General features: G+C 42.9%; 2 protein-coding genes across 2 annotated transcripts; one reads left to right on the top strand and one right to left on the bottom strand.

Annotated features, from left to right (window-relative positions):
- Positions 1 to 18,878: 18,878 nt before the first annotated feature.
- Positions 18,879 to 20,266, top strand: TOMM6 (translocase of outer mitochondrial membrane 6). Its single transcript, XM_053454276.1, has 3 exons — positions 18,879 to 19,030; positions 19,332 to 19,450; positions 20,054 to 20,266. The coding sequence occupies exons 1-2, from the start codon at positions 18,927 to 18,929 to the stop codon at positions 19,426 to 19,428; spliced, it is 201 nt and encodes a 66-aa protein (XP_053310251.1). The 5' UTR covers positions 18,879 to 18,926; the 3' UTR covers positions 19,429 to 19,450; positions 20,054 to 20,266.
- A 35,282-nt stretch (positions 20,267 to 55,548) lies between these two features.
- On the bottom strand, positions 55,549 to 104,817 carry USP49 (ubiquitin specific peptidase 49). The gene is made up of 5 exons (XM_053454262.1): positions 103,380 to 104,817; positions 102,976 to 103,180; positions 101,725 to 101,833; positions 100,401 to 100,603; positions 55,549 to 56,159 (listed from the first exon to the last, which is right to left on the bottom strand). The coding sequence occupies exons 1-5, from the start codon at positions 104,706 to 104,708 to the stop codon at positions 55,954 to 55,956; spliced, it is 2,052 nt and encodes a 683-aa protein (XP_053310237.1). The 5' UTR covers positions 104,709 to 104,817; the 3' UTR covers positions 55,549 to 55,953.
- Positions 104,818 to 144,179: the final 39,362 nt, after the last annotated feature.

Genomic DNA, 144,179 nt, shown 5'->3' with positions numbered 1-144,179 from the left:
GAGGATGGGAGATGTGGCCCTCCAGCTGCTGCAGGACTACATCTCCCATAATGCTCAATCAGCTAAGGGGCTGGCTGAGGAGGATGGGAGATGTAGTCCTGCAGCAGCTGGAGGGCCACAGGTTGGACGCCCCTGTAATACAGGTTGTAAAAAAACATCATGAATCATTCTACCCTATTGGCCACAAACCCCCCAGCAGAGATTTGTCATGACATGGAATATTGTGGTTAGCTGGTGTTGGCTTCTTTCTCAATTGTGAGAAAGAAGCCAACACACCATTCCGTTAGAGATCACCTAGTACCAAAAGGTTGGTTTGATGCCAATGGTGGATATGCAAACTGAGTATCAACAATTGTAGGGACAAGAGGGGGAGTGACTACCGTAAGTTGGTTGAGGGCCGGGAACCATTTAGATGCCTTTTGCCAAGCGTTTTGGAGAATGAAACATTATTGCTTGAGAGAGAATACATACATGTGGTAGGATTCAATGTGGGGAACAGCCCCAACCCTGCCCTGAGTCTTGGGATAAACATAGTTCTAGCAACATAGTTCAAGGATGTGCCCCTAACCTTTATAAAATCGATAGTTTTGTACGGTTTGTAAAAAGTCTGTGGGAGGTCTTATTGGGATTTTACGCTTGACATAGAGCAGCCTAGAAAGCTCTGTCATTTTTAATGTGTTTATTCGGCCCAGCCACAACAATTCATAATGTTTCCAACAAAGAATATATGCTCTAATTTATTTCCATATTGTATCAAGGTTTAACCCCTTCGTGACAATGGCTGATTTTATTTTTTGTACCCTTCGTGACAATGGCTGTTTTACCATTTTTGCGGTGCTCGTGTTTAGCTGAAATTTTTTTCTTTCCTATTTACTGAACCCACATAGTTATATATTATTTTTTTCAGGACAAGATGGGCTTTTTTTTGAGGTCATTATTTTGATTGTATCATATCATTTACTATAAAAAAAAGTATAAGATACGGTGAAAAATCTTTTACTATAAAAGCTAATGAAAAAACCTACTAAACAGATATTCTACTGTTTGTCCTGAGTTTAGAAATAGCCAATGTTTTTTTGCTTTTTTTCTGCATGTTATGGGGCCATAAGTACAGGTAGCGTTTTGCTATTTCAAAACCATTTTTTCCAAAGCTAGTAATTCTTCCCCCATGTGCTATTTCGGGTGTCTTTGAAGACAGCCCAGGGTTTTTCAAATGCTAGAATTTTAACTCTTTTCATGCAGTATTTCTACCACCAGTCTTTGTCAAACTTTGTGGTAGTAATTTTTTTGCGTTTTTTCCACACACATTTTACTTCATGTATGAATTAACAGGTCCTGGTATGCGTCACTGTCACACAACACCCCAATGTGTTCATCAACATCTCCGAGTACAGTAATACCACCCATGCATGGATTTGCCTGGCTGTTTTGGGGCAATTTGGTGATCCACTGCCCATGCCCTATTTGGTACATCTTTGAGTCTGGCCAATTCAGTGTGCCCTATAAAACCATATATTACCAGGGTATTTCAAATGCTGGTATTTTAACTCTTCCCATGCACTAATTCTACCACCAGCCTTTGTCAAAGTTTGCCGTAGTATTTTTTTGTGTGTATTTTTTCTGCACGTTGTACTTTAGGTATGAATTTACAGGTCCTGGTATATGTCACTGTCACACAACCAATATGTGTTCAGCAACCTCTTGTGAGTACGGTGATACCCCACATGCATGGGTTTGTTGGGTTGTTTGGGGACCCACATTTGGGACATGTGCATTTTTCAAATTGGAAATTAAACATGCGGTCAACCTTCGCCGTGTGTTAATTAGGACATTGTTGAACCCGGCCAGAAAATAAAGCGCTATGTTTAGGACTTGCTCATAAAAATATTTTTATATATAGAACGTTTACCTCCCTTGCGGGTCCAAAAATATGTGTATTAATAAAAGTATTGAGGCCTTTGACGTTTAAGAATAAGATAATTAACTCAGCCATGTTTGAGAAGGCCCATAGAAACGAAAAGTGTTATGCGTGAACATCTGTTATAAGAAATGATGTACCAGACGCGCCTGGCCAATGTCCTCTAAACAAATGTGTAATAACATAACCTAGAACAAAAGTGAATAACACGTTCAACATGTCCATACCAAGATAGATGTGGTCTTGGCTACGATTATTTAAATAGCACCAGGGGGGTGTGAGGTAGTAAAAAGTTATATAGGAAAGAGGAAACCAAAAAAAAACAGAGATGCTCCATACAAGCCATATATGAAGCATAATTACGCTGTGAGCATAATGCGTGGCTATGTGAGTGTAGAACATTTGAAGTGTGGTAAAGATATATTGAGTAGAGATGAGAAGTCTGGAAATGACCATGAGCCGAGCAGAGAGCGTGTAAGATCTGCATATTTTCTCCAAAGCTGTACTTGAGATAGGAGTTTAAAAACAGTTCTGTAATAGTGTCTGTATGACTAATACCAACCCTGGCGTATTATTTAATTGAGCCAACTATGTAGCATTTGAAGGTGGACAGGTTATATAATTCTACTATCCAACCTTTATACGCCTTCTTTTCGTTTGTCTGACCTATAAACAGTTGAATATCAAACCGGACAATGTAATAACCAACCCTCCCCTTCTTCCTGATCACTCCATGAGAGCGACAGTGCAGCGTTAACACCTTTAATTCCGTGATGTGTATGACACAATCACGGCATTGCCAATAGGAGTGATCTGATCATTATGGTAGCCCCTGGATGACCATGCCTTAGAAAGAGAGGGGTCCTCTAGGGTAATTGTGGAAAAAAAATATCAATTAAAAAAATACATAATTATTACCTGATCACTTTTCGGTGACATTTTAAGTCACTGATTATTGATCGGTCTCCCTGATCAATGTCAGTGGCCTAAACTTGTCACTAACAAGCCTGAAAACTGTCAAATTTTAAACATTGAAATTTATGAGTTAAAAATGCAATAAAATAATTTCCCTGTGAAGCTTGGCAGACATCAGTGAAGAAATAGCTGCCTGGAAACTGACAACTTACCCTAGTTCAGTGATGGCGAACCTATGACACGCGTGTCAGTGCTGACACGCGTAGCCATTTGGGGTGACACGAGCAGGATTTCATCCTCGGCTCCTGCACGGCCGCCGAGGATGAAAGAATCTGTGCTGGAGGAACGGGGGCGGGGGGGGGGGGCGGGACGTGCAGTAGCATACCTAGCGGGGGGCGGGGGGGGCGGTCCGCACCGGGTGCCCCTCATCAGGGGGTGCCAACTTGCACCCCTCCAGAGACGGACAGTAATGTCCGCCGCTGGAGGAGCAGGCTCGCAAGGGAGCGGCATCGGAGGCCTTTAACAGACCACCGTCTCCCTTGAGTGATCTCCCTTGAACCCGGCTTAAAATCACTCAAGGGAGCCGGAGGTCTGTTAAAGACCTCCGATACCGCTCCCTTGTGATCCGCGCGGCAACAGCTGCTGTGCGCCGGGGTTTGTTGTCAGATCCCGGCGCACAACACTGAAGCCACGCCCACCGCTGTCCGTGCCCTCTGACCCGGAAGAAGACAGAAGAACTGAAGAAGAAGAGGAGCCAAGAGCAGGAAAAGGAGCTGTAAGGAGAAAAGAGGAAAGGTAGGAAAGCATACAGTGAGAGTGGATTGGTATGTGTGTGGATTGGTATGTGTGTGTGGATTGGTATGTGTGTGTGGATTGGTATGTGTGTGTGGATTGGTATGTGTGTGTGGATTGGTATGTGTGTGTGGATTGGTATGTGTGTGTGGATTGGTATGTGTGTGTGGATTGGTATATATGTGTGGATTGGTATGCGTGTGGATTTTTGTAGTTTAAACTATAAATTGTGCAAAATTATGTTTTTTTGTCAAAGTGACACACCACGCGAGTTATGCTCGATTTTTTGCCGATTTTTGACACACCACGCCAAAAAGGTTGCCCATCACTGCCCTAGTTGAACACCTTGACTTGTCAACTGTTCATAAACATATACATTTATGGGGTAATTTACAGTGGGGGGGCTTCCAAAATGTCCCAAATGGGATATGGGCCCAGTAAACCAATTTCTGAAAATTCCAAATTTGAAAACTAAAATGCACATGTTCCAGTTTTGCCCTCATAGCTTCCTCAAAAAAATGCATGAACCGTGCATGTGAGGCCTTGTTGGAATCAGGATGAACATGTTGGTTGGTGGACAAAATGTGGTGTTTTCTTCCACTGTTGCACATATGCTGTGCAAGAAATTAACTGCAACATTGAAATGTACCGTATATTCCGGCGTATAAGACGACTGGGCGTATAAGACGACCCCCAACTTTTACAGTCCAAATATAGAGTTTGGACTATACTCGCCGTATAAGACTACCCCTCTACCCAGCGTACAACAACCAGCCAATCACGGCAAGCGATGTACCTTACCGGTGATTTGCTGGTTGATTTGCTGACATATACATACATGCACTGCCCTTACACACACACATATATAATATATATATCTATATATATATCTACACATATGCCTGTCCATACATACACATTTATACACTGCCCTCACCACACACCCCTGCGTGTATTATATATATATATATATATATATAATTTCTCCCCCCTTTCTCCCCATCTCTTACATTATCTTCTGTCTTCTTTCTTCCATCCAGTTGTAGGAGCCCGAGGTCTGGCACTTCAGACCTCGGCTTCCCTGCTCTCTAATCACTAGGCACCGGCTATTGATGACGAGCGCCGGGACATGACATCATCCCTGCGCTCGGCATCAATAGCCGGCGCCTAGTGATTAGAGGGCAGGGAAGCCGAGGTCTGAAGTGCCAGACCTCGGGCTTCCCTGCTCCCATATCACTACGCGCCGGCAATTGATGCCGGGCGCCGGGACATGACGGCATCCCTGCGCTCGGCATCAATAGCCGGCGCCTAGTGATTAGAGAGCAGGGAAGCCGAGGTCTGAAGTGCCAGACCTCGGGAAGCCCGAGGTCTGGCACTTCAGACCTCGGCTTCCCTGCTCCCTCATCACTACGCACCCGCAATTGATGCCGGGCGCCGGGACATGACGGCATCCCTGCGCTCGGCATCAATAGCCGGCGCGTAGTGATTAGAGAGATTGGTGGCTTCGTGGGAACCTCCGGCTTGGTAAGTACCCGGCGCATAAGACGACCCCCCACTTTTAAGAAGATTTTTTGGGGTTAAAAAGTCGTCTTATACGCCGGAATATACGGTATGTGTTAAAAACGCAATAAAATAAATTTTCCGTGAACTTTGGCAGACATCTGTGAAGAAATGGCTGCTTGAAAATGGTCAAAATTAAAATTGGTGAACACAATTTGGTGTTTTTTTCTGCAGCTGCACATATGCTATACAAAATATAATCTGAAATCTAAAGCAACAGTGCAACATACACAAGAAAAACAAAAAAAATATATAAAAATACCTCAATATTTGGCAGCAATTGGCGATAAAATCCCTGTTTGAAAAGTGTCAAAATTACCCTAGTTGTACACCTTGACTTATCTACTGTTCATAAACATACAATTTTGGGGGGGATAATCAGTATCTGTGACTGTTGCAGTTATTAGCCTACCATGCCAAATTTGAAAAAAATTACATTTTAAAAACGTGATGCATGTCTTGCAATATTTGCCCTATACTGGTCAAAATAGATGAAAATCCTGGCCATATTGGGTGGTTTCCAAATCAGGACAGGTTAATGAATATATTTTGGATAATTTTTTCCCATTGGTTCAATGCGTGTACAATTTGTATGTATACAAAACTGTAAAAAAAAATGTGTTTTTCATTTTTCCTCCACTGTTTCCAGTTTATTTCAAACAAAACAATGTACTACCCAGCTTAAAAAAGTCCTACTTGTGAAGAAAAAAAACAATATATGATTTGCGTGGGTGCACTCAGAGCCGGCCTTAGGCGTTGTGGCGCCCTGTGCGGACTACTCCTCTGGCGCCCCCCTCACTACCCCCCCCTCTGCCCCTTCAAACTACCCCCCTCAAACTACCCCTCCCGGCTGCCCCTTCAAACTAACCCCCCCTGCCCCTTCAAACTACCCCCCCTTCAAACTACACCCCCCCACACACTTACCTTATTGCCGGAGTTCTGCGGTGAGAGCGGGAGGCATCCGCGGCATTTCATGTTGAGCACCGGAATAGTCCGGCGCTCAACAAGAGATACCGGCTCCGCAACGGAGTCACGGAGAGTAAGGGGCGCCGAGCGGTTGCTGAGAACTTCACGAGCAACCGCTCGGCGCCCCTGCCCTGCCCGAATGATGTTAAATAAAGTTTAAAAAAAAAACAAAAAAACGATGTTTTAAGTTAAGTCCCGGGCAGGCGCCCCTGCTACCATGGCGCCCTGTGTGGTCGCACAGGTCGCACACCCCTAAGGCCGGCCCTGGGTGCACTAATTGATAAGAGAGAAATTACAGTTGAAGAAAGACATAGCAAAAACACAAGAACAGCTCCAGTCTTTTAGTGCAACCTTAGTATCAAAAACCTGGTCCTGAAGGGGTTAAGTAACACATTCAACATTTTCTGATGGAAACATGGGTATAAATATTTTTTACATGGGGATTATGGGTGGAATCATTGTTACATGTACAAAATAACATATTTGATCTATTTTTGTTACAAATATGGGTATAATTATTTTTCTACTTGGGGATTATGGATGTAATACCATGGTTACACATGCCAAGGTACACATTTGCCCAGTTTCTGATAAGAATATGGGTATAATTGTTTCTACACGGGAAGTATGGGTGGAATATCATGGTAACACGTGCCAAGGAACATATCAGACCCATTTATGTAAAGAATAAGGGTATAATTGGTTTTCTACATGGGGATTATGGGTGTAATGTCATGATTAAACATGCCAAGAAACATAAGTGACCGGTTCCCGTTAAGAACATAGGTATAATTATTTTTCTACATGGGAATTATGGGGGGAATATTATGGTTACGCACGCTAAGTAACATATTTGACCTGTTTGCGATAGAAATATGGGTATAATCATTTTCTTATAAGAATTATGGTATATTCCATACCAGTTTCTTATAAGAGTATGGTTATAAATATTTTTATATATGGTGATTATGGGTTGGATATCATGGTTACACACCCTAAGTATCTGGTTCACCTGGTTCTTATAAGAATATGGTTAAAATTATTTTTCTACATGGGCATTATAGCAGAGGCATATCTAGTGCCCCTTTTTTCCCCACAACCGCCACATGTCTTTCTCCATCTGTCATCCATCTATATGAAAGCTTGGTAGTCCATCAGTGATTCCCATATATAAGAATTATACCAATCTATCCATAAAAAGGACAGATGTGTTATTTGGCATGTGCAACCATGATATTCCACCCATAATCCCCATGTAAAATAATAATTATAGCCATGTTTCCTTCAGAAAAAGGTCAGATGTGTTCCTTGGCATGTGTAACCATGATATTGCACCCATAGCCCCATGTTGAAAAATGACAGCCATATTCTTATCATAAAAAGGTCAAATATGTTATTTAGCATGTGGAATCATAAAATTCCACCCATAATCCCCATGTAAAAAATTATAACCATATTCTTATCAGAAACAGGTCAAATATGTTCCTTGGCATGTGTAACCATAATATTCCACCCATAATCCCCATATATGAAAATATTTATAACCATATTCTTATCAGAAACACGGTTAAAAGTAAATAAAGATCAACAGGTGCTGCAAACACTTTAAGTATAACCCCTAAATACCAACCACAAATAAGAAATATGATATAGTGTTGCGCAAAAACGTAAAAATTCTGAAGTAATTATATATAATCACCAACAGTGTATAGAGAAAATAATACTTATATTTCGTCTCTGTTTTCAATTTGGATCTTGGTCCGTTATTTTAACATGTGAAAAGTGCCTCTAAAACAGTATCACACTCACATAGATTGGAGCAATAAAGTTTGCTCTAACCTATTCGGATGTATGGTGGGGGATTTCAACTTTGCTTTCACCTGTTAAATATGTAGAAAAGGATTTCCTCCAGATCTCTTTCCCAAACGGAACAAAGGATACGTTTGTATGCACCATGTGCACCATGACAGCTGGGTCTTCTCCAGCCCCTCCCAGTAATCTGTCAACCCGATCCGCGATGTGCCGAACTCGAGCGCCAGGCAGACAACACACTGTTCGACAATCCCGGTCTTTGTGACAGATCGCCCTGTCTGTCCCCCTAATAATTGAGTCCCCCACTACCAGCACCTGTCTGGCCTGCCCTGTGCTCCTCCTTCCCTCCTTACTGGAGCAGACACCGCTCTGGCGGTCAGAGTCAGTGACTTGCTGCAGTACTGCTAACTCTGAACTAACATCCCCCTCATCTGCCAACCGGGCAAACTTGTTGGGGTGTGCTAGATCAGGACTAGCCTCCCTGGCGCTTTTCCCCCTACCCCGCCTTCTAACTGTAACCCAGCTAGCTGCCTGACTGTCCTGTACCTCCATCCTGCTATCCTCCCCCACCTCTACCCGCGAGAGAGCTTGCTCAGTGAGCAGCAGACTCCTCTCCAAGTTGTCAATAGATCTCAGTGTTGCCAGTTGCTCCTCTAGACTCAGGATTTGTGCTTCCAAATGAGCAACCTGCACACATCTCGCACAGCAATATGCACCGCGCTGATCAAGGATTGCATACAGGCCCGGACTGGGACAAAAAATAGGCCCGGGCATTTAAGACTGAGCAGCCCATTTTTATTTATTCATTTATTTTTTGTTAAACCAAATTCTGACAAATATAATATACCATTTCTTGTTGTCTATTAGTTATATTTCAGCATGCTTTTGTCACTGTAAATCAATTAGCATTACATAAATATATAATAAATGAATCATAACGTCATGCAATGTATAAAGTGCTATATCTTTAATGAAAGATTCATTAAATAATAAATAACAGTAACAAATCTTTGACCATTTAGTTGGTACTTAGAAAGAGGTAGAAACTTCTTCTATCTGTAATTTTAGCACATTTCTGAGCTTCAAGTTCCAAAGACTTTTTAAATTTCTCTCTAATTTTTTCTGCTCCTCCCTTTTGTTTTTTGGAAGACATTCTATTTTCTAATGAATCTATATATATATGAAAAACAAACAAACAAAAACAACCTGTCACTGATTTTATATATACACATATATATATAAATAAGTATATATACACACACACATTAAATATCACAAACTCACAGCACTACACGGAAACAATCTTTAAAGCTGAAATGCCCCATAAAAATGGAGGACTTGAAAAGGCCTCTGAACTAGCGCTGCAACAAACTATTATTTTAATAATCAATTAGTTGGCCAATTATTTTTTTGATTAATCGATTAATCAGATAAAAAAAATATTCAAATTTTTCGTTTATTTAAAACAAAAACTTATAAGATGTGTCATTAACACTTTTATCTCTTTATCACAATCGCATTTCTCTATTCGCATTCTTATTTTACTGACATAATAATTAAAGGTATATTTTTAAGGTACAAGAACCCAAAACACATTTCTCAAACTAAGTTTTTTTTACCAAAATACCAAAAAAGTTTTACTAGTAAATATTAATTAATGTAAACAATTTTTTCATATTTAATAAAAACTATGAGAAAAACTGCCTCTTGTTTATATTTTCTTTTATTTGTCAACCAGCCCCCCAGTTATGCACATCTGCCCCCAGCTTGCCACACTGCCCCAGGAATGCATTATACCCTCCTATATGCCAGAGATGCCACTGTGCCCCCTGATATCCCTTATACCTCCTATATGACACTCTGTCTCGTGATAGAAAAACTGACAGTGCTAAAATAGGTATGAAAATATATGCTTTAATAAATAGACAAAAAAAATAGATAATACATAATACAATATCAATATATATATATATAAATATATGGACAATACAAGCAATAAATCAAATCAAAAAAAAATAAAAAAAAATTAAAGAATTCACATAATTAATAGATCCCGAAAAAATTCTATCTGCCCACCAGGGGTTAATATATCAACAGAAGAAACATGGGGCAAATAAGAAAAAAAATAAAGATAATACTCCAGGCTAAGCTTACCCAGTGGTCCTTATTTGCCCTGTTTTTCTTCTGTTGATATATTAACCCCTGTTGGGGCAGATGGAAGTGAAGTAGTGGAAGTTGCGCACTAAAATCCAAATTCCCCGCAGCACTGCAGGGGACCTGGATCCTCTCTCGCAGCCAGTCACAAACTAAGAAACTCAGACCACGCCAACTGAATTGCGGCGCTCAGCCAATCCTCTAGGCTGAGCAATGTGACTAACAAAAGTCATCATACACGGGACCCCTGAAGCCACAATCTAGTGCCACAAATCATTTTTTATAAGATACGCAGGTTGAAATAAGAGTAAATAACACAATACCTTTACTTTTGCTGGGCCTAGAATGTTTTGACCTCTGAAGTGACAAATTCAGGAGGGCGTTTTATCTCTGGATAAGTAAAAATTAAATAGTTCAATTTAATCCTACAGAAAGTAAAGGGCCAGAAAACAGATGACTAAATACACATCAGGACAGGTTCTGCCACCCAGTCAGTCACACACACAAGGACAGGCTCTGCCACACCAACACCTAAACACAAACACCAGGACAGGCTCTGCCACACTGACACCCGCATCCGGAGGGTTTCCACGGAACCTTTCCGTTAAATTTAGGTGATGGACGCAGCTGGCTCTCTTGGGTATTGATGCTGCCAGCCCCCACGTGTATTTATGCACTCAAGAGAGCAGCCCCACTTTAGTATTGATTTATTTGATGCACTGATGCCCCAGCCAGCACTCGCTTTTGAATTAATGCCCCCACACCCTTGCGTATTGCCCCGTCAGCCAGCCCTACATTGTGTATTTATGCCAGCCACCCCCCCTTAGTATCAAATCAGACCTGGCACCCAGACCTGCCTAGGACCCAGATTGGAAGAATAGGACTTGCCATCTTTGGCCCCAAAACAGCCTGCCTGTGGCATCTTTGGTCCCAAAACAGCCCGCCTGTGGCATCTTTGGCCCCAAAACAGCCCGCCTGTGGCATCTTTGGCCCCAAAACAGCCCGCCTGTGGCATCTTTGGCCCCAAAACAGCCCGCCTGTGGCATCTTTGGCCCCAAAACAGCCCGCCTGTGGCATCTTTGGCCCCAAAACAGCCCGCCTGTGGCATCTTTGGCCCCAAAACAGCCCGCCTGTGGCATCTTTGGCCCCAAAACAGCCCGCCTGTGGCATCTTTGGCCCCAAAACAGCCCGCCTGTGGCATCTTTGGCCCCAAAACAGCCCGCCTGTGGCATCTTTGGCCCCAAAACAGCCCGCCTGTGGCATCTTTGGCCCCAAAACAGCCCGCCTGTGGCATCTTTGCCCCCAAAACAGCCCGCCTGTGGCATCTTTGGCCCCAAAACAGCCCGCCTGTGGCATCTTTGGCCCCAAAACAGCCCGCCTGTGGCATCTTTGGCCCCAAAACAGCCCGCCTGTGGCATCTTTGGCCCCAAAACAGCCCGCCTGTGGCATCTTTGGCCCCAAAACAGCCCGCCTGTGGCATCTTTGGCCCCAAAACAGGCTGTTTTGCTGGCAAAGATGCCACAGGCGGGCATCTTTGCCACCAAAACAGCCTGCCTGTGGCATCTTTGCCACCAAAACAGCCTGCCTGTGATATCTTTGCCCCCCTTACACACACACACATATTAATTCACAAATATTTACTCACTAATTCACAGATAATCCATTCACTCATTCAGATATTCATACATTGATACTCATTAATTCCCTCATTCAGACACTCATTTACATATACTCATTCACAAACATTCATTCACTCACTCCTTCACAGATACTCATTAATTCACTCACTCAATCTCAAACACTCCTTCATGCAGCCTCCCCTTACCTGAACAACTGAAGATTTAAAGAGTACGTGCTGCTCGGCGCTCGCAGACCAACCTGTTCTTCTGCACAGGAGGAAGCAGATGCGCAGCAGGGTCATGTGACGTACGTCATGTACGTCACGTGATTCTTTTGGATTCCTGCGTCCCCGGCATCCTCGGCTAGCCAGTAAGTAGCGGGCCCCCGCGGAATTAATCGTGGGGGTTGCACGGGCCCCCTAGAGTGGCGGGCCCGGTCGCAGCTGCTGCAGGGTTAAGGGGCAAGTGCCCCTTTTGCCCTGCGTTATAGACGGCCGTAGAGGCCCAGTCAGTCCGGTCCTGACTGGGCCTATTTTAAGGTAGGGGCCTGGAGCTGCAGCTCCATCAGCCCCTAAGTCCATCCGGCCCTGCCGCGGCCCGGCCCACCGGGCAAATGCCCGGTGTGCCCGATGGCCAGTCCGGGCCTGATTGCATACATTGAGCAAGATGTACACCTGACCGCATTGTCAAACATGGAGGACATCTTGGCAATGGGGATAGTTCAAATAACTGGCAAAAACAGACAGTAAGGTGCAAAATATATATAAATATATATGGAATACAAGGATGTATACTTTACCCTCCTTTTTGCTTTTTAACTCCTTCTTTGCTTGTAACTCCTCACTTAGAGATGTCACTTAGGAGATTCGCCCCAGCTCAGGATTCGCTTGTGTGTCCAAGCTAAATGCAACTGCAAAAAGCCAAGCAGAACTCACAGAGAAGGTTACTTAATTAGCAACACACCTGAAATAGCCCTTAACCCCTTCGCGACCTTTGCCGGTTCAGGACCGTCATGACATGAAGGTCGCTAAATGACCTTTGACGGTCCTGAACCGTCATAAAATAAAATAAGCTTAGAAAGTGATCAACGATCACTTTCTTCGCTTAAACGGCGTTACTGTAATGCCTCGATGTCGAGGCATTCAGTAACGCCGAGATCGGCATCGGGGGCCATGTCTGGCCCCTCCCCGGGGCGTCAACAGCCGCCATACATTGTACCGTTTTAAAAGCGTTTAGGAGGCGATCGACGATCGCCTCCTAAACTTAAATGGTGTCGCTGGAATGCCTCGATCAGGAGGCATCCAGCGACACCAAACACTTACCTTTGGATGGGCTGTGACCGCTCCGGAGAGCGGTCACAGCCGCAGCTGCCGGTGATCTTCGCCATCAAGCAAGATGGCGGCGGCCCGGGAAAATAAACAATAAAGATGATAGAGTTAGCTAGACGGTCTCCAGACCCTCTAGAGAACTCTGGCTCCACTTGCAGGTTGAATACAGGTACTGCATTCAACCATGCAAGTCAATGGAGCCCAGCTTTCTAATCACTATGTGATTAGTAAAATATTCAAAAAAAAAAAAAATAACCTTTGACCGTCATGACAAGAAGGTCACTAAATGACCTTTGACGGTCCTGAACCGTCAAAACGTTAAATAAGCTTAGAAAGTGATCAAGGATCACTTTCTTCGCTTAAACGGCCTTGCTGCAATGCCTCGATGTCGAGGCATTCAGCAAGGCCGAGATCGGCATCGGGGGCCATGTCTGGCCCCTCCCCGGGGCGTCAACAGCCGCCATACATTGTATGGCGGCGGACGCCCGTTTTAAAAGCGTTTAGGAGGCGATCAACGATCGCCTCCTAAACTTAAATGGTGTCGCTGGAATGCCTCGATCAGGAGGCATCCAGCGACACCAAACACTTACCTTTAGGTGGGCTGTGACCGCTCCGGAGAGCGGTCACAGCCGCAGCTGCCGGTGATCTTCGCCATCAAGTAAGATGGCCGCCGCTCTGTAAAAAAACAAACAAGAAAAAGTTTGCTAGATGGTCTCCAGACCCTCTAGAGAACTGGCTCCACTTGCTGGTTGAATACAGGTACTGCATTCAACCATGCAAGTCAATGGAGCCCAGCTTTCTAATCACTATGTGATTAGTAAAATAAAAAAAAAAAATAAAAAAAAAAAAATAAAAATGGAAAAAAAAAAAAATGTGCTAACATTTAAAAATAATTATGCAGTGATGTCACTAGATGAACCATCCAGTACCAGCAAAATGTGTAAAAAAAATATAAAAAAAGTATTAAAAAAAAAAAAAATAAAGTTTATTATTTTGAGCAAGTGCTAAAATTTCTCAAAAATCTCAAAGAGTTAAAATAAAAGCACTTCAAATACCCAAGGGGTGTCTAATATATAAAAAAATGGCTGATGGGGTAAATTGGAGTGGCCTAGCTCACAGATAGGGCATAGGTACAGACTGACCAAAATGGAGAAAAAAAGCGCACTTCCCAAATGTGGCATTTTAAATCTGAAACAACCCGACAAACCCATGCATGTCGGGTATCACTGCACTCAGGAGATGTTCCTGAACACATATTGGGGGGTTGTTTGACAGTGACATATACCAGAACCTGTATATCTATAACTAAAGTACAATTTGTGTGAAAAAAATTACTATTACAAAGTTTGACAAAGTGTAGTTCTATAATTGGTGCATGGAAAGGGTTAAAATAACAGCATTCGGAATACCCTGGGGTGTCTAGTTTTCCAAAATATATGGTTTGAATGGGTTAAATTGAGTTAACCGGCTTCAAAGATATTCCAAAGAGGAGATGGAGGCAGAATGACCAAATGACCACCTGAATTACGCATGCCCCAAAAGTAGCCTTTTACCAGCCAAACAATCTGACAAACCCATGCATGTGGGGTATCGCTGTACTCAGGAGATGTTCCTGAACACACATTGGGGTGTTGTTTGATAGTGACATATACCAGAACCTGTATATCTATAACTAAAGTACAATTTGTGTGGAAAAAAAAAATAAAAAAAATTACTATTACAAAGTTTGACAAAGTGTAGTTGTATAATTGGTGCATGGAAAGGGTTAAAATAACAGCATTTGGAATACCCTGGGGTGTCTAGTTTTCAAAAATATATGGTTTGAATGGGTTAAATTGAGTTAACCAGCTTCAAAGATGTTCCAAAGAGGAGATGTAGGCAGACTGACCAGATTTGTTAAAAAAGATTTGGAAATCATAAAACGCTGCTTGTACTTATTGCCCTATAACGTACAAAAAACAGCAAAAAAACATAAAAACATTGGGTATCTCTAAACTCAGGACAAGTAGTAGAATCTATTTAGCTAGTTTTTTTACTTGCTTTTTTAGGTGAGTAAAAGATTTTTCAAATAAAAGTCATAAAATGTCTTTTTTTTCAATTTTTCACCATGTTTTTTTTATTTTTTTTATAGTAAATAAGATGATACGATCAAAATAATGGTATCTGAAGAAAGCCCATCTTGTCCTGAAAAAAACAATATATAACTTATGTGGGTACACTAAATGGGTGAGGAGAAAATTACACCTGAACACAAGCACCACAAAAGTGTCAAAACAGCCTCGGTCCCACAGGGTAGAAAACGAAAAATGAGCCTGGTCCTTAAGGGGTTAAAAAAGATTTGGAAATCATAAAACGCTGCTTGTACTTATTGCCCTATAACTTACAAAAAACAGCAAAAAAACATAAAAACATTGGGTATTTCTAAACTCAGGACAAGTAGTAGAATCTATTTAGCTAGTTTTTTTACTTGCTTTTTTAGGTGAGTAAAAGATTTTTCAAATAAAAGTCATAAAATGTGTTTTTTTTCAATTTTTCACCATGTTTTTTTTTATAGTAAATAAGATGATACGATCAAAATAATGGTATCTGAAGAAAGCCCATCTTGTCCTGAAAAAAACAATATATAACTTATGTGGGTACACTAAATGGGTGAGGAGAAAATTACAGCTGAACACAAGCACCACAAAAGTGTCAAAACAGCCTCGGTCCCACAGGGTACAAAACGAAAAATGAGCCTGGTCCTTAAGGGGTTAATAGTAAATAATAAGATACAATCAAAACAATGTCATCTAAACAAAGCCCTTCTCGTCCTGAAAAAAACAATATATAATGTGTGTGGGTTCAGTAAACGGGAAAGAAGAAAATTACAGCTAAACACGAGCAGTGCAGAAATGTTAAAACGGCCATTGTCACGAAGGGTACAAAAAGTAAAATCAGCCTTTGTCACGAAGGGGTTAAAAGATTAAACATTTGTATATCTTACCTTTTGCCTCTTCATCTCGTATCCTTCGTTCCGTAATGTCGCCGTGTGGACGGAAAAACGTTTGGGAAAGAGATCTGGAGGAAATCCTTTTCTACATATTTGACAGGTGGAAGCAAAGTTGAAATCCCCCACCAGTTAGAGCAAACTTTATTGCTCTAATCTATGTGAGTGTGATACTGTTTTAGAGGCACTTGTCACATACTCATTGATTACAGAAAGCACTATGTTTTTTTGTTTTTCTTTTTTTTCACATGTTAAAATACCGGACAAAGATCCAAATTGAAAACAGAGACGAAATATAAGTATTATTTTCTTTATACATGGTTTTTTTACACTGTTGGTGATATATATAATTACTTTAGAATTTTTAATTTTTTGCGCAACACTATATCATATTTCTTATCAGAAACATGTCAAATATGTTACTTAGCATGTTGAACCATGATATTCCTCCCATAATCAGTGGCGTCGGCAGAGGGGGCCATGGCCCCCCCTACATAATGCTGTGCCCCCCACCCAATTGAAACACCTTTTTTTTTTTGCAGCCCGGAGGAACAGCTATACGTGGAGGAGAGAGATGGGCGCCAAGAGGTCGCTCAAGTTTTCAGCAACCGCTCGGCGTCTCCTCACTCTCCTCCGCAAGGCTTCTGTCTTCAGTGAAGCTGCGTGCACCGCAACGAAGACACTGATTACAGAAGCCTCGCGCACCCACCACAGGACGTCTGAAGGGAAGTGAACTACAAAGGGGGGAGAGGGTAGATAGTAAGAAGAGGGGGAGATGGGGTAGATAGTGAGAAAAGGGGGAGAGGGATAGTGAGAAAAGGGGAGGGAGGGAGAGGGGTAGATAAATAAATAATTATGTGTAACTAAATTGTGTGAGAGTGAGAGAATTAATGATTGTGTGCGCGGGCAGGGTGTTTATGGGATAAAAGGTGGCACAGGTAGCATTTTTATGGGACAAAGATGGCACAGGGTGGGCTTTTTGGGGACAAAGATTGCAAATCCTATGTGTGTTATCTGCGTGCTGGTCACGTTCTATGTGGGCAGTGTGGACGCCAGGGCTGGCTTCAGGGTATGCAACCTGTGATCTATGCCTGAAATTTAGGGAGTTTTATCTATACCTTTAATGTGGAGTTTTTGTGTGAATTCCAATTGAGCTACACCTGCAAAGCTGGGTTTTTTGTTATTCTCTTGGTCTATATCTGCTATGCTATGTTTCCTTACATTTTTTTATGTATACCTGCAAATACAGGGCTTGTTTGTCTTGATGGATATCTGCAAAGCTTTCCATGCATTGTTTATTTGATCTATACCCTCAGTGCTGAGTTTACATGTGATTTCCAGTTGATCTATAACTGCAATGCTGAGTTTGTGTGTTCTGTTGATCTATACCTGCTATGCCATGTTTCCATACATTATTTGTGTATATCTGCAAATACAGAGTTATGTCTTATTCAGTTGATCTATACATGCACATGCTGTTGACATGTGTTTATTTGATCTATACCTGAATTGCAGGGAGTAAGTAAAGGAGAGATATGGCTTAGTGAATGAGGGACAAAAGGACTCTGGGGATGAGTACAGGGGAGAGGACCTCTCAATGTCACAGTAGGGTCAGGAGTTGGGATGACTGCAGTCGGTGTGGGAAATATTTTTTTGAGGCGATAGCGGAGGGAGTGCTTGCATGCTACGGCGCGTGGAGCAGGGCCCAAAGAAATGTCTTCCTGGGGTCCAATTTTTTTTACAATATTAAATATATTGGCAACAGGGTCTGATATATATATATATATATATATATATATATATATATATATATATATATATATGTTGGCAGCAGAGGCCAATATTAATATATATTGGCAGCAGGGTCTAATATTAAAGAATGAAAAACAACTGCCAGTTCAGCTGTTAATTTGAAATCATATTTCAATCACAGTCTACTTCAAAGAGATAAGTACAGATTATGTAGTTAAAAATGCATGTCTAACATATATCTAACACACATATATATTTTATAATTGCCCCACCCCTTTGGTCCCTGTCCCATATGCCCCCCTAAATATGAAAGCTGAAGACGCCACTGCCCATAATACCCATGTTTAAGCAAAATGTGGTGTTTGCATAAATATTTTGACTTAATAATATTTTTCTATTATTTCTATAGAATTTTCTATGATTCCGTTATAAAACTGTATATATTTCAGCAAGTGAATAGTTAAACATTTGCAGCTTCTTTTTGCAACTTAGTATCAAGAACTACAGAAAAGAACATATTTTGATTTACCATGTATGGTTGTAAAAAGTGTACTGATATCTAGTAATGAGCATTGCAGCCAATCATCCCATCACCCCAATATGCTGTTTAGTATGTTTTTGCAGGTTTCTTCCCTAGCTTTTGTGGCTCAGTAAAGCTGTTTTCAAATAAAAGTCAGAAAAGGTTGCATTTTTTCACCAATTTTTTTAAAATAATTATATGATTTAATAACGGTATCTAAAGAAAGCCCTTCTCATCCTGAAAAGAGATATATATATATATATATATATATATATATATATATATATATATATATATATATAATTTGTGTGGGTACAGTAAATGAGAAAATTACAGATAAACAAAAACACCGTAAAAATTGTCATCAAGGATACAACATTTGAAAAACAGTCGTATCACGAAAGGGTTAAGGTTGTATACATGTATACACGGAATCTGTCAGTGCTTTATAAAGTATAATAATATATTACATTAATTTTAACACGTAAAATCCTACTCTAATGTACTAAAACGCTGAGTTATTATTACTCGTCATACGTCACTCCGCTTTCTGGACGCCTCGTGCTGCTTATCCCGGAAGCAGTCGCGTTTGTTTGTGGAGAAAATGGCGCAGGGAGCTGTGGAGCCTTCCGCTAGACGTTCTCTAGGAGTCTCAGGCTGGGTCCGAGGCTTCTACAGCTTCATCACTGACAGGAATGATTTCCGCAGGTGTGGAGCAATTTTTATTATGTGGCATTAAATGGGTGTTGAGATAATTAATGCTATGCGTTATACTTTCGCTATCGAATGGCGTATATATATCTGCTTTGAAGTATATTTATATTAATTGCGTGCCTACTTTTAGAAAATTCAGTATACTTAAGCCTCATAATTATTATTTATGAATGTGTTACGGGGCTTTGTTGAGCCCCCGGTACAGTGTTTACCTTTTTTTGAAGGTCACGTGTGCTCTGGTCGTGATTGTGCCAATATGGTGTGTTACACTTTTTCTTTCCTCCCCACCCCACAGGAACTTAATCGTCAACACGGGCCTTTTTGCTGCCGGTGTCTGGATGGCAAGAAATTTAAGCGATATTGATTTGATGGCCCCGCCACCTGGGCTGTAGTTCAGACAATTAGGCTCAATTGGTAAGCTTTACCTCGTTTCTTATTCTAAAAAATGCAATATTTTGTTCTAATGTAGAGTACTGGAGTAGGATTTCTACTTTTTTTTTTATCATCTTATCACCTTTTTTCAGCAACAAGGGCACTTGTTGCTGAATCAAATACACCTCACTTAACTACTGGAGTGCTGAGCGAATTTATTTGTGATATTTTGGGGTGCTGGTGGAGCCCAGTTCAAGCACCAGAAATATTGGAGTGCTGTTCTACTTTTTCTACATTGCTAAATGAGACATAGGGCTCTAAATAACTTCCAAAACCCATAAAAAAAAACCTACACATGTGGGATATTTTTCAAATCAAGACTCATACAATACCTTTTGTGGTATTTTGGTCAACTAATCTAGCTTAGGGATAATTACAGAAAAAACATTACAAAACAATAAGATTCAGTATATTAATATTTAATGGTATAATCTAAAAAATGCAAAAAAGCACTGGGTTTTAGGGTTAAAATGCCCTCAAAGACATTGAAAGTGGAGTGGTTCTTGCATTCATATTATATTGTGGTGGTGTGGAGTTTTTAGCTGGGCTTTAACCCTGGACTGTTTCCCTTTCTTCTATGTTTAGCTGCTTGAGTTGAAGTTTCTTCAATGAAATGGATCCCTCTGTGCCATGAACGCAATATGAAATCTGTAAATTATGCAAATCAACACTGACAAGGAATTGGCTGCTTAACAGTGGGAGTGAAGATGGACTTGTGAAGATTTCATGTCCTTTTTTGTTTTTTGTTAACAGTTCCCACAAAACATTTGTCAAATTAAATAAATATACATAGACTAACTCTTTTAATAGAAACCTCTGCTTACAAAACCACAAGTGGAAAAATTTACAGAACTCATACAAAAAAAAAAATCTACCCATCCTGCATTAAATAACTTCTGTTCTGGAACAGGGGATGACCAAAAGATTGGGTCCATAAACTAACAATTCTGCCAGCTATCCATTCAGAAGCAAGTGATGTTAAACTCACAACTATTCACAGGTTCTCCGTTTGAATAACGGTGGCATCTAAGTGCTAAGTGTTACAAGTATTGCTTCTGCCATCTGACTGTATCCATGCATGTAATGGATCAGAGAGACAATCAAATGCATGGAAGTGGAAGGTCTTTGGAAAGCTGTAGTGGACTCCAGTGGTCTCTAGCAGTGGTGCCCCAGCACAGATGACATACCTGTTATGTCATTGGTCACAAAGGGGTTAACTAAGATACCTGTACCTAAGATGAAGTTGACGATAGTGGCATTTTTGCAGTAATCAGGGACTGAAATTCTGCACTCAATATTGTGTTGCTCAATAGTGTTATTTCCCGTTGATCACTGCGTTTTCGCCGCGATCGGCGGCCTTGTGATTTTCTTGGAAGCCTCACAAGTGCAAAAAAAAAGTTTTTAAGACCTTCCGATCACTGCTACTATGCAAGTCTGTGGGGCCTTGCATAGAGATCACAGTGTGATCGGTGCAGGGGGATCACGTGGAGAAGAGTGAGAAACCATGTTTCTCACCCTCCTCCCATGCTGAAAAACGAAAAGGAGAAAAAAAAAATGGTTAGTCATTTAAAAAGAAATAAATTTAAAAAATCATTAAAATAATACAATAAATAATAATAAAAAACAAAGTGAGCTAAGTGACTTCATTGTGACATCACCGGCATTAATAACATGTTCAAGAGGTCCCTAAGAGGTCCTCTAACCATTTTTTAAATATATATATATATATATATATAAATACCGTATTTGCTCGATTATAAGACAAGGTTTTTTCCAGAGCAAATGCTCTGAAAAATACCCCTCGTCTTATGATCGGGGTTGTCTTATAATCAGACCTCAAATAGATCTGACTATGAGACTAAGATCCAAATCCCCTGCAGCGATGCAGGGCACCTGGATCCAACTGTGCTATGCCCCCCTTCAACTTACCGGTGCTTCTGAGTTCCCGGTGCTTAGTCCGGGCAGCGTATAGAGCTCTACGCGATTCCCGTAGAGCGGAAGTTGTCTAGGCGAATTGCGTAGAGCTCTACACGCTGCCCAGACTAAGCACCGGGGGACTCAGAAGCACCGGTAAGTTTGGGGGAGGGAGTGTTAAATGGGGAGCATAAGGCATTTCTGGAGGCAGAGTGCTCTGTGAAATGCCTTTTAACCCCCTTAATGCCACTCTGCCTCCAGAAATGCCTTTTAACCCCCTATACGCCACTCTGCCTCCTGAAATGCCCTATACCTCCCTATATGCCACTCTGCCCCATAATATGCCTTTTAACCCCCTAAATGTCAGAGTGGCATATAGGGGTATAAGGTATTTCTGGAGGCAGAGTGGCATATAGAGGGTTAAAAGGTGTATCATGGGGCACAGTGGCATTTAGAGGGTTAAAAGGCATATCATGGGGCACAGTGGCATATATGGGGTATAAGGCATTTCTGGGGCAGAGTGGCAAGCCTGGGGCAGATGTGCATAACTGGGGGGCAGGTTGAAAAAAAAAAGGAAATAAAATATTTTTCTCAATCATAGCTTTTATTAACAAACAATTGTTCACATAGTTTACATGAATTAACATTTACTGGTAAAACTTTTTTCCTATAGGGTCGTCTTATATTCAGGCTTTTTCTTTTTTTCATAAATATTCAGATTTTGGGGGGTCATCTTATAATCAGGGTCGTCTTATAAATATGAGCAAATACGGTATATATAAAAAAGATAATAATAATAAAAAAATTAAAAAACCTTACATCCCATTGCCCTAGCACAACATCTACCCAGTATAACCCTCCTGCCCCGTTCACAACCCCCAAACCCCCAAACCATAAGCATAAAAATTCTACAAAAAATGTATACCTTACAGTATGGAAAGTATGGAAAATCTATATAAATTAGGTATTTCTGAAATCAGGACACCTGAATTGATAAACTTGGAGGGGATTTTCCATCACTTTACCTAATTTTGTGAGGATTCGGAGGGAAAATTTTTAAAGGTGTTAATTAAGTGGGTTTTTTTTCTAATTTTCGTTAGTTTTTACTAAATTTCTCATTCTAAATTTTCAGCTAATCATCCAACTATGGTATCAAAAGAAAGCTCTATCTCTCCTTGAAAAAACAATATATAGTTTACATGGCTACACTATTCACAGGAAAAGAGAATAATCGCTGTACCGACAGCGCAAAAATGGCAAAATTGCTCCGGGACTTGAGGTACCAAAAACCCCTGGGATTGAAGAGGTTAAGGGGTTAAACACCTCACAACAAACAAGAAATAGTACCACCTCTTACTTCATCACAATCTACTAAAGGGTCATTAGAAAACCCTTTTGCAATTTCCTTGTTTTCCATTTAAACAGCTAAGTGACTCCAAACATTTTTAGGGAAGTATGTCCGTAAAAGGACAGTTTACTGTCCTACACTAACCCACTAAAAAAGAATGCAAATTAAAGTACTTTCTGGTTACTTTAACACCTTCATGTCCAAAGGCGTACTATTATGGTCCACAGATAGGACCACAGATGTCATAGTTTGTACTACTTTTAGTACAAAAATAAGTAAAAAAGTTTCCCAGAGGTTGGATCTAGAGCCACCGGAGACCACTGATGAGCCCTCCAATCTGAAATACAGGGAAATGGGGCTGTTTCCAAATCACTATGTGATCAGGAGCAATGGTGCTAAAACTAAAAAGTAGTGTTTCTCTCTCTTCAAGAAATATAAAAAATAAAATTAAAGAATCAAAGGATTCTCTAGTGTAAAAATTACAAAATAGTAGTATTTTTCTAGTATTTTTCAGTATGTAGCTGAACAGTGACATCTAACTTGTGGAAGACATCCTGAGTAACAAGGGGAATTTTAAGGCAAGACAGGAGGCTTCAAATTTTGCATATTTTCCTTTACTCTCACCAACAGCAGCAAAGAAAGAGTTAATAACACAAGTGAAAACAACCAATAGAAACAGTACACAGGTGGTATATAAACCCCTTAACTATCTTCCTCTTTCTTTGCTGCTCACCAAAGCTGCAGGTCAGTCCTCTTCCTACCTACATTTATTGCTGATTTATTGAATATTATCCATTTATTATTCATTACATTTTGCTTTTTTCACCTAATTCTAGATAATTAGGTGGGTATGCACATTAACATACAGTATAGATTTCTGATATATATATATGTGTATGTATGTATATTTCTTACTTGTCTTTCATTATTTATATTCATTGTTTCTTTGCATCTGTGCATTTTGGGGGGGTTTCCCCGTCTTTTTTTTTTATTTTTATTTTTTTCCCTATCCGGGACCCCTTTTTATGAGTTCCGGTCGCTATTTTCTTCAGTTATTTTATAGATCATTACAGTAACGTTGTGCGTTCTGTGTGTGGAAGCGATTTTGAACCATACATCGCCGGCATTACTCTAAAGAGCTCCTTCTCATCTGTGCCTCACTGGAGTGGTTACAGGGTGAGCCCTGCATTATTTTCAATATTCGTTGGGGATTTTCTGGAATTGCATCTCCCAGGCTGACTCCATGTGGTTTTGCACATTATATACAGGCTGAGTCCCTTTGGCCTTGCACAATATATACAGGCCGAGTCCCTGCGGCCTTGCACAATATATACAGGCCGAGTCCCTGCGGCCTTGCACATTATATACAGGCCGAGTCCCTGCGGCCTTGCACAATATATACAGGCCGAGTCCCTGCGGCCTTGCACAATATATACAGGCCGAGTCCCTGCGGCCTTGCGCAATATATACAGGCCGAGTCCCTGCGGCCTTGCGCAATATATACAGGCCGAGTCCCTGCGGCCTTGCGCAATATATACAGGCCGAGTCCCTGCGGCCTTGCACAATATATACAGGCCGAGTCCCTGCGGCCTTGCACAATATATACAGGCCGAGTCCCTGCGGCCTTGCACAATATATACAGGCTGCGTCCCTGTTCTCATCACCTACATTATACAGACATAATGTCTCAGGATACTGTGCCATCCCAGGATGCCTTTATGGCCTGCTTAGGGGCAAAGTTTTTTAACTTTGCCCCTTTTTCTCTAAAATGTCTGCCAATTTGCCCCAAGGGCAGCCTCCTGCTCTCTCCAGACCAGAGGCAATACCATCGGAGTCAGAATCCGAGAAATCTGAAGGAGAGGCGTCCGGCTCCAAACGGCCTTGGAAGGGCAGTAGTGTTTCAGTCGGCAAGGGTAAGGTACCTGCCAAACGCCCATAACCCTCTGACACTCCTTTGCATGACCCATTATCTATAGTGGACGGATGGCACGCGGATTCATCTAGTGAATCAAAGGCTTCAGCAAATCTGGTCTCGCCCAGAGATTTCGACTCATGCTTCGTCTGTGAGTATTTGGTGGATGAGCCCCACCTAGCTGATCCCCAGCAGAACTTGGGAGCAGTCACCCAAATCCTATCCCTGGCAGACAGAGCAGTTCTACAGGAGACACCCCTTGATCACAAGACTATCCGAGATTGGGCACTTTGTGTGGTATGCCTGTTGGGAAATGCAACTGTTTCAATCGCTACTGAACGTCGCAAAGCGGCTTTACTCCGCATGGATCCCAGGTTGGCAGAATTGGGCCCTAAAGACCTAGGTGCGGCCGCTTACTGTTTGGAGATACATTCGTCAAGGAATTAAACCGCCACGTATCCTTGACATCATGGAATAAGGCCAAACTGTCAATGAGGAAGGTCTTTCAGACTGGCCCTCGTTTTTCTGGGAGGGCTGGTCGACCGCGGGGCCGGGCCGCCAGCTGTTCATCCCAAGGCTCCCGGTACTTCCCTCAGAACCAGATGTCCTACAGGACTCCGTTCCAACAGAGGGCCTTCAACCCACGCGGAGACAGGAGAGGCGCTTCCGGATTTCCCAGGGGACGCTCCGTTTTCGGTAAGTCCGAATGCTTCTTGTCCTTCTTTCCCTTCCTCGGGTTGCGGGTCATATATCATCTTTTTCCACAACTGGGTGTGGATTTCGTCGGACCCTTGGATCCTCCAAACGGTACAGGTTTTCCAGATAGTTTTTCATCTCTTCCCCCTTTCAAGTACGCTGACCGCCCACATCTCGGGGGCATTACCGATCAGGCCTTAATAGAAGCAGAACTCCGCGCCTTCCGCGACAAGGGGGCTATCCAGCGGGCAAGGATCAATCGGTTTCCTCAGCTCCATTTTCCTAGTACGCTTATGCACCAGGGATTTCCGCCCGGTGCTCAATCTACAGGCTCTCAATGCTTTCGTTGTTTATCGCCACTTCAAAATGGAAGGGATCTGTCTCTTCTGAGACCTTATGTCGGAAGGCGATTGGTTTGCACGCTTAGACCTCTCGGACGCTTTCTCTCCGTCCCAATTCACCCAGATTCCGGGCGATTTCGCTGGGGCAGGCAGGTATGGCAGTTCAAGGCCTACGTTCAGCCCCTTGGTGCTTTACAAAGCTCCTGAAGCCAGTCATGGCTCTCTTCAGGTCCAGGGGTATCAGGTGTATAGTCTATCTAGACGACATTCTGCTCTTCTCTAGCTGCCGGGAGACCCTGCTCGCCCAGACCGCCCAGACCGATTTCGTGGTGCAAACCCTTCAACTCGGGTTTCTAGTCAATTCCCTCAAATCCGAGCTAGTCCCAAGCCGCTTTCTCTTCTTGTGCTTCTTAGACAACATGTCGGCGGTTCGGTATATCAACTGCTTAGGGGGTTCTCGGTCCAAAAACCTCAGAGGTAACAAAGGACATTTTCGACTTTTGCCATGCACGCAACATACTCTGCAGGCAGAATACCTCCCGGGCGCCGAGAATCTTTTGGCGGACGGGTTCTCCAGACACTGGTGGGATGCGAGCGACTGGAGACTTCTCAGTCGGGTCTTGCACCTGGACCTATTTGCATCCAGGACGAATTGCCAGACGGTCATTTCGAGGGTCATCCATCACCTGTGTTGGGACAGGGGGTCTTTGGTTCTGGTGACCCCCCCTGTGGTATGCTCAGCTGTGGTTTCCAGCCCTGCTGCAGTTATCTGTCCAGGATCCTCTGGAGATCCCATCTCTGTACTATCTCCTGACGGGCCCGGAGGTCCAGGTTCATCCGCTCATCCGGGGAAGACATATCCCGCTGGTGGCATGGACGATTTCAGGGGACCCCGAACGGTCTCGGGCCAATTGGAGGCGGCTCAGTCCTTGCTCCGCAAATCTTGGGCTCCAGGTACCAGTATGTCATACCAGACAGCTTGGCAAGGCTGGGCTAATTGGAGTTTGGGACAGCACATGGATCCCCATTCGGCTGCTCTAGACTGTGTTCTTAATTTCTTGGCGGATTTATTTTCCTCGGGCAAGTCCTACCGGACGGTTACTGCTTTCCGGTCCGACATTTCGTGTTGTCACGCCGGTTTTTCGGGCGAGCCTGTGGGTAGGGCTCCCTTAGTCTGCCACCTTTTGCGTGGTATTCGTTTATCCCGTCCACCGGCGCCACGCTACAGTTCTCTGTGGGAAGTAGCTGTCGTGTTAGATTTCCTTCGGGATGGCCAGACAACGATTCGCTCTCCCTCCGACAGTTGTCGGCGAAACTTACCCTTCTGTTGTGTCTCTTATCCTTTTGTAGGGTTTCGGATGTTAGCACTTTGGATGCTCATGCTGTCTCTATTCTCCCCTGAGTGTCTTTTCTTTCGGATCCACAGGCGGACCAAGACTTTGTCCTCGTCTGTATCCTAGCCGTTTTTTCTAGACGACCCAAAAATGTGTCGCCGGGTGTGTCAGGACTTATATGTCACGCACGACGTTGATACGTCCGGTCTTGACATCTCAACTCCTCATCTCCTATGTGAAATTTTCAAGGCTGTTTCTTTTCCTACAAGAGCATCGGTGCTGCGGCCTCCTGTGCCCTTCGGGCTGGTGGAGCTTTAGTGGATATTCTGCGAGCGGCGGATTGGTCCCGTGCCTCCACCTTTCAGGCATTTTATTTCCGCGGTTTCTTCGGGGGCAATGGCGTTGGTTTCAAGCGTTAAAAATGCAAAATATGAAGCCTCCTGTCTTGCCTTAAAATTTGAAATTATTCTAGCCTTGGTGCCCGAATAATTATAATTTTAATAAAGACAGGAGGCGAGTATTTTCCCTCCCTGCCCTCCCGATGGTTAGGTGTACACTCTGGGTAAGTAGGCCGGGTTTGAATTCGTTTTTTTGGGGTTTTGTCTGCTCCGTTGCGTTTGATATTTTGTGATGACTGTGTCAGTGATGCTCGTTCTACTGTGATTTACCATGTTTGTGAAGAACTTGGTTCTATTATGTCTCTCTCTTTGTTTCAGCTTGATACCATCTCCGTGTCATAGCGGTTCTGTTTCCCAGTTGTAGTGCATTGTCGCCTTGCTCTTGACTCTGGTTCCAGTTCGAGCCCCTGTTCTGAGTGTTGGGTTCGGTTTTACGTTGCTAGACGGTTTGCTGCGTTCTTCAGTTCCGGTTCACAGCGGACGAAAGAGGAAGAGGAAGATAGTTAAGGGGTTTATATACCACCTGTGTACTGTTTCTATTGGTTGTTTTCACTTGTGTTATTAACTCTTTCTTTGCTGCTGTGGGTGAGAGAAAAGGAAGATATGCAAAATACTCGCCTCCTGTCTTTATTAAAATTATAATTATTCGGGCACCAAGGCTAGAATAATTTCAAATTATGGTTGAACAAAGATTCAAATCTGTTTCAAATTTGCAGAATCATATTACAGCCACAACTGACATCAAATTGTGCCGATGCATTATACCATGTTTAGGTTCTTAAAGGAAAAATCATGCAATACATTATTTCTTTTAAGTAGTATACCAGTATCTCTAGGCTTCACTTGCTCTTTCATTCCAGAGTTATGAATAGTTATCAACATTGGGTTATTTAACATCGGTGGCAAATTGCACTACATGTCAGAGCATCAAGAAAACAACGTTTCCTGCTGATGGTGAGAAGCAAACATGATTTTTATTTGAATGTCTGTGGTTGTGTTAACCAAAAAGGATAGTAAAGCCAGCCCACCCACAAGCACATAAACTTACATGCAAAGGGAATCTGTACCATATAATTTTGGCTGCTTGGGAATGGTGTTCTATTTGTGCATCTTTTCTATAGGGGCAGGCTACCGATAATACAAGCAGATTAGGAGTAAAGTTCTAAATGCTACTGCAACCCTTACTGGCTCTTACTGGACATATTGAAGAAATACATTTTGTACTTTCAAGGGGTTCTGTTTTTTGAACTGTAGGTGTTTATAGATTTATAACAATGTTATATTATTTAACATGTTATTAGAATAAAAATATAATATACTCATCTTTATTAATAAATACCTACTTGCTTTTCAAGAGTAATAAAAAGATCCATCCTAGGGAAAATAAAAAAAAATACAATCCTTTAATCTTATCATATTCATATAAAGATTTGTACTTTCTATTAATTTGACACATATATGCTGCAAACAATGTCCAGAACCACTGATAAGGAACTTGATTGACATTCAATTAACAGCGAAGTATCTAAAACTAGCAGGAACCATCGCTATAAACCTTTGCTCAGGGATTATCCAGAACTCTATACTCTTTAGGACAGGCCAAGTAAGTTAAGGCTTAAACTAACTGCATGGCTCAGCTGACTATTTGAGGTGTAAGTCGAGATGGAGTGTAGCCACTAAACGCCTGCCATGCTGTAACCATATGTGTGGGCCATCACAAAACGCTCAAGAAAGAAAAATGAGGAAATATACACTATGTGGACAAAAATATTAGACATCTGACCATTACACCAACAGGGTGTCAGGCTGCTTATCTCTAGTTTACTCTATGTCCCTACAGCTCCCCCTTTGCTGTAATCCATTCCTGGATTTCCCTGTGCTCTGCCGTTTACTTCTGATACTTTGTTTCAGTCCTGCTCTTAGCTTAAGCTTCAGCTTCTGTTTCCTTTATAAGGTGTGCCCCGCCCATTTGTGATTGTCAGTCAGCAGACTAAAGGTATGTCCTTCTCGGTTCTGTGTTTAGATTAAATGTTTAGTTTCAATTTATTAGCCCCTTAAGGACAATAGGCGGTCCCTAAACCCATTGAAAACAATGCATTTTGAGCCCGTACATGTACGGGCTTTGTCATTAAGGGGTTAGTAATGGCAAAGCATACTATGGCCATACGATGTAACTGAATCTCCAATTGTTATTATATAGTTCTTGGTTAGTCCTCTATTTTTGTGTGTCAGTATTTTATGTTAGCTTTGCCCTCTCTTCCCTTTATCATCTGAGGATCTCGGTTCCTCTCTCCTCTCCCCATGTCCCATTTTGAGCTCTAATCATTACATCCAGCTGCGCCTTGTTTCCGGGATTGAATCCTGGCTACTTCATCCAGCTCTGCCCTTCAGTCAGGGCCTTTGCATTGAAGTCTGTGGACCGTTTTGCTCCGGCCGGGTACCTGCCTTTGCATTACAGTGTCAGCAACCTATTGCTTTACTGTGCGTTTGGCCCTGATTGTGCAGGAGATGCGGAGGCTATGGGCACACTCAGGCGACCTGCACAGCCAACCCTAGTCCCCTATGCAGGAACTGTGGAGAATGGGGCCACCTCACTGCTAGCTGTGACAAGTCCAAGCTATGCAACGGATGTGGAAAGCCTGACCATGTATATAAGGACTGTCCTAGTAAGCCCCGGCGGTCCTGGGCAGATATGGCTGCTAGACGGCCTGGGAAATTAAATCCAGGTCCAAGTAAGCCCTCTGCTACAGCTGACCCGAAGGAGCCTGTAATGGTGATGCCGCCACTGGATGATCCTGCTGTGCTGGTTGTAGTGGCATCAGTAATCTCAAGTGATCAGATGAAGGAAAAGGCTGTTTCGGGTCCAATGGATCCCTCCCCAGTGGTGGGTCCTGCGGATTCCAATGTGTTTGGAAGCATTAACTACAGCTGTTGTAGAGGAGACCGTCCAATCCCCACTATCCATTAAACCTGCGCATACAATTGCTCTGATGGAAGCGGATGTGGAGGAGGGGGAGGTCTGACAGTGAATGCTGTTTGGCACCCCTTCTGGGGGCTGATGTGGAGGGCCTAGGAGACAATGCGGAGGAGGAATCCGAAGTAGAGTTTTCCGGGAGCCCTGGACATGACACAGTTGATTCATCAAAGCGGAAGTCAGAGCAAAGAGACCTTCCGGACAGATAACTCAGAACATGGCTCAGAACATACAGAGCTGTGCAGCTGATGCTTTCTCTGTCTGATGCTTTTTTCATCATGGATTTACAGCAGTTTATCAGAAGTTTCGGACTCCAAAGGTGAGAGGGACGTTGATAAAATGCACTAATGCTCTCACTGTTGCCTCACTTAATGGTTTTATCGTTGGGGGAATAAAGCAGGCAAGTTAGTGGCCATAATGGCGAACAGTAGACAGGGGAGGCGCCATATTGCTCATCTTCGATCCTCCAGTGGCGCTGTTGTTTCTGATCCACTGGAAATGGGGGGATTATTCAGTGACCATTTTCAAAAGTTATATCGGGCTGACCCTGACGATAAGGTGGATGGCTCGTGAGGAGTATGAGGAGCTCGGTCAGAAGGGCTGCTTTGTTTGCATATTTACTGACTCTAAATACGGACATCATTTTCTTACAGGAGTGTGCAATACATCATGGACTATTTAACTATCTAACCGGAGGGTAGATTTGTTATATTGGAAATTGTTATTAATGCGTGTAAATTTTTGTTGGTTAATATCTATGCTCCCAATGCACCTAACAAGACTTTTTTTGGCAGACTGTTGGAGAGTTTATCAGACTATCCTCTTTATAATGTTATATTGGGGGGCGACTTTAATGATGTCCTGGATCCTGTACTGGACAGACTGTGTTCGACCACATGTTCCCTGACACCCCCCATGAGGGTATCTCCCTTCTCACGCATAACCTGGGACTGATAGACCTCTGGCGGGTATTGAATCCTACGACTTAAGACTTTACCTTCCTGTCTGGGGTACACCAAACGCTAGCCAGGCTTGGTTATTTTTTGTTTCACACACCTGTTTCCAGGTGTTGGCGACGCCAAGATCCACACTATCCATATTTCTGACCATGCTCCGGTGTCGATGTCGGTTAAACTACAGACCCCTTTTAGAAAGACGAGACGTTGGTTGTTCCCTGCGTGCTTGTTTTCTGGAGACGATGTGGGGCAATTATCTAGATGACAATGTGCAACATGTTCAGGATCCTCTTCTTTTCTGGGAGACGGCGAAAGCTGTTCTAAGGGGCTCATATCATTTCTTATATGGCGAAACGTCGCAGGGAGTGGCAGCAGACGTTTGAGTCTCTCTCTCTCTCTCGTAAAAACAAAGGTACTTAAACACAGGACCCTCACTCACTAGTTTCTCCAATAAGTAGGCCTTTGGGAACTCGTTATGTCCGAACGGTTTCTTATGATGTTGTTCCGATCAGAGTATATCATGGAGTTCTGCTTTGAGGTCGCTGCATTGCCCCTAAATCAGACTCTGTTTCAAGAAAACGCCCCTCTGACCACATGGCCAATTATATGACACCTTCCCCAAGAATTGGTTCCCATCTTTGATGTGCCAATAAGTTATGGTTGGGGAAAGGTGATGGAAACTCCTCCACTTAAGATAAGAATGGAATTCCTATAACTATTGCTCCTTATCTGTTAGGCCATGAATCACCACAGGGGTCCTGGGAAGATGACACCTCTTGCCAGAACAGATACAGAGGGCATGCACTAACAAACACATTTAAATCAACCCCAGATTAACTAATTGAATGCTTAACCCTTTAATGACAATTGCCGGTTCTGGCACGGCACGGAAAAACAAGTCGTTTACGACAAATGACGTGCCAGGACCGGCACGTCTTTAAACGGGTGCAGAAAGCACGTTCGCTTTCTGCACCCAAACGGCGTTGCTGTAATGCCTCGACCTCGAGGCATTCAGCAACGCCACGATCGGCACCAGCGGACTCCTAAACTTAAATGGTGTCACTGGAATGCCTCGAATGCCTCGATCAAGTGGAGTTCTCTAGAAGGTCTGGAGGCCATCTAGCGAACTTTTTCAACTTTATTCTTTTTTTACAGGGTGGCCGCCATCTTGCGGCTGGCAAAGTCAAACACGCAGTGGAGGTTGTGACCGCTCTCGGAGTGGTCACAGCCCGTCCTGGGGTTAGTGTTTGGTGTCGCTGAATGCCTGATCGAGGCATTCCAACGACACCATTGAAGTTTAGGAGGTGATCGTTGATCGCCTCCTAAACTCTTTTAAAACGGGCTTCCGCACCATACAATGTATGGCGGATGCTGAAGCCCTGGGGACGGGCCAGACATGGCCTCTAGTGCCGATTGTGGTGTTGCTGAATGCCTCGAGGTCTAGGCATTACAGCAACATCATTTAAAGTCATGATGGTGCCCGACCGTCAATTGCCATTAAGGGGTTAGAGAAAACAATACAACTGTATCATATCCAATATTTTAGCCCGGATATTTTAACAAATTCTGAGAGGGATCTTCTGTGGCAGGTAGTGTGCGAATTTCAGCACAGGAGAGGTTTTGGTGCCACCGCCAAGTGCCCCAGAGATCAGTGTACCCAGGATGAGACAGTGTTGCATATATTTTGGAACTGCTTTTATGCACAGGACATATGGGAAAGGCAGGCCCACTTTTAAAATGGATTTGTGGCCTCTGGTTTTTAAGCTATACAGTTGTTTTATATGACCTTTTTACCTGTCCCACAGCTGACCAGTTGCATGTTTTATGGATTATGATAAATTGTATAAAAGAAGCAATTTGGAAGGCCAGAATTATTTTACTGTTTCATAAAGAAAATATAGACCCTTTGTACCCTGTGGGACCGAGGCTGTTTTAATACTTTTGTGGTGCTTGTGTTCAGCTGTAATTTTCTCCTCACCCATTTAGTGTACCCACATTCTTCAGATACCATTATTTTGATCATATCATCTTATTTACTATAAAAAAAAATTAAAAAAACATGGTGAAAAATTGAAAAAAAATACATTTTATGACTTTTATTTGAAAAAAATTTTACTCACCTGAAAAAGCAAGTAAAAAAAACTAGCTAAATAGATTCTACTACTTGTCCTGAGTTTAGAAATACCCAATGTTTTTATGTTTTTTTGCTGTTTTTTGTAAGTTATAGGGCAATAAGTACAAGCAGCGTTTTATGATTTCCAAACCTTTTTTAACAAATCTGGTCAGTCTGCCTCCATCTCCTCTTTGGAACATCTTTGAAGCCGGTTAACTCAATTTAACCCCGTCAAACTGTTTTGGATGCTTTCCAATAAAGCCTTTATTCAATTGTTGAACTGCTCCAAATTAAGTGAATATAAATGTACGTGCATGGAGAGAGAAATAAGAAACACAACACACTCTGGGTCAGGTCCAAAATCACTCTGCTTTATTTTGTTTATATTATAGATTATATAGTGTCCGGAAAGAGGGACGTCAGGTTACATAAAGCTTATTAATTGGTTAATCCTGAAACTATGCGGAAATAGGCAGAAGGGCAGAAAACAGTTAGAAGCAAATATTAGATACTTTCCTGCAGCTAGATATAGCTAGGATGGCGCTTGCGGTTAGTAAAATATAGATAACTGAATACACTGCTGCTTGAGGTGTGAGGTGTAACCCTTTATTGGTCGAGGCCAGCTTATATTCATTAAAGCAATAAGCGTTTCTTGCTGATATATTCTAGTTCCATAACAGTCCCCCCTTGAATATACGATGGCCGACTGTCCCTAATCCTGACAGATCCTACCGGACATAATCCCGCATCCTCTTCACCTGCAGTGGCGACAAATTATCCCTATTGGATAAAATCCCGGTTTCAGGTCTTGGACATGTCCCTCGGATCTATATGTCCCTACACGGGGCGGGGATTACCGTCAGGGGGAACTATCGAACTAAATGGTGTTTCATAAGAAGATGCAAAGCTTGGCATCGTGTCATCGTACATAAGCATTAACGGGGTAGTCTCGCCTACTGCAAGCATTTTATCGCATAGACGTCGAAGACAAGGGACTACACGTAATAGCATAAAAGCGACAATAATAACAATAATCAGTAAAATTATTCCCAGCTGGACCAGAGCTTGTTTCCATCCTTTGAGCCAGCCAAACCATTCGGCCCATGGATGATCGATTCCGGAGTTGCGCTTTAATTCGTCTCCTAGAGAATTTAACTTTTTAATAGCCACGGTCACTTTTCTGTCAGGGCCTGTATTATCTGGGATGAAAGTACAAGTTTCTCCAATTATTTGACAGACTCCGCCTTTTTCTGCCAGAATCATATCTAATGCCATACGATTCTGAAAAGTCATCTGGGTTGCAGCCACCAATTGATCCAAAAATCCTTGGAGTGCATCTCGGGTGTAGTTGACAAATCTCTGCTGATTATAATAGATATAGTTAATCCAGTCAACATTTTTATTTATTGTAACAGTGGGAAAAATGGATTCGAAACCAGCGGCTACTTGATCTCAGGCTTTATACTCATCTGGGACCCCCCTAGGAACTCCTATTGCATCTATATACACATGGGGGTCGAAGCTTCCCTCGGGGGCTTTTGAGACACTGCGTTTCTTACGGAACAGGGTAGACTGGGCCTCAACAGCTTCTGGCTCTTCCGACATTATAAATAACGGCATTATAACTTTGGCCAGTGCACATTCACCAGTCCAACTACCTTCTAATCTGGTGCGCAGTTTCATGTCTCCACATAGCCAATAGATGTCTCCCAAAGAATATACTTGATTCTGTGTGGGGGAACCGATCAAATTGCTGTATTCAGCACAATTACCATTAGAGAATTTACCAAGAAATTTGCCTGTTCCTTTGGTGTTTGAAATACAAATGTAAGTGCCAGAATATATAGTAATTCCTCCGTTGAGCTTGGGAGCCTCGATTAATAGAGGGTATTCTCTTTTCCATTTCTCACATTCGGTGAATTTGTTACTGGTATTGGTATAAAGACTCAATAGACATAACAGTGACTGATAGGGCAACTGTAGGGGTACTGTACCCAGATGTGGACGGGCTCTACGACACACATAGCAATTGGACTTATTGTGCTTAATAGCAGAATATTGCATCCACTCGAGCCATAGATTAATATCATTATATCCAGTTTCTATGGCTACACTATCATAAGTGGGATTCGCTATAGCTATCATACGTTGAATGGCGCGCAGGGCATTATATGGAATTTCCGGTGGTTTCGAAACTGGTTGGTTTGATAGTTTACCTTGTGGCTCTTTCCATTCTAAACTATTGTACATATCTTTAAGATAGAAGGGGGCCTTGCCGCTCATGAAACCATATTTGTAAATCCCGAAAATATATTTTCGAGCATCAGTTGGCCGGGGATTCTCTATAGTAAGGGTGTATCGTTGGTTATCACCAGTTCCGGTGGATATGAGAGTCATTCGTGAGAGCAATGATTTACCATATTGATCTTTGAGGGCTAGGGCTTCAGGGGGCTTATATCCCCATTTGGTACCTGAATTAGTTATTACAGAGCCCCAATACCTACAGTTACCTACAATGAGTATGTGGCTACTGTTGTGCTACTGGAGTTATACCAAAAAGTGGGGGGACCTGCTTGTCGTGCGTCTCTTGTAATGGCTACCTGACCCCCCTGGTAACTGGTAGCTTGAGCTGTAGAACCTGTGTGCCCATGAGATCTAATTAATTTTCCCCACATATACGGCAAAATGGTTAATAGCAGCAATGGGATGCCCACCCCCTTGCAAAGGATATGCATTTTAGGAGTCAATTGCTGGAGGATCGTATCCTTTGACTCTCTTGCAGTGTGATGCGTGTATCCACGTAGGCTTCCCTTCAACTTTTATTGGGGTAGGTGTTGTTAATAGCACTTGATAAGGGCCCTCGAATCGCGGTTCCAGAGTAGATCGGACGTGTTTCTTCATGACCACCCCCTCTCTAGGCAATAGAGAATGGGTACCTTTGAGGGTATTGGGATCTGGAATAGAAGAGAAAACTTGGGCATGTATATTAGACAACTGAGTAGTCAAAGCAATAACATATTTTGCCATTGTTTAATAATTCATTTGCAATTGTTGTGGGAAATACTGGCCTAGTCTGGGACTACTTCCGAAAAGTATTTCGTGTGGAGTGAGTTTGTGTGATGCAGATGCCTTTGGCGTATGTCTGATAGCAAACGATAGCACGATGGGTAGACACTGTACCCAATTTAGACCAGTCTCTTGAGTCATTTTTAGGATTTTTGACTTGATTATACCATTCAGTCTTTCCACTTTCCCGCTACTCTGAGGTCTGTAGGGAGTGTGGAAAGCGAGATGTGAACCTATAATCTTCCACACTTCTTGGGTGATGTTTGCAGTGAATGCAGGTCCCTGATCGCTTTCATTGACCTCAGGGACCCCAAAGCAACAAATAAGTTCTTGAATGAGTTTCTTGGCGGTAGTGGGTGCGGTTTGGTTTCGTACTGGATAGGCCTCTGGCCATCCGGAAAACACATTGACCACTACCAGTACATATTGAAATGTCTGACACATCGGCATTTGAATGTGGTCAATTTAAATCCGTTGGAAAGGGTATTGAGCATTCGGTAAACATTTAGGCGGTGTAGGTTCTGTTCTTCCGGTGTTACACTGAGCACAAATTAAACATGATTCGGTGGTTCGTGCTAGCATCGGGGCGATTCCTGGTGTGATCCAGATTTTGTCGATAATCTCCTTCATAATGGTTTTAGACTGATGCGTCGGTCCATGAGCTAGTGATGCGACTAAAGGATATAAAGTCCGGGGTAAACAAAGATATTGGCCTCTGGCCCAGGCTCCCCGCTCATCCTTGGATGCTCCTTCTTGTATCCATTGATTTTGTTCCTTGGTTGAAGCTTGTTGTTGTAATTGAATTAAAATATCCCAGTCTAATTCCATTGGTGCTTCCTTGGTCACCGTCATTAAAGGGACCGCTGAGTCTTCATTGAGGGCTGCTTGCTTGGCTGCACTATCTGCTAAGGCGTTTCCTTTTGCTTCCATAGTGTCAGCCCGTGAGTGTGCCTTGACTTTGATCACTGCAACTTGTTTCGGGAGTAGGGCCGCAGTCATCAAATTGGATTGATTGGAGTCCCTGCTGCGGTGATATAATCTCTTGCCTTCCAGATGACTCCAAAATCATGTACAACTCCGAAGGCGTACCTGGAATCCGTATAGATATTTGCGGTAGAATCTTTAGCCATAATGCAGGCCTCGGTGAGGGCAGCTAGTTCAGCCTCCTGAGCCGACTGATCCGGTCGTAGGGCTTTTGCACAGAGTACAGTGGTGTCAGTCGTAACCGCCATTCCCGTATGGAAGCGACCCTTGTCATCGGCATATCTGGAGCCGTCCACAAATAGGGTACATTCTGGGTTTGAGAGTGGGGTATTCTGTATGTTCGGAGGCGAACCGACTTCCGCTTGCATCATGGTCAGACAATCATGTGGATCGTCCTCGGGTAGTACATCTGGAAAATCGACATTTGATGACTGTGTATGCCACAATAGCTGTTCCTGAAGATCTTCTTCTGTGGCTAGATCAATAAAATCTGTAGACGGAATATCAGTATACTCCCCCCTTGGAAATGGAAGGAGGGCAGCCAGATTGAGAACATTGCATCGTTGAATAGTAACATTGTCGGGCAACAACAGACTCCCTTGGAGACAAAGATGACGCTGAGCAGTGAGATATCTGGGTTGGGTCTGTTGTAAAATAGCTGAGATGTCATGTGGAGCTAGAATTGTCAAGGGATCTCCGAGGACAATATCTGAAGTGACGTCCAGAAGACAGCTGGCAGCGTGAATAGCCCTTACACAGGAGGGTGTCGCGCGAGCAACTGGGTCCAATCGTTTGGAGTAGAATCCAAGGGGACGATGTCGACCACCGTGCATCTGAGTGAGAACGCCTGTGGCATGGCCTTGCCGTTCCATAACATAGAGACGGAATGGAAGAGAATAGTTCGGAATTCCTAAAGCTGGAGATGAGGCAATCATTTGTTGTAGAGCGTCGAATGAGTCCAGTGCCTCTTGTGTTAAATAAAAAATTGTTGGTAGTTCTCGAGGTATACAGTCATATAGTGGTTGCATTAGAACAGAAGCGTCGGGAATCCAGGGACAACAGTATAAAATGAGACCCAGAAAGGTCTGTAGCTGATGTGGAGTTTCTGGCGGAGCCAACTCCAGGATGGCCTTTTTCCGTGCCATTGTAAGGTGTTTACGGCCTTTGGTAATACAATGTCCCAGAAAAATCACTTTTTGAAGGCATAACTGTAGTTTCGATTTGGAGACCTTACAGCCAGCTGTAGCTAGAAAATAGAGTAGGTCCAGGGTAGTTTCTTGACACGTGGATGGGTCTGGAGCACAAAGAAGTAGGTCATCCACGTATTGCAGGAGCTCAGCTTCCAGGTGAGCGTCTTGCCATGAAGAAAGCACAGAAGACATAGCTTTGCTGAAACTGGACGGGCTGTTTTGAGCTCCTTGTGGCATCACCGTCCAGGTGTATTGCCGACCAGCATGTGTGAATGCAAAAAGATATTGACACGAAAGGGTGTAATGGAATGGAGAAAAAGGTATTAGCAAGATCAATTACAGTGAACCAGGATGCCGTAGGTGGAATGCTGGATAGAAGAGTATGTGGATTTGGCACAATAGGGGTATCCAGAACCGTGGCTTCGTTGACAGCGCGTAAATCTTGTACCATCCTGTACACTGGAGGTTGGCCTTTGATCTGCTTCTTTTTGACTGGATACAGCGGAATATTGCAAGGAGAAGTAGTAGGTATTATTGCACCGGATTCTAGGAGTGCAGCTACTTGAATAGATATTGCATCTAGTTGGGCCACTGATAAAGGATATTGGGCCTTGTATGGAAGAATGTTAGGATCCTTAAGCACAACTTGTACTGGTGGGATGTTGAGTCGTCCAATGTCCATAGGCCCAGAGGCCCACAAAATAGCTGGAAGATTGTCAAGCAATTTGTTTAGAAAGTCTGGGGGCTCATCTTGAGGTGGATCATGTATTACTGCCATAAGCATACAGGTTTCTTCAGGGGTGAGAGCAGTATTGAGAGTGACAGTTCCATTGTCAGTAAAAGATATTAGCTTGGATTTTGCTGAGAAAATCCACTCCTAGAAGATTGAAAGGGCAAGTGGCACTGACCACAAATTGAGCTAGAGTAGATGAAGGCAGATGTATTGAAGAGCTTGTGACGGGTAGGGGGGGTGTGAGTGGGTTGTGTTGAACCACGCCTTCTAACCCACTACAGGGGAGTTGTATATCAGATAACCAGGATGGGTGTGCATTCGTCTCACAAAGCACGCTACGAGCAGCGCCAGTGTCAAAAAAAAATGAGCAAGGTTTTCCGGCTACATCAAGAGTGATCTTAGGGGAAGGGCCGGAAGGAGGGGCGGAGACGGCCATGCAAATAGAGTCCCCCTCCTCCATTTGCTCGCCTATTTCCTATCGCTGAGGAGGATGAGGTGGAGGCGGAGTGTTCTGGTTCTGGTTTTGGTTCTGGGCTTGATAAGCGGCCCACAGATGGCGACTACGGCATACTCTTTTAAGATGACCGACTTTTCCGCATCCATAGCATTTACGAGGTTGGCGCTGTCCGTCCGTGGCTTTATTAGTGGCGTCGGCTCCGGTCATTACCGCCACGATGGCGGACTTTTTCTTGCTGTTTCCTGCCTCCAATCCTTTAGCAACCTGTATAAGAACTTCGAGATCCATTGACCTCCATTCCGGGCGGCAGCTAGTGAGTACTTTGTTGAGATCAGAACGGAGGCCGTCTACAAAGGCACGACCCAACATACGAATATGTGCCATTTCTTGGAGTGAGAATCCTAGATCACGAAAATGTCGTTTGATTCTGTAGACATATTTCTCCACTGACTCTCTTTTTTCTTGAGTTATATCCTGTAGAGATACTGTTTGTTCGGACAATCTGTCCTTCGCCCAGATTTCCAGTTGCTTGATAAACTGTTGACCTGATTCAGTGGATCTGGGATCGCAAAATACCGTATTTGCTCGATTATAAGACGAGGTTTTTTTCAGAGCAAATGCTCTGAAAAATACCCCTCGTCTTATAATCGGGGTCGTCTTCTAATCAGACCTCAAATAGAGGTCTGATTAGGAGACTAAGATCCAGATCCCCCGCACCGCTGCAGGGGACCTGGATCCTCCTGTCGTCGCCCCCCCCCCCACACACACTTACCGGTGCTTCCGGAGGTGAAGTTGGCAGCGGGGGTTTGTATGCGTCCGTCGCAAATACCTTCCCCGACTGTCAGAGATCAGAGTTCAAGAGTTCCTGATCTCTGACAGCCGGGGAAGGTATTTGCGACGGACGCATACAAACCCCCGCTGCCAACTCCACCTCCTTCCGGCTGCCGCGGAATGAGATGTCAACCCGCTGCCCCGGCAATACAGCAGGAAATTGGAAGCACCGGTAAGTAAGTGTGTGTGTGTGTGTAGGTAGGGCATTTCTGGAATGCCTTACACCCCTATATGCCACTCTGGCACTTAGGGGGTTAAAAGGCATATTATGGGGCAGAGTGGCATATAGGGAGGTATAAGGCATTTCAGGAGGCAGAGTGGCGTTAAGGGGGCATTTAATAGTGCACTCTGCCTCCTGAAATGCCTTATACCTCCCTATATGCCACTCTGCCCCATAATATGCCTTTTAACCCCCTAAATGCCAGAGTGGCATATAGGGGTATAAGGCATTTCTGGAGGCAGAGTGCTCTATATAATGCCTTTTAACTCCCTTAATGCCACTCTGCCTCCTGGAATGCCTTATACCTCCCTATATGCCACTCTGCCCCATAATATGCATTTTAACCCCCTAAATGCCAGAATGGGATTTCTGGAGGCAGAGTGGCACATAGGGGGTCAAAAGGCATACCATGGGGCACAGTGGCATATAGAGGGTTAAAAGGCATATCATGGGCCACAGTGCCATATTGGTGTGGCAAGCCTGGGGGCAGATGTGCGTAACTGGGGGACAGGTTGGAAAATACAAGAAATAAAAACAAAAAAAAAATATTTTTCTCAATCATAGCTTTTATTAAAAAAAATAGTTTACATGAATTAACATTTGCTGGTAAAACTTTTTTCCTTTAGGGTCGTCTTATATTCAGGCTTTTTCTTTTTTTCCTAAGTTAATATTCAGATTTTGGGGGGTCGTCTTATAATCAGGGTCGTCTTATAATCGAGCAAATACGGTAGATAAGATGGGTCTCGTATAATTTGGTTGAGAATAAAATCTGCGTAATCTCCTGCTTTGGCTTGGACAATACTAACAAGGTCAGACCAGGTATATCCATAGGTAGTCCAGGCCTGTGAAACTTTTCGATAAAATGGCATTGGATGAGTATCAGGTTCAGGGAGATCTTTGACGATTGTATACAGTTGTTGCAGATTGAATGCGGTTCCGTAGAAGAGAGACCATCTCGTGGAGAACTTTCTGTGGCGAGTCGGGTGGCTTGCACTATAGCTGCAGACATAATTTCAGCGAATTGAGGAGAAAACGGATTATTGGGATTTGTATTCCCCATGGATGGTGGCTGAGGGGCTGACGTACTTGAGGGCTGTTCGGTATCAGATTGTCGAGTATGTCTTAGATGGCCTATAGGGGAACGTACAAGAGGTAAGCCCTGGTAAATGCTTCGGGATTCCTCCTCCTCTGAGCCCTCTTCTTCTGATAGACTGTCATGAGTACCTATTTCTTCATCAGTGAAAATAGGTTGGTGCTTAGGCCTAGCTCCTATCTCCTTAGCAAGGAGAACAGGTGGGTCAAAACCCACCAAGGGGGACTGTGTGTGTTTGGGCTTAGTTCTTCTTTGGGGTTTAGTTATTGGTTTTGGTCTAGGTAACCTTTTTCCCTTTTTAAGTACCATACCGCTGTCGGCATCGGATTGGGTCGGGGCAGCTGTTGCGCCCTCGGTCGTATCTATTTCCTCCCCTTCTGCACTGTCGTCCGGCCCCATCATCATTAACGGGACAGTAGTGCTGGGTGTAGGTACCGGGGGTGTAACTACGGGAGGAGTGGGTGGAAATAGTACTGCTTGAGGTTTTTCTAGTGTTTTGCCTTCCTGGAGTAGTAGGCCTCCCTCAGCCTGGTGTTGGGCCGGAAGCATAACAGCACTAGTAGATATATTTTCCTTCTTTGTTTCCTCACCGCTTGCCATTATCATAATTGGGACCATAAGTCTGGGTGCTGTAATCTGGGTAGGTAATACAAATGTGCCATCCGGATTAACTACTGGGTACAATGACACTGTGGGAATAGACATAGAAGATAACGGAGCTGGAGGTAGGCCAGAATTTTGGGCGTTGTCAGTTAACAAAGATGGCGCCGATGCCTGTACCGGATATAACATAGAAAACGGGGCAGGCAATTGGTGGGGATTTTCCACTAAAGACAGTTGGTGAAGTGCGTCACAAGATGGCGCTGGTGTCTGTGTCAGACACGACACAGTAGCCGGAGTAGACGGGGCGGGGGGCCTCACAGTACAGACAAGAGCGACGGCTTCCTGACGTCATTGCATTACAGGCTGGGCAGCTCCACCCCTTGTCCGACGACTCTGCGCCATTATAGAGCGGTGGCGTATGAGACATTGGAATTTTACACAGATATCTTGAGTGCTTTTCATCATATATTTCTTCGCCATCTAACGATTTAAATTCTTTGCTACAATCTAGCCAGATTTTAACAGTATCTTTCAATCCGTCGTTGTCTAATTTTCCTGCTTTTTTATTTAGGAGGTTTTGCCAGGTGCAAATTGATAAGGTTCCTCCTCTGGGTACTTTATATCGTTTTTCCAACTTAGATAATTGCTTAATGTATCTTTTCTCTCGTCTGTCGGCAACTAATTGGGAGGGCGTACAGAACCCACTTGGAACGCTGTCATCGTTCCCCATTCCGCAACGATATCGTAACCTCGTCCGCAACCGTCCGAAATCTTCTGATACGAGCGAGGCACACACACACTGTAGTAATATTATGCACTGGGGACAGGCGACTGGGCTGTCCAAAATAGTGTTAGTCTTACGGCACCGTCTGGGATCAGAGCAACTGGGTTGATCAGGTGTAGACTTGAAACACTTTACCGATTCCTTCCTACTACAGTGTGTTTGCCAGAAAAGGGAGGCACCACAGTTCAACAAGTGACTACGACAGTATATTTACATGGGGTTCTTTTATTGCCTCTCGAGGGTGCGTCAACCACCTGAGTTCCCTCCTCCGAATACACACGTGAGTAACGAGTGACACACAAGGTAGATAAGAAACAATCTTACCTTGTAACTGGGCTGCAGTCCCAGGGTCCCACGGCATGAACTCTCCCCGGGAGGGACCTCCGACAGGTACGACTTCCTCGAGCCCCACGTTGGGCGCCAACTGTTTTGGATGCTTTCCAATAAAGCCTTTATTCAATTGTTGAACTGCTCCAAATTATGTGAATATAAATGTACGTGCACGGAGAGAGAAATAAGACACACGACACACTCTGGGTCAGGTCCAAAATCACTCTGCTTTATTTTGTTTATATTATAGATTATATAGTGTCCGGAAAGAGGGACGTCAGGTTACGTAAAGCTTATTAATTGGTTAATCCTGAAACTATGCGGAAATAGGCAGAAAGGCAGAAAACAGTTAGAAGCAAATATTAGATACTTTCCTGCAACTAGATATAGCCAGGATGGCGCTTGCGGTTAGTAAAATATAGATAACTGAATACACTGCTACTTGCGTCTCTCACGTATCTGCGTGAGGTGGAACCCTTTATTGGTCGAGGCCAGCTTATGTTCATTAAAGCAATAAGCGTTTCTTGCTGATATATTCTAGTTCCATAACAAAACCATATATTTTTGAAAACTAGACACCCCAGGGTATTTCAAATGCTGTTATTTTAACCCTTTCCATGCAACAGTTATACAACCACACTTTGTCAAACTTTGTAATAGTAATTTTTTTTATTTTTTTTTCACACAAATTGTACTTTAGTTATAGATATACAGGTTCTGGTATATGTCACTGTCAAACAACACCCCAATATGTGTTCAGCAACATCTCCTGAGTACAGCGATACCTCACATGCATGGGTTTGTCAGATTGTTTGGCTGGTAAAGGGCTACTTTTGGGGCATGCGTAATTCAGGTAATCATTTGGTCATTCTGCCTCCATCTCCTCTTTGGAATATCTTTGAAGCCGGTTAACTCAATTTAACCCATTTAAACCATATATTTTTGAAAACTAGACACCCCAGGGTATTTCAAATTCTGTTATTTAACCCTTTCCATGCACCCATTATACAACCACACTTTGTCAAACTTTGTAATAGTAATTTTTTTTTATTTTTTTTTCACACAAATTGTACTTTAGTTATAGATATACAGGTGCTGGTATATGTCACTGTCAAACAACACCTCAATGTGTGTTCAGGAACATCTCCTGAGTGCAGTGATACCCCACATGCATGGCTTTGTCGTGTTGTTTGAGATTTAAAATGCCACATTTGGGAAGTGCGCTTTTTTTCTCCGTTTTGGTCAGTCTGTACCTATGCCCTATCTTTGAGCTTGGCCACTCCAATTTACCCCATCAGCCATTTTTTTTATATTAGACACCCCTTGGGTATTTGAAGTGCTTTTATTTTAACTCTTTGTTGAGATTTTTGAGAAATTTTAGCACTTGCTCAAAATACTAAACTTTATATTTTTATTTTATTATTTTTTTTAATACTTTTTTAAATATTTTTTACACATTTTGCTGGTACTGGATGGTTCCTCTAGTGACATCACTGCATAATTATTTTTAAATGTTAGCACATTTTTTTTTTTTTTTTTTAATTATTTTTTAAATATTTTACTAATCACATTGTGATTAGAAAGCTGGGCTCCATTGACTTGCATGATTGAATGCAGTACCTGTATTCAACCTGCAAGTGGAGCCAGATTTCTCTCTAGAGGGTCTGGAGACCATCTAGCGAACTTTTAAAACTTGATTGTTTTTTTTACAGGGCGGCCGCCATCTTGCTGATGGCGAAGATCACCGGCAGCAGCGGCTGTGACCGCTCTCCGGAGCGGTCACAGTCCATCCCGAGGTAAGTGTTTGGTGTCGCTGGATGCCTCCTGATCGAGGCATTCCAGCGACACCATTTAAGTTTAGTATGTATGGTGGCTGTTGACGCCCCGGGGAGGGGCCAGACATGGCCCCCGATGCCGATCTCGGCCTTGCTGAATGCCTCGACATCGAGACATAACAGCAACGCCGTTTAAGGGAAGAAAGTGATCGTTGATCACTTTCTAAGCTTATTTAATTTTTTGACGGTTCAGGACCGTCAAAGGTCGTTAATGTAATACATACAATACATTGCATTACCTAGATTTCTGCTTGTGGTGTCTTTGTTTGTATAATCATGCGTGGGTTACAGACCGAACCCCAAGTATCCCCTGCACATGGGCTCCTACCCGACCTGATTACGTAAAGTAGGTGTGTGGGGAACAATACACACAAAAAATACTACTGCAAACTTTGAAAAAATGCTGGTGATAAAATGTGTGCATATATATAAAGAGTAAAAATAGTTTGAAATACCCTCTAGTTTTCAAAAACATATGGCTTTATTGGGCACACTGAAGTGGCCAAGCTCAAAGATGTAGGGCATGGGCAGTGGATCACCAAATGCCAACGTTCAACATTGAAAAATGTGCATGCCCCAAATGTGGCCCTAAACAGCCAAGCAAACCCATTCATGTGGGGTATTGTTGTAACTCAGGAGATGTTGCTGAACACATATTGGCGTGTTTTATGACAGTGACATATACCTGAAGTAAAATGTGTGTGAAAAAAAAATGACTACCACAAAGTTTGACAAAGACTTAGTGCATGGAAAGAGTTAAAATACTAGCATTTGAAATACCCCGGGGTGTCTAGTTTTCAAAAATATATGATTTGATGGGGTAAATTGCATTGGCTGGCTTCAAAGATACCCGAAATGGGGGGGGAAGAATAACCAGATTTGGAAAAAATGGTTTTGAAATAGCAAAACGCTTCCTGTATTTATTGCCCCATAACGCACAGAGAAAAGCAAAAAAAAAAAAACATAAAAACATTGGGTATTTTCTAAACTCAGGACAAATAGTAGAATCTATTTAGCGGGTTTTTTCATTACCATTTATAGATGAGTAAAAGATTTTTCAACTAAAAGTTCAACAAAAAAAAAATGCCCCCACGTTGACACAATTGTGGTGATCGCGGGGGCACTGCTGCTGCTGCTGCTGTCTGTCCGGGTGTCTGAGACAGTACAGCCACCCAGAGCCCGAGCCTTCAATCACTCCTACGGAGAGATTTTGTCGGCTCAAAATCCATTTTTCATAAAAAGTTTAAAAATTTAAATGCGCACGTTCCAGTTTTGACTCCACAATGTCTGAGAAACATGACTTATCTATGCATGTGGGGTATCGCTGTACTAAGGGAGTGTTATTGAGAATCAAGACCTATTTTGTTTTTTCACACATCTACTCAGAAAAATGGTAAAACAGCAAAGTGGATGTGAAAAATGGTGCCAGTGTGGAATCAGTTGCATGGGACAGGCCAATATGCCCCTAACTAGATTCCCTGAACAGTCTAGTTTTAGGAAATGTATAGTTTTAGGGGGTTAAAATGAAATATGGGATGCTTACGTGTCTCAGATGAGACCTGGACCCAACAAACTGATCTGTCAGATTTCCATGTTTGAAAACTGAAATGGGCCAATTTTGAACCCACGGTGCCAGAGACATGCCCTACCCATGTATATGGGGTATACCTGTACTCAGGGGGGTGTTTCTAAATAGAAATCACAAGTTGTTTCAGTCATTTTATGTACCCATGAAAAAAAATACTGAAATACTGTGTTTGGATTGAATGGGTTTGTTAAAAATGAAAATTTACTGCAATGTTTAGGACAGACTGGCACTAAAATGGTTAAATAAAAGGTGTTAAAATGTCCCTAGTAAAATACTTTGGGATGTCATCTTTCAAAAAATATATACTTTTGTTTTTCATTTTTCTGGCTGCTATTGGGGCGCATTAAAAAAAAATCTTGTTTAGAAACAGCGATGTGCGTATCGTATTTAACCCTGTAAGTGCCAAAATAAATGAAAATACTAGGCATATGAGGTGTTTCCAAAAACAGGACAAATACCCAAATACACTTTTGGAGTTTTTTTTCCATTTGCACTGGTTATATTAAGTTTTTATAGGTGAAACTGTAAAAATATTTCCTTTTTCCTAATTTCCCCCACATTTTTAGGTATTCACTTAATGATGGTTTATATATATCATTATTATTTCAAAAGAAAGCCCTACTTGTGCTGAAAAAAACAATATATGTGGGTGCAGGTGCACTAATTGAGAAGAGAGAATTTACTGTTGAAGAAAGGCAAAAACTGATTTGGTCTTTTAGCACAAACTTAGTAACAAAAACCCGGTCCTGAAGGAGTTATACTTTTTTTTAATAGTAAATAATATGTTAAAATCAAAACAATGTCATCTAAAGAAAGCCATTCTTGTCCTGAAAAAAAACAATATATAACAGCGAAATTACAGCGAAACATGAGCAACGCAGAAGTGTTAAAACAGCCATTGTCACGAAGGGTACAAAAAAAAAATCTGCCTTTGTCAGGAAGGGGTTAAAGGAGAAGCATTGGAGGATCTCACCTCCTCACTCCATCCCCTGTGTTCCTTGCCTTGTTCCCTGCCCTATGTTGTGTCCTGTACCATTTATGCTTTATCTCGCTATGTTTCTTGCTCAGTCTCCCTATTCCTTCCTAAGTCCCCCTTGCTTGCTATGTTTCTGCTGTTACTCTGCTTAGCTTCCCTACTCGCTGCCTGCAGCATCCTGCACATTTTTCTGTTGAGCTATGTCTCATGCCTGCTCCAGGGTGCCTGCAGGATATCACTTTATTTTGAACTGGACAACATCCGCTGCTACGTCAGGGCCCTGGTTGTGGTCGCACAAACCTAGGGGGAGTGTAGTCACCCAGCACCAGGCCCTGTCTGACTTTGCTAATGCGCAATAACTCCTAATTACCATCATTGGGCGCTCTGGGTCTTTACAGTCATCTGTATGGACCCAGGACCCTGACACAGGGACTGTGTTGACGTAGCATTCTAAATACATAGACATTAATATGAAGATGCCCCCCCTTTTGCAGCTGAAAGGTTTTTCAGAAGATGTTGAAGTATTTCTGTAGGAATGTTTGCCCATTCATGCTTAGAGTAGTTGTGAAGTCAGAAGCTCATGCTGGACAAGAAGGCCTGGAAGCATAGCATTGTCTAAAGTGTCTTGTTATGTCCCGTTCTGCATACCAAGAAATACTGGACAATGCTATGCTTCCAACTTTGTGTTAACCCCTTCGCGACCTTTGCCGGTTCAGGACCGTCATGACATGAAGGTCGCTAAATGACCTTTGACGGTCCTGAACCGTCATAAAATTAAATAAGCTTAGAAAGTGATCAACGATCACTTTCTTCGCTTAAACGGCGTTACTGTAATGCCTCGATGTCGAGGCATTCAGTAACGCCGAGATCGGCATCGGGGGCCATGTCTGGCCCCTCCCAGGGGCGTCAACAGCCGCCATACATTGTATGGCGGCGGACGCCCGTTTTAAAAGCGTTTAAGAGGCGATCGACGATCGCCTCCTAAACTTAAATGGTGTCGCTGCAATGCCTCGATCAGGAGGCATCCAGCGACACCAAACACTTACCTTTGGATGGGCTGTGACCGCTCCGGAGAGCGGTCACAGCCGCAGCTGCCGGTGATCTTCGCCATCAAGAAAGATGGCGGCGGCCCGGGAAAATAAACAATAAAGATGAGAGAGTTAGCTAGACGGTCTCCAGACCCTCTAGAGAACTCTGGCTCCACTTGCAGGTTGAATACAGGTACTGCATTCAACCATGCAAGTCAATGGAGCCCAGCTTTCTAATCACTATGTGATTAGTAAAATATTAAAAAAAAAAAAAAAGTGCTAACATTTAAAAATAATTATGCAGTGATGTCACTAGATGAACCATCCAGTACATTGCAAAATGTGTAAAAAAAAATATAAAAAAGTATTAAAAAAATAAAATAAAATAATAAAGTTTATTATTTTGAGCAAGTGCTAAAATTTCTCAAAAATCTCAACAAAGAGTTAAAATAAAAGCACTTCAAATACCCAAGGGGTGTCTAATATATATAAAAAATCGCTGATGGGGTAAACTGGAGTGGCCAAGCTCAAAGATAGGGCATAGGTACAGACTGACCAAAATGGAGAAAAAAAGCGCACTTCCCAAATGTGGCATTTTAAATCTCAAACAACCCGACAAACCCATGCATGTCGGGTATCACTGCACTCAGGAGATGTTCCTGAACACATATTGGGGGGTTGTTTGACAGTGGCATATACCAGAACCTGTATATCTATAACTAAAGTAAAATTTGTGTGAAAAAAAAATAAAAAAAAAATACTATTACAAAGTTTGACAAAGTGTAGTTCTATAATTGGTGCATGGAAAGTTTTAAAATAACAGCATTTGGAATACCCTGGGGTGTCTAGTTTTCAAAAATATATGGTTTGAATGGGTTAAATTGAGTTAACCCGCTTCAAAGATGTTCCAAAGAGGAGATGGAGGCAGAATGACCAAATGACCACCTGGATTACGCATGCCCCAAAAGTAGCCTTTTACCAGCCAAACAATCTGACAAACCCATGCATGTGGGGTATCGCTGTACTCAGGAGATCTTCCTGAACACATATTGGGGTTTTTTTTGACAGTGACATATACCAGAACCTGTATATCTATAACTAAAGTACAATTTGTGTGAAAAAAAAATAATAAAAAAATACTATTACAAAGTTTGACAAAGTGTAGTTCTATAATTGGTGCATGGAAAGGGCTAAATAACAGCATTTGGAATACCCTGGGGTGTCTAGTTTTCAAAAATATATGGTTTGAATGGGTTAAATTGAGTTAACCCGCTTCAAAGATATTCCAAAGAGGAGATGGAGGCAGAATGACCAAATGACCACCTGGATTACGCATGCCCCAAAAGTAGCCTTTTACCAGCCAAACAATCTGACAAACCCATGCATGTGGGGTATCGCTGTACTCAGGAGATGTTCCTGAACACATATTGGGGGGTTGTTTTACAGTGACATATATCAGGACCTGTATGTCTATAACTAAAGTACAATTTGTGTGAAAAAAAAATAAAAAAAATTACTATTACAAAGTTTGACAAAGTGTAGTTCTATAATTGGTGCATGGAAAGGGTTAAAATAACAGCATTTGGAATACCCTGGGGTGTCTAGTTTTCAAAAATATATGGTTTGAGGGGGTTAAATTGAGTTAACCGGCTTCAAAGATGTTCCAAAGAGGAGATGTAGGCAGACTGACCAGATTTGTTAAAAAAGATTTGGAAATCATAAAACGCTGCTTGTACTTATTGCCCTATAACTTACAAAAAACAGCAAAAAAACATAAAAACATTGGGTATTTCTAAACTCAGGACAAGTAGTAGAATCTATTTAGCTAGTTTTTTTATTTGCTTTTTTAGGTGAGTAAAAGATTTTTCAAATAAAAGTCATAAAATGTGTTTTTTTTCAATTTTTCACCATGTTTTTTTTATTTTTTTATAGTAAATAAGATGATACGATCAAAATAATGGTATCCGAAGAAAGCCCATCTTGTCCTGAAAAAAACAATATATAACTTATGTGGGTACACTAAATGGGTGAGGAGAAAATTACAGCTGAACACAAGCACCACAATAGTGTCAAAACAGCTGCGGTCCCACAGGGAACAAAACGAAAAATGAGCCCGGTCCTTAAGGGGTTAAACAGTGGAGGGCCCTTTTCTATTTATTTTTGCTTTCTAGCTTGATTGCTTTGATGTTATTGTCCAACCAGGTAGTGTCAATGATCTCCACCTTTTTAGTTTGTGAATCTCCATATCCTAGAGAAAGACATGTGAGTTATTGATGGGTGTGTATAGTCAGCATCAGTAGAATGAAATCTACCCACCAGATATCATGAAGTGCTTCTTTGTTTAGAGCTTTACCTAGTTGTTTAGCTTCTTTTATAATTTTTAGGTTAACTTTTTTTTTTAAATTACTTTTTCTTATCTATTTCAAGTTAGATGAATGTTTGGGAGATATAGGTTTACCAAGATGAAGAGGTCGTTATTTACCGTATTTGCTCGATTATAAGACGAGATTTTTTCCAGAGCAAATGCTCTGGAAAAATACCCCTCGTCTTATAATCGAGGTCGTCTTCTAATCAGACCTCATTCTGCTGGGGCCGTGCTGCTTACCGAGCTTTGATCGCGAGCAGCGTCTCTGCCATTAGCACCAGGAGAACAGGAAGGTAGCACAGTCTAGTGATGTCCGGATCATGAACGAATCGTTCATTTGATCCGATTCTTTCTAGTGATCCGGATGAATCATTTGTAGCGGTTCAGTCTGTGAATCATGCAGCTGTAACCTGATCCTAGAGCTGTGAGTCATCTGCAGAGCACTCAGACACAGACTCTGGGGTCAGGTTACAGCTCATTAATTCACAGAGGAACGATGACTCATAGAGTCAGAGAGTCGTTCAAAAATTCGAATGATCCGAAGAGTCGAATGATCCGAAGATTCAAATGATTCAAATGATTCGAATCTTACAAGGATTCCGGATCTTACAAGGATCTGAATCTTACAGAGATTCGAATCATTCAGAGAATATTACTGATACCATACTTTTATAAATAAATACATTAATAATGTTAACACTGCCCCCAGGATTTAGATTCCCCTGAGTTTGCCCCCCTTTACCTATTACTGCACCTACAGTTAACTTTATTAAATTAATTAAATTAACCCTCAGTCATCAGCATAAAATTAACCCTTATACCCCATCAACCATAACTGCCCCTGAAATTAACCGTAAAGATCCCATTAACCATAACGGCCCCTGAAATTAACCCTAAAGACCCCATTAACCGTAACGGCCCCTGAAATTAACCCTAAATACTCCATTAACCATAACTGCCCCTAAATTAATTGCATGTACTCCAGATAAATTACCTAATACATTGGTATGGTTGATGGGGTCTTTAGTGTTAATTTAGGGGCAGTTATGCTTCATGGGGTGTTTAGGGTTAATTTAGGGGCAGTTATGCTTAATGGGGTCTTTAGTGTTAATTTAGGGGCAGTTATGCTTAATGAGGTGTTTAGGGTTAATTTGGGGGCAGTTATGCTTAATGGGGTCTTTAATGTTAATTTAGATGCAGTTAGTCTTAATGAGGTGTTTAGGGTTAATTTGGGGGCAGTTATGCTTAATGGGATGTTTAGGGTTAATTTGGGGGCAGTTATGCTTAATGGGGTCTTTAGTGTTAATTTAGGGGCAGTTATGCTTAATGGGGTCTTTAATGTTAATTTGGGGGCAGTTATGCTTAATGGGGTGTTTAGGGTTAATTTGGGGGCAGTTATGCTTAATGGGGTGTTCAGGGTTAATTTTAGGGGCAGTCATGGTTGATGGGGTGTTAAGGGTTAATTTTAGGGGCAGACATGGTTGATGGGGTGTTTAGGGTTAATTTAATTAATTTAATAAAGTTAGCTTAAGGTGCAGTTGCAGGTAAAGGGGAATGTAAATCCTGGGGGCAGTGATTATTAATGTATTATTTATAACAGTATGGTGATATTATCTCACTGATTCGAATCCCAATGAAGGCAGAGAGTCGTTCAAAGATCCGGATCTTACAATGATCCGGATCTTACAGTGATCCGGATCACTGTAAGATTCGGATCCCTGTAAGATCCGAATCTTTGAACGACTCTCTGCCTTCATTGACATCGCTGGAGGCAGGGGGGAGGATTCAAAATGAAAGGGGCGGGGCCAATCGTTAGTGTGCCTGCACGGAGTTACTGGAAAACAGTAAGTCCTGAGAGTCACACTGAGTGATCCGAAGATTCGGATCATGAATCGGATCATTTCAGTGAACGAATCGAAACGATCCGATTCACTTTAATGATCCGAACTTCACATCACTAGCACAGTCCTCACATAACTCTACCTCCCCCCTCCTTCCTCTGGGGGCGGGGCCAGAGAAGTTGCTCGCACAGCCGGGCCCCTGCAGAAGTCTGCGAGTGGGAGATCTGCAGTTCAGGTAAGGGGGTGGTGGGGTGGGGGGTTTGAGCGTGTGTGTGTATGTGTGATTAATGGAATGAATGAGTATTTAAATGTTTGTGAATGAGTGTGTGTGTGTGATGGATGTGTAAGGGGGGTGGGGGTGGTAGCATGGCATAGGGAGGCTGTAATCACACTTCTAACATCCCCAGGTTCCAGCATGTACTGGCTGCCTTGGCTTGATAGGAGTGTGATTGCTGTTAGCTGTATATATATATATATATATATATATATGTATATATATATATATATATATATATATATCTCCAGAAATGCGGTTTAACCCCCTATATGCCACTCAGCCCCATGATGTGCCTTTTAACCCCCTATATGCCAGAGTGGCATATAGGGGTATAAGGCATATCATGGGGCAGAGGGGCATATAGGGGGTTAAAAGGCATATCATGGGGCATAGTGGCATATAGGAGGGTATAAGACATTTCTGGAGGCAGAGTGGCATATAGAGGGTTAAAAGGCACATCATGGGGCAGAGTGGCAAATAGGGGGGTATAAGGCATTTCTGGGGGCAGATGTGCATAACTGGGGGGGCAGGTTGGCAAATAAAAGGAAATAAAAAATATATTTTTCTCAGTCATAGCTTTTATTAAATATGAAAATTAGTTTACATTAATTAATATTTACTAGTAAAACTTTTTTCCCATAGGGTAGTCTTATATTCAGGCTTTTAGTTTTTTTCCTAAATTAATATTTTGATTTTGGGGGGTCGTCTAATAATAAGGGTCGTCTTATAATACGGTAATTTGCATGTCAATATAATAAATCGTTCTTGGGGATCTAAAGATTGGTAAATATTTTTAAATTGAATATTAGATAAGATCATCACTACTCCTTTTATTTTCTTAGATTGATCTGATGCATGTATTATGGTTGGGAATCTCTTTCCAACCCATGTTATTTTGTCGGTAGCTCTCCAGTGAGTTTCTTGTACAAAGTTTAGATCAATTTTTTTTTCTTGTGGAAGCTGTTATAGCTGCAAAGGGGGGACCAACTTCATATTAATGTCTATGTATTTAGAATGCAATGTCATCAAAGTCCCTGTTAGTGTAATGGTTTCCCAATACTTTTGTCCTTAAAAATTCTTTGTGGCATACTTTCTACAAGGGGCTGTAAATATTCCTCAGAGATGGTATTCTGCATACCTTGGTTATAACGAGTGGTTATTCGAGTTACCGTTGCCTTTAGGTCATCTCAAACCACTCTGCCCATTCTCCTCTGGCATCATGAAATTCAGCAAGTCCAAAAATAGTTACCGGCACTCCAGGGACTTTCCAAATAACCACACAAACAACTTTCCAAGTCAAAAAAACCACCTGATGAAAGTCTGTAATAAACAAGACTGAAACGTTGACTTGAAAACCGAAGTTGTTTGTGTGGTTATTTGGAAAGTCCCTGGAGTGCCGGTAACTATTTTTGGACTTTATATTATTTACTGCTACAGCTATTTGGCACCGGGCATAAACTTGGCATTTGGAGTGCAATTGTTAATTTTGGACTTTATATATATATATATTCAAAAGAAAAATGTATTGTTTGTATAAAAACTGACTGTTCCTGCAGCAGAAGCTTATTGTGGATGGACCGTCATTATGTATCAACTTCCCCTTTCATGAATAAACCTCATTGTCTTTTGGATCTTAAAAGGTTCTTATATACAAGCTAAAAACTTAGTCCACAAAGAAAGTGTTCCATACCAATTTGTTTTATATTTTAAGTGATGTGTCTGGAATGCTGAGCAGTCTTTAGCTTAGTGCAGAGTACAACTTTGCTTCATTTAAAACCCAATAAATACAATGAAGCACTGCTGCAACTACACCATGAACAATGTTAAGCTGCACAACATGTAGACAGACAGTAACTGAAGCTGTGTTAACAGATTAAACTGGACAGTGTCCGGTTTCTTTTTTTAAATAAACCCTTTATTACATGTAGGACTGCTATGAAAAGCAGACCCCTGAAACTATCCACCAATGGTAGGCTACTTGATACAGTCCTTGGTTAGGTAAACATTCAGATACGGCTTATAATGCAGCTGCTGTAGATGTGTTTGTAAAACAAAAGATCTTCTGAAAAGTAGTTGTCACACTCCGGTTATAATAAATTCATACTAAGCTAGATATAACCATACAGCGCATCCTTAGCAGTGACAAAAGTGGGGAGGACAGTGCTAGCCAATCTCAATTTGCCCTTGTGAGGGTCAAAATACAAGCCTTCTGTTGCTACTAACAAGATTAATAAACCACAGCTAAGATTTGGTCAAAAGGGAAAAAGACTAGTATATATTAGACCACTGCTGGAAATATCAAGGGATAATATTCTGCTGTCTGCAATCTTGGGGACTGCATGGAGCCTCAGATGGGGATGGGAGCTCAGGGATCCCTGCATTGCTAGTGTTGTGGTTTTGCACACCACTCCGCTGAGTGTAGAAAAGGATGTAAGCCTGCGTCCTGCATACTTCCTCCACAGTGCACATGTTCAATTTGGAATCATTGCAGTGAACCCAGAACCCTGGAATGAGACAGAAAAGAGAACACTTACTGCACCACTATCATCTGTCAAAACCATTAAAAAACCAAGAATGTTTCAAACATAAAATTAAGCAAACATACATAGGGTACTCAGTTTAAAATTTTGAGCAGCAAATATGAAATTTGACAGTGGATCAACCAGTGAGCACTCAACTAAATATTTTTATTCCAGATTTGAATGTACAAAATTCTAAATGCCAATATGTTTTTGTATAATACAATTAGTAAGACATTGAAACAGAATTGACAACTGTTATAGTCTTTGCAAGTTATTAGATGCACAATCCAGTTGCATAGTCTTCCAAACTTTTATGCCTAGGTGTGTCGCAGTCACATTATCTCACCAGTATCACAGGCACCTGTCAATACCAAAATCAAATCTCCACTGGATAAAGAATCAAAATTTAAAGAAAAAAAGAAGAGAAGACATCACTCAAAACTTTAGGAACAACAACCTGGACAACCCAAAGTTTGCCATGGTACTGATTCCTTCCAGCCATGTTCTCCCCAATCAGCTAATAGTAAAGGCCCAGCTAAGTCTCCCCATTCTAGCAGATTCTCCTCCACTAGGAGCCTTCCCATGTATTATGAGGTCTATTGAAATTTATAATTAATCTGTTGAGGGATATGTAATGTAAATTCATGAATTGGCATTTGGTACGCAATATAATGTGTTTTTTTGTTTGCTGTTATAGTCATTATTGTGGGCCTTGATCAGGAAACCACTGGTTTGTAACACCAGGCATATGCCATAAAATATACTTAGAAGATAAGGATCACCAGAGCCAAATGTGTGTGTGGAGGGGGTGTAAAGTATATTGGGACTTGTCCTCTGAATGACCCAAAAGTCAGAGCATAACCACATAAAATGAAACATTGAGATCATGTGTATGTATTGTGAGAGGGTCCAATATGAATGTATATTTAGATCACCCAGGTCGTATCCTTTTGTTGGGTACCAAACATGCCCAGCTGGTATATTTCTCCCATGAGAGATGAGAATGGCTACTTTCCAAAATAGATAAACCAAGTGTGTTTGGTATCTAAACATTCACAAAGATATGAGGAATATGATCATATCAAAATTAGAATGGTATATTGTAAATGGCTAGTTTTGGGAAGACTACTGCATTCTCAAGTAGAAGTCTGCACTGGGATCTTGACAGGTATGATGGAGTGGACCATAAACTGTGAAGGCCAAACCCCTCTGACCCACCTAGGGGGGCTGGTCATTTTAGGAACAACAAGGTCCAATATAAGAAGACTGTAGATCTTGAGAGATAGTTTTTCTTTTAACAACTGGAGGGAGAACCTGAATCTCCCACAAGGATTATATATGTCGGTAATTATATATATATATAGTTACCGATCTCTGGCTCTCACAGACCTGTAACATCTTCTTTAAGAGTCTCCTCTGCTCGTTACCTGTATTATTGGCACCTGTTTGAACTTATTATCAGTATAAAAGACACCTGTCCACAACCTCAGTCACACTCCAAACCCCACTATGGCCAAGACCAAAGAGCTGTCGAAGGACACCAGAAACAAAATTGTAGACCTGCACCAGGCTCAGAAGACTGAATCTGCAATAGGTGAGCAGCTTGGTGTGAAGAAATCAACCGTGGGAGCAATTATTCGAAAATGGAAGACATATAGGACCACTGATAATCACCCTCGATCAAGATCTGACCGCGTGGTGTCAAAATTATCACAAGAATGGTGAGCAAAAATCCCAGAACCACTCGGGGGGACCTAGTGAATGACCTGCAGAGACCTGGGACCAAAGTAACAAAGGCTACCATCAGTAACACACTACGCCGCCAGGGACTCAAATCATGCAGTGCCAGGCGTGTCCCCCTGCTTAAGCCAGTACATGTCCGGGCCTGTCTCATGTTTGCTAGAGAGCATTTGGATGATCCAGAAGAGGATTGGGCGAATGTCATATGGTCAGATGAAACCAAGGTAGAACTTTTTGGTAGAAACTCAACTCGTTGTGTTTGGAGGAGCAAGAATGCTGAGTTGCATCTAAAGAACACCATACCTACAGTGAAGCATGGGTGTGGAAACATCATGCTTTGGGCTGTTTTTCTGCAAAGGGACCAGGACGACTGATCCATGTACAGGAAAGAATGAATGGGGCCATGTATCGTGAGATTTTGAGTGAAAACCTCCTTCCATCAGCAAGGGCATTGAAGATGAAACGTGGCTGGGTCTTTCAGCATGACAATGATCCCAAACACACCGCCCGGGCAACGAAGGAGTGGCTTCGAAAGAAGCATTTCAAGGTCCTGGAGTGGCTTAGCCAGTCTCCAGATCTCAACCCCATAGAAAACCTTTGGAGGGAGTTGAAAGTCCGTGTTGCCCAGCGACAGCCCCAAAACATCACTACTCTAGGAGAGATCTGCATGGAGGAATGGTCCAAAATACCAGCAACACTGTGTGAAAACCTTGTGAAGACTTACAGAGAACGTTTGACCTCTGTCATTGCCAACAAAGGGTATATAACAAAGTATTGATATGAACTTTTGTTATTGACCAAATACTTATTTTCCACCATAATTTGCAAATAAATTCTTAAAAAAATCAGACAATGTGATTTATGGACTTTGTTGTCTCATTCTGTCTCTCATAGTTGAAGTGTACCTATGGTGAAAATTACAGGCCTCTCTCATCTTTTTAAGTGGGAGCACTTGCACAATTGGTGGCTGACTAAATACTTTTTTGCCCCACTGTAAATCAAGGATGGCAACACCCTATTAATTATTAACGTGGCTTTCATAATTTCTTTCAGGTAAATATTAGGGAAGCACTGGGCCCATAAATGAATGCCTAAAGATGAAGTGATTGACATTCCCGCCGAATAAAATAATACAGTATACTGGTAGAGCTTGTCCGTCCTTAGTATTTAATAACAAGGGTGACTAATGAATAAATCCAGGCTGGGTAAAATGTTTAATAACTTGACACCTACAAACATAGCATTTGTATGGTAGAAAACCTATATTGTTTCAATATTAAAACACTTTAGAGATGTTTAGAAAATGAGGAAATTGTCTGACAGCCCATGTTATTCCACTGTGAGAAGGGAACCTAACCTCTAGGTTGTACACAAGGTCCAAAATAATTTCACAAATGTATTGTTTTGTTTTTTGCGTATTCATTTTTGACAACTAATGTTGTTTCCTGGCCTTTTGGTTCTGATGAGATTCGGGGGGAAAATGTCTCCCCCAGTCCTGTCTGTGCCCCCTTCACACTCCCTCTGCCTTGTACCCCTCTCTTAACTGCTCACTTACTTTCTCCAATCATTTTCTGGTCTCAAGAAAGAGGAGAAGGGGGTGTTAGTATTCAGTGTCCTGCTGCATAGAAAACCACAAGAGAAAGGGGAGGGACATGTAGCGCCCACATGCACTGTGCCTGTAATAGAAACTGCCCTAAATTATAATTCTTACTTAGTCTGTAGAGGTATAATAATGCAGAGCTTTCCTTACAGGCACTGAAATGGTTGTCATTTGCATATTAAACTCCTCCAGGGTATGTGGAACAGCATCCTACCAGAAGAAGCTTGAGGTCCACAGAACCCTTAAGATTTGTACGGTTATTTAATCCCTTCAGGACCATGTTTTTTTTTTGGGGGGGGTTATCATGTTTGGGCTAAACGGCCAGAAACGTTTTCGCTATATCTTTATTCAACTGTGATTGCCTACTAATTTATTTAGAGCAACTCTACAAAATATTTTTTTTTTCAGGGCCAAGTAGGGTTTTCTTTTGAAATAATAATTATATACACGCACTGTCCACTTTAATTGGTACACCATGCTAGTACCAGGTTGGACCCCTTTTTGCCTTCAGAACTGCCTTCATTCTTCGAGGCATACTTTCTACAAGGTGCTGGAAACATTCCTCAGAGATTTTGGTCCATATGGGCATGATGGCATCACGCAGTTGCTGCAGATGTGTCGGCTGCAAATCCATTATGTGAATCTTCCACTAAATCACAAAGGTGCTCTATCGGATTGAGATCTGGTGACCGTGGAGGCCATTGGAGTACAGTGAACTAATTGTCATGTTCAAGAAACCAGTTTGAGATCATATAAGCTTTGTGACAGGGTGCATTTTCCTGCTGGAAGTAGCCATCAGAAGATGGGTATACCGTGGTCATAAAGGGATGGACATGGTCAGCAACAATACTCAGGTAGGCTCTAGCATTTAAACCATGCTCAATTGGTACTAAGGGCCCAAAGTGTGCCAAGAAAATGTCCCCCACAACATTACACCATCACCAGCCTGAACCGTTGATACAATGCTGGATCCATGCTTTCATGTTGTTTACGCCAAAGTCTGACCCTGCCATATGAATGTTGCAGCTGAAATTGGGACTCATCGGACCAAGCAACATTCTTCCGGTCTTCCATTGTCCAATTTTGGTGAGCTTGTGTGAATTTTCCTGTGGTCTTCTGCTGCCGTAGCCCATCTACTTCAAGGTTCGACTTGTTGTGCAACAGGAGTGGCACCTGGTGTGGTCTTCTGCTGCTGTAGCCCATCTACTTCAAGGTTCGACGTGTTGTGCGCTCAGGTATTCTGCATACCTTGGTTGTAATAAGTGGTTATTTGAGTTTCTGTCATTAACTAGTCTGCCCATTCTCCTCTGACATTAACAAGGCATTTTTTGTCCACACAACTGCCGCTTCCTGGATATTTTCTCTATTTCAGACCATTCTTTGTAAACCCTAGAGATGGTTGTGCGTGAAAATCCACAGTAGCAGTTTCTGAAATACTCAGACCACCAACAACCATACCACGTTCAAAGTCACTTCCCCATTCTGATACTCTGTTTGAACTTCAGCAAGCTGTCTTGGCCACGAGTTGCTGCAATGTGATCGGCTGATTAGCTATTTGTGTTAACAAGCAATTGAGCAGGTGTACCTAATAAAGTGGCCAGTGAGTATATATAAACCATCATTTAGTATGAATAATACCTAAAAATATGGGGAAATTATATAAGAAATACAGTCAAATCTTTCATGTTTTCACCTATAAAAGCTACATATATAACCAGTGCAAGTGGGAAAAAAAACCCTCCAAAAATTTAATTAGGTATTAGTTCAATTTTTGGAAACACCTCATAGGCTTGGTATTTTAATTTATTTTGGCACTTACAGGGTTAGATCGCCGTTTCTAAACAAGATGTTTTAAAAAATGTGGTATGCTATGAGCTGCGCCCCTATAGCGGCCAGAAAAAGAACGAAACCCTAAATGAGTATATATTTTTACAATGTGGACATCCCAAAGTATTTTACTAGGGGCATTTTAACACTTTTTATTTAACCATTTTAGAAACTGCAGGTTCAAAATTGGAAAATATGCATTACAGTTTTCAAACGTGGAATTTGGATGACACAGTTTGCTAGGTCCACATCTCATTTAAGACACAGTAGAGGCTGCATATTTCAATTTAACCTCATAAAACTATATATCTGCAGAAACTAGACAGCTCAAGGAATCTGGTTGGGGCCTATTGAGCTGTCTCATGCAGCTGATTCTACACCAGCACCTTCCAAAGTTGGTGTAACGGCAATGCCCTAAATGGATGGATAAGTAATGTTTCTCAGACATTGTGGAGTCAAAACTGGAATTTCAGTTTTCCCAAATATCAATTTAACCCCATTAAACTATATATTCAAAGACATCCTACTTTGCTTTCTAGTTGGCCCACAGCAACCACAAATCTAATGGCAACACAGGAGTTTGAGGTTTTTCACACGCCATAAACATTTTGGGATAGGTGCTTCACATTGGGTTACCTGAAATAAAATAAGAAAACACAATAAAATAATTTTACATTTCCTCTGAGCACATAGATACCACATGTGTGTGGTATGTCAGCATTACACAGTCACGAGAGACCACCAAATCATGAGAGTGCAAAGAGATTTCAACTTTCTTGCAGCTAAACTAGGAAAGTGCCCCTAAACACCAAAAAAAAAAAACCCTATATATTAGCTGGAGGCACATCACCTAAGCATTTCAAAGATACCCCACTTACCTTTTTCACTGTGGGAAAACAGATTTTGGGATTTTTCCTTTACTTTTTCTGATGTCAGGCATATTTTGGGACGGATGCTGCATGCTAGGATATCTATAACAAGAAATAAAACACAAAACAACCTCCCTCTTTTCCTGAGCATGTAGATACCACATATGTGGTGTCACAAGACACCCCCAAATCATGAGAGTGCAAAGTGCCAACACCTCATGCTTTTGGAGGTAAAACTACACCTAGACAACAAAATAACCCCATAAACTATATATCCCCTGAAAGCACAAAACCCAAGGACCTCAAGGTCACCCTCTTACCTTACAGTTTAGTGGAAATACCTAGGGGTTAGGATAGGGGTTAGCTGATGGCATAAGGGGTAACACTAGGATCCTGTTGGTGGATAGGTACCGTCAGATGTTAGGTATAGTGTTAGTGTAGGGATGATGATCAGATTAGGTCACTGGCTATTGAAGTGAGACTGATCAATAATGATTGTATTCTGTTTCTAAATGTATAGCCCAGTGACAAGTTTAGGCCACTGACATTTATCAGGGAGACTAATAAGTAATCAGTAACAAGTGTTCATGTAATAATTATGTATTACATTTTTTATTAAAAATGTGGGTTTTTTTGTTTTTATTATTATTACCTTACTATGACCCATCTCTCTTTCTAGGCCAGGGTCATGCAGTGGCTGCCATAATGATCAGATCCCTCCTACCGGCCAAGAGTGTTCTGATCATCCTCAGCCCACTTTACGGAGAGACTGGTGGATATGTGGAACGGTATCCCAGCAGAAGTAACCTGAGGTTCACAGAACACCTGAGATTTTTTTTATTTTCCTCATTTTTGCACCTGTGTTTGGTTGAGATTTTTAAAAATGTTATTACAAGTTTTTAATTTGAGTGATCTAAGGTAGGATTTCTTTTCAGTATAGATAACTCAGGCATTTCAATGGTTAACTTTCTTTTGCTCTATGTAACCGCTTCCAACCTGTCCTCCTCATCGATTTGTACGAATCCAAATGCACGAGTCTACCAAGCTATACCTGCCTGAAAGTCCATGTTGTGTAAGAATGATAAGTGTATTGAATATCTCCAGTGGAGTGTAAGTCTTAGTCTAGTGACCTTCCTGGCTTTGAGTGTTGAGTACATTAAAGGGTTGTTCTTTCACTAAAGCATATGGTGTGTATAAACCGGTAAAACAGGGTCAGAGAATATTGTAGGTTCCAATGACATGTTGGAAAATTTAGTGGAACCTGTAATCAAACCTTGGAGATGTAAGCCCAGGTTAGATATTAGTTGTTGCATCTTATACAGACTATTTGTTTATTGTGCCAAATAAATGACCCGAGACATTTCTCATCCACGCGGTTAAGTATTAGGGTAAGGGTTGTATCATGAAAAGTAATTTCAGGAAGCTAATCCTTTTGAGTAACTGGCTCCTACCTGTGAATTACGGGTGCAAAGTGTCATATGTCTTCAGTTCTATTTAAGATAACTTTTGAGAGTACTATTTATGAGGGGTTTTGGCCAATTTCATGCCGAAATAATCAATATGCGAGGACACTGTAAATTAAAATGAGGGGCTTCAGGCAGTCATACTGCTGTGTTCAGATAAAGTGCCCTGGATGTTCATTAAATGTATTTTGAAACTGATATTTCCAAATTTGTTCGGTAAATAAGTCATTAGGGGGTAGAAATTGTCTGCTTTGAAATGTATTTTTTTTATTCAAACTGACCAAGAGGAATTCCTGTGAAATTTTACAAAGAAAAAAAGCAGCCACAACAAGTGTTTCAAAACCAGAAAAGAATTGGGGGTGGTGGGCAACCCTGTCCTTGCTCCAATATCACTGGACTGTAGTCTACGTCATTGTCAGGACCCGGGCAAGCAGGTCGGGTAGGAGCCCAGTTGCAGGGGGTACTAGGGGCTCTGTACCTACCTGCATCAAGGGGTACAGACAGGCATACAACAGACAGAAAAAGCAGGACTGGATTCAAAGAATAAAGGGGAACTATAGCGAGGACAGGGGAACTCAGAATGGCAGGGCACACGGCTGGTATGCAAATCTTGATCGTGAACATAGCCAATGTCAAAATCAGGAGATCAGAATGTAGAGAAGGGAGGCCACTAGCGGCTGCAGGTAGGCATGGAAATTTTATGATTATCACATAGTCCAGGCTGGTAGGGTGGAACCCTAACAGTCATTTTAGGGTTTGTGTAAAAGTTGCGGATTAGATTAAGAATTACTTAATATAATATAGGGTGGAGCAACATCATGCACCACGTGCACAGCCTCTCCCCTGTGGGAAGCATAGCTGTGGGAAAGGAGACAGAGACATGGATGCATTAGGCGGAGAAGATAGGGAGAGAGTGTGTGAGAGAGTAAGAGTGTGATAGTGTAAGTGGTTGTGTGTGTGTGTATGAATGAAAAAGCAATGAAATGCAAACAAAAAATATTATGGGATATGGGCATTATGCTTTACAACCATCAATGTTTAGCTCAGTGTATAGCAATGGGAGTTATGGTATACCACCATAAGCGTATATATTGATAGGAGCTGTACCACCTTCTGTGTCTGGATCACTATATAATAATAGGCATTATAATGTATACCCATCTGTGTGTGATTCATTATATAATGATGGGAGTTTTGGTCTACCACTGTTATCCCCTTTAAATATTGATGGTATTTATACTGATTTATACTGTACCACCGGCAGCCTCGGTATATAATCATGGGAGTTATGCTGTATCAGCCTCACTGTCTGGCTTACTATGTATTGATGGGAGTTATGCTATACCATTGTTAGTGTCAGGTGAGTTGAATTAGTGATACAAAAAGAGGCTAATGTCATATGTGCATTTGTTTTCCTTTTGCTCTCACTTTGGCTAATTTTATTTGCTTTTCTCTTATTCCAAGCTGTACATTCTTGTTCTATATCTTTTATTTATCAAAACATATGCTTTTTTGGTGTATTCACTCCTCAATGTAATTCGTTTTGTGACAATGTCTGTTCTGTGGTGTAGACAAGATCTTAATATACTTATACTGTCACCGCTAAAGGCGAAACAGTTCACCTGCCTGATTTAGATGTTGTGCTACATATGTATCTACCGCAGACCAAGAATGTATGGTAGTGTTGGTGGTAATTTGGTGATATAATGCATTCCTTAATAACTAGGCGTAGCTAAATTATGCTAATCATGTGGGTTAGACAGTTGGTGGAGCTTGTGTTGTAAATTTTCAAGTAAGTAGTCAATCTGTGCTGCAAAGCATTCCTGGGAATTTTAGCAAATGTTGGCAACTATGTATGAATACTACTTAAGTACACTACTTAAGTATGAAGATACATATTTTCCCCCAGATACTTACTTTAACAGACCTAGACTAAAAAGTATACCCCTTCTAAGGGTATTTTGTGACCCAAAATCTGAGACTTTTTCAGCATTTTTACACTGTTTCCTGTCAAAGTCCACCATATACGCCCAATTTAAAAGAGCTTAGGAAGCGATCAACGGGCACTCCAGAGAGCGGTTACAAATGCCAACGCGAGAGATTTTGCCTCTCGCAAAATGGCGGCGCTGATTAAAAAGTAAACATGTTTCCAAGAGGGTCTCAAGTCCAGAAATATAAATAAAAAAAAGTTTATTTTTATGAGCAAGTGCTAACATCTGCTAAAGCACTGAATCTTCCCAAAAATTCTGGCATGGAAAAAGTTAAAATACTAGCATTTGAAATACCCTAGTTATGGTTTGATGAGATAAATTCAATCCCAGGTTCAAAGATGTCCCAAATAGGACATAAGCTTCTCACCTATCTGAACCTCCCTAGCAGCTGCTACGGAGGAGAGGAGACCCCCTCCATCAGCCAGCAGCCGCCACAGAAGAGAGGGAAACCACCCTCCATCAGCCAGCAGCCGCCACGGTGAAGAGGGAGACTCCCCCCTTCATCAGCCAGCAGTCACAGCAGCCGCCACGGAAGAGGAAGACCTCCATGCGCCTCTAAGTGCCCTCTGGTGGTGAATCATAGGAATGTAGGTTCCTATACTTATAGGTTATGGTCATGCCACACACAAGATGGTGTCCGTAATCCCTGAACAGGAAGTGACAGACTTTTCAAATATTTTGGCGCCAAAACCTGTAATTGGTGCCTAGCCACTTCCCATCCTATATAAACCCTCAATAGCCTATGCTACATTGTGTCCATTCCTCACTGCGTGTTCTGTTACAGTCTCCAGTATTTGACTTCAGCTTCACCTTGTTTATTCTTACTCCTGGATTTTCCAGCCCACTCCTTTTGGTCCTACCTGTATCAGTGTCTCCAAACCTCGCTGTGTGTGACAGGACTGTTAAGACAAAATCTTTTAGCCCCCAAACAACCTGACAAACCCATGCATTGGTGGTATCACTATACTCAGGAGATATTGCTGAACACGTATTGGGGTATTGTTTTTCAGTGATGTATACCAAGAGCTGTAAATTCATACCTAAAATACGCGTGTGGAAAAAAATAAAACAAGTTACTACCACAAACTGACATCATGACTAGATAGTTCACAGGATGTGGGCCTTCTTCTCCTGTTGTACCAGTTTGTTATTGTTGAAAAAGTTAAAATGGATTATGCATTCAATTTCTGTTCCATAAGCATGATCTTAAAATTACAGTGAAGACGTTAAACATACATCTTGTTGTCTGGGAAGGGCAGAGAACAGGTATTTTCATCCACATATACTTATCTTTGGATAAATGGAAGAGCTTTATGTATTTCTACTCAGCTTTGGTAATTTCTATACATTTTCTCATATTCATTATCTTCGATATTTTTTATCCAGTTATCCATTCCCTTTTCCATCCTCAATTGAAGGATAAGTTGTTGCTTTATCATTCCCCAGTCTGGGGTGTTTATGGTGTTCCAGTTTCTTGCTATTGCTAATAAAGATGCCATAATGATATGTGTTGCTATCTTTGTCTTGTTCCCGGGACAGTTTGGGCCACTTCGTCTGGATTAATACTACTTCTGGTAGCTGATTGAACCCCCCCCCCTATTATTTTGTATATGTTCTCTAGGACCCTACTTCACATAGATTCAATCATTTCACATTTCCACCATAAATGTAAATAGTCTCCCTCAGATCTATCTCCAACATTTTGGTGAACGCTGCTTAGCTAGTTTTTTGCCGTTAAATACCATCTGTGTGTCACTTTATAGAAGGTTTCTAGAATATTTAACCTATGTATATGTTTCCTTATTCTATTAATTGGTTTAATCCAATTTAATTGTGATGTTTCTTGATCCAGTTCCTCATCCCATACGCGTATAACCGGAGATCTTGTGTCTGTATTCAAACTTGATATAAACTCCTCGTATTGGAGGAAGGAGAGGTCTATTATCTATTATCCAATACTTTTTTTTTATTCTGATATAAGGTATTTGCCTTATACCCCCTACATGCCACTGTGTCCCTTGATATGCCTTATACCCCCTATATGCCACTGTTCTCCCTGATATGCTTTAACCCCCTATATGCCACTCTGCCCTTCAGATATGCCACTCTGCCCCTCAGATATGCCTTATTTCCCCTATATGCCACTCTTCCCCCCAGATATGCCTTATATGCCACTCTGCCCCCAAGATATGCCTTTGTGCCCCCCAGATATGCCTTATTTCCCCCATATGCCATATTGCCCTCTGATATGTCTTATACCCCAGATATGCCACTCTGCCCCCGAATATGCCTTATACCCCTAATATGCCACTGTGCCCCTGATATGCCTTATAGCCCCCAATATGCCAGACTTCCAACCCCTGTGCTCTAGACTCTTTGGTCAGCCGGTGAACGTCTGCGCGATGCGCGTAGACTATCTCTGCTGGTGGCCGGCACTTTCGCGTCTATAACTGAGCACCGGAAGATCATGTGACGCCGGTGCTCCATCATAGAAGCCCCGGTGGAAGTGCTGGCAGTAGTGAAGGATATCTGCGCATCGCACAGACGCCCACCGGATGCCAGAGAGGAAGATCCAGGTCCCCTACAGTGCTGCGGGGTATCCTCCTCTCTGGCAGCCGGCGAACGTTGCACAATGCGCGCAGAAAACTGCTGCTGTGCTGGCCGATACTTCTGCCGGGGAGCACTGGAAGGTCATGTCACGCTGGTGCTTCATCATAGAAGCCCCGGCGGAAGTAGAGGACAGTAGCGGAGGATGTCTGTGCACATCACACAGACGCCCTCCGGCTGTCAGAAAGAATGGTCCAAGTCCCCTGCAGCGCTGCGGGGGATCTGGACATCAGTGTTATTATCCAACCTCTATAAGACAATGGGTATTTTTCAGAGCATTTGATAAAATCGATTCAACTAATCAATAATGAAATTTGTTGTCAACGATTTTCGTTATCGATTTTATTGATTAGTTGTTGCAGCTCTAAACTGGTCCCTGATAGATATTTGGAGGGTGTTTCATTATTATTATTATTATTATTATTATTTAGGGCTGCAACTAACGATTATTTTCATAATCGATTAGTTGGCTGATTATTTTTTCGATTAATCGGATAAAAAAATTTTTTTCATTTATTTTAAATTATTTAATAAAGTAACATAGGATGTTAAAAACAAACGGCAGAATAAATTTTTTTTTCTTGTTTTATTTCCCCAACCTGCCCCCCAGTTATGCATATTTGAGCCTAGGCTTGCCACACTGCCCTCCCCGACATCCCACACTGCCCTCCCAGACATGCCACACACCTTATATACCCTATATGCCTTATACCCCCAGATATGTCACTCCGTCCTCCTCAGGTATGCCGTATACCCGCCTGATATGCCATAGTGCCCTCATAGGATTTGCAGACTCGTTCACAGACACAATACTTTTATAAATAAAAACTGCCCCCAGGATTGATTCCCCTCAGTTTGCCCCCCTTTACCTCTAACTGCACCTTAAGTTAACCTTATTAAATTAATTAAATTAACCCTCAGTCCTCAGCATTAAATTAATCCTGAAGAGAAGACCCCATTAACCACAACTGCCCCTAAATTAACCCTGAAGACCCCATCAACCACAACTGCCTCTAAATTAACCCATTAACCATAACTGCCCCTAAATTAACCCTAAACACCCCATCAATCACCACTGCCCCTAAGTTAACCCTAAACACCCCATTAACAATAACTGCCCCTAAGTTAACCCTAGACACCCCATTAACTATAACTGCCCCTAAGTTAACCCTAAACACCCCACTAACAATAACTGCCCCTAAGTTAACCCTAAACACCCCATTAACAATAACTGCCCCTAAGTTAACCCTAGACACCCCATTAACTATAACTGCCCCTAAGTTAACCCTAAACACCCCATTAACTATAACTGCCCCTAAGTTAACCCTAAACACCCCATTAACTATACCTGCCCCTAAATTAACCCTAAACACCCCATTAACTATAACTGCCCCTAAGTTAACCCTAAACACCCCATTAACTATAACTGCCCCCAAATTAACCCCCACCTCCCCTAACTTTCAGCAGCCCAAATATAAATTTTATGCTCACAGTTAGATGAGTGACACAGCCATGGCGATGCTAAGGAAATGGGCGGAGCCAATCGGCCGTTTGGCTCCACCTCTTTCTTCCTCCCTGTCCCTCCCTGCAGTCACTGCCGATTGGCCCCTTTCTTTCTCCAGCAGCGATTGCAGGGAGGGACTGGAAAAAGGAAGTGGGCGGGCCAATCGGCAGTGACTGCAGGGAGGAACTGTAAGTAGCAACTGCTGCTGTGACTCCTGTGAGTCACACTAAACGGATTATAACACGAGGGGTATTTTTCAGAGCATTTGCTCTGAAAAAACCCTCATTTTATAATCGATAAAAATCGATTCAACTAATCTATAATGAAATTAGTTGCCAACGAATTTCATTATCGATTATCATCGATTTTATCGATTAGTTGTTGCTGCCCTATTATTATTATCTACTAGAACCAAACTTCACGTTTCTCTAGGACACATCTGTCGTACTCAAGGATAGGCATGTTCCTGGGAAACAGATCTCTAGCAAACGTGGTCAAAAAGGTTTTTATGGATGATATCCCCTGGTCGGTTCACAATATGCTAATTATGGAAATAGAACCCACTAAAAAGAGTTTAAAAAGATCGAATTGGAGACTAAATGGAGCACTATTAAAAGATATAAAAATACTAGATCACCTGAGACAGACCACAGGCTTCTTTTTCAAAGAACATTATAACGGACAGGTACCAGATATAGTCTGGTGCACATATAAAGATAATAAGAGGCCATTTGATTAAAGCAGAACATCAACTGAGACAGACTAGTATTTAGCCTATAATTAGCAGAAATATCTAGCCAAAATAAGAAAACACCCTCTATGGAATTATCAGAGAAACTAACACAGGTTAAGGAAAAAATAAATAAAATTAAATTAGAGCAAACAGCAAAGACACTAGAATATTTAAAAACAAAATTTTATTATTATGGTAATCGAGCGGATAAACTTCTCACAAACAGAGTAAATAGGAAGAAAATAAAGGACTATCTAAGATTGTGGAGGATAACAAACAATATCTAACTCCAGAAAAAATAGACCTAGCTTTTAACAAATATTATCGAAGTTTTTATACGCTACCTAAAGAGGACTATTCAGGACTATTTCAAAGGCCTTTCATAACATAATCAGCCAATTATTGAAAAAGAGACAATGGAGGTTATAATTAAAATTCCATGGATTCGATGGAACATTATATAAGATAATAAAAGATAGAATTACCAGATTATAAAACGACCCCTCACAATTTTAATATTAATTTAGGAAAAAAAGAAAGCCTGAATATAAGACTACCCTATAAGAAAAATGTTTTACTAGTAAATATTAATTCACATGTAAAAATGTTTTCATATTTAATAAAAACTATGAGAAAAATGCATTTTTTGTTTTTATTTCCTTCTATTTGCCAACCTGCCCCCAGTTATGCACATCTGCCCCCCAGATATGCCTTATACCCCCTTATATGCCACTCTGCCCCCCAGATATGCCTTTTAACCCTCTTATATGCCACATAAAGCATATTGGGTGGGCAGAATGGCATATATGGGGGTATAAGGCATATCTGGGGAGGCAGAGTGACATATCAGAGGGCACAGTGGTATCTGGGGCTCACTTACCGTGAGGAGGATGTCAAGATGGCGGCACCCACTCTTCATTGTGCGCAGTGTGACTTACTTCCTCCCTCAAGGTTCCTTCTCTTCCGGGTTAGTGGCATTTAAACAGAGCCGAGGAGGCACAGAGAACCGGTGTCCTGTTCTCGTCCTCTTGCAGGTGATAGATTAATGGCTAGTTGTTGTCTTTGATGTATATTGATTTATAGATATTTACTGTATACACACACACACACACATATTTATATTTTACTATATGCCTGAAAGGATGTCCCTAGACAGGCCTGAGTTGCCAGAGGAATCTGGGGGTCCTAAAAAAAAAAAAAAAAGCTTCATCTATGTCAAAACATAGTGCTTGTAAGGATTGCAAGGCTACCTTGTCTGACCCCTCTAAGAAGTTATGCTCCTCCTGCATTAAAGGTAAGGAAGAAGTAATTGCTTACTTGAGAGATTGGATAAAGACGGAATTACAGAGTTCTTTCGAAGAAATCTGTTTTTCTATATTGAGCTGTATTTCTCAGGTTAAGGTCTCACAGCCTGAAGTGCACCCATCCAGTAAATTCACCAGTGAGACTCTATATTCCTCAAATTCAGATAGAGATTAGGATCTCCAGACGATCTGGTCTTTCCAAAGCAGTGGAGGTGTTGGAAGACTCCTTCCCTGCGGATGAAGCCGGTACAGTTATGCCTGCATTGATGTTGGAGGAAGAGAAACCCCAGGACAAGGTGGGTTGTTTCTTCTTGGGTGCAAATTTTTTCAGTTCATGAAGCATAACAAAATGTTATTTTAGAGCAATGGAAGACCCTGGAAAAGAGGCTGTGTATATCAAGAGTTTTTAAACCTTTTCTCTTTCCCGAGGGAGTTCTCAAATTGATCTAAGGGGCACAGCATGTTCCATTAGCCAGAGCCACGAAGAGATTTGCTTTTCAATTAGAGGACTCCTTGCATTTTTGGGATCCCATGGACAGAAAAGCGGAGGGGTGCTGCCAAGAGAGCCCTTGAAGCATCCTCTGCAATTTTCAAGCCAGGCACTGCAGTGGCCTCTCGCTCTGACCGGATTTGGTTACAAGTGAAAGAAGATATTGCTGCCGCGAGGTAGATATCCTGAGGGGCCTTTCTGACATTAAGGGGGAGCTGATTTTTTATACAATGTGTTTTTTAAATTTGAATTGTGAATCAATTTATTGTCTACAGGAAATTCAAGATCATTAGATCCCAGGTAGAGATCCTCTCTCAGGGAGATTTCATGGTGACACTAGACTAGGATGCCTACCTTAACATACCCATACAGAAATCTCAGAAATTCCTAAGGGTGGCAGTTTGTTTTTCTGCGGGGATCCTCCACCTACAGTTCCAGGCTGTACCCTTCGGACTTTCATCACCCATCAGAGCGTTCAAAATCATGGCAGCAGTTTTGACTATTCTCAGAAAAGAGGGTATAAAAGTAATTTCCTATTTGGACGACTTGCTGCTGACAGTGAGCTCTGTATAACACATACAGAGGGCTGTGTCCCTTCTTCAGAACCTAGGATGGATTATTAGTTTCCAAAAATCATGTCTACACCCAGCCAGAACAGTAATCTTTTTAGGCCTTATGATAGATACGACCCTAGAGAGAACTTTTCTCCCAGAAGAGAATGTACAAAAACTGCACAGGCTTACAGTTGCGGTTTTTAACTATTGCAATTGCCGTATGAGTTTACTAATGAGACTATTAGGTCTAATGGCCTCACCCAGGCAGGCTCTCCCATGGGCATCACTTCATATGCATCCTTAGGGTATGGGACCGGTCGGTTACCTTTCTAAAAAGGAAGATACTCCCAGAGGTGGTGGTTGCACAGAAGATTCACGGTGGACCAAGCCTAGCTGGTCTGTTATGTACATGGATGCCAGTAGCCAGGGTTGGGGTGCATACCTAGAAGGGCAATTCCTACTAGGTCAGTGGTCTCTCAAGACTCACATTTTCACATCAATTTTCTGGAACTGCTGGTGATCTTTCGGGACAGGCTTTGTGGGAAAGCGGTAAAGGTGCTTTCCAACAACCATACCGTGGTAGCATACTTGGACCATCAGGAAGATACAAGAAGCCTTCTTCTGGAAAACCTACTTCAGAGCACAGGAAGTTGGGCAGAGGTCAATATCTCTCAACTTCGGGCCGTTTACATCAGGGAACAGAGAATATATCAGCTAATTATCTCAGCAGACAACCTATCCTGCCAGGCGAATGGAGTCATACTAGGGCTTACTAGAGATAGACCTCACGGCCTCTTCAATCATCAAGAAGGTGGATCATTTCTCGGCCCTTGGCCATAGATGCCTTTTCTCAGCAATGGATTCTAAAGATGGGCTACATCTTTCCCCCTCTACCTCTCATAGCCAAGGTTCTGAAGAAAATCATCGATTGACCCAGGAGGATCTGTTACCCAGAGCTCATTCGTCTGTCAGCATAGGAACCCATGACCTTGGAAATCACTCCAGATCTTCTTTAACAAGGTTTGGTCTCTCTGAAAAAGTCATCAGGACCTTCATGCAAAGCTGGAAGAAAATTACCTACTTGAAAGAGCTTCAACTGTTGGAGTTCTTTGAGGCAGATTCAGCCTGAGGGAGTTTTTGGAATTTTTACAGAAAATATTTCAAGACTGTCTCTCTCTTGCCTCGCTGAAAGTTCATGTGGCAGCATTGATTGCCCTTTTCAATAAGTGTCTGGCTCTTAATCATCGAGTTAAACACTTCTTATGTCAGCCTTTAGAGTTCAACCCTTCAGAAGAAATCTGATTCCTTCCTGGGATCTGAATTTGGTCCTTAACAGTTTAGTTAAGGCTCCATTCGAACCTTTAGAAGACATTCCTCTGAATCTTGCTAGTAGTCTGGACATCAGCCAGGAGAATCAATGAGCTTTAGATCCTGTCAGCAGTAAAGCCTTACCTTCAATTTTTTTGTTGTTCTACGCAACATGATTATTATTATTATTATTTATTGTTTTATATAGCGCCATTAAATTCCATAGCGCTGTACAACAGGACATAGCAAGTAGCATGCAATATAACAAATTGACTAACAGAGACAACAGGTGAGGAGGGCCCTGCTCAAACAAGTTTACAATCCATAGGGATTTAGGGCGTATTACACAATAGGTAAAAGGTAAAAGTGCCAATGTAAGGGATAGACCAGCCACACTAGTAAAAGTATTGCAGGAGAGGGACTAGGAAAGGTGAGCTAAAAGAATATGGGAGGACGTTAATGTGCAATGTTGTAAAACGTCCTTAAAGAAGTGGGTCTTGAGGGATTTTTTTAAAGGAATAAAGGTACGGAAAAGGCGGATAGGCCGGGGGAGAGCATTCCAGAGGATAGGGGCAGAAATCTTGTAAGTGTGCATGAGAGCAAGAAATCGGAGGAGAGGATAGAAGGAGATCACTGGATGAGTGGAGAGACCGGTTAGGAATGTATGAGTGAGGAGATGTAGGGAACCGCTGTGAAGGGCTTTGAAAGAAAGAGTGAGGATTTTGAAATGAATCCTGAAGCCCACAGGCAGCCAGTGAAGAGACTGACAGAGGGGAGAGACGTTAGTAAAGCGATGTGAGAGGAAGATAAGTCTGGCAGCAGCATTCATGGTGGGTTGTAGAGGGGTGAGACGGTTAAGAGGAAGACCAGCTAAGACAGAGTTACAGTAATCAAGATGGGAGAACGTGAACGTCGTGAGGAGCAAGTACTAACTGGTGCTACATGCTCAAGAGCAGAAGTGAGAGTGGAGTTATAGACAGAGGTAGCGTTGTTAGGGCACGACATGTTTGAGATTGGAGAGAGGAGAGGGAGTAAATTAGTTGAGATGTTCTGAAGGTTAATAGAGCTGAGGTCTCTGGTTAGGCGGGGTTGGGGTGCAAGGGAGCGAGTGTGAGGCAAGGTTAGAGAGCAGGTAAGGAAGTGGTGGTCAGAGAGGGGCAAAGGGGAATTAGAAAGGTTAGTGAGAGAGCACATGCTCGAAAAAATAAGGTCCAGGGTGTTACCAACATCATGAGTAGGGGAGCTAATATGTTGTTGGAGATCAAAAGAGGAGGTAATATAAAGAAATTTTGAAGCTATGGGACTCAATGGGGTGTCAACTGGGATGTTGAAATCCCCAAGGACAACAGAAGGAACATCAGAGGAGAGGAAGCCACGAGGAGAAGTGATCAAGAAAGATGTTAGCCGGGTCAGGGGGGGCGATATATAACAGCAATGCATACGGAGATGGGATGAAATAGTCTGATAGCATGGACTTCAAATGAGAAGAAAGAGAGTGATGGGGCAGAGGGAATAGGTTGAAAAGTACAAGAAGAGGAGAGTAGGAAGCCTATTCCTCCACCCTTCCTGTCATCAGGTCTGGGAGTGTGAGTGAGGTGTAGGCCACCATAGGAGAGAACAGCTGGAGAGGCAGTGTTAGAAGGGGATAGCCAGGTTTCAGTTAGGGCGAGAAGGTGTAAGGAACTAGAGACAAAGTGGTCATGTAAGGCTGTTAGTTTATTACAGACAGAACGTGCATTCCAGAGTGCAAAGGTAAACGGGGGGGGGGTAGGAAGAGCAGCAGGGTATGTGGACAAGATTGTTCAGGTTTCTGGAATGTTGAGTGGGAGAGGATGAGGAAGAGAGCACCAAAGGAGGAGATATCCCCAGCAGCTAGAAGTGAGATTTCTGGGAGTGAGGGGAGGTGGGGGAAAGGGAGGAGGTGAAGTTGAGAAGTGCTTGGGATGAGAGAAGGGGAGAAGAACAATGATATTGTCTTACCTGTATTTTGCCCCAAACCAATGAATAACAGGGAACAACAATTTAATTCTCTGGATCTACACAGATGTTTAAAGATCTACCTTCTAATCTAAATCTTCTTCTGGGAGAAAATCAACCAATCTGTTTGTGGCCTTCGCTGGACCTAGAAAGGGGTCAGCAGTTTCCAGAACTTTGATCGCACGACTGTTTGTTTTTCGCTATTTCAGAAGCATACAAGGCAGCTGGGAAAGAACCTCCCAGAGGACTTACAGCTCACTCCACACAAGGGCTATCTCGACATCTTGGACAGAGGCAGCCAGGGTTTCGATGGATCAGAGCTACAGAGCGGTGGTATGGAAGAGCGTGCACACATTCATTAAGCAATTTGGCGCCAGATTTCCTTTATGGATGATGCTAAATTCGGAAGGAGTCTTGCAGTATGTGTGTTTTTTTTTTTTTTTTGCTTTATATTGATTTGGACTTGATATTCACTGGTGAAGCGGGGGAGGTTCTGGGAGTTTTATTTCCTGCCCTACCTGAAAAGATTTTCTACCGCGATACAGGAAGTGACCAAGAAATGAAATTCTCTGGTAAGAATTTGCTCTCTTTCTTGAACATCCCCATTCTCCTTTCCAAACTTGAGATTTTCAAATTTTATAAAGCCTATGTCTCATTTGGGACTGTTTAGCAGCATACTAGCTCAAAATATCCCCACAAAAGTATGTACTGTTGGAGAGAGAATAACCCAGGGTATTTCACAAGGAGCATTTGGACACTAATCATGCAACCAGTTGGTCATCAATCCCATAATGTTCATTTTTGTTGCTTTTTTCACCAAACTTTCCATGTTTTTTTATGATTGTTTGCACAGATTACATGTACAGTGGGGCAAAAAAGTATTTAGTCAGCCACCAATTGTGCAAGTTCTCCCACTTACAAAGATGAGAGAGGCCTGTAATTTTCACCATAGGTGCACTTCAACTATGAGAGACAACAAAGTCCATAAATCACATTGTCTGATTTTTAAAGAATTTATTTGCAAATTATGGTGGAAAATAAGTATTTGGGTATTTGGTCAATAACAAAAGTTCATATCAATACTTTCTTATATAACTTTTGTTGGCAATGACAGAGGTCAAACGTTTTCTGTAAGTCTTCACAATGTTTTCACACAGTGTTGCTGGTATTTTGGACCATTCCTCCATGCAGATCTCCTCTAGAGCAGTAATGTTTTGGGGCTGTCGCTGGGCAACAAGGACTTTCAACTCCCTCCAAAGGTTTTCTATGGGGTTGAGATCTGGAGACTGGCTAGGCCACTCCAGGACCTTGAAATGCTTCTTACGAAGCCACTCCTTCGTTGCCCGGGCGGTATGTTTGGGATCATTGTCATGCTGAAAGACCCAGCCACGTTTCATCTTCAATGCCCTTGCTGATGGAAGGAGGTTTTCACTCAAAATCTCACGATACATGGCCCCATTCATTCTTTCCTGTACACGGATCAGTCGTCCTGGTCCCTTTGCAGAAAAACAGCCCAAAGCATGATGTTTCCACACCCATGCTTCACTGTAGGTATGGTGTTCTTTAGATGCAACTCAGCATTCTTGCTCCTCCAAACACAACGAGTTGAGTTTCTACCAAAAAGTTCTACCTTGGTTTCATCTGACCATATGACATTCGCCCAATCCTCTTCTGGATCATCCAAATGCTCTCTAGCAAACATGAGACGGGCCCGGACATGTACTGGCTTAAGCAGGGGGATGTCACGAACGCACTCTACTCCAAGCGTGCGCGTGACTTGGTTCTGGTGGTAAAAGGGTTAATATTCACTATCTGTCTAGACCAGAAATAGTGATAAAAATACAAATATCCACCCTTAATACCACCCGCAATTAATTATAATGATATAACTACTATCAAAATAACGCTGCCACCACCAAGACAATTTTTAAATGGGGTGCCTTGGTCCCCCAAGCGAATCAGACTAAAAACCCGCACAATATATTTTAACACAATAATTATGTGATTTTAAATTACCGATAAAATGGTCTAATCAGGTAACGTGAGTCTTTACCAGAACAAGGCAGAACTTAATAAAGGAATATTTATTATGAACAAAAAAATCACAGTGCATACAAAAAAGATGATAAACAGATTATTTACACCAACAGATAAGATAAAAAGGAGAAAATTACAGAAAACCTAACTACTCACTTTAATGGTAAAGTAACAGTTTTTCTGTCCGTAGGGCTCCGGCAAGGAAAGATGGCGACTTACTCAAAATTAGATCTTGGCCCCTAGTAAGCACAATGACCAATCTTCTTCATTAACTTTATACTCTTTCCCAGTTCATCTCGAGTTTCCAAGCCGGCCCAGAGGTGGTATAAGCGGAGGGAAGGTGTACCATAAAGTGACCTCCCCCTTGTGTGGTGGAAACATGTCAGTCCAAATAACTTATTTTCATTTTACCGTCCCTCCTGTGCTTGCCACAGCCATAATTTATGCATTTATAAATTTCCTGTAAATTGTGAAGTCCATAGATATGTCACACTTGCTACTTATGACTGAACATCATAGACTTCACAATTCCTTCCAAACTGTTTAAGTGGCGCCGCCATGTTTGTACTCTTTTTGTAGGGTGCGCTTTTCCCGTTCTAGGTATGCACACAAGGAGGTATGATAATCAATTTATGAGTTATTATTGATATGTGTTGGATATGACCTGGATATGAAATGCTTTTCCTGACTGCTAGTGGTCACTTAGCATATCAAAGAATCCAGTATCTATGAGGGGATACAGGCATATGGTAGTCTACACTTGATCCTAGACAAAGCGGCAGCTCCACTGTAGGATTTCACACCTTGTAGAAGGCCCTGGTTGGAGTCTGAGCTTCAAAAGACAAATTTATCTTACAAGACCTTTTGGCACCTCATGCCTATACAATCAAATTAACCCCTCTCATACTGAAATTGGCCATACCATCTCTACCAGGTAGCAAGTCCATGTATGCACTACAAAAGTTGGTGTGATGGGGACACGCCCGGCACTGCATGATTTGAGTCCCTGGCGGCGTAGTGCGTTACTGATGGTAGCCTTTGTTACTTTGGTCCCAGCTCTCTGCAGGTATTCACTAGTTTCCCCTGTGTGGTTCTGGGATTTTTGCTCACCATTCTTGTGATAATTTTGACACCACAGGGTGAGATTTTGCGTGGAACCCCAGATAGAGGGAGATTATCAGTGGTCCTGTATGACTTCCATTATTGAATAATTGCTCCCACAGTTGATTTCTTCACACCAAGCTGCTTGCCTATTGCAGATCCAGTCTTCCTAGCCTGGTGCAGGTCTACAAATTTGTTTCTGGTGTCCTTCTACAGCTCTTTAGTCTTGGCCATAGTGGGGTTTGGAGTGTGACTGTTTGAAGTTGTGGACAGGTGTCTTTTATACTGATAACAAGTTCAAACAGGTGCCATTAATACAGGTAACGAGCAGAGGACAGAGGAGACTCTTAAAGAAGATGTTACAGGTCTGTGATAGCCAGATATTTTGCTTGTTTGTAGGTGGCCAAATACTTATTTTACCGAGGAATTTACCAATGAATTCATTAGAAATCCTACAATGTGATTTCATGTATTCTTTCCCCCCATTCTGACTCTCATAGTTGAAGTGTACCTATGGTGAAAATTACAGGCCTCTCTCATCTTTGTAAGTGTGAGAACTTGCACAATTGGTGGCTGACTAAATACTTTTTTGCCCCACTGTAATACCCAATGGTGATTTAAAGTGAGTTGGTATTGCATGATGCATTTGCAGGCACCTTTTAGTGCTGCATCGGCAGACATGCATGGTTTTTAATGTGATTTATTTATGTATTTTAATAATAAAAGTATATAATGTTTATGTTAGGGGTTAATACTTGGGAACATACTTGTGCAGTCACTTTAAATTTTGCACTAGTTTTAATTTTGCACATTTGCCATTTGCATTATTTGCATTTTGCACATTTAACTTTAATTGCACATTATTAGCACTCTTTGATAGTATGTCTGGCAGACTTATATTTACTACACTGCACATTGTAAATATGTATAATATTTAAAGTTAGTCCCCGATCATGTTTGCACATTATAGCATTTAATACAATGAGGGGCGTGGTCTGCATGGCATTCTAAGCAGAAGTGTTTGGCGTGAGCTCCACCGCTCGAGAGATCTCTTGCCCGCTATCTACATTGATCCGCAGCATCACTTATCCTTTTTTCCTCACGGAAAGATTCTCGAGACATGGCTGGCTCTCACTCCCGCAAATTGATTGCGATGCCGAATTTTTTGGAGCCGAAGGCCCGCAAGAAGCACCCTCCTAAGGCCTCGGGCCTACCACGTGCGCCCGACGATGACGATGATACCTCCGTGGGCCTGCACTCTCCTTCATGGTCTGACCCTCCATCACACAGACCATGTCTGACGAACAAGATGAACAGGGACTCACCTCTCGAGTACTCAAATCTCTTCTGCAAGAAATGCGGGAACAGATAAAGCAAGACCTGCAGGACATCGCTTCTTCTCTCCGCCGAGATGTATCGATTTGGGTGAGTGCACAGACCATATAGAAAGGAAAATGGACGAATTTTCAGAGGCCCATAATGCCCTTGCAGACGGTTATAGCTCTCTACAAGCTGATCTAGAATTGCTCCGCACTAAGGTCATAGACCTCATATCGCTGAGGATACCCTGTTCGTCTAATTGTCACCAGAAATGGTTCCACGTTCACCATTTCTTCACCTGTGGAGGGCCTTACTCTACTTAATTCCTGGGATCTTTCCCCAGAGCAGTCCCTCGAATCCATGCAACCTACCACCACATGCAAACACAAATCCCCACGGAGGAAGCTCCGCAAAGTTTGGATACCTGTTTCGAAAACTTGAACTCCTATCAACACTACTCACGTTACCAATCTCCATTTGCACTCTCAGCTACATCAAACAGTTTTTTTTCTTTCCCTCCACTTCCAGTCTTCTTGCAATCCATCGACTTGGAGCTCATCTGTCGCTCTCCGGAATGCACACCACAGATCGTCCGGCACCCAACTACTTTTGCCGATTCTCTCCCCACATAAGCACAACCTCCTATGGGGAGAAGCTATGATATCATATGTGCCCAAGAAACCCATCTTAAAAAGATTCCTAACCCACATCTCTATTCCAAATTCTTCCCTACGCAGTTTCATTCGATGGCCTCCACTAAAACTGCTGGTGTCTCTATTTTTTCTTCCTAAACACCTTTCGTTCACCCTAATACGTAAGCTCATGGACCGGCGGGGTAGGTACGTCGTCCTGACCTGCATTATCAACTCCTTAACATACACCCTTGCAGCCTTTTATGCTCCTAACTCTGACCAACTCTGTTTCTTTCGGTCCATGTTGGAGAAACGTGATCAGTGTAAACAGGGCCAATTACTCTTGTGCGGTGACCTCAACGCTACCTTGTACCCCCCCTTGATAACTTGACAATCCCTACGTCAACTCATTCTACACGCATTCGAAAATTTGGCCTTGACTTAACCTCTCTACTACATTCCTATCAACCGTTTGACTCATCTTGGCTCCTCCTCCATCCATTAGACAAAGATTACACTTTCTTTTCCGCCCCTCACAGATCATATTCTCGCATAGGTTATTTTTTTTTTAGATAAATCAAATTAGACCACCCAATCGCGGGTAGGGGCTCTTGGAGACTAAATGACTCACTCTTCCACTCTGATGCACACAAAACCCAAATTCAATATTTTCAGGACAACCAGTCCCCGGACAGCTCTATTGAGACTCTCTGGAACGCTCATAAGGCAGTTCTCCGTGGACGTTTGATCAGTTTAGCCGCACACATCAAAAAACAAGCCACTACTTCCCATGCTGATCTGCTTATCAAACGATATGACTTGGAAACTCAAAACAAAATTTGCCCCACGGATTCACTTATTGCTGACATTAAACGACTTCGCCTACGTCTTAACGATCTCGACTCCCAACGCACTTCTTCTTTGTTAATGAAACTTAAACAACGCTTCTATGCCAAAAGGCAACAAAGCGGACACACTCTTGGCTAGGAAACTGCGCCAAGTCATGGCGACTTCTAGACCCCAATACGTCCATGACAGTGACGGTCGCAAAATCTCTGACTCTTCCCGTATCGTCGAGGTCTTTGCAGACTTTTATACCCACCTTTTATAACCTCTGACATGACACCACGACACATCACCCTTACTCCTCTGACATTGGCTCATACCTTTCCTCGGTCGTCTTCCCCTCTATCTCTCCCAACGTAGCGGAATGCATTTATGCCCCCATAGAACGTAAGGAAATTGAGAAGGCTGTAGCTCAGCTTCGCAAAGGTTCTGCCCCTGGCCCTGACGGCTACAACGCCTCCTACTACCAGACTTTTTTACCCACTCTTGGCCCGTTCATGCTTACACTTTTTCGCTCCTACATGTCCTCTGGTCTCATCCCTTCTGAAAATCTCCGTGCCCAAAACCAGGCAAACCCACCGATAACTGCTCCAACCACCGTCCCATTTCCCTCCTCAGTAACGATCTTAAAATGCATGCTAAAGTTCTTGCAAACAGACTGAATCCCCTTCTACCCTCTCTCTTGCATTCCGACCAGGTGGGTTTTGTCTTGAGCAGGCAGCCTTCTGACAACACACGCAAATTCATTAATGTCATCTGGGATGCAAACAGACGAAACTTACCCTCTCTATTAATTTCATTTGATGCGGTCAGAGCATCCGCTCTGGCCCTCTCATCTTAGGCTTCCCCCTTACCACTAACTCTTCTTGCACCTTGGGGCTCTTTGCAGACGATATACTGGCTTCTATAACATCGCCCTCTACTACACTACCCGCCCTCCTAACACAACTAGACCATTATGCGTTAGCTTCTTATCACAAAATTAACGTTTCTAAAACTCAGGCTCTCTGTCTTAATGTAGACAGCTTGCAGAGGCACCACCTCTCCACAACCTATCCTTTTGACTGGAGAGACTCTTACCTAACTTACTTGGGAATTAAATTACCGAAACACACACACTCCCTTAACACAGTCTCTACATGGCAGCAGATCAAACAGGACATCTTGCGCTGGAAACGCTTTGAACTCTCATGGTTGGGATGCATTATTGCTTTGAAAATGACCACACTCCCAAAACTTCTTTGTCATGAGAACTATACCTGTCCAACCCCCTCGTTCCCTATTACAATCCATACAGACATTTTTGTTAACTTTACCAAAATTCGATCTTGCGTCGCCAACTGCACTAGATTCACCCCTCGCTTTAACGGTGGACTGGGGATACCCCACATCCACTCATATCACAAAGCCTGTATGCTTTCGCAAACCCTGATGTTCCACGGACACTCAAATCAACCGGTCTGGGTTTCTCATGAAAATGGCCTTCTCTCCCCTTACACGATTCCCCACTTTCTTTGGATTGAGCGTACACATCATCCTCCCTTAACCCCTCTCTCCCACCCACGACATGGTACATGCTCTTGACTTGGGCTAAATGTCAGCGACGGTTCCCTTCCCTTGCTCGTCTTTTCCCTTTCTTACCACTGGACAAGTTAGACTTAGTCATACCGGATTTACATATACGCAAATGGCTCCGTCCAACTATGATGGTGATGGGGACATATATCATGAAGGTGCTCTGACGTCCTTCTCACATCTACCCATCACATCTCACATCACGACTTCTTAAAATTTTTACAAATCCGCCATGCACTGTCTACCATGGTCTCCCCCATGGCTCCATCTCCATACGAGATACATCCGATCCTCTCCCTGTTCCAAATTTTCCACTCGCAAATTGCCCCACATGTGAGCCTGAGAGAGAGAGAGTTACAGCAAACCTTTCCATCAGACTCTTGGTTTGAATCTGAAACTATGATGAGAGGAGTGTCTGAATCATTTAGAACTTAAAAAAAAAAATCAGCTGTAGATGGCACTTGACCCCAATGAGACTCTCTTATATGGTCTTTGTTGGAGGGGATGTGGACAGGAAGGATATATGCTACACATATGGTGGTCCTGCCCAGTTCTATCCCAGCTGTGGCAACAAGTATTTTCCACCATACGCCTCATTCTCCATCTCCGATTGGACCCACTACCCGAAATTGCATTACTACATATGTTTACAATAGATATTAGGTTCGCTCAGTATGTATCTATTGACAGAGAATACAAATTGTATATATATATATATATATATACACAACCTGTGTGTGGTTCTGAATGATATCTTGGTGTAATATATCTTAAAATGAGACAAAAAACAGAAAGCACATAATAGTGTAGTATGTCAGAAAATGATATATTGATCAGACAACCATTGCACTCACATGCTTCATGGTAAAAGCAGGCTCCTCCTAAGGTCTTTTTCGGGGGCTTAGTCTCCAACGGATTGTACAGGATCTTCAGGCTCCATTTCGAAGAACAGCTTCCCACATCTCCGGATCTCTGTGGTAAAAAGGAAGAAAAAAGACCGTACTCGGGAATAAAAAGTAAATAAATATTTATTCCGAATTGTTTAAAAAGTTTAAAATCTGTCCGCTACGCGTTTCGCTCCGTTGAGCTCCTACCAGGCGTTGAAAACGGAGTGAGACTTGCTGTTCTATCCTTGCTTGGTCTCGCACACAGAATGTATTTTTATTGTCGCGGATGTGCTCCTCATTGTATGACATTTGCGGTTATACCCTTTGTACCCGCAGTTTTTTTACATTCGCTCCTGCCAACACTGTATGCCATCCTCTGTTTCTTATCGTTTGATTTTGTTTATTGGTTTTGTTATTATTTCCACTTTACACTACACATACTCATAACGCCTGTACGGCTGCACATTTCCACTCCATTTTGCCTTATCTACACGTAGGAGTTCTTATACAAGATATTCTACATCCAGACAACTTAAATATAAAACTCCGGATCCTTTTTTTCTGCCGCTTTGGATCTCAGCCCACCATGACATATAACCCGCACTGCTCCCTGCAGGTCATGTTCACCATATTTCCTTCGCAGAATCCCATGTATTTCTTCTAATGGCTGTTATCCACTCGTCCAGATGTGTTTTCTGTACTCTGTATCTGAATGTGTATCGTGTACTGACTCATTTTGTTTCCATGAGATCTGATACACTGTCAAGTTACGGATCTGAATAAAAATCTTTTTACCTTCGGCTCTGAGCCTTCATACACTCCAAACTCCGCCATTGAGAGTCACTGGTTGGAAAGAGTGACACTAAATCAAAGGAGAGCTTACACACTCCAGCCGCGGCTCCGTCTTGAATCTCCGATCCCTGCTTCACGCGGATGGAGTTGGATGCCGGCCGTGAGCCCGTCAGCTCCCTGTGAGAGTCCGGAGGAGACAGGCCTGGAATCGGCAATCCCGGGTCTTTCCTGCTGCAGCCAGCCCTTCGAGGACGCCCAGAGGCCGGTAATGCTCACCCGCACTCCCCAATACCATCTTCGCAACTGTACCATTTCGTGAGCGGACAATAGAGGTCCCTCACATCATCCACAACCCCAGTGGCCTATTGCGGCCTAGTCCGGGAAACACCATACTCCTTTCGCAATTATTGTTCTCTCTTGTTTTCTCCATTTTTCCTTTTTTTTTTCTTTCAAATCTCCGTTTATTAAAAAGTAACATTGCATAGTCAAAGGACAAGATACATCAGGCATCTCAGTAAGGCAGTATACATCAGGCAATATGAATTCAGGGAGGAAACATAAGAAATATACTGCATAAGCTTCAATTGATATCGACCGATACAAGGAATTACATAGCGATGAGTATCACGTATACAACATTACAGGATACATGAACATACAGTTCTGTCTCGGAGAGTTGCCGAGAGTAACAACAAGTACGAAAGAAAATAAAACAAACAAAACTAAGATAACAGTGCACGGTAATATTTCAGGAATTGTACAAGAGGATTGGAGGAAGGCAGATGTGGTTCCTATTTTCAAAAAGGGTTCAAACTCTGTGCCCGGAAATTATAGACCTGTGAGCTTAACTTCAGTGGTTGGGAAAGTATTTGAAGGGCTGTTTAGGGATAATATTCAAGAATTCCTTGGGAAGAACAGTATTATTAGCAAAAATCAGCATGGCTTTATGAAACATAGGTCCTGTCAAACTAATTTAATTGCATTCTATGAAGAAGTAAGTAGAAGTGAAGATCAGGGTGTTGCAGTGGATGTAATTTACTTGGATTTTGCCAAGGCGTTTGACACGGTTCCACACAATAGGTTAGTATTCAAAGGAAATTGGTCTAGATGCAAATTCTTGTTCTTGGGTAGAAAATTGGCTTAGAGATAGCGAACAGAGAGTTGTCATAAATGGTAAATTTTCAAGCTGGTCAAAAGTGGTAAGTGGTGTCCTCAGGGTTCTGTTCTGGGACCAATTTTATTCAACATATTCATAAATGACCTGGCAGTAGGCGTTGAAAGTCATGTTTCTGTGACACTAAACTAGGTAAAGTTATACAGGGCGAGCAGGATATTACTGTGCTGCAGAGGGATCTAGATAGACTGGGGGACTGGGCACACAAATGGCAGATGAAATTCAAAGTAGATAAATGTAAAGTTATGCACTTCGGGGTAGCGAATGCACAAGCAACTACACCCTAAACGGTAGTGAATTAGGGGTAACGACAAATGAGAAGGATTTGGGAATTGTTATAGACAACAAACTAGGCAACAATGTGCAATGTGAGTCTGCGGTTGCTAAGGCCAGTAAGGTATTGTGTATAAAAAGGGGCATCAAGTCGCGGGATAAAGATATAATGTTGCCTCTGTATAAATCAATGGTAAGGCCGCACCTTGAATATGCTGTGCAATTTTGGGCACCTATTCTAAAGAAGGATATCATAGCACTAGAAAGGGTGCAGAGGCGGGCTACAAAATTAATAAAAGGAATGGAGCACTATAGTTATAAGGAAAGGTTAACTAATTTAAATCTGTTTAGTTTAGAAAAACGGCGCCTCAGAGGGGATATGATAGCATTATATAACTATATTCGGGGCCAATACAAACCATTGTGTGGAAATCTGTTCATAAACAGGACTATGCATAGGACACGTGGTCATGCGTTCAGACAGGAGATTTAGACTAAAGCAGAGGAAAGGACAATAAGGATGTGGAATTCTCTGCCTGCAGAGGTAGTTTCATCGGAGTCTGTACAGACGTTTAAACTGCAACTGGATGGATACCTGGAAAAACACAATATTCAGGGATATAATCTTTAATTATGAGAAAACAGCTTATTGATCCAAGGAGAAATCTGACTGCCATTTTGGGGTCAAGAAGGAATTTTTTTCCCTGGTTAGTGCAAAATTGGAAAGAGTGAAAGCAGGGTTTTTTTTTTTTTTTGCCTTCTTTTGGATCAACAGCAACAAATTAACAGATATAGGAAAGGCTGAACTTGATGGACGCATGTCTTTTTTCAGCCTATATAACTATGTAACTACGTAATGTATGGATGGATGGATGGAGCGCCGTCTAACGAGTCACTCAAATAGGAAGAAAAAGGAGGTCGGTGCGAGTAATAAGACTACTGAGGTTGGTGTCAAAATGTATGCGTATCATTCAAGACGTGATGGCTAACTGCCAGGTCAACTGCCGTCAAGGTCGGGGGGGTGTCTACAAAGCCGCCTAGGACGGTCTGAAAAGTGGGAGAGGCCAGGAACTCCCTCCATGGCGACCATTTCAGCCCATTCTTATATCCTAGGCCCCTGGAGGTCATAACCATGTCTTCCATCTGACAGATGAAACTAATTTTCTTGAGCCAAACGGAGACTGGAGGAGGTTTAGCCTGTCTCCAGAAGCAGGGGATAGTGGCTTTAGCCGCGGTAATGAGATGGATGGTGAGAGACCTCTGGTAAGAGCCCATGCTTGAGGGAGTGTAGTGCAGAAGCATTGTCTCGGGGGAGGCTTGAAAATCGGGGTCATCTATTGTCCGTGTCACCGCAGTTACGGCTTTCCATAGAGGTTGGACAAGGAGGCAGTCCCACCACAGATGCATATAGGTACCCACGGCAGCCCCACACCTCCAACACACCGAGGAGACCTGTGGAAGGAAGTGGTTGAGGTCCACAGGTACTCTGTACCATCTGGTAAGGAGCTTGTATGCAGACTCTTGTAACTTACTAGACGCGACCCCCCTAAGGGCGAGCGATATCTTGTTCCACTCATCTGACTCAAACGTACGGCCCAAGTCCTTTTCCCATGGGCTGAGGAAGTCCGTTTTTTTGGAGGTACTGTATGTCAGGAGGAGTTTATACAGTGTGGAGAGAAGATGAGAGTGTCTGGAAGAGTCTGCACAGAGAAATTCAAATGTCGTTAACCGTCTGGTCAGGGCGGAGGAGGGGGACAGGGAGGAGAGGAAGTGTCGAATTTGGTGATATAAAAAAGCTATCCTAAAGGGTACAGGGGCAGGTGGCATGAAGTCTGAGATGGGGCGGATAGTGTCCCCGGTGTAGAGGTGGGAAACACGAAGAACCCTCTCCCTGTCCGGTAGAAGAGACCTTACGTCGACCCATACTAACCCCGGTGGGAAATCGGGGTTGGAGGAGACAGGGGTTAGAGGACCCGGGCAGGTCGTGAAGGGGTATTTAGCAAGGGTCTTGTGAAAGACATGGAGCATTGGAGTGACGGTCGGGTGTCGAGGTATGTCGGGTTGGTGATATCTCCGTGGCAGCCATGGCAATATAGCGATGTCGTGGGAGTAGAGGGAGTTTTTCTGTGTGAACCCATTGTTTGGGATTGCTAGACGACCATTCCACCACTCTCTGCAGGTGAGAGGCAACCCAGTATCATTCGACGTCCGGGAGGCCCAAGCCAGCTTGATCCTTATTGCTGATCAGGTAGGAGAGGGCCAATCTAGGGGGGCGGTTGAACCAGACGTACCTTGTGAAGGCCCTGGTCCACCGTTTAAAGGAAGGATTGAGTCAGATATACTGGGAGAGTTTGTAGCAAATATAGCAGGCGTGGGAGAATGTTCATATTAAGCACACTCACCCTTCCGAACCAAGATATATGGCTGAAAGACCATCTCCTAAGGTCCGCGGAGACTGAGGACAGCAGGGGGGCGAAGTTAACCTCCACCATGGTGGACAAATCGGCCGGGATGCGTACACCGAGGTAAGTTAAACACGTATCTGTCCAACGAAAGGGGTAGGTGGTTTGTATCTGCGATTTGACGGAGGAGGGAATATGTGTGCCCAGGATTTCAGATTTTTGTAAATTGATTTTGTATTGGGATAGGTCATGGAACTGTTGCAGCTCTGAGGTAATGTGTGATAGAGAAGTTAATGGATTTGTGACTAAGCAAAGCATGTCATCGGCGTATATAGATAGTTTGTATTCTAGTCCCGCCACTGGGAGGCCCACTATGGAAGGGTTGGCCCGGATGGCGTTGGCCAAAGGTTCTAGCGTTAGGAGAAAGAGTAGGGGAGATAGCGGGCAGCCCTGTCTAGTGCCGTTGGCTAAGGTGACTATCGGAAAGAGTACAATTGATACGAACATAAGCAGAGGGCGAGGAGTACAGGGCTCGTATATATTGTAGGAACCGGGGACCTAAGGCCAGTTTGTCTAGGACTTGGAAGAGAAAGGGATGCCCGTGATGTTTGGGGGTCAAGTGGCGTCCTGGCAGCCAAGGCGTTAAAAAGGGTCACGATGTGGGGACCCAAGGTCCGTATAAATTTACTATAGTAGAGCAGGGTGAAGCCATCCGGGCCAGGGCTTTTACCCTTTGGTAGGGATTTAATTGCTCTCTCCACCTCTTCCAAGCTGATGGGTGAGTCAAGGCAAGCCCTATCCTCCACAGTTAGCCTAATTTTAAGGTGTTTATCCAGGTATTCTGCCATCCGAGTGAGTGTTGGTGCATCGGGATCTTTCCCCTCATTTAAATTGTAGAGCTTATTATAATAGGCAGAAAAGCAGCGGGCAATATCTCTCGTGTGGTGGTGTAGTGTGCCTGACGCGTCCCTGACCTTGGGGATGTACGTGGTTGACCTCTTGGCCCGGAGAGCTCTAGCGAGTAATTTCCCAGGCTTGTCCCCCAGTTCATAAAAGTGTTTCAGGTAAGGAGAAAATTTTGCTTGATCCTGGAGTCCAGAAGGGTGGATAAACGGGTGCGAAGGGCCTGAAGCTGTTCAAGGAGTTCATGGGATAGAGTCAGCTTATGTCTAAGTTCTAGAGCAGCTATTTGGCGTGTCAGGGAAATGAGGGAGAGGTGATCCAGACGTTTAAGTTTGGCACCAAGCTGAATTAGGTGGCCTCTCATGACCGCTTTGTGGGCATCCCAAACCGTCGGGACCAGGGTGCCACAGGAGGAATTGTCGCTAAAATAATTGTTTAAATGCTCCTCCAATTCCGGGAGGAAGGTGGGGTTGTTTATCAAGTTGGCATTGAGACACCAGCACCAAGCCTTGGGGGGATGTGAAGGGAGTCGTAGAGTCATGTAGACGGGCATGATCGCTAATTGCTGGGGAGCCAATGGTAGTGGATTGCAAGTAGGAAAGGTGGTTGTGGGATAGGAATAAAGCGTCAATACGCGTGTAGTGATTGTGAGGGGGGGAGTAAAAGGTGTAGTCTAGAGTCGTGGGATGTTGGGCTCTCCATACGTCCACTAGTTGGTTAAGGAGGATCATTCGTTTCACCTTTTAATCTTCATATAGGGGAGATGGGACATGCCCGTCGAGCAGTCAAGTCTAGGATCTAGTACCATATTAAGGTCCCCCCCCCGAAAATCGTCACTCCCAAGGCACCCTCTCCGTGTCAGAGAAACAACAATAGTGTGTGTATTAGCGTGTGTGGGTAAAGGAGAAGAGTCCCGGGAGGAGGGAGTCTATCTAAAGTGGAATTAGGACTGCGGAAGGGGAGTACGCCCGTCAGTGTAGTAGGAATGCGACAGCGTGGCGTAGAAACCGTGCCCAATTCACAGGCATCGTGGAGAACGGAGAAACTGAGAAGCCCTGCTTGACGGTGGTGTGTGTGTGTGTGTGTGTGTGTGTGGGGGGGGAAATCGACCGCAGGGTGCGGTAGAGATAAGTGTTTAGGTAGCGGGACAGGGGACCTCGCATGAGGGACATTAGTTTAGCTCTGGATCATAGTAAAAGCCGCAGGGCGAGGAATGTGTGTCAGTGGGGGAGCTCGGAGGGTGGGACAGGCACCCCAAACAGAGGCGGCTTAGTGATGGCCATAAGAGCTAAAAGGACAGGGCATCACAGGGATGTCCGGCGCCCTAAAAAAGGACATGAGGGCGTAAGCGAGAGGTCCGGGGCGTAATGTATGTGTTGGTGTGTGAGTACAGGATGGGAGAACCTCGCAACAGCAGGAAGAATGAAAGAGAGGATGGCCTCGCTTGGTTAACATGATGGGGCGACCCCTGGGACTTGAATGGGTCTAGCGTACACCGTGGTGCACCGATAGGGACCCAAGGACGATTGGCATCAACATTAGGGGATACGTGGCAATGCATACAAACAAGTGAGGAGAAGAAAATATATAAAAAACAAACAGTTTGAACAGAGCAGAATAGAACAGTGAGTGAGCCACCGTAAACTGGTAACAGACAGTAAACCATGTGGCGTCGGGGGAAGGTCGAAGCGGCGATCGGGACAGCATAAGGAGTCCATCTTCGTAGGGGCATCCCCATCCTAGGCACCAGCCGAGATCATAGGGGGGCCAACAGGTCGACTTGATGTTGCAGGCTCATGTAGATTGGCGTGCCGAGGAAGGTGGTGGGGCTGCGTGTGTAGCAGGCACTGGCAGCGGAGACTACCATCGAAGCGGCGTTGACAGAGTGACCGGATGCAGTCCGCCGCGAGGGTCCTCCAAAAAACAGCAGTGGCGGATCCCCGCCGGGATTCGAAAAGGCGTGGGGTCGGTTTCGTCCAGGAAGGGATGTGTGGGAACAAGGCACGTGGTGTCACGAAGTCGTGCATTTTCAGGGTGCGGGGAGCTTCGGTCGTTTGGTTCTGCGAGGCTTGGGTGACCAGTCCTTAGAAGGATCCCGTAGATGTGTGGGGGCAACAAGGGTCGACTCCCAGTCCTGGATAGGAATAGGAGACAGGCCTAGGCTTTCTAGGAAAGACAGAGCATCTGAGGCTTGGCGCAGAACAAATGTGTCTGCGTCCTTCCGTGCGATTAACGCAAACGGAAATCCCCACTGGTAGGGAATCGAGGCGTCCCGCTAGGCTGTAGTGAGCGGTTTCAGAATGCGTCTCGCCTGTAGGGTCGTGGGGGAGAGGTCTGGAAAAATTGCTATGGTGTGCCCATTCCAAGTGAGATCACTTCGCAAACAGCATGCTCTGAGTATGCTTTCCTTCTCAGGGTAGTAGTGTAGCCGTCAGATGATGTCCCTCGGAGGGCTCTTGGCGTCTCCTCGTGGTTTGAGAGCTCTGTCGAATTCAATCTGTGTGTCTGCCGGCCGCTGTAAAATGCTGCTAAAGATGGCCTGCAGGGTCGAGGCAAGTTCGGTGTGCGTGACTTCCTCTGGGACACCACGCACCCTGAGGTTGTCGCGTCTACCTCGGTTGTCTAGATCCTCTAGTTTCCAAACAAGAAGCTGTAGTGTATGGGAGTGTTCCGAGACTTGTGAGGAGCGGGTGTCCACAGTATCGGTGATTCTTGCGGTGTCTGTCTCGACCATCGCCACGCAGTCTCCAAGTTGTTGGACGTCTGCTTTTATGTCAGATAGGGCGTCTCGGATGCCTTGAGTGGCTTTTTCTATCAATGGTATCATCTTGTCTTTAGTTGGCAGAAGCCGGAGAGCGTCCTGAAGTGTGGAGTATTCACGTCAATCGGCGCAAGAGTCTTCAAGGCAATCATTACTCGAAGCAGCGGGAGAAGGCGCCATATTCGGGAAAGAGTCTCTGGAGTCCTGGTCTAAATTTCCCCGGAAATAGGAAGGGACCGAGGTGAGTGAGGATTTTTCTTTGCTCCCTTATGGCTTATGAGTGCCAGGGGCTTTGTTTGTTTTTTCCCATTTTAGTAGAAAACACACTAAGTTGAAGAAAACACAGAGAGGGTCTGCAGAGCAGAAAGCCTAAGCAGCCATCTTCGTCAGATTTTAGACATCCTCATTTCCGATCACGCTCCAATTTCATTATCACTCACATTCCACCCTCCCATGCTCTCCTCTTTCAATTGGAGGATGAACCCTCTTCTATATAAATCACAAGATTTTTGCACCAGCCTTAAGTCGGCATGGGCAGAATACGAAGAGAATAACAAAGAGCATAGGAATACGCCAATTCTTTTTTGGGACGCAGCGAAAGCCACTCTTAGGGGTCACATAATCTCCTATGTTACACAAAAAAAAAAAAAAAAGAAACTCTAACCAATCTCAATAAACTCAGTGTTAATTTGTCTAAAGCCAAGAGGCGGCTTATAGTTGACCCTTCTCCCTCATCCAAGGGTCCTTACACAAAAGTCAAAATGGCCCATGCCACTTTATTACACACCGCTTCACTATTGTGAATTAGATATAAAGAAGCAGATCTGTTCCTTCACACAAATAAGGCAGAAACACTTCTATCTAAACTGGTTAAATCAACAGCGGCTAATTCAAACATACCAGCTGTTAGGCTTGTCGAAGTACCTCCCTCTCAGGATATTAATCAAACCTTTGAGGCCTACTACAGGACGTTTTATTCCTCCAATGTAGTTACATCTGATTCAATAGAGGCCTTTTTACACCAAATAGACCTCCCCTGTCTCTCACAATCCCAACAAGACCTCCTAAACAGGGACATAGTGCAAGAGGATGTTGACAGGGCTGTTGGGGGACTTAAGTTGGGCAAAGCCCCTGGCCTGGATGGGCTCCCCGCGGATTACCCCCGATCTTACCATGGCTTTTAATGCCTCTTTCACTACACCAGAGATTTCCCCCCACTCTAATATTGCTCAAGGAATGGAGGGATCCCTACTCTCCAGCTTCATACAGACCAATCTCATTGTTAAATTCTGACTTTAAAGTTTTGCACAAGATATAGGCGGACAGGCTTGCTTCCCTTTTCCCAACATTAATTTCTCCAGTACAAAAGGGATTTGTAAGGAATAGACATTTGGTCACTAGTGCCAGACATATAATCGCTGCCATTCATAAAGAAAAATCCACCCCCCGTGTCCCTCATCTCCTCTTAAATTTAGACGCGGAAAAAGCATTCGATAATGTAAATCGGCAATATCTCTTCTCCGACACCAAAATTTTGGCTCACTCTTCGTAGAATATATCACGGCCATTCACTCCACCCCCAAAGCTTTCATAACGACCAACAATTTAAATTCCCCCTTCTTTACTCTGGGCAAAGGCACCAGACAGGGCTGCCCCCTATCCCCACTCCTCTTTAACCTTGCTCTAGATCCCTTTCTACGTCTCCTGTTAGATTCACCATTTTATCAGGGAATAATGGTGGGAGATAGAGAGATGAGGGTGACAGTATTTGCAGATGATATGTTACTCTTTGTGGGGGCGCCGCTCACTACAATCCCTATCATAATGTCCTTTCTGCATCAATTTGAATTAATTTCTGGACTCAGGGTGAACTTAGACTAATCCGAAGCTTTACGGTTATCGACTGGTAGACCTCCTGATAGTTTGCAATCCTGGCCTTTCCGTTGGTCCCCAAATTATATTAAATACTTGGGGATTATATTCCCGACTGATTTGACTAGATTATATGAATTAAATATGCTCCCCATCATTGTCAAAGCCTCGACTGATTTAAAATCCTGGGCTACTCTTCCACTCAATCTCAACATGTTACCGCTATTATTGTCAACAAGTGATATACGGAAAATACACAACGCATTCTCCTGTGTTATATGGCGAGGGGGGCGGCCTAGGATTAGCTTTAAAAAACTAACCCAATTGAAATCAAATCCAGATCTCAGATTTGAGAATTGGAAGGCCAAAGGAATCAAAATATTAGCGGACATTTACAAAGTATTCCTTACCCCCTTCCCACTTATGGCCACATATGCAAGCAAAACACTATCTACAAGAGACGTTACGCAACGTGCATCCCACTCAAAGGAACCATGTTTTAGAATTGTTGCTCAATCCCTCATACTCAAGTAAGGTATCAATTTCAACATTATATAGGGCGCTACTTCAGCCCTTAGATTATTCTACCTCCACAACGGGCCTTGCGAAATGGTCTCTTATTCACCAAAGGGACTCTCTCACTCCTTGCGATTTATTACATTCATATACCCGTAGGCTGAAAAACCTACAGGCCTCCTGGTTCCATGATACCACACTCAAATTACTTCACAGAGCATATATCTCTCCCAGTCAGCTATCCGCCTATCTTCACGATGACATCACTTAGCTCACTATTATTTTTTTAAATTATTATTATTATAGGTCTTCAAGTTGTTAACTTGAAGACCTGGAGTGCTGACCATCCTTTGAGAGTGTTTTGTATGGAAACTGCTGGTTACTAGCACCAGATTTGGAAGATTTGGAATGGTGTGCAATGGACATATATATATATATATATATATACACACACACACACACACACACACACACACACACACTGCTCAAAATAATAAAGGGAACACTAAGATTACACATCCTAGATCTGAATTAATGAACTAATCGTATGACATACTTCCGTCTTTACATAGTTGAATGTGCTGACAACAAAATCCCACAAAAATTCTCAATGGAAATCAAATTTATCAACCCATGGAGGTCTAGATATGGAGTCACACTCAAAATCAAAATGGAAAACCACACTACAGGCTGATCCAATTTGATGTAATGTCCTTAAAACAAGTCACAATGAGACTCAGTAGTGTGTGTGTGGCCTCCACGTGCCCATATGACCTCCCTACAACGCCTGGGCATGCTCCTGATGAGGTTGTGGATGGTCTCCTAAGGGATGTCCTCCCAGACCAGGACTAAAGCATCCACCAACTCCTGGACAATCTGTGGTGCGACGTGGCGTTGGTGGATGGAGCGAAATGTCCCAGATGTGCTCAATCGGATTCAGGTCTGGGGAACGGACGGGCCAGTCTATAGCATCAATGCCTTCCTCTTGCAGGAACTGCTGACACACTCCAACCACATGAGGTCTAGCATTGTCTTGCATTAGGAGGAACCCAGGGCCAACTGCACCAGCATATGGTCTCACAAGGAGTCTGAGGATCTCATCTCGGTACCTAATGGCAATCAGGCTACCTCTGGCAAGTACATGGAGGGCTGTGCGGCCCCCCAAAGAAATGCCACCCCACACCATTACTGAGCCACCGCCAAACCGGTCATGCTGAAGGATGTTGCAGGCAGCAGAACATTCTCCACGAGTCTCCAGACTCTGTCACGTCTGTCACATGTGCTCAGTGTGAACCTGCTTTCATCTGTGAAGAGCACAGGGCACCAGTGGCGAATATGCCAATCCTGGTGTTCTCTGGCAAATGTCAAACGTCCTGCACGGTGTTGGGCTGTAAGCCCAACCCCCACCTGTGGACATCGGGCCATCATACCACCCTCATGGAGTCTGTTTCTGACCGTTTGAGTGGACACATGCACATTTGTGGTCTGCTGGAGGTCATTTTGCAGGGCTCTGGCAGTGCTCCTCCTTCCACAAAGGCGGAGGTAGCAGTCCTGCTGCTGGGTTGTTGTCCTCCTACGTCCTCCTCCACATCTCCTGATGCACTGGCCTGTCTCCTGGTAGCACCTCCATGCTCTGGACACTACGCTGACAGACACAACAAACTTTCTTGCCACAGCTCGCATTGATGTGCCATCCTGGATGAGCTGCACTACCTGAGCCACTTGTGTGGGTTGTAGACTCCGTCTCATGCTACCACTAGAGTGAAAGCACCGCCACCATTCAAAAGTGACCAAAACATCAGCCAGGAAGCATAGGAACTGAGAAGTGGTCTGTGGTCACCACCTGCAGAACCACTCCTTTATTGGGGGTGTCTTGCTAATTGCCTATAATTTCCACCTGTTGTCTGTTCCATTTGCACAACAGCATGTGAAATTGATTGTCCATCAGTGTTGCTTCCTAAGTGGACAGTGTGATTTCACAGATGTGTGATTGACTTCGAGTTACATTGTGTTGTTTAAGTGTTCCCTTTATTATTTTGAGCAGTGTATATATTCACACGCACTTTTTTACATACATATTTATGTATACACAGTTATACATTTACAGTCATTTTTATAAATAATTTTATTGGTAAATCGACAGAAAAACTTCTAAATTCTAATCACTAAATTACCGTATTTTCTCGATTTTATGACCCCCTCGTCTTATAATCAGACCTCAAATAGAGGACTGGCTATGAGACTAGGATCCAGATCCCCCGCATCTCTGCAAGGGACCTGGATCCCCCTCTCTGGTAACCTCAGCTGTCTACACGTATCTCCCATGCCTTCCCCGGCTGCCAGAGAGGAGAATTCCCTGCAGCACTGCAGGGAATTCTCTTCTCTGGCAGCTGGCGAACGTCTGCTCGATGGACACAGACAACCCCCACTACTGCTGGCACTTCCACTGGGCCTTCTATGACGGAGCACCGGCGTCGCATGACCTTCCGGTGCTCAATCATAGAAGCCCTGGCGGAACTAACGCCGGGCTCCACCCACTGCCCCCACTAGACACCAGGGAGTCAGAAGCACTGGTTAGTTGGGGGGGGAGTGTTATATGGGGGAGGCATAAGGCTTTTCTGGAGGCAGAGTGCCCCACGATATATGCCACTCCTCCAGAAATTCCTTTTAACCCCCTATATACCGATCTGCCTCCAGAAATGCTTTATAACCCCTTAATGCCACTCTGTCCCATGATATGCCCTTTAATCCCCCCTATATGCCATATATATGTTTTATATATTTTTTGTCAGTTGTCTAGTAATTTACTTTATGTCAGCACACAATTTTTTTTTTTCATATAAAGCAAATAGTTTCCATACCATGGGCACACTATGGTCCAAAAAAAGCTGATTTTAAAACTATTTTGGATAGGTCTTTTATGTCAATTGTTTAAACTGTACATTTTGTATTGTTACATCATGGACTATATGGAGTGTACTGTACTATTACAAACAGATATTCACATGATACAACAAAGTGAAGCGCAATATTCTAATCGGGGCGCATGTGTATATGGGAACAAAAGAAAAAAGGTATATGATAGTGTGATATTGTTAATATAAACCAAATATGTGAAAAATATTTAGATGCACTCACAAACAATGTCAGTACAAGAGGCTCTTCAGAAAGTAAAATCTGTTCTTTATTCTTTAAAATTCTATAGATATAAAACAGAAGACAACCACATGGTGCAGTAACTTTCTGTGCTGTGTATAAGCAAGTAGAAATGCACTTACAAGATGGTTGAGTTCAAATATATATATTTAAACTTAGAGTCCGAGGTCCGGAAAGGTAATCTCCGATCTGGAAAAACGCAGGTTATTTTCTTCTATATCTCAACGCGTTTCGCCCTGATATACTGGGCTTCCTCAGGAGAATAAAGGTAAAGTAATCCGCAATATCGATCCACAATCGTAGTATGAGACTGACATTGTTTGTGAGTGCATCTAAATATTTTTCACATATTTGGTTTATATTAACAATATCACACTATCATATACCTTTTTTCTTTTGTTCCCATATACACATGCGCCCTGATTGCTGTTTTGTACATTTTTGAACACTGAGAGGAGTGTTTTTGTTGGGCAGCGGCAGTGTTATTACAGGGAATTATTTCCTTTGATTTATATTTACTTTGACATGTAATTGGGTGTTAAAGGTTTTATATCTTCAATATTCTAATTAAATATAAATACTACACCTTCTAGTTAGGTGGTGCTGCAAAGACACAGGAACAAACTCCCCAAAATGTTCCAAATTAAATATCATCAAAACCACACAAGTGTCTGCGCACCCAAATAATAAGTAAATAAATTATATATTCCCACACAAAGTATCCTAAAGGCTCATATATAAAATAAATGGAAAAAAATAGTGTAGGTCTCAAAAAAAAAAAAAAAAAAAAACGCTATGAAGCAGATCGGACCCTTAAAATTATGGAGTATGATGATCCCAAACTGGTACTTGTAAATAAAGAAGGTAGGCAGAGGAGGGGAGTAGATAAAAACAGTAATTTTAATGTATGAAAGAAAGGCATACTTGTCCTTCGTTTCAGATTTGTTACAGAGTCCAGGCTTCAAACTTCGTAGCAGCGCTACCACAAAGAGACGCCATCTTAGTCCTCTGATCCACTTCAAACTCCTCCAATAGCACCAATCTTTTGGGTCTTGGTTGTGATGGGTTAAAAAGTAAACACTATGTTTATCGTATCGGTTTCTGATTTTTCTCTGATGTTCTTCCACTCTCTTTCTTTTATACATTAAAATTACCGTTTTTATCTACTACCCTCTTCTGCCTACCTTCTTTATCTACAAGTACCTGTGTGGGATAAAGAAACTCCTAAGGAGATCATCATACTCTAGATATGGGCATATTTACGCCGTTTAAATTTTAAGGGTCCGATTTTCTTCAATAAAGTTTTTTATTTTTTTATTTTTTTTTTTAGACCTACTTTGATATACTACGCCATCATTTTTTTCCCCTTTCTTTTATATATGAGCCTTTTGGATACTTTGTGTTGCATATATAATTTATTCACTTATTTTTGTGCGCAGACACTTGTGTGGTTTTGAGTTATTCACATGAGTCAGAATGGTTGTGCTTCAGTGTTATGGAAATAGCTTACAAACATTATTTGTGGCAATAACCACAACTCATCCTGTCACATACACAATCATGCACCACCATAATGTGTGGCCAACATATAGATTGCCATCTGTTGTGGAACATAACCTTCCATATTGCCATAGCTCAATCAATTTCAGAATACTAGCTGGGCATTACAAAGTTTGCGCTGTTACAACATTAGAAAAGAAAAAAGAACTGTCAGTTAAGATTATAGCATTACTTAGGACTATAATAGAACAAATACAAGTAGAGGTACATTGTAGGGATATTCTAAACATGCTGGGTCTTTTTAATTTACATGATGTATCTTTAACTATTACAGTAGCTATTAGAAAACAATTCATCTGTATATGGTGATACATGGTAAAGTTAAAATATTGTGCAGTGCATTCATGTTGTGAAAAAAGGTGTCGAGTGTGCATACTGATCCATACAACTGCTGGCAAAATCAAATTTAAACTTTTTGAATGCGCTACTAAGCTTGAAGGCTTGCTTACCTCCCTCTGTGTTATAACAGAATGCAGTGTAGTGCCCTGAGCCAAAGCCTTTACCATGATGCATCACTACTGCAGAGAGGTCATAAAGGTAGGACCCTGTGTCCGATGATGGCAGCACACCTTTACAGTATGGCTCCATGTTTAGCACCTGGTCAAATAAAACATGGACTCCAATCTTCTCTCTGTGGTTCCGTCCAGACCATCTGTATATTAAAGTGTAAATTCAGGGCTCACAAAACATGGTTTCATCAAATTAAGTGCATTATATTGATGAGGGACATACAAAACATCAATATTCATTTAACAGGACTCAATCCTGTTATAGTATGGTTTGTTCGTGTTATGAACAGTACGTTGTATCACTTTTCACAGTATTCTTTTTCCCTACTACCTGGTCATCACATTTAAAATTTAGGCTTCTCTCTAGTCACCTATCTTCTGATTATGTAGATATTTGTTGTCCTAATCTAAATGGTCAATGTATATTGGTTATTGTTCTTCACTGTGAGTTTAAACTGATTTGTCACCAAGTATCTGAAGCCAGTTGGCTGGATGTAGCGAAAAGCAATTCAGTTTCTAGGTTTTTCCATAGATAACATTGTTTTGCTGACCACAAAAGTACTGGTTTTCCCCAACAAAGTGTGTTTGTGTTCTGCATACCGACTGGCATGCCGTGTCATTTTTGGTGACTTGGTTTGCAGGAAACTTTCTTCAGAGAACCAAAGAGGCAACCCACTTTTAGCCACCTGTCGCTAAGAGGAATCAAACAACAAGCAGGGACCGCCCAGTCGACCTCGTTCCGTTACAATATATATAAACCGACTCCGTATCTTAGAAACAAAACTGTCTGCGCAGTTTTGTTTCTTGTATACATTGTACAGCCAATACAGTGTTCCTTGCAGCATGCTTACACCTGTTTGGTAGGCTCGTATTATACATTTGTATTATTTGAGCCTGTGACTAGCTTAGCGCACCGACATTTTTTCTTTCGACTCCGTATCTTAGACAACAGCTTTTGTAATGGTAATAATATCTAATTTTGGAGAATACCCCCCAAACGCATTTGCCCTTTCCCCCACTCCCAGCCAAATGTTGCTTCCAGTCAGGTCCAGCACGACCCTACATGCAGCGTTTAGCAGTCTGTTTAGACCCCAGTGAGGAAGTTTAAATTGATACTGATTGATGTACTTTAATATGCATTCTCCTAAAAGGTTGTCAGGGTCATTAGGCTGACCTTTTGCCTTATAGCAAAAACTGCTATTGTATGTCTTGATCACTGTTGATTTCTAAGTATGTAGACTAATAGATTAATCATTATGTTTACCTGAAGCGCTTCAGATGTAGCCGCAAGACCTGAGGTAGTCTAAAGATCACAAGTTGTTTCTTTGCTTCACTCAGCACTAATGGTTTCTGAGATGACTTTCGCCTCCTGCCTACAACAGAAAGATTCCATTTCACTTGGTGTTTGGCCCTTGAATGCTGTTGGGGTCATACAAAACTACTAACTTTTTGATAAAGGAAAAATGAATTTTGTGTGCACGTGACCCCTGAATAGACTGCTTAAAAGTGTTTTATTTCAGGTTACAGCATTTTTTAAGGAAACAAGTGCCATAGATAAGGGTCAATAAGAATCCTGTACTTGCTTGAAGAAAACAGAATTAAAAAAAGGGAATGCTTATATTTTAGAACAATGAGGAGACACTTCATAAAGATACATTGCTTATGAATACCGGATATAATCCTACTGTAAGAAATGAAGGGTGCCTTTAAAATGTGATATTACATTTTTTGCATAATGTTTTTGGGCAGATTTGGGTTTCTGTAAGGTGAGATATCTGGATTTACAATGTAAAGAGGGGTCGGGTGAACCACTTTCTGGGAGGAACAAGGAATTCTGGAATGACACGTTTGGGGCTGCAATAGTCAGAAGATTAAGAAAAGAGAGCGCAGTGAACAAAAGTGCTGGGTCAGGAGACTCAGAATGAAGCTGCGCAAGATGACGTTCGGAGAAGCCTGTGAGCTGAGACAGGTTTCCCAAGAATGTGCTTAAGTATCCCTTTTGTTTTGTATTATTATCAAATGTTTTGTGTATGTTACATGTTTTACAATCTGTAACAGTGACCTAATTAAATATAAATATCCATTTTTCTATACACTTGTATTTGTGCTTTATTCGTCACGCATTCCCTAAAAGAATAACCCTGTAAGAGGGTCATAATTTCTTACACTACCACCCAAATTTGCACTGTGTAGCACAAAGCCATCCATTGAGAAGAGCAATAAGTGAAAACCTAATTACCCAATAGGGTAGTCTGCCTCCAGTAACATGGCACAGTGGCTGTCACCACTACAGACTTGCTGCCCTAGACCACAATATGCCACAGTGTGCATACAACGAGATCTATTATGTCCTGACCATATGTAAGAGGGTTAAGGAGAAGATAACAGTTTATCTAGTAGCAGGTAAAATCAGTATGCCCAGATACCAGATGGTAAAGGTGAATAAAAAAAATGCATCAAATAGATCCAACATTAGTGGGTGTATACACCCAACACAATCTATCCTTAAACTTACTGTTACATTGATCACAAGCATAGATTCTTCCTTCCAGTGCCTCTGTCTCTGTAAACTTGGCCAGCATTTCTGTAAGTGTGCATTCAGTAGTTATAAGAGGAGCTATCCCCTTATCTAGATTGTGGTAGCGTTCAGGGAACTCTAAAGACAGGTCCCAGAAGGGTTCTATTGTGTCTGACTTATAGCTGCACGTAAGACAGGTGACCTAGTGGAGAGAAAACAATATAAACCCATCCACATAAACCACATATATCATATGTATTTCTTAGTTAACAGAACTTCTAATTTAAGCAAAATGTCTAAAAGTATGACCAAATTCTTCCCATTCCCATACAGCGACATGTTTCTAGCAGTGAAAACTGTAAAGTGTATTAACCTACAGAAGTGTCAAAGTGGCTTCTCACCTGGCTAAGAAGCTGTCCATGGAATATTGTATTCACTACCTTCAGCACCTGTTTAGTGAGCTTCCTCTGAGATATAGGGATAAGTATCCTACGTTCGCTGCCTTCTGACTCTAGTTCTTGCTGCACCTTGTCTAACAGTTCGCAAAGAAACTCCTGGGCATCTTGCTGATCATAACCCCGGAAAGCTGGGATCAGACTCCAAACAGAGTGCAGCATGGCAAATGGTGAAACCAGTGCCCATTTTCCTGACCACATCACCCGGAAAAGGGTGTGTAACTCATGGCATAGGGACAGTTCCTTGGTACTGGGTTCCTTGTCTTGGATCAATTCAAGACTTTTTTTTATGGACGACTCCCCATTTGATTTTGGTCCCATGGGGAGGTGTCCTCCTCTACCATCATGCCATCCCACACAGTTCTTGCCATTGGTGCTAGTTTTTGCCAATAGCTCCTCTTTCTCGCAGGTGTCAAGGGTGAGGAAGCACTCCCTAAATTTCTGAAGATGACTCAACACTTGCAAGATAGAGTTCATATAGCATGTATTTCCCAGATTTCTAAGCCCGGTCACTCCTGGGGTCATAGTTGGCTTTATAGAATACAGTTGATTGAAGCATCTGCGTGCCTCTCGCTTAGAAGTGGGGCTACTGGTTGTCATGTTTCTGAATTTACGGGGAATAAAGCGTTCCCTGTTCGCGTGTGAGAGCAAGCGGGGACTTTTCCTGGGTGGTGTATTTGCAAGTTCTTCAAGGAGACGCCTTTTTACCTCCTGTCTCTTTAGCCTGGCCTCTTCTTTTCGTCTCTCTATTTCAGCCCGATGTCTCTTCTCCTCCAGCTTTATTTGCCCTTTTGAGCTCCTCTCAAACCAAAAGTGCAATGCCTTGGCCAACAAAGCCTGGCGTCTGTGCCGTAGTGCTGTGACCATCATCGAATTCCCCTGCGAACACCTGTGAATTCCACTCCTATACCCTGCTGTGGCCTGTGACCTCAAGCTTCTCCGGCTAGTGGCTTCCTGTTTTTGGCTGCACACAGCAGAGAGGGCACCCCTCAGAAGCTTTAAGTCTCCCTCAGGGTTGTCATTTAATACATAATCCTGGCACAGATAGCAAAAAACATAGAGCTCATGCACCTCCATTACTAGAGGATGGTTGCTTTCCTGGAAGTGGCGAAGGGTGTGCTCCTCAATATATCGTCCACAAGCAACGTGAGAACACTTAAGACATGCCCAAACAGACTCTTGTGTGTCACAGTCCACACACCTCCATTTCTGTGGGTTAAGGATAGAGTGGTTTTGGGCCAGGCGCAGGCGTCCAACGTGTTTGCATCGATCCATGTTCACAAGAAGGTCTCACACAGCAACCTATATGGACAACAGAGGGAATTAAACACATGGCCTACTAAGAATATTCATTATACCAAATAAATACTTAAAAAGCATGGACAAGCAATAACAAACAGATAACCGTTCCCTGATTTATGCTGTTTCATGAGGTAACCATAGTTGGCACTGTAAAGTAGGTCTTTTTATATTTTTGGAACACTCATTTATGGAGCTCTAATACTTTACTCTCCTTGCTTTTATAAGGGGTGATTTTGTTTATTCTTAATAGTAAACACAGCCGGGCACTTCTGCAAAAAATATTATGTTTAGTATTGAATCTTTGAATTGGATATTGGAATGTGCTGCAGTTTTGCCACTATTGGAAAGATTAAATATTGGTTGGTAATTTTTTTCACTTATATACTGTTTTTGTCTGTTAGATACTCAATGATAGACCTGCAGTTACAGCTTGCTGCTTTACGTTACACATCACGCAAAAATGGTCACTTAACGACCTATGACATGCCACTTTCTTCGCTTAAACGGTGTTGCTGTAATGCCTCGATGTTGTGGCATTCAGCAACATCGAGATCGGCATCAGGAGCCATATCTGGCCCCTCCCCGGGGTGTCAACATCCGTTTCAAAAGATCAAGAGGCATTCAGTGACACCGAACACTCACCGCAGGGGGCGCACTGTGACCGTTCAGGAGAGCGCATCCTTTAAAAAAAATGACAACGTTGGAAAAGTTTGCTCTAGAGAACTCTGACTCCACTTGCAGGTTGAATAAAGGTACTGTATTCAACCATGCAAGTCAATGGAAGTCAATGGAAAGAGTTAATGTAAAACATAGAAAGTGACGGCAGATAAGAACCAGTAGGCCATCCAGTCTGCCCAACTTCTGAGTACCTGGCCTTAGCCTATATCTAGCTTGGCCTTATGCCTATCCCATGCTTGCTTAAATGTCTTAACTGTATTAACATCTACCACTTCTGCTGGAGGGCTATTACATGCGACCATTACCCTTTCCGTAAAGTAATATTTCCTGATGTAACCTTTAAACCTTTGCCCCTCTAGCTTATGACTATGTCCTCTTGTTGTGGTAATATTTCTCCTTTTAAATAGACTCTCTTCCTTCATCTTGTTGATTCCCTTGAAGTATTTAAATGTTTCTGTCATATCCCCCTGCCACGTCTTTCTTCCAGGCTATATGTTAAAAGCATTTCAAATACTGAAGGGGTGTCTTATTTAAACAAAATGAATGGTTTGATGGGGTAAATTGGATTGGCCAGGCTCAAAGATAGGGCATAGGCACAGACTGACCAAAATGGGGGGGGGCACACTTCCCAAATGTGGCCTTCTAGCCCCCAAACACCAGACAAATCCATGCATGGGTGGTATCACTGTACTCGGGAGATGTTGCTGAACACATATTGGGGCGTTTGATAGTGATGTATACCTGGAGCTATAAATTTAAGGGGTTAAACCACAGATGGTAAACCTATGGCACAAGTGTCAAAGTGGCAAAGCCAAGTGCAGAGATCTGATTCCAGTACAGCAAGAGGTGAGAATAATGAAGGGATATATAGGGGAGAGATAATGAGGAGACAAAGTATACTCTGTACTGTAAAGCCCTATTTGCTCCAAGCTTGGCAGAGATTAAGGTTTATTTTTTATTGGAATTTAATAAAGAATACATCTTACATTTTTTTTTTTAAACAATATTTTTTTTCATGTCAAGCAGTAACAACCTAAACAAAAATAATGTAGCTTTATGATAAAGTACAATTCCATAGTTCAGAAAGAAAAACATTGATGAAACTACAGACTTTGCAATCCAACACAATAGGGAGAGCGGGCGTGCGGCCTCTGGGGCACCCAGTCACCCAGGCTCCTGGGCCTGGCTCGTAGTCAATGGGTGAGAGGCCAGCCCAGAAGCCTCTCCAGTGGGCAGCCCTCTTTAGTCTCCTCTGCAGGCATGAGAGACCTTTCTCCAGGGCTTCCTTTCCCCTCTGGGCCCTCAGCCCAGACTCGACTCCCTCCCAACCTGATGGAACCCTCCCATGGTTACCCTGACTGCGGGCTTGTCCCGTGTCAGCTCCACATTCCCCCACCCAAACAACAAGAGCCCACTCCAAACCGGGCATAGATCTGTAACAGTTTACCGTCATTCGTGCTGGTAACTCTTACAGGTCCCTCATCGGCGCGATCGGGTAGCCCAGCAGGGTCTAGACAGACCCTGCAGGGATACCCTGTACTCCTATGAACTTCCAGGTCATGTCAGTAGTGACTTGACCCGGAAGGGAAAGCACGATCGCATCATCGGGCATTTCCAACTGTAACAGTTTGGCGGCATTCGTGCCGGAAACTGTTACAGCTCCCTCATCTGAGTGATCGGGTATCCCAGCAGGGTCTAGACGTGTGGGACGGGTCCATACTCTGCTGGTTTCATCTGTAAGAGAAACAGGTAAAGGTGCAGGTCTAGGGACAGTAGAGGCCCGGTCATCCCCAAGCGTTAGGGATCTGGCTGTGTCTCCGGACGTTTACACAAGAGGGGAGTAATGTAAAGAACCATGTCTGATCTTCACTGTTATTATTATATTTATTTGTAACCTGTTTGAATGTGGCTGCAGCTCCCGCCTTCAAAGAGACAATCTTGTAACTTGGCTGGGGCTCTTAGTCAGCCAGCGCAGCCCTGTCTGCCCAGATGGCACCCGCACTACAGGGGGGGGAACCCATTGTAACCTTCAATCCCAGGTGTTTTTGGTACCTCGGAGCAATTTTGCCATTTTTGCATGTCGGTTCAGAGATGATTCTCTTTTCCTGTGAATAGTGTACCCATGTAAACTATATATCGTTTTTTCAAGGAGAGATAGAGCTTTCTTTTGATACCATAGTTGGATGATTGGCTGCAAACTTAGAATGAGAAATTTAGTAAAAATTAGAGAAAATTAGAAAAAAAAATGTTTTTCTTTACATTTTCCCTCTGAATCCTCACAAAATTAGGTAAAGTGATGGAAAATCCCCTCCAAGTTTATCAATTCAGGTGTCCTGATTTCAGAAATACCTAATTTATATAGATTTTCCATACTTTCCCAGCACCAGGGAGCATACTATAAGGTATACATTCTTTGTATAATTTTTGTGCCTATGGCTTAACGGGTTTGGGGGTTGTGAACGGGGGCAGGAGGGTTATACTGGCTAGATGTTATGCTAGGGCAATGGGATGTAAGGTTTTATAATTATTTTTTTATTATTATTTTATGTTAAAAAATGTTTAATATTTTTTATTTTTACACAAAAATGGTTAAAGGTCCTCTTAGGGACCTCCTGAAAATGCCAGTGATGTCACAATGACATCACAGCTCACATTATAATTTTTTTGTATTATTTATATTATTATTTTAATGATTTTTTTACTATTATTTTTTTTATGAATTAAAAACATTCTTTGCTGCTTTTCTGTTTCAGGACGGGAGGGAGAGTGAGAGACATGGTTTCTCACTCCCCTCCCCGCGATCCCCCTGCACCGATCACACTGTGATCTCTATGCAGGTCCTCACAGACGTGCATAGAGATCGCAGCGTCTGTGCCTCATCGGAGGACAGGATATCCCCTGTGATCGGGCAGTTTGAAATGTAACAGCTTTCCGGCTTTCATGCCGGAAACTGTTACAGCAGATCGGACAGCAGAAAGCCGGCGATGCTGGCTTCTGCTGTCAGTGGGGAGTCCAGGCTGTCAAACGGCAGCCTGATCTCCCGTGTAGCAGCAGGGATGTGTCCCTGACGCTGCAAGAAGGGCTGGACGTACCGGGACGTCCATAGGGGTTTCTTAATAGGCGTTTTTTGGACATCCCGGTACGTCTATAGGGGGTTGAAGGGGTTAATATTGTTATTGAATTTTTCTGTCCAATTTTGGTGTGTCACTAACTTTTATTAAAAGTGTGGTTAACACACCAAAATTGGACCGAAAAAAACAACATGAGTATGCCTGAATGAATATTTGTGAATGAGTAAATGAATTAATATGTGTGTGATAGCATGGATGTGTAATTGGGGGCAAGGCACAGGGAGGCTGTTTGAGGCTAGGATGCCAAATGGAGGCTATTTGGGGGCAAAGATGGCAAGTCCTTTGCTTTCAATGTGAGTGTTGGGCAGGTCCTGCGGATGCAATTTGGGTGCCAAGGCTGACATGATACTAAAGGGAGGCGTCACATAAATGGATACTAAAGGGGGGCATTAGGGTGACCACATCGGGCATATTTTCCAGGACATATATACCTTTTACATTTTGCTGAACAAGCTTAGATAAAATGCTGCCCTGCAGCATTCGGGATGTATAGACTCATGGAAGGTAGCCAATTAGTCAACAATACATCCCACATCAATGCACAAGGATGGGAACTGGGGCCATTACATGAATCAATACTAAAGGGTGGGGCTGGCTGGGGGCATAAATACAAAAGGGTTAATACAGGGCTTGACAAATTTGTTGTGAATCTAGGCGCCAGCTAAAAAAGTTAGGAGCCAGGATTTTTTTTTAAACTAACAGTTGGTCAGGAGTGATCTGATCATCATCAGCCCACTTACTAAACTCACAGCGTTTGACCTGGAAGCACCCTGGACTTTCAGGTCAGTGCTGTTTTTTTGGGTTTTTTTTTTTTAAATATTTTTTTTTGATATATATATATTTTTTTAACACTTTCAATGCTGATGTTCCATTGGAGCACAGCATTGATTGATATTTAGTCCCCACAAGCTTGTGGGGACAAATATTAACCCCTGCAATGCCACGAATGTGTTATAAACAATTGTGGAATTGAAGGGGTTAACGCTGCCCTGTGGCTCTCATGGAGCGATCAGGCAGCAGGGGGGTGTTGGGGCTGCTCTCCACACTCATGTGGAGACCAAAGAACCCTCTCCCCCTGTCACTGAAGCTGCCTCTGGCAGCTGGGAAGCAATTGCTGGTCTATAGAGCAGCCATTGCAGGGGGGAGTCTCTGATGACTGCTGTAGGCTTCCATGCCTACAGGAGTCATCAAAGGGCTTGTGGGGGCTCGTTTTTGCTGTTGCTGGTCTGCCTGGACTTCCAGGCAGACCACCAGCAGCAGAGCCCCTTGAAAAATGGGAATTAACCCCTAAATGCCGCGATCGCGGCATTGAAGGGGTTAACGCTGCCCTGTCGCTCTCATGGAGCGATCAGGCAGCAGGGGGATGTTGTGTCAGGTAACCACACTTGTGTGGGGACCCAATCAACACTGAACCCCCTTTCCTGAAGCTGCCTGTGGCAGCTGAAAACGCTATTGCAGGTTTCTCTGCAATCGCGGTTTCAGCCTACAGGATCACTCCGTGGGAGTGATCACAGGCTTGGGGGCGGGCTCGGAGTGGCTGTGCTGTCTGCCCAGACTCCTGGGCAGACAGCAACAGCAGCGCCCCCGCGTGGTGACACGGGGGCATTTTTTTGTGAATGTAAGAGGCTGACAAACTCCTAGGCGCCAAATTTCTGAGTCGCCATGGCGACCTGGCGCCTGGGATTTGTCGAGCCCTGGGTTAATAGACAAAGCAGTGTGGAAAATAATTTTTTTAAAAAAAAATTATTGTTGTAGCTTAGCCCATCCGGATGTGGGTGTTGGTGTGGCAGAGTCTGTCCTGGTGTGTGTTTGGGTGCCACTGTCACAGAGCCTGTCTGTAACTGACTACCACCTCCTGCCCTGATGAGGAGTGCAAGACAGAATGGAGGGGAGCAGGTCCCTCCACACTACTGCCAGCCCAGGAGGGTGCTCACCAGAGAGCAGATGAGTCTCCTCTCAGGTGGATTAATCCTGGGAGGGACTGAAAAAAAATATCTGCTGTGGTCTTCCAATGATAATCAGCCCGCATCACGGTGGGAATTTTAGTTCATAGCTAAGATCTGCAGCTTTACTGTTGACTATACTTCCCATGATGCTCAGCCAGCATCATGAAAGCAGTATGTCTGGCTGAGCCAGCAGATCATGTTACAGATGTTAGTTGCGGACTACAACTCCTATGATGCCTATGGAATTTTGGAAGGTATTCTATTATATATAAAAAAATCTTCTACAGGTACAACTGCTAAACAATGACCAATTTCACCAACATCTCCTGATTACAGTAATACCACGCAAATAGTTGTCTGTATTGACAGTTACATACGTCCAGCTTACATATTACACTGCATTGTAGTAGTGATTTTGTTTCAATTTTGTTTCTTTCCTTTTTTCCAGTGCAATACGGATATATAAAGATATATACACACACACTGTATCGGCCTGAATATAGGCCACACTTTTTCCCCCCACTTTAGGTCTTTAAAGTGGGTTTAGCGCAGGGATGCGCAGTTCATAACGCCCAATTATTTTTTTCCCTTTAGCCCTGCTGCGGGTAAGCAGCAGGGTTAGGATTCAGATCCCCAGCAGCGCTGTATGGAACCTGGATCCTCCTCTCCGGCAGCCGCGGACGTCTGTGCGATGCACGTAGACAACCTCCGCTGCACACACTTACATAACCTTCTGGTGCTCTACCATAGAAGTCCCGGCAGAAGTGCCAGAAGCGGAGGTTGTCTGTGCGCATAGCACAGACCATAGACACCAGGGAGTCTGGGGGAGCATTGGTAAGTCGGGGTCGGGGGGTTGCACTTATAGAAAGCAGAGTGGCATATCAGGGCGGCAGAGTGGCACTTCTAGGGGGCATAAAGCATTTCTGGGGGGGGGGTGTTCATGTTTCACATTATGTTTTTCACTGCACCAATGCATAAAGCAAGGTCCATGAAGACATGGTTTGATGAGTTTGGTGTAGAAGAGCTTGACTGGCTTGCACAGAGCCCTGACCTCATTCCATGGAACACCTTTGGTATTAACTGGAATGGAGATTACGAGCCAGGTCTTCATGGCCAACATCAGTGCCTGACCTCACAAATGCTCTACTGGATAAATGGGCAAACATTTCCACAGAAACACTATAAAAACCTTGTGGAAAGCCTTCCCAAAAGAGTAGAAGCTAAAATACCGTATCTGCTCGAATATAAGAGAGTTTTTTTCTGAACAAATGCCCTGAAAAATACCCATTTTATAATCAGACCTCAAATAGGAGGTCTGACTACAAGACTAAGATCCAAATTTGGGCTGCAAATTACGATTATTTTCATAATCTATTAGTTTGCGGATTATTTTTTCGATTAATCGGATTAAAAAAAAAAATGGAAATTTTTAGTTTATTCAAAATAATTTAATGAACAAACTTTGAGATAAATGCATTTCTTGTTTATTTCCCAACCTTCCCCCCAGTTATGCACATCTGAGCCCAGGCTTACCACACTGCCTCCCAAATATGCCACTCCGCCCTCCCCAGATATGCCTTATACCCCCTGCTATGCCACTGTGCACCCAGATATGCCTTATACCACCCTTTATGCCATAGTGCCCTCTGATATGCCTTATACCCCCTATATGCCACTGTGCCCCCCTGATATGCCACTCTGCCTCCCTGATATGCTTAATACCCCCAGGTATGCCACTCTGCCCCCTCCCCAGACTCCTTGGTGTCTAGTGGGGGCAGCCGATGAGAGTCTGCGCGATGCGCCTAGACAACCTCTGCTGCTGGCCATGAAGGGCTTTCTTTTGACACCATAGTTAGATAATTAGCTGAAAATTTAGGATGAGAAATTTAGTAAAAACTAGCGAAAGCTAGGTAAATTAGGTAAAAGTGATGGAAAATCCCCTTCAAATTTATCAATTCAGGTGTGCTGATCTCAGAAATACCTCATTTATATAGAATTTCCCAGCTTATAGGGAACATACTAAAGGTGTACATTATTTTTTACAAAGCCGTAGTAGAATTTTTACATTAGGTATGATGGGATTGCAACTCTAATTTTAAACAAATAAACCAAAAATACCCACAAACGTATATATTTCTGTAAAGCAGACAACCCGTACTATCCTATCAGGTGTTCTTGGGCACTCTTCATGCAGCTATTTGGCCACCAAACTGAAATTATTTCCTGTGCTTTTTTTCACCAACACTTCTGTGTTGCTTAGATTTGTTTGCGCAGGGTATGTGTTACGGCACGGAAACCCAGCCAAAATTGTTTTGCTGTGAAAAACCCCACATCCTTAGTTTGTTTTTTTTTCTTCTAGAGGGCCATATCCATCCCCTAGATATAGTACCCTAAAGGGTAGTATTTTTTTTAACGGGTTTGAGGGTTGTGAACGGCAGGGGGTTATACATTTTAGATGTTTTGCTAGGGCAATGGGATGTAAGGGTTTTTTTTTTTTCTTTCAATTATTCTCTCTTTCTTATCATTTATTTTTTGTAATTTTTATTTATGGTTAGGGGTCCTCTTAGGGACCTCTTGAACATGTTATTAATGTCAGCGATGTCACAACGGCATCACTTATTTTTTATTGGCACCATTATTTTTTATTTAAAAAAAAACAAATTCCCCCTGTATCTTTTTAGCTTGTGTGAAGAGCGAGAAACGTGGTTTCTCAGAGGATAGGGGCAGCCCTTGAGAAATCTTGCAGGTGTGCATGAGAACTAAAAATCAGAGGAGAGGACAAACCGAGATGGTAAGATGAGCAGAGAGACAGGTTAGGAGTGTAATTGGAGATAAGTGAGGAGATGTAAGTAGGGGAATCAGTATTAAGAACTTCGAAAGCTAGAGTCAAGGTCTTGAAATGAATCCTGAAGCACATAGGCAGCGTGAAGAGACCAACAGAGGGGAGAGGGATACGTAAAGCGATCGCTGAGGAGGATACGTCTGGCAGCAGCTAAGGACATGAGTGAGGGAGACCAGCTGAGACAAGGTTACAACAGTCAAGGCGGGAGATGGCGACAGCATAGACAAGAGCCTTAGGGGCAGCTTGTGTTAGGATGGGACGGATACAGGCAATGTTTTTAAAACGGAGACAGTAGTTTTTTGAGGCAGGCTGTATATGGGTCTATGTGAAGGGTGACATCAAGACAACCAGTGTAAGGGAAAAGCAGATGATCGCACCATTGACATTGAAGGAAACTGTTGAGGGAATGTCAACAATAAAGAGAAGATAAGAAGTTTGGTTTTGGAGAAATTGGGTTTTAGGAAATGTGCAAACATCCAGTTAGAGACAGGTGAGGAAGTTAGTTACACAAGCTAAGACAGAGGGAGAGAGATCAGGAGAGGATATGTAGATCTAGGTAGTATCGAAAGGCAAAGGTTGAGATGAGTTTGCTAAGTGAGGTAGTGTAAAGTGAGAATAGAAGGGGTCCTAGAACTGAACTTGGGGGTAACCCAAGAGGGCAATTGTTACTGAAGAGGGAGACCCTGAAGGTACAGTAAGAAATGTGTTTTTTAATGTCCCTCCTCTACCAACTAGATTGCACGCTCCCAAGGGCAGGGCTCTCTTCTCCTTTTGTAACAGTTTGTTGCCGTGTGTGACTTTAAATTAGTTCACTGTTTGTAACAGCACTACAGAATCTACTGGTGCTATTTAAATAAATGTAATGTAATCAACAGAGAGTACTCTAGTGTCACATAGTGATGTCCGGATCATGAACGAATCGTTCATTTGATCCGGTTCTTTTTAGTGATCCGGATGAATCGGTTCACTAGACTGAACGATTCATTTGTAGCGGCTCAGTCTGTGAATCATGCAGCTGTAACCTGATCCTAGAGCTGTGAGTCATCTGCAGAGCACTCAGACACAGACTCTGGGGTCAGGTTACAGCTCATTAATTCACACAGGAACGATGACTCGAATGATCCGAAGAGTCGAATGATCCGAATCTTACAGGGATCCGGATCTTACAAGGATCCGAATCTTACAGAGATTCGAATCATTCAGAGAATATTACTGATACCATACTTTTATAAATAAATACATTAATAATGTTCACACTGCCCCCAGGATTTAGATTCCCCTGAGTTTGCCCCCCTTTACCTATAACTGCACCTACAGTTAACTTTATTAAATTAATTAAATTAACCCTCAGTCATCAGCATAAAATTAACCCTTATACCCCATCAACCATAACTGCCCCTGAAATTAACCGTAAAGATCCCATTAACCATAACGGCCCCTGAAATTAACCCTAAAGACCCCATTAACCATAACGGCCCCTGAAATTAACCCTAAATACTCCATTAACCATAACTGCCCCTAAATTAATTGCATGTACTCCAGATAAATTACCTAATAAATTGGTATGGTTGATGGGGTCTTTAGTGTTAATTTAGGGGCAGTTATGCTTAATGGGGTGTTTAGGGATAATTTAGGGGCAGTTATGCTTAATGGGGTCTTTAGTGTTAATTTAGGGGCAGTTATGCTTAATGAGGTGTTTAGGGTTAATTTGGGGGCAGTTATGCTTAATGGGGTCTTTAGTGTTAATTTAGGGGCAGTTATGCTTAATGAGGTGTTTAGGGTTAATTTGGGGGTAGTTATGCTTAATGGGTCTTTAGTGTTAATTTAGGGGCAGTTATGCTTAATGAGGTGTTTAGGGTTAATTTGGGGGCAGTTATGCTTAATGGGGTCTTTAGTGTTAATTTAGGGGCATTTATGCTTAATGAGGTGTTTAGGGTTAATTTGGGGGCAGTTATGCTTAATGGGGTGTTTAGGATTAATTTGGGGGCAGTTATGGTTAATGGGGTGTTAAGGGTTAATTTTAGGGGCAGTCATGGTTGATGGGGTGTTAAGGGTTAATTTTAGGGGCAGTCATGGTTGATGGGGTGTTTAGGGTTAATTTAATGGTGAGGGTTAATTTAATTAATTTAATAAAGTTAGCTTAAGGTGCAGTTGCAGGTAAAGGGGAATGTAAATCCTGGGGGCAGTGATTATTAATGTATTATTTATAACAGTATGGTGATTTTCTCTGAATGATTAGAATGCCAATGAAGGCAGAGAGTCGTTCAAAGATCCGGATCTTACAATGATCCGGATCTTACAATGATCCGGATCTTACAATGATCCGGATCTTACAGTGATCCGGATCACTGTAAGATTCGGATCCCTGTAAGATGCGAATCTTTGAACGACTCTCTGCCTTCATTGACATCACTGGAGGCAGGGGGGAGGATTCATAATGAAAGGGGCGGGGCCAATCGTTAGTGTGCCTGCACGGAGTTACTGGAAAACAGTAACTCCGTGCAGGCACACTGAGTGATCCGAAGATCCGGATCATGAATCGGATCATTTCAGTGAACGAATCGAAATGATCCGATTCACTTTAATGATCCGAACTTCCCATCACTAGTGTCACAGAGACCAAGATCATGAAGAGTTTTTTTGGAGAAGAGGGTGGTCCAGAGTGGGTCTGGCACAGAGTAGTGGCCCTTGTATTTAGCAGTAAGAAGGTCATTAGTAATTTTAGTATTCAGTAGAATGTTAAGAGCATACTCCAGACCGAAGAGGGTTAAGCAAGGAGTTGGAGTCAAGAAACTTTTTTTCAAGAAGCTTGGAGGCGAGATAAAGTAGAGAGATTGGATGTAGTTTGACAGATATGTCGAGTCAAGGGAGGGTTTTTTCCAGACTGGAGGTATGGTAGCATGCTTGAAGGATGAAGGGGGAGATCCAGTAGAGAGGGAGATGTTGAAGATATGAGCTAGTGTAGGGACAAAAGTAGATGAGAAGGTATAAGATCGTGGAGACATGTGGTTAGACAAGAGGTACAAAGAAGAGCACAAACCTGGAAACATGAGCATTGTGAAGAGCAATTGGTAGTTGGGGCTGGGTAGTTTCCCAGCTTATAGGGAACATACTAAAGGTGTACATTATTCAAGAGTTGAAGTAAGGCTGGAGTTACAGAGAGAGGTAGCAAGGTTAGGGCATGACATGTTTGACATGGGAGAGAGGAGAGGGAGTAAATCGGATGACAATTTCTGAAGACTGAGAGCTAAGGTCTCTGGTTAAGCAAGGTCGCTGGGAGAAAAGGGAAGGAAGAGGCATATCTAGTAATTACTGGTAACTGTGCCAGAAAACATGTGAGTGGGAGAGACGATTCATCTATAGCAGGCAAAGGAAAGAATGCCATTAGTTTTTGTCAGGAATCACCCTCATTTTTGGAGAATCCGAATGCACAAGCCTACTATTTGTGCTCTTTGGGATCTCTTGTAAAGGAGAGTCCGGATACCCCTAGAGGGACCAACCGCACCCCACTGATAAGGCTTATGAAGATCAAAATGTCTGTGGTTATTGGTTCCCTCATGCAGAGAAAATGTGCCGGGCTACTCAGTTGCTACCTGTTCTCGGTTGAGTTGCTCAGAAAACCTTTATTGTATTTTTTAAAATATTTTATTTTAAAGTTTTCTTTTTGTTTTTTCCACAACATCAGCAACACCAATTCCACAAAGTGAAAAAGCACATCAAAAGAAAAGACATTCTCCACTAACACACACATATACACTCGAAGATCATTGTCCTCCCAAGCAACCATACATCGTAGGGATAATAACCTAAACCAGTAATATTTTCCAAGTAGTAACATAGTATTTATATAGTGTTGAGAAATGATCTGTGAGCATTCACGCATTATACGGCAAATTGATCAGCACCCAGATTAAAACGGGTTTAAGGGCTATCGGGGGGGATAAGGAGCAGGAACAGAATCGCCAAAGAAATCAGAAGAGACATTTCGCCAAGGCAGCCAAATTGTATCATATTTTTTGATGTTATTATTAGTTCTAAAGAAAATGCTTCTCCATTTTATATTGGTAGTCAATTTGGTTAAAAATTTGTGATCAGCTCGGAACTACTTCTGATTTCTAGTTACGTGCAATGCAAATTTTTGTTGCTGCTAATATATTAATGGCTAAATCTAGGTTTGGTTTATTTTTAAAAGGCATGATTACATGAAATAAAAAGGTTTATACAAGGAATGGCTTTCCTTAGGCAATTCCAAGCAGAGTGCCAAACTTCAACCGGGTAAGAAATGTCTAATTCTGTTTTCCATTTCAGAATGGTGTTGGGCTTTTCTGGGGTAAGTACCTGTTCTAACATTTTCCCAAATCTGGAAATTATTTTTTTCTTAAAATGGCTCTCTATAAATCCGTCTAAAATAGTTGGTGGACTCAAAGCTTTAAATTTAATAAAACTTGTAATTCTTAAATAAGAGAAATATTCCTTACTTGGGAGCGGAAACTTGGTTTGCACTTCTGTAAAATAATTTATTTCCAAAGGAGACCAAATATCCTCTATTTTAGTAATCCCATAAGAATGCCAGGCTTGTAAATCAATATCCTTAATAAGTAATTGTAGCATTTCTACAGGAGTGTAGAGTGACCATGAATCATTAGAACCAAATTTTTCCTTAAAGCTGAACATATTGTTCAGGATGTTTAATATCAAGGGGTTAGATATTTCTAATTCCCTTATAACTTTGGGGTTGAGCCAGTAAAAATGAAATGGCGGCATTTCCATCTCTCGTATTTGTACCAGGGTAGATCTTGGCCACATTTGACATCCCAAGCTAAGAAATGCTCAAACATACAAATGTTATATACATTTTGTACGTTAGGAAAATTAAGTCCATCCTGAGAAATATTTTTAGTTAATATGGAGCGTGAGATTCTCGGTTTCTTACTTAGCCATACAAATGAAAAAAACATTTTGTCAGATTGATTTAAGATCTTTAAGGGCACTAGAAGTGGGATAGTTAAATTAGTTTAGGTATGACATATGCTTTTAATATATTTAGTCTGCCGAAATTTCCAATCATTGCCATTCTGCCAATTGAGTTTTCAAACAGTCAAAAAGAGTCATATGGTTATTATTAATTATATCGTTAAAATTATGGTAAATTTTAATACCTAAATAGTCAAACAGCTTACCTACGGAAATTATGTAATATTTTTTCAGGACAACAAATGTAATCTATGCAATATGTTTTCAGGACAACTAGGTCTCATAGACTGGTCACATGGACATGGGGGGCTGAGCACATTTCTCCCCACAAGAGGCCTGGCTACTTCTCATAGTTTTGCTATGCTTATAATTATATGACAAATTGATAATCTTACACAATAGGCTGTATAATGACAGGAACATAATCATTTATTTTACCACACGATATAATCCTAAAGTGAAAAGAATTAAGGCACATCCAGATCCAAAGGGTGTTATTGAGAGGCACCCCACTTCTATTGTGTTTCACTAATTCTTTTTGCAGAATGTATTTACCAGAGGCAGTTACTGTGTTGGTGGTCATAATAACCCTACTCTTCCTAAACTTATTTTTTACTTCATTCTATAAAGAAAGAATAGCCTAGTCTCTGCACCCTCTCAATTGTTTCTGTACAGAGGTTATCTATTTTGTAGAGTGCCTTTGTGGTATAAATTATATGTAGAACAGATTAAAAATTATTTTAAGAACAGATTATATAAACATATTAGAAATATAAAACTGAGAGTCAATTCACATAGTGCTTCAAGTCATTTTAACCCCTTAATGACAAGACTTTAGGACAAAGGCTGTTTTAACATGTTTGCGGTGTTGCTGTAATTTTCTCATTTAGTGCACCCAAACACATTTTTTCAGGACAAGCAGGCTTTCTTTAGATGCAATTATTTTTATCATATCATCAAATTTAATATAAAAAATATAAAATATGTTTTTTTTGTTTTAAAAAAAGGACTCTTATTTGAAAACTCTTTTACTAATTTGCAAAAACTAATGAAAAGCCTACTAAATAGATTCTAATACTTGACTTGAGCTAAGAAATGCCCCATGTTTTTGTATACTTTCTTGCACATTATAGGGAAATAAGTGCAAGTAGCATTTTGCCATTTAAGATATCGTTAAAGCCGGCCACTTCCCCTATCAAACCATATATGTTTTAAACCCAGACACCCCAGGGTATTTCAAATGCTAGTATTTTAACGCTTTCCATGTCAGGATTTTTGAAAGATACGGCACTTATTTTTACATTTTGTTGGAACTGGATTGTTCCCCCAATGGTGACATCACAGCTTAACCCCTTGGCTGCTAAGCCATTTCCCACCCTGGTGCTAAGCTGGTTTTCGGCATTTTGGTGCATCTCACGTTTAAACGCGTTTAGAAGTAAATTTCTTGGGAATAAACTATACAAACCATATATTGTTTTTTTCAGCACACCCAGCAGATTCCAAATATACCATTTTTATATGTGTATGTCTCATTAGGTTTGCAAAATAAAGCCAACAATGGGAAAAAAAGTGTAATTTTTCACTTCCGACTCAATAAAAACTACTTTGTAATGTTATTTTTCTAAACTCTAATATCAAAAGCTGTGTTGCTAAATATTTGTAGTAGGTAACCGGTCTAAAATAAACAGAAATTGAGAACAGTAGACTGTGTTTTTCTAATATATTATAGCTAAAAGTTAAATTTATTAGACTATCACAAAAGACATCTTTACATTTAATGCATGGCTGCCGTCAATTAAACAGCTCTAGCTGCCCGGGATGTTAAAATATGCCAACAAAACTATATATTTTTAGAAACTACACCCCCAGCTTCAGCTTCAGGTGTATTTGTATCACAAATCTGACGTGCACAACAAATACGTGAATATCACACTTCTAAAAATAAAAAAAAAAAATTACCGTATTGGCTCGAATATAGGCCGCATAAGTCTTTAAAGTGGGGGTGCGGCCTATATCCGGGGTCTATATCCGGGACATGCAGTCCCGGGTGCCGGGCAGGCAGCGGGGCTAGGATACAGATCCCCCGCAGCGGTGCAGGGGACCTGCATCCTACTCCCCGATACGCTCAGACAGCCTCCCCTGCCAGCACTTGCCAGCACTTTTCCACGTACGCAATACGCGTATACAATATCCAGTGCCGGCACCGGAAGTTGTATACGCGTATTGCGTAGATGTCCCCCGCCGGCCTCGCAAGACACCCGGGAGTCTGCTCGGGTAAGTCGGGGGGGGGGGCAGAGGAGGACAGTGGCAGCATATCTCGGGGGGGGAGGACAGTGGCAGCATATCTCGGGGGGGGGAGGACAGTGGCAGCATATCTCGGGGGGGAGGACAGTGGCAGCATATCTCGGGGGGGAGGAGGACAGTGGCACCAAACTTTTAGGGTGCGGCCTATATACGGGGGCGGCCTATATCCGAGCCAATACGGTAAATTAAAAGCGACAAGTTCATTTATGTCTTGCGCACATAAAAGTTTCTGAAAATATATACTTTACGTACCATAATTTAACTTTCCAGCTGTCTAGAGCTGTCTAAATGCCCCTAAATGTTTTAAGACAATTTTTTAACAAGATTCTCCGAACTGCCATATCTGAAGTTAAAGTGGTCTAGACATCTGGGAAGTTAAATTAGGGTACATAAAGTACACATTTCAAGAGAATACACCCCTTGGAGCTTCAAATGAGGGGTTACATGAATTTCTAGGACAAAAGTTGAGTGCACAAATAATGATGGAATATGTTGCTTTGGCTAGAAAATATGTTTTTTCTAACCATAGCGACATGTTCATTTGTGTCTTGCGCACTCCAGGTTTGTACTAGAAACACATGCAGCCCCTCATTTGATGCGCCAAGGGGTTTACTTTTTGCAAATGTGTACTTTTTGTGCCATAATTTAACTTCTTACGTGAGCAGTAATGCCACGTCAAGGCTTCAACCCTAATTACTGACCATTCACACGCCTTTCATATCTCCATTCACTCGCAGAACACACACCATACTTTCCATACATTCACTCACAGAAACACACACACCATTCTTTCCCCTTACAAATCAAAAGAAATGATGGTAGGGGAGAAAAAAAAAATCACTTTTACAGCAAAAATAAGTTTTTGCAGTAAAAAATGCAAGGCGCTCCAGGGATGAGATGGTTACTCACGTACCGCACAGGCTAAATGGCTGATTTTAATAATATTTGCAGTTCATCAGGATTTCAAAAATTGCCTTCCTCTACCATTGGCTAAATTTAACCCATTCTACCATTGGTTAAAATTTAGTATCGCCCATTTTTAAAAAGGGAATGTGACTTTTCATAGCTATATGATCACCGTGGTAACATTGGCTACCACAGTGATCATTTAGCTAGAATACTAGTACTAATACTTTATGTTTAGATAATTTAATTAGGGGGTCTCTAGGCAATTTTGATCATTATTTATCTGCCTTTAGAGACATTTATGGGATGTTCTGCTATGAAAGGAAGATTGTGAATGAAGAAGTTAAAATAATGGATACGCAGTAACGCTACCATCAAAAGTCATCTTGGATTCCAAAGCAAATGTTTACTAAATAGTTTAGTCACACTTTAGTTTACATAAGACATATACATATACTCCATACAGAAAAATTGGCTAACATTCTTTTAAATTGCACACATTTAGTGTGAAAAGCCTTCTTAATGAACTACTGACAAAGTAATCAAAATAATAAAAAACGCCTAAAGCTAATAATAAAACATCTATAAAGATAACGTAGGTGGTTTGTATAGTTTTCTAATGTTATAGCAACTGGATATCCAATAAACTTACATTTGCTGTATTCTTATAACTATTGTTCATTGTATACCTGGTGGAAGCGCGGACGGACAGCCCATATTTAAAAGACTCAAACTTAGGATAAACCCCCTCCAAGGATTAAAGCAGGCACTAACTCTCATTTTTACCTATCCGTGTATAAATAGCACTTCAGCTGCATACACATCAAAATTATTATTATGAACCTTCACATACATGCCATGCATACCAATAACTATAAAGCAAGCACCCATGCATTTGTATTATTTACATATGTGGTCATGCACAGATAAGACGGGAGGTGACTTCCTCCGGTTATCCCTCTCTGTCCCTCCCTCAACGCACACCGCCCCACCCCTGTGACCCCAATACCTGCTCCCCCGGCACCCACCCCTCCTCCTTCCCGGTATCTCCGCCTCATGACACCACTGCTCCGGCTCTTTATTCCACCGTCCGCAACACACCAGACCCGTCACCCACCACGTAACGTCCAGCCCCCCGACTCCCTAACTTGCAATCTCATTGGTTTACGCTCACTGTCGCCCGGCCCCGCTACCGTTTCATTGGTTCGTTCAACTGCCTCGCACGCATACAAAGCCTCTCTTCCTCAAGCCCAACGCACGCAAGCCGCGCTAGGGTATTCTTCGAGTTGTACGCACAATGCGTACCGATAATTGAGCGAGGCATTCTTGAAGATTATTATACGTTGTGAATAGAAGTAGAAGGCGGAAGTGTTGTTGAGCTGCAAAAGGATAAATAAGGTTGCCGAAGACAAAAGACACAACACAGGACGTAATTTAATACCCAGTGTGAATATGTGGATGGAATCTCCTCGATGTGCAAATGCTTATCAGTATCTAGTTTACATTTCAGATCATTGTGATACACCTGTACAACACAGTCTTCCTGAATCTTGCTTACTACTTTCATATCAGAGGTCAAGTCATCAGATGCTTTTTATTTCAGATAAGGTGTAAACGTTAATATATTATATATTATGACTGAATTAGGCAAAGTTCTCACACATATGTATCTCCCTACGAAATTATATAATTTTAAACAAATTAAAGGTAAATATCGGCCCATTGGCAGCAAATGACATTTCCTAACATTTTAATTGCATTTTACGAAGAAGTAAGTAGAAGTGAAGATCAGGGTGTTGCAGTGGATGTAATCTACTTGGATTTTGCCAAGGCGTTTGACACGGTTCCACACAATAGGTTAGTATTCAAACTGAAGGAAATTGGTCTAGATTATGAGGTGCCATTAGGGACATTATTTCGGTTTTTTATCTCACATATGTCATATACTGAAACGCATACGTCATATACTGAAACGCATATATCATATACTGAAACGCATATATCATATACTGAAATTTTCCATATATCATATACTGAAATGTATATATAATATAGTGAAACGCATATATCATATACTGAAATTTTCCATATACCATATAGTGAAACAGATGGAGTGAAATTTGTATATATATATATATATATATATATATATACTGAAAAACGCTTATATCATATAGTGAAACAGATGGAGTGAAATTTGTATATATATATACTGAAAAACGCTTATATCATATAGTGAAACAGATGGAGTGAAATTTGTTTATATCATATAGTGAAGTATATATATACTGAAACTGGTCATCAGTCACATGATCATGACCCTGACAGGTTGACTCCGCCTCCTAGAGCTCATTCTTGCTGGCAAGCAGTGTGGGCCTTTATTGAACGGTTGAGACTAGTTCCTATCCGGTAGAAGGACCATGTCCTTTACAGGGATAGGAAATATCTTGCTCAGTGTGTGTGAGCTATTTTCTATCCAGCAAAATTACCTTTTGCCCCCTAGTGGTCAGGTCCTGTACAGGGATAGGAACTATCCAACTCATGGAAAGAGAGCTAGTTTCTATCCCTGTAAAGGACCTTTTGCTCCATCGTGGCCAGGTCCCATTAAAGGATAGGAACTAGATGGTTCATGGTGAGAAATCTAGTTACCATCCAGCTTAAGGACCCTTATCTCTCCAGCTCACACAGGTCCTTTACAGGGATAGGAAGTAGACGGGTTATAGTGAGCAATCTAGTTTCCATCCAGCTAAAGGACTTGTATACCTTCAGCTCACACAGGTCCTTTACAAGGATACCAATCCCTAGTTGCTATACTGCAAAGGGACTCATATCTCCAGCTCACACATGTCCCTTACAGGGATAGGAACTAGACGGTTTATAGTGAGCAATCTAGTTTCCATCCAGCTTAAGGACTTTTATACCATCAGGTAACAATGGTCCTTTACAAGGATAACAATCCCATTGTTAGCTGAAGGTATAAAAGGTATGAGTCCCTTCGCAGTATAGGAACTAGGGATTGTTATCCTTATAAAGGACCTGTGTGAGCTGAAGGTATAAAAGTCCTTTAGCTGGATGGAAACTAGATTTCTTACTATGAACCGTCTAGTTCCTATCCCTGTAAGGGACCTGTGTGAGCTGGAGATACGAGTCCCTTCGCAGTATAGGAACTAGGGATTGTTATCCTTGTAAAGGACCATTGTTACCTAATGGCATAAAAGTCCTTTAGCTGGATGGAAACTAGATTGCTCACTATGAACCGTCTAGTTCCTATCCCTTTAAGGGACCTGCATGAGCTGGAGATATGAGTCCCTTCGCAGTATAGTAACAAGGGATTGTTATCCTTATAAAGGACCTGTGTGAGCTGAAGGTATAAAAGTCCTTTAGCTGGATGGAAACTAGATTTCTTACTATGAACCGTCTAGTTCCTATCCCTGTAAGGGACCTGCGTGAGCTGAAGATATAAGTCCCTTTGCAGTATAGGAACTAGAGATTGTTATCCTTGTAAAGGACCATTGTTACCTGATGGCATAAAAGTCAATTAGCTGGATGGAAACTAGATTTCTCACTTTGAACCGTCTAGTTCCTAGAGAAATCTAGTTTCCATCCAGCTAAAGGACTTTTATACCTTCAGCCCACACAGGTCCTTTACAAGGATAACAATCCCTAGTATCTATACTGCGAAGGGACTCATATCTCCAGCTCACACAGGTCCCTTAGAAGGATAGAAACTAGACGGTTCATAGTGAGAAATCTAGTTTCTATCCAGCTAAAGGACTTTCATATCTCCAGCTCACGCAGGTCCCTTACAGGAATAGGAACTAGACAGTTCATAGCGAGAAATCTTGTTTCCATGAAGAAAAATTCCCGTAACATTGTGTATTAGATTTTATTTACTCTAACGCGATTTCATAACATACCCATAGATAATATGTGTTAATGGGTACCAACATGTCCAATTGTCTTCCATCTGTCGTGGATTCACACCTTAACCCTGTGTGGTCCCTAATCTGAGCAGGAGAAAGACACAGCCAATGTAGCCTTTCTTGGATATTCTCCCTTGTGTATGGCAGTCCGACGCACACAGCTGAGCTGTTCCCACTAGCTTTGCACTTTTCCGCTGCACAATACTCCGTGGGCAACAGTTTATGCCTGGCTCCTATTCCAAAAAGCCACCACCATGAGGACGTAATCTATTAATCTACCCACGTCACTAAAAAGTTAATGTTTTGTGAGTGGTTGAGATAGACTGTAGAAGAAGAAGAGTATAAACATCTAGTTAAAGAAAAAAAAACCTGATTTTTAATTGCAATTCCAGATATATTACATGCGTTATGTTCATTTAATTATTTGTGAACATATATTATTATTATTACTATTATTATTATGAAACATTCAGCTGTTGCTTTATTTATACATTGTGAAGGTCTCAATTACAGACGTGGCATTTAGTCTATTACAAATGAGTCTATTCACTAAAAAATGATGTGCAGTAGAGTTGAGATCCCTGGCTTAACTACAGTGAGTTATCTCTCTCTCGAGGCACGCGCTCTCTCTCTCTCAAGTCGCGCTCTCTCTCTCTCAAGTCGCGCTCTCTCTCTCTCTCTCCCTCCCTCGAGGCGAGCGCGAGCTCTCTCTCTCTCCCTCGAGGCGAGCGCGAGCTCTCTCTCTCTCCCTCGAGGCGAGCGCGAGCTCTCTCTCCCTCGAGGCGAGCGCGCGCTCTCTCTCTCTCTCCCTCCCTCGAGGCGAGCGCGCTCTCTCTCTCTCTCCCTCCCTCGAGGCGAGCTCTCTCTCTCTCTCCCTCCCTCGAGGCGAGCGCGCTCTCGCTCTCTCTCCCTCCCTCGAGGCGAGCGCTCTCTCTCTCTCTCTCCCTCGAGGCGAGCCCGCGCTCTCTCTCTCCCTCGAGGCGAGCCCGCGCTCTCTCTCCCTCCCTCCCTCGAGGCAAGCGCGCGCTCTCTCTCTCTCTCCCTCCCTCGAGGCAAGCGCGCGCTCTCTCTCTCTCTCTCCCTCGAGGCGAGCGCACGTTCTATCTCAGAAAGAGAGACGCACTTACTGGCACAGATAGAGAGAGACACACTCACTGGCACAGATAGAGAGAGACACGCCCACTGGCACAGAGAGAGAGACACTCACTGGCACGGAGAGAGAGACACACTCACTGGCACAGAGAGAGAGAGACACACTCACTGGCACGGAGAGAGAGACACACTCACTGGCACGGAGAGAGAGACACACTCACTGGCACGGAGAGAGAGACACACTCACTGGCACGGAGAGAGAGGCACACTCACTGGCACGGAGAGAGAGACACACTCACTGGCACAGAGAGAGAGACACACTCACTGGCACAGAGAGAGACACACTCACTGGCACAGAGAGAGAGACACACTCACTGGCACAGAGAGACACACTCACTGGCACAGAGAGAGACACACACTCACTGGCACAGAGAGAGAGAGACACACACTCACTGGCACAGAGAGAGACACTCACTCACTGGCACAGAGAGAGACACTCACTCACTGGCACAGAGAGAGACACTCACTCACTGGCACAGAGAGAGACACTCACTCACTGGCACAGAGAGAGACACTCACTCACTGGCACAGAGAGAGAGCCTATTTGTAGTCATTTGCACGTCCTGCGCTGCTGCTTCTTCCTCTTCCTGTAGTTCTTTGTACCACACTCACTGGCACAGACAGAGAGAGAGAGAGAGACACACACACTCACTGGCACAGAGAGAGAGACACACACACTCACAGGCACAGAGAGAGAGACACACACTCACTGGCACACACAGAGAGAGAGACACTCACGGGCACACAAAGAGCGAGAGAGAGCGAGACACTCACTGGCACACAGAGAGAGAGAGAGAGAGAGACACTCATTGGCACACACAGAGAGAGAGACACTCACTGGCACACAGAGAGAGAGACACTCACTGGCACACACAGAGAGAGAGACACTCACTGGCACACACAGAGAGAGAGACACTCACTGGCACACACAGAGAGAGAGAGACACTCGCTGGCACACAGAGAGAGAGAGAGAGAGAGAGAGACACTCGCTGGCGCACACAGAGAGAGAGAGAGAGACTCGCTGGCACACAGAGAGAGAGAGAGAGAGAGAGAGAGACACTCACTGGCACACAGAGAGACACTCACTGGCACACAGAGAGAGAGAGACACTCACTGACACAGAGAGAGAGAGAGAGAGACACTCACTGGCACACAGAGAGAGAGAGAGAGAGAGAGAGACTCGCTGGCACACAGAGAGAGAGAGAGAGAGAGAGAGACACTCACTGGCACACACAGAGAGAGACACTCGCTGGCACACAGAGAGAGAGAGACATTCGCTGGCACAGACAGAGAGAGACAATCGCTGGCACAGACAGAGAGAGACACTCGCTGGCACAGAGAGAGACACTTACTGGCACTGAGAGAGAGACAGAGAGAGACACTCGCTGGCACAGAGAGAGAGAGACACTCACTGGCACAGAGAGAGAGAGACACTCGCTGGCACAGAGAGAGAGAGAGAGACTCGCTGGCACAGAGAGAGAGAGAGAGACACTCGCTGGCACAGAGAGAGAGAGACACTCGCTGGCATAGAGAGAGAGAGAGACACTCGCTGGCACAGAGAGAGACACTTACTGGCACTGAGAGAGAGACAGAGAGAGAGAGAGAGAGAATCACTGGCACAGAGAGAGAGAGAGAGAGAGAGAGAATCACTGGCACAGAGAGAGAGAGAGAATCACTGGCACAGAGAGAGAGAGAGAGAGAGAATCACTGGCACAGAGAGAGAGAGAGAGAGAGAGACACAATCACTGGCACAGAGAGAGACACAATCACTGGCACAGAGAGAGAGAGAGAGAGACTCACTGTGAATTATTTCACAGATTCAAGTTTCCTTCTGCCTCCATGATATTCTGTATTTTCAGTACTTCTGTTAAAACTTCATCCTCACATCCCACGTTATTGAAAAAGAAACAGCAGCCCAGCACAGCCCACTTGCAGTCATTTGCATGTCCCGCGCTGCTACTGCTTCTTCTTCCTGTAGTTCTTTGTACCATGTGACCAAACAGTCACATGGTCTGCTGACATCACCAGAGTCCTTCTACTGGGTAGGAACTAGCCGCTACCGTTAGTTTAATTCCTAATGCTTGTTCAAGATGGCTGCCTGTTTCTTGTTACATAGTAACATAGTTCATAAGGTTGAAAAAAGACCAAAGTCCATCAAGTTCAACCTATATACATATTGTGTCCCTACCGTGTTGATCCAGAGGAAGGCAAAAAACCCTTATGAAGCAGATGCCAATTGCCCCATACCAGGGGGAAAATTCCTTCCCGACTCCAAATATGGCAATCAGAATAAATCCCTGGATCAACGTTCTGTCCCTATTAATCTACTATCCATAACTTGTAATATTATTGCTTTCAAGAAACACGTCCAGGCTCCTTTTAAACTCTTTTATTGAGTTTACCATTACCACTTCCTCTGGCAGAGAGTTCCATAGTCTCACCGCTCTTACTGTAAAGAACCCCCGTCTGTGCTGGTGTAGAAACCTTCTTTCCTCCAGCCGTAGAGGATGTCCCCTTGTTATAGATACAGTCCTGGGTATAAATAGGTCCTGGGAGTGATCTCTGTACTGCCCCCTTATATATTTATACATAGTTATTAAGTCCCCCCTAAGCCGTCTTTTCTCCAAACTAAATAACCCTAATTCTGATAATCTTTCTGGGTACTGCAGTCCTTCCATTCCCCTTATTACTCTGGTTGCCCGTCTTTGAACCCTCTCCAGTTCCACTATATCTTTCTTGTACACTGGTGCCCAGTACTGTACACAGTATTCCATGTGTGGTCTGACTAGTGACTTGTACAATGGTAGAATTATTTCCTTGTCATGGGCATCCATGCCCCTTTTGATGCACCCCATGATTTTATTTGCCTTAGCAGCAGCTGCCCGACACTGGTCGCTACAGGTAAATTTACTGTTAACCAAGACTCCTAAGTCCTTTTCCATGTCAGTCGTCCCCAGTGTTTTCCCATTTAATACATATTCCCAGCCTGGATTTTTCTTCCCCATGTGCATAACCTTACATTTATCCGTGTTGAACCTCATCTGCCACATCCCAGCCCAAGCCTCCAACCTATGCAGATCCATTTGTAATCGTGCACTGTCCTCTATTGTGTTAACCACGCTACAGAGCTTAGTATCGTCTGCAAAGATTGATACTTTACTATACAATCCCTCTACAAGGTCATTAATAAATATATTAAAAAGAATAGGACCCAAAACTGACCCCTGTGGTACCCCACTAGTAACAGTCACCCACTCAGAGTATGTACCATTAATAACCACCCTCTGTTTCCTATCACTGAGCCAGTTACTTACCCACATACACACATTCTCCCCCAGCCCAAGCATTCTCATTGTTTCAAATGTTTAGGCTTACACTCACTTTAGATTTATTTGTTTTAGATCATTTTAATGGGTTAAATTTGCAATTTGTGTTGAATGTTGTTTTTTAGTTTTTTTTTTTTTTTTTTAGAAAAACCTTAAAACTTATTGCAGGGCAGGCTAGGGATATCTGCCTACTGCAACTCATTGATAAGAGGTTATTTTAGGTATGTGGGACTCATATGGGATTTTGTTTGTATTACATGTGGTTTGGAGGCTTCTGTTGTGGGATCTTTTTTTGAGGGGGCAGAGTTGGGGTTGTTATTTTGATATGTGCTGTGGTTAGGCTAATAGGAGGTGAGTAAGGTTTTTTTGGAAGAGGTGTTCGTTTTCTTTAGGTTGGAGGGGGGTGTTCAATGAGCTGGGGGGTTATTCTTAGTAGTGATGTCCGGATCATGAACGAATCGTTCATTTGATCCGGTTCTTTTTAGTGATCCGGATGAATCGGTTCACTAGACTGAACGATTCATTTGTAGCGGTTCAGTCTGTGAATCATGCAGCTGTAACCTGATCCTAGAGCTGTGAGTCATCTGCAGAACACTCAGACACAGACTCTGGGGTCAGGTTACAGCTCATTAATTCACACAGGAACGATGACTCATAGAGTCAGAGAGTCGTTCAAAGAGTCGAATGATCCGAAGAGTCGAACGATCCGAATCTTACAGGGATCCGGATCTTACAAGGATCCGAATCTTACAGAGATTCGAATCATTCGGAGAATATTACTGATACCATACTTTTATAAATAAATACATTAATAATGTTCACACTGCCCCCAGGATTTAGATTCCCCTGAGTTTGCCCCCCTTTACCTATAACTGCACCTACAGTTAACTTTATTAAATTAATTAAATTAACCCTCAGTCATCAGCATAAAATTAACCCTTATACCCCATCAACCATAACTGCCCCTGAAATTAACCGTAAAGATCCCATTAACCATAACGGCCCCTGACATTAACCCTAAAGACCCCATTAACCATAACGGCCCCTGAAATTAACCCTATATACTCCATTAACCATAACTGCCCCTAAATTAATTGCATATGCTCCAGATAAATTACCTAATAAATTGGTATGCTTAATGGGGTGTTTAGGGATAATTTAGGGGCAGTTATGCTTAATGGGGTGTTTAGGGATGATTTAGGGGCAGTTATGCTTAATGGGGTCTTTAGTGTTAATTTAGGGGCAGTTATGCTTAATGAGGTGTTTAGGGTTAATTTGGGGGCAGTTATGCTTAACGGGGTGTTTAGGGTTAATTTAGGAGCAGTTATGCTTAATGGGGTGTTTAGGGTTAATTTGGGGGCAGTTATGGTTAATGGGGTGTTTAGGGTTAATTTTAAGGGCAGTCATGGTTGATGGGGTGTTTAGGGTTAATTTTAAGGGCAGTCATGGTTGATGGGGTGTTTAGGGTTAATTTAATGGTGAGGGTTAATTTAATGAATTTAATAAAGTTAGCTTAAGGTGCAGTTGCAGGTAAAGGGGAATGTAAATCCTGGGGGCAGTGATTATTAATGTATTATTTATAACAGTATGGTGACATTCTCTGAATGATTAGAATGAAGGCAGAGAGTCGTTCAAAGATCCGGATCTTACAATGATCCGGATCTTACAGTGATCTGGATCACTGTAAGATTCGGATCCCTGTAAGATCCGAATCTTTGAATGACTCTCTGCCTTCATTGACATCACTGGAGGCAGGGGGGGGGGATTCATAATGAAAGGGGCGGGGCCAATAGTTAGTGTGCCTGCACGGAGTTACTGGAAAACAGTAACTCCGTGCAGGCACACAGTGATCCGAAGATCCGGATCATGAATCGGATCATTTCAGTGAACGAATCGAAATGATCCGATTCACTTTAATGATCCGAACTTCCCATCACTAATTCTTAGATATTACACTCTGTTGTGTAAATATGGCAATTATATGGTCTGGGATTTTAATGCTGTCATGTGAGTTTTTGGATGGGGGTTCTGGGGTGAGATGGGGGCTTGCTTGTTTTAATCTTTTTGGGGCATGTGGGATAAATGTTGGAATAATTGTGATTTTTGGGGCTCATGGGGTTACATGTGGATGTGTTGCCTTGAGATGGTCTGATTAATTGTTTTGGGGATGGATGAGCTTGTGTTTTTTAAGGTGTATAGTGTGTATGATAACATGAGTGTTTTTTTTTTATCAGTCCTGGTTTTTTTTTACATTTCATTATGTTTTTTTCATTAAAAAGGGGGTGTAATGTGGGTTTGATTTTTTTGTTTGTTAAAAATTGAATGGCTTGGCTGGCACATTGTGGGATTAATAGTAAACTTTGGGGTCAACATTTTTGGGTTATTGAGCCCCTCTTGTTATGTTGCTTTTTTAATTCTCTTTTTCTTTTCAGGCTCAGTGTGGGATTTTTTTTCCGATTTTTGAAACATTTACAAAATTCTAGAAACATTGAATATTATTTCTGAAAGGTATGTGGTGCATTAATTAACCATCACTGATTCATTACAGAAAACAAAACAGTACACACGGTTGGATATAGGGACCAACAGGGGGACATGAAGAGGGACATACAAACACAGGGACATGGAGGAACACGCTATAAAAACACATGGACACACAAAGATAGGTACACAATACAAACTTTATGATAAACAGGTGGACACAGAAGGAGATTCACATAGGGACGCTATACAAACATGGGGAAACTGGAATACATAGAGGGACACAAAACAAAAATAACACACAAGGGACACATAGACAGACAAAATTAGCAATACATATGCACAGGGGCCTAATATATAATTATAGGGGTAAACAGAAGGATGCACACAAGGAAACAATACAAACATAGGGGCACACATTGGGAAACACACAGAAGGATACACAGAAGTCATACAAGCATAGGAGCACATACATAGAGACGCATGGGAGGACACATTATCAACATATATAAAGGGACATACGCAGCAAGACAATACAAAAATGTATGCATGAGGACACAAATGTAGGACACATATAGGTATTAAATATAAGTTTAATAGGTGTTTATAATTGAGACCTTGTGATGTTTCATTGTTTTAAGTGTTTTTTCCCCACCAGGATCATTGTGATGTTTTTTTTAATTCTTTAATTTTTATATTTTGTGGGGCGTGGCTTGGATGGCGGCTGAGTAAGACGTGCGGTGCGGGAGCTCCTCCAACTCCTAAGCTATTTTCAACCGTTTTTGCCAGTTACCGGGATATTATCTACGACGCTACTTCTACCCACTGAGGGCACTATGTCGGCGAGCAAGACCAAGTCATCGGCGGGCTCTGTTCCGGCTTTTTTTGAGCCCAAACCCAGACGTCGGGCCTCTTCCCGCGCTTTACCTACCATCCGCGACGACGCGGAAGATTCTGACGCTTCGCAAGGCCCAGACGCTGGCCCCTTACCTCACTCACCTTCGCCTCCTCCAAGTGATCCAGGCGACGGTGTTTTAACCGCCACCGCCATGAAACGGCTTCTGGACGAGATGCGCTGCAATTTTAAATCGGACATGGCGGACGCTTTATCTAAACTCCACGTGGATCTCCAAGAGCTTGGCGCTCGCACGTCCCACTTGGAGGACAAAATGGAAGAATTTTCTTCGGCACATAACACAGTGGCTGATGCGTGCACCTCTTTACGAGACGAGATTGACACGCTTAAACATAAATTGGGCGACATGGAAGACCGCTCCAGACGCAACAATCTCCGCATTAGAGGCATCACCGAGGACATCACCACGGAAAAGCCACGCACTTACACCACCACTCTTATCCAAACTATCCTGAACCTCCCGTCTTCTGAAGATGTCTGCATTGACAGAATACACCGGCTACCTCGCCCGAAAATGGTGAAGGGGTCTCCACCTAGAGATGTGATACTACGCATTCACTTCTATGATTTAAAGGAACAACTCATGTTGAAGGTGCGTCACAAACAAGATTTACCGGCTCAATACTCACACCTGCAATTTTTTCAAGACCTGTCACAGCACACACTACATCAACGAAGGGCCTTCTCCTCCGTCACCTCCACTCTCCGGGCACACAAGATTCCCTACCGCTGGGGCTTTCCCACGCGCATCAACCTTTCCAAGGATGGAGTGGCTATCTCCATTGCTTCACCATTGGAGGGCCTGCAGCTTCTTTCGGACTGGGGACTCGCCATGCCATCGCAAGATTCGTCATCACCGCGCACCACCAGGACCCGCTCACCTGTTCCTGCATCCTCTCCGAAACACCTCCAGCTGGAGTGGGATACAGTCCCCACCAAGTCGCCTGCTCCACTTACCTGATCTTTCCGCCGCCGGTATCCTTTTTCTGGTGACTGCCTAACTATTCGCATCACACACCATTCATACACGGTTGACTTTCTTTTTTTTTCTTTTTCACACCATGTCGTTCATTGACATTTTTGATTTTTATTTTTTACACAATATTGATACGACTTCGTCTCGGCTTTTTGGAGTTGGGGGTTCTCCTTCGCCGTTCCAGGGGTTTCCCTTCCCCTCTCGGTGGGTACCATGTTACGGTACACCTGGATGGGGTTCCCTCCCCCTTGTGGCGCCCATACACGTCCTGGGCTGCCAACTGCTTTTTGGCTACACAGCGTTTTTTTTTTGTTGTTTTTTTTGTGTTAAAGAGTGTTTCCTGAAGTCAGCACATAAATGTACAATTAAGTAGACCACCATTTTCACAAAGTGTAACATAAGCAGAAAAAAAAAAGCTCACCCATGAGCTTAAAACAGATCAATATGTGGGAAGTCAGGCGACAATGTCATACACTAGGCTGACTGGTAAATGTCCCTGTGCATGTTAATAGGAATCAAAAACAGAAACAAAGGAGAATAACGCAGTTAGGAAATGCGCAACCCATTCTGCATACATTCAAAATATACATATCAATATATGTAATGTCCTGGGTGAGTTGCAGCAGGTTGCCCTGCAACAAAACATACAGATACCATGAGCAGAGAGAAACGCGGTTAGACATAGCAAGTATGTAAAGTTGTGGAATGGTAGTTTAGAAGAGTCTCTACACAAAATATCAGTTCGTGTAGGTGCATAAAACATCAAAACAAAACAAGAAAAAAAAACAACAAACAAGTATGAAGTGCTACATATGTGTCAGGGAGAAAGTGTCACCTCCACCCCCGGCGCCCCCTGTCATCGACCCAAGTGGCGACTCCAGGGCATAGATGAAAAAGCAAACACAGAAATAGCGTGGAGTACCATGGAATAACGAACCTAGTCAAGCCCCAGTAACAACTCATTCAAGAATGGCAAAGCAGTGAGGCGCCAGAGTGACCACATTTTCATGTGAGTTGTTAAGCGGTTACAGCGTTTGTAAGACATGGCTTCCATAGTTTCCACGAAGAGCAAATCTTCTTTAAGTTGTGAGATAGTTGGGGGGCTAGTGGATTTCCAATGACGTGCTATAAGCCGTTTTGCTGAGGCAAGAATGTGTAAGACCAGAGGTTTAGAGCAGGGGGTAGCGCTTTTAGGTAGCATGTCTAGTAAACCTATCTGGATGGATGGGAGTAATCCGGGGACTATAAATGAGTTAAGAAGAGCAAAAACCATCCTCCAAAACTGCTGAAGAACAGGACAATGCCACCATATGTGACTCATCGTCCCAGGGGCCTTCAAACATCTCCAGCATACATTGGGGCAGGTTGGGAAAATAGCGGCCAGCTTCGCCGGGACCATGTACCACCTAAATAATACCTTCCTATTTGCCTCAAAATGATTGGAGCAACAAGAAATACCAATAAAGTTAGATATCGCGACTGACCACAAATGGCTTGAAAATTCTGTACCTAGCTCCCTCTCCCATGCCCTCATATACGGTAACTTATCTGGACAAGAAAGGGTTATCAAGGATTCATAACAAATTGAAATAGCGTGCCTGGGAGATCTCGCAGATCGCAGAAAGGTAAGGAGCCTACGATCTCCCCCCAGATCTGGATTGGAAAAAACTTTATGTAAAATGCTAGAGATTCTGAAATAAGTATATTTGTCTGAAAGAGGAAGACCATAGCGAGTTTGGAGTTCTGGAAATGTGCATAATCTAGTTTTTGCCATGAGGTGGTTGACCGTATAGATACCCCTGCCAATCCAAGACTGAAGTGGGAGATTTCTAGAAAAATGAGCCAACATCGATAAAGGGGCACTAGGAAGGGCAGATGGGAAAGGTAACAGTCTAGACATAATATCCCTCCACAGTCGTAGGGACCATTTAGTGCTAGGGAGAGCTAACAGCAACTTGGGGACCATGGAAGGAGGAAACCACAGCAGTTCAGTGAGATGGTAAGGTACCAAGAAGGCAGACTCCAGTTCCATCCAACGGGGCCGTTCAGACGCCTTAAAAGCCGTCAAAAGTTGGGCAACCATCGTTGCTTTGTAGTATGAGTGAAGGTCCTGAAGGCCCAACCCCCCTTTATGCTTCGGGAATCTTAAGGTTGTCATGGCCAATCGTGGCCTTTTGCCCATCCAAATAAACGAAGTGAGTGTAGCTTGGCAGTGTCGTAATGTAGCAGCGGGAACAGGGATCGGCAATGCACAGAAAAGATACATTAATCTTGGGAGGGTAGCCATTTTCGCAGCCGCTATACGGCCCAACCAGGAGATCTCGAATTTAGAAAACCAAAGTATGTGAAAAACCAGTGTCAAAAAATGTGTACCAGGATGAATAATAGAAAAAATATACTTCCCTTTCTCTTGTAGAACCGGATACACAGCTGCTAAACCCGTAATAACACTCTCCTTGTGTTAAAAAGATAATTTTGGTCCACTAGGGGGCGCTTATGTATTCAGTTGGTTTTTCAGTTTGAAAAATAAAGCAGAAAAAAATTTATAATAGTGTAGTCTGTCGACTAGGTGTTTGGCACGAAAAATGGTGTATATGCACTCACACTTTTAAATGAGACGATCAAGCCTTATGTATACATCCTCCACGATCCCCGTGTGGATTATATGTGAAGAAAAAACAAAGAAAAATAAAAAACACAATGGTGTGGTATCTCACCAGTGTTCTGACACGCCAGAACAGGTGTGCACTTACAGTTAGTAACTGATGTTTCTGGCGTCTAGTAGTTTGGTTTCCTCAGTGTTCTCTGGTCCTGTGCTTGTATATACAAGTTGGTATATAAACTGGTCCACCAGGTATGTATTGAGAAACAAATTTATTCTGGGCAAATGCCCTATGTAATGAAGTACACTGTGTGTATAGGGTATACCTATACCACGCTAAAATAAAACTACTTAAAATAATAAAATAAAATAAAAATACCGAAAACGAATAAAAGATAAAGTCCAATATGGTGTGAGGACGGGAGCTCGATCCGTCCCTCTATCTCAACGCGTTTCGCCTGTATTGTGGCTTCCTCAGGAGTCCTCCTGAGGAAGCCACAATACAGGCGAAACGCGTTGAGATAGAGGGACGGATCGAGCTCCCGTCCTCACACCATATTGGACTTTATCTTTTATTCGTTTTCGGTATTTTTATTTTATTTTATTATTTTAAGTAGTTTTATTTTAGCGTGGTATAGGTATACCCTATACACACAGTGTACTTCATTACATAGGGCATTTGCCCAGAATAAATTTGTTTCTCAATACATACCTGGTGGACCAGTTTATATACCAACTTGTATATACAAGCACAGGACCAGAGAACACTGAGGAAACCAAACTACTAGACGCCAGAAACATCAGTTACTAACTGTAAGTGCACACCTGTTCTGGCGTGTCAGAACACTGGTGAGATACCACACCATTGTGTTTTTTATTTTTCTTTGTTTTTTCTTCACATATAATCCACACGGGGATCGTGGAGGATGTATACATAAGGCTTGATCGTCTCATTTAAAAGTGTGAGTGCATATACACCATTTTTCGTGCCAAACACCTAGTCGACAGACTACACTATTATAAATTTTTTTCTGCTTTATTTTTCAAACTGAAAAACCAACTGAATACATAAGCGCCCCCTAGTGGACCAAAAAGATCTCGAATTTAGTCCAGGTCTGGATATCTCTCCTAATCGACGGCCATAAAGCGGTAAAATTAGTATGGAACAGTGAGGAAAAGCGTTTAGTAAGTTTAATACCCAAGTAGGTCAGGTAGTCAGTCCTCCAATCAAATTGATATAGCTGTCGCAGGGATAGAAGGGCATTGGGAGACATATTGAGAGGGAGTGCCTGTGTCTTGCTAGCATTATTCTTATAGTAGGAGAGTTTGCCGTATTCTTGCAAGAGTTGCAAGAGAGGGGGGAGCGATTGTAAAGGCTGAGAAAGAACTAAAAGAATGTCGTCCGCGAATAAACTAATTTTATAAGTGTGATCTTTAAAAGCAAAGCCATGAATAAGATTGTGGTTCCGAATCATAATTGCTAGGGGCTCGAGCGCTAATACAAAAATGAGAGGGGATAGGGGGCAACCCTGACGGGTGCCGTTAGTGATAGAAAAGCTGTCGGAGTAGAATCCAGAGTAGAAAACCTTCGCCGATGGGGAATCATACAAGGCACGGATAGCAGTGATAAAGACATCAGGGATGCAAAATGCTTTAAGAGTAGCTATCATATAGGCCCAGTGTAGGCGATCAAACGCCTTCTCTGTGTCAAGGGAGAGAAGTAACAAGTCGGTTCGTGAAGATTCAGAAGTGGCTACAATGTCAACAAGAAGTCTGGTATTATCTGTGGCCTGTCGTCCGGGGATAAATCCCACTTGATCCTTATGGATAAGAATGGGTAGATAGGTGTTGAGACGGTTAGCCAACACCTTAGCATAAAGTTTGACGTCTGTGTTCAGTAAGGAGATAGGGCGAAAATTAGAACATTTGTCTGTAGGCTTGCCTGGCTTAGGGATCGTTATTATGAGGGCTTCCAGCATTTCCTGGGGAGTTTTACCAGTCCGAAAAAAAAATTTAAAAAGGTCAGTCAACTGAGGGAGAAGGACTTCGGCAAAGGCAGAGTAGTAGGAGTTAGGGAGACCGTCGGGACCTGGGGATTTATGAGGCTTAAGGCTGCGAATAGCCAATTTAATTTCAAGAGCAGTGATGGGGTCTGAAAGAGCCGACTGCGAGCCCGATGGAAGGTGCGGTAGTGGAACAGAGGCTAGAAAGCTGTCTATAGAGGACTGGGAGGGTTGAGAGACATTTGTATCGTCTTTTAAATTATATAGGCCAGCGTAGTAGCGGGCGAAGGCGTTGGCTATGTGTTTGGGGTTCCTAAGGGGTATTCCATCCGGAGAGGAAAGAAAGGGAATTCTAGAAGCGGCCTGTCGTTTTTTAAGCTTACGGGCTAACAGCCTGTCGGCTTTATTGCCTTTTGAGTAAAACAGTTGTTTGGTGTTCCGTAGAGCGGTGGCTGAGTGGGTAAGTAAAAGCTGGTGATATTGCGCCTGGACAGCCGCTAATTGGCGCGCTAAAGCTCGTGACGGTTGTAGTTTGTTAAGGGTATTTAAGGAACACAATCGGTTTTTAAGGTCTGTGATTTTACCAGTATATAGTTTCTTAAGTCGGACGCCCTGTTGGATAAAGAGGCCCCTTATAAAGGCTTTGTGTGCTAGCCATATTGTAGGAATTGGGACGTCCGGAGTCGTGTTTGTCAAGAAAAAGTTTTGAAGTTCAGTCTGAAGCGTTTGTAATATAGCAGGTTTCAGGAGTAGGGATTCATTTAGTCTCCATCGTCTATCGCTAGGTAATGGCGTGGAGATGGGTATACGAAGCAGGATTGGGGCATGGTCAGACCATGTGATGTCGCCTATGTGAGAGGAGAGAACATGTTGTAAAGTGGTTTTGTCTGTGAGAAAGAAATCTATGCGAGTGTAGGTATTATGTGGGGCCGAATGGAATGTATAGTCACGTTCGTTAGGGTGTTGACACCTCCACACGTCGTGAAGATCATATTCAGTTAATAGGAGTTGCAATTTAGAGGGGCGCATGGATACGCATTGTGGAGGGATCGAAGAAGATGAAGTGGAGGTAGAGTCCAGAGTCCTGTTGATGACAGAGTTAAAGTCACCACAGAGAACCAACCGGTCTTCACGTAGTTGCTCACATTTCTCTAGGCTTCGTCTAAGGAATGGCAGTTGGGCGGAATTTGGGGCGTATATGTTAGCTATCGTGATAAGAGTACCATCAAGGGATCCAGTGAGTATTAACAGTCGACCACTTGGGTCTGAATATTTGTGCTTTAAATCAAAGGAGCAGTCTTTACTAAAAAGTATAGAGACTCCCCTAGTCTTGTTATCTGACATAGCTGAGTAATGGGTGGGAAAGGCAGTGGAAAACAATTTAGGGGCCCTTGTTGCCATGAAGTGGGTTTCTTGGAAGCACACTATAGTGGCACCAAATGTCACTGCCTCTTGTAACGCTAATTTACGTTTATATGGGGAATTCAATCCCTTGACGTTAAGAGACAAGATAGTGATAGACATGGCGTGAGTAGATAAAAGTATAGGAGCCGCTAAAAACGATAGGGAAATAAAATAAATGAAATGAGAAAGTGAACGAGGGTCCTACCCCATAGGAATACGTGACGTCACTGGAATCTGCCTTCTCGCTCGTCCTGTAGCTGTACGGTCCAGAGCGCCACCCGTCTAGGAGGAAAGTCTGCCACACCAATTCCAGCAGTAAGAAATTCTGGGCCCTCAATTGCAACAGGCCAACCCTCACCATCCAAGAGAGGGGAGCATATGGTAAGGATCGGGTGGAGGTCGATACAGCACTATCAGTAGAAAGGTACCACCGGGGGCGAGAAAACACAAAATATGAGCAGTAGCACTTCAAAGAGAACCAAAATAAACAGAAAGAACGAAGGTTTAGGAAACCTTTACGTGTCGGCGGTCCCACGTCTAAGAGACTGGGAGCACCAAACATAACCTACAGAGTAGGCGGGGGGTGTAGAGGATGTCAAAGATCACCAGAGATCAGTAACATAACCATAGCACTAGAAATGTGTAACGGATCGAGACGGTTGCAGGCAATAAATGAATAAACACTCGGCGAGAGAGAAAAAAAAAAAAATAATAAAAAATAAATAAATAAAAAAAAAAAATACACATACACATATACATATATTTGTGTGAGGGGCAAACGAATAGGATTAGTGGAACGGAGAACCAAAGACCCAGAGAGGGTCCATTCGGTCTGAGGTGTGCCATGACCGACGTACCAGGTAGGCCTATAGAGGGCCACCCCGTAAATAGAAATGAAAGAAAGGATAGAGGAGAAAAGAGGAAATAAAAAGGAAATTAATAGGGGGGGCAAGGGAGGGCAACGTTAGGAGCTGTAACGTAGCTGTGGAAGGGAGAGGCGTTGGTTAAATAACCATAGCCCCTCCCACAACTACAGGCTAATATACATCAGCCTTAACATTTGTGTGAGGGGCAAACGAATAGGATTAGTGGAACGGAGAACCAAAGACCCAGAGAGGGTCCATTCGGTCTGAGGTGTGCCATGACCGACGTACCAGGTAGGCCTATAGAGGGCAAAAAGAAGAAGACAAAGTTAGTCGTACCATAACATGACAATACGAATGACCAAGCTTATTAAGCGAGTGACGTGAAGGCATTATGCATTCCCGAGTGGTTGTGAGATATAAAGAAGGAAACATGAGGAGTTCCATCTGCCTAGCTTTTAATCACCTGGGCTGGAACTTATTCTTAGACGCTGCTGAGGCTGCCCTGATAATGCGAGCGGATTAAGGCCAATCCTGGTACGTAATAACCTAACATATCTGATAAACATGACTGACGACAACGGCTCCCTGGGGAAGGGCAAAAGAAGACTGGCTTTCGGTTTCCCAGTCAAAAACCTACAACAAGGCTCCCAGGACTGCAACTGGGCAACAAACTGAGTCGGTAAGAAAAAACGTAATTCGTGTACTTGGCCGGACCGATTCGTTGTCGTACGACCGAGGGACAGAACGAAATGATCAGCAACAGAACACAAGTCCGAGACTTAAGAGATGGCGAAGAATAAGTGTAATGGCCAGTACCTTCGGTCGCATGAACCAACGAAGGCTGACTTACCGTCCCAGTAAAATAAGGACTGCAACTGGGCACCCGGGGACATTGGTAGGAAGAAACAGTGTACTCGGACCGGATTGATTCGTTTCGTGTGACCGAGTGACAGCTCGTAATGATCAGAAGAACCGAAGCTGAATTAAGTACAGTAGCCAGCTCACCAAGCTGCCTGTATCCGAAAAAATTACATGGAAACTTAAGCACTATACATGTACCAGGACTAAACAGGATGTCCATTAACATTAGCAAGCTCTTACTTGCCATCCATTGGTGAATTACCGGGGGACTTCACTGGCTTGACCTTGCAGACCTCTAATACGTTATATCCGGGTGAGAAGAAACCAGAGAGGTTCTTTAGAACTACAATATTGATCTTCTGTTAGGAAAAGCTTCATCGCTAAGTGAAAAGGCTTAACCGTGCTCACCGTGAACTAATAGCGGATACGGTCAGATTGTCAGCTCTGAGGGACAGTTTGCGTATAATCGTCAATGTGTGAATATGAGCGGATGATGACAGTCGCTGAGCGAGACCAGAAGGCTCACACTGGATCCGTTCTCTAAACGTCCCACTCACTGGAGCTAGAGCCTGAGAAGCAGACATGTAACGGACTCATGGACATGGAGCCTGAGAAGCAGACACTTAACGGACTCGGAGAAGCAGACACGTAACAGACTCACGGACGCGGAGAAGCAGACACGTAACGGACTCACGGACGCGGAGAAGCAGACACGTAACGGACTCTGAGAAGCAGACACGTAACGGACTCACGGACGTGGAGAAGCAGACACGTAACGGACTCACGGACGCGGAGAAGCAGACACGTAACGGACTCACGGACGCGGAGAAGCAGACACGTAACAGACTCGGAGAAGCAGACACTTAACGGACTCAGAGAAGCAGACACGTAACGGACTCAGAGAAGCAGACACGTAACGGACTCAGAGACGCGGAGAAGCAGACACGTAACGGACTCACGGACGTGGAGAAGCAGACACGTAACGGACTCACGGACGCGGAGAAGCAGACACGTAACGGACTCGGAGAAGCAGACACGTAACGGACTCAGAGAAGCAGACACGTAACGGACTCACGGACGCGGAGAAGCAGACACAACGGACTCACAGACGCGGAGAAGCAGACACGTAACGGACTCACGGACGCGGAGAAGCAGACACGTAACGGACTCACGGACGCGGAGAAGCAGACACGTAACGGACTCACGGACGCGGAGAAGCAGACACGTAACGGACTCACGGACGCGGAGAAGCAGACACGTAACGGACTCACGGACGCGGAGAAGCAGACACGTAACGGACTCACGGACGCGGAGAAGCAGACACGTAACGGACTCACGGACGCGGAGAAGCAGACACGTAACGGACTCACGGACGCGGAGAAGCAGACACGTAACGGACTCACGGACGCGGAGAAGCAGACACGTAACAGACTCACAGACGTGGAGCCTGAGAAGCAGCCATGTAACGGACTCACAGACGTGGAGCCTGAGAAGCAGCTATGTAACAGACTCACATACGTGGAGCCTGAGAAGCAGCCATGTAACAGATTCACGGACATGGAGCGACAACCATGATCTTACCCCCCCCCACACACACATAGACTCTAGCCTGAATAACCACAGAGGCGCATTTAAAGGAAAACGCATCAGCCGGAACGAGGGAAACTATGCTGAAGCTCGTATGTGAAATAAGGGGCAGGGAGCTTCTTGAGGTACCGCCATAATACCTGTAAAGGAACCACATGCTAAACCCTAATCTGGAATTACGGGGAGGGATGAAAAAACAGCAGCTTCTCTTAAAACCGGATTCCACACTTAATAGGAGATAGACATTGCTTGAGAAATAATGCCCCGGGGCACATCGCTTTGGTAGTGCCCAATGGCATCCATGCAAATATGATGTAGCATGAATAGACTAACATGGCAACCAGTGGTGGCAGGGCCTGCAGGAGAGGAAGGGGCCAGGCCTGCCGGTGCAAGCTGGGCTTCCAAAATTAGCTAATCTCTCGTGAATTAAGGAGACCGATGCCACCCACTAGTGAGGTGAGCATGTCCCTCATTGCGCCCTGTCCACAAAACTAGATTGTGGCGGGCTGGATCTATGAGGAGGAGACAGGGGACAAGCAAACGGTGGGTAGAAAAATTCCGCTATG

Source organism: Spea bombifrons, chromosome 2 (genome assembly GCF_027358695.1).
Source record: "Spea bombifrons isolate aSpeBom1 chromosome 2, aSpeBom1.2.pri, whole genome shotgun sequence".
Taxonomy (NCBI): Eukaryota; Metazoa; Chordata; class Amphibia; order Anura; family Pelobatidae; genus Spea; species Spea bombifrons.
Note: the sequence above shows the minus strand (reverse complement) of the source record. Positions and strands in the feature narration are given on the sequence as shown.

Bases quoted from the DNA above. Each gene is read 5' to 3' on its own strand.
- TOMM6 (XM_053454276.1), top strand. From the start codon at position 18,927: ATGGCGCAGGGAGCTGTGGAGCCTTCCGCTAGACGTTCTCTAGGAGTC. The intron at 19,031-19,331 runs GTGTGGAGCAAT...CCCACCCCACAG, and splicing joins GACAGGAATGATTTCCGCAG to GAACTTAATCGTCAACACGG.
- USP49 (XM_053454262.1), bottom strand. From the start codon at position 104,708: ATGGATCGATGCAAACACGTTGGACGCCTGCGCCTGGCCCAAAACCAC. The intron at 103,181-103,379 runs GTGAGAAGCCAC...TCTCTCCACTAG, and splicing joins ATGGACAGCTTCTTAGCCAG to GTCACCTGTCTTACGTGCAG. The intron at 56,160-100,400 runs GTAAGCAAGCCT...GTCTCATTCCAG, and splicing joins CTGTTATAACACAGAGGGAG to GGTTCTGGGTTCACTGCAAT.